The sequence below is a fragment of the Zingiber officinale genome, chromosome 7A, assembly GCF_018446385.1.
Source record: "Zingiber officinale cultivar Zhangliang chromosome 7A, Zo_v1.1, whole genome shotgun sequence".
In the NCBI taxonomy this organism is placed as follows: domain Eukaryota; kingdom Viridiplantae; phylum Streptophyta; class Magnoliopsida; order Zingiberales; family Zingiberaceae; genus Zingiber; species Zingiber officinale.
In genome coordinates this window covers 59441068-59585246 of record NC_055998.1, presented here as the reverse complement: position 1 = coordinate 59585246, position 144179 = coordinate 59441068, and the positions used below count along the sequence as shown (strand labels likewise).

Below are 144179 nucleotides of genomic sequence, written 5' to 3'. Positions count from 1 at the left end.
TTATGCTTTGTATGATACCATGCCATGCCATGCTTGCATATTCAGTATGTTTCAAACAGCATGATTTAAAAACATAATCGCATCGTTGCATGTTTTAGTGAGGTAGATGGTTTCTTACTAAGCTTTAAGCTTACAGATACTATTCTCCTTATACTGCAGATACAGGAAAATGGACTAGCAGTGGAGGCTGGAGGTCAATGCAGATGAGGATGTGTGTGTGGAACTGGAATGAAAGATCTCAGGGATCTAACAAGCTTTATTTATGCATTAGAACTCGTTAGCATTTACGTTCAGCACTTTCAGCTTATTAGTTTTGATATTTTCATTTTCATGCAATTTAGATTTGGAACGCATTGAACTATGAAAGAATGTTTTAAAATGTCAGTAACCATGTTGGAATGTTAACTGCAAGTGGTTAGAATTTTTATTAGGCATTAGATAGTTTATATGTGGAGTTGGCATGACCCAGTTTCTGAATTCAGAATGTCAGGTTCGAAATCAGAAACCCTGATCGGTCAGCCGACCGATCAGAAATGGGTTGGTGCCACTGGATCGGTCAGCCGACCGACCCAGGCACGAACAGAGAGTTGACAAGGGTTAGGGATCGGTCAGCCGACCGATCCAGATGCGAACAGAAACATAGGAAGTGCACTGATCGGTCTACCGACCGATCAGTGTACTCCTGAATCGGTCAGGAGACCGATCCAGCTACGTCCAGCGGCGTACAGAATTGCTGGGTCGCGAAAGATGGCCACCGATCGGTCTCCTTGACCGATCAGGGACCATCTGGATCGGTCGGTAGACCGATCCAGTTGCGTACAGAACACAGCAGAAACACGGAGGCTCACTGATCGGTCTTCCGACCGATCCAGAGGGTGCCTCCGTGCCAGTATCAGCTGGAACGATCTGTGAATCATTCCGATGGCTCAATCGACTCACGGATCGGTTGAAATGTCTGATTACAGCTAGCAGGACATCCAAGAGGCATAGATTGTCTCTCCTAGCATGTGTACAACACTTAGGTACTCTTAGAACGTCAAGTTAAGACTTCACAGTAATTAGTTTAGCAAATTTTAAATTAGCTCAGTTTTCCACACAGTCAGTACAGCAGTATTGTAGCGATTCGCCTTACAGCCTAGTCAGTAGAAGGCGGGTCGTTACATTGATGAACTTGAGTTGGGTGTTCGGGTCGAACACAGGAAGCTCAAGCTCATCAGGAGGCCAAAACCAATTCCTCCTCTAGGTCCCTGTTGTAGCCTCTATGTATAAAGCATCGCATCCACCCAAGTCATCCTTATGGCCGGCCACATCCTTGCTTGGTGCCCAAGCAAGGGGTCGGCCAAGATGGGTTTAAAAGTGGGGTTTTAATTTTTTAAATCTTTCTTTTTGTAGCCATCTACAATGGTTTAAAAGAGAGGTTTTAAATTTTTAAAAACTTTCCTTTTTTGAAGCCATCCACATGGTTTTAAAAGAAAGTTTTAAATTTAAAGTTTTTTTTCTTTTGTAGTCATCCACAATGGTTTAAAAGAGAGATTTTATTTTTATTAAAACTTTCCTTTTTTGTTACCATGTTTTAAAAGAGAGGTTTAATTTTAAAAATTTTTCCTTTTTGTAGTCATCCACAATGTTTAAAAGTGGGATTTTTAATTTTAAAACTTTCCTTTTGTAGCCATCCACAATAGGAAATTTAAAAGAGAGATTTTAATTGTTGTTAAAATATTTCCTTTTTAGCCATTATCAAGGATTATAAAAGAGGATAGATGGTGTCTTAGAGGAAATAATCATCTACACAATTTCTATTCCTCTTCTATTCTCCTAGTGGTCGGCCCCCTTATATTCTTATTCTCCCCTTGCTTTCTCACCTAAGGCTGGCGGCATCAAGAGGTTTCAACCATCTTGTGGCTGGCGGGTTGCAAGGAAGAATGAAGAACAAGAGGTGGTGTTCCTAGCTTTGATCCCTTGGTGGTCGAAAGTCTTGGAAGAAAGAAGGACTTGGGTGGTTTTTGCGTCTTGGTAGATCGTCGCTCACACGACGTCCAAGAGGAGAAGAGAAATACAGTGGAAGATCAAGAGGTCTTTAAGCTATAAAGAAAGGTATAACTAGTTAATTGTTTCCGCTGTATACTAGTTTATTTTTCCTTTGTATGGATCCTGAAGTACCAACACAAGAGGCTAGCGATCTTATGCTTTGATTGAGGTCTCTGTAGTTTAATCTAGGGCTTACTGTAAGGAGTTTAAATATTCAATTTCTTTGAAAGGCTTTGACTAGGAAGTGGTGGATGATCCCATACCCAAGAAGGCCGAGTGCCTCGCCAACAACCTTGAAGCCAATCCGTGAAATATATATTTAATCAACTTCTGTAATATGGTTTAACTTCTGATGAACTTAGATTAATAATGTTAAGTTTTTTTTACAATCCAAGTTTAACTTCTGAAAAGCACATGGGTTGGTAGGAAAAGTTCTGTGCTTGTACAAATTTTTATACAGGGAAAACAGAATGAAATTCCAAGTAGCGCCAACATTTGGTATCAGAGCTAGTTTTCTGCCTCTATGTGTTTGGTTTTCAGTTAAATTATACACTTTTATATATAAATTTAGGCAGGATAAATAGTAGGATGTGCAAATAAACTAACTCTGTGGTTGCAAGCATCCTAGTTCAACTACTATGACCCTATTGTGTTTGTGTGTGATTTGGACCCTCGGGCATGTCGAGGGCATTTTATGTGTGTGCATGATTGTAATTATTAAATACAGCAGGAGCTATATTAGCTTTAGGATTTTACATTCTGTTCGATCTGGATTACATGTACACTCCCTTATGGAATATAGGATCGATAAATATAAAATTTTATTTTTGTCGTGGATCGTATCCTTGTGAGGCGTGGTGCTATTTGAGGACCAGAGGCGCAGAGGAAAAGGAAGCAAGATAGACGCGACGACATGACCCGTTGGCGGTGGCTAGGGTTGGTGGCACACGGAGGACAGCTATGGATGAGGCCATAATAGTTGAAAAATTATTTTTCATATTTATTACCTTTTATGCTATTTATATATGCTGTGTGTGTGTGTGTGTGTGCATGTTAAAATTCCTCATTTTAAATGACTAAGCGGGAGAGGAATTATTTAAATTCCACGGTCTCGATTACTGATATGTAAGTTATGCATTCAAACTTACGCGTTGGCTTTGAGTGCCTTCCTCCACATCGGATGAGTTTGTTTGCGGATCACTATATCAAACTCCCTTTATGGATGATTATAGGAAATTATTTAGGTTTGTGTGATCTTCTCCATCTGAAGGGGCACAATCCTATTTAATGGACTAAGTATCAAGTAATGGTATACACTTAGGTGCATTTAATAGTATCCTCCCCATCGGAGTCACTGCTATTATTTATGTGACCGAAGAAAAATCAACTATTAATTTTATTTATCATAAAGTTAGGTTGACAAGATAATAAAATTAATGGGTAATACCCCCCTCTTACAAATGTTTGAATTTGTATACATCCACACTATCGTGGCATAAAAAATTCACAATGTTTTGAGGAGTTGGTGAATTTAAATGATATTGTTTGAGGAATCAATATTATTTTAAATTCTAAAGTTTTGACCAAATATTTTGTGATTCTTAGGATTTTAAATGGCTTTCAATCCTCTTGCTGTTATATTGAAAGAAAACAAACTTACTGGTCCCAATTACATTGATTGGAAACGAAACTTAGACATTGTCTTAACTGTTGAAGGTTACAAGTTCGTACTTTTTGAGATCTATCCAAGCCTTCCTAATAGTAATTCTAGTGAAGAGGAGATTGAGTATCATAAGAAATGGGTCAGGGCAGATGAGATGGTGTGGTGTTACATTTTGGCTTCTATGTCAAATATGCTGCAACATCAACATCACGCCATGCCTACCACTTATGACATGATGCGCAATCTCAAGGAACTCTTTGGACACCGAATCGGGCTACTAGGCAGGAGCCTATGAGAAACTTAATGACGACCACCATGACTGAGGGGACACCCGTAAGGGGATCATATCCTCAAAATGATGGCTCGTTTGAATGAGATGGAAGTCCTTGGAGCAGAAATCGATGGGGAAACCCTGGTTGATATCATTCTCCAAACACTGCCTAAAAGTGTAAAATACCGAAAATAGGCAGATAATAATAAGGGAATTTTTCGAAATTTTTGAAAATTTTTCGGGAATTTTTCGGAGATCGTATGGACGAGTTCACGGGGACAAGAACGGGGCCCGGAAAAGCATGTTTAGGCTACCCTAATTAAAGAGAGGAAATGTTTATATTTCCTTTTCTTTCTATTTTATTTCTTTTCCTTTAATAGTGTCGCCGTTCACTCCTTTTTCCCCTACACCCGACGAGCCTTCTCCTTTGCCCTAACCGCCGAGCACCTCTACTTCTTCCCCGAGCCCTAGGTGCCGACGACGCCGACGCCCTCTGCGATCTTCCTCCTCACCAAGCGACGGCGTCGATTGCCACCTTAGCCGACGACCCCAATCGCTGGTGCCCTAGCCTCTGCCCCGACGCCAGCGACGCCGGCCTTCTCCACCCGACGCCTCCGCCAACCACCGAGAGTCCTCCGACCGCCGCCGACTCTTGACTCGAGCACCACGGCAGGCTTTGTCTTCTTTTCTCGGAGTTGTCCTCTGCACGAAAGAGGCAAACCCTAGTTGATCCTTTGCCGATCTCCTCTGTGCCGGCCTCCTCCACTGTGCCGTGCCCTAGATCGCTGGAATCCAGAGGTTTGAGTAGGTTTTCAGTTGGGAGCAGCAACCCTAGCCTTGGTGTGTTCGTCCGTGCCCTAATTCCACTGTTGTGTCTTCCTTCAGCCACCTCCTACAGTGAATTCTCGGCAGAGGAAGCAACAGGCAGTCACTTTCTAGTGGCGGACAGCCCAATTCGGCCACAAGTCTTGGTCCAGCAACAACGATCTTTGCTATTGAGCCACAGTGGCTGTGATGAAGGTGAGGTGCACAGATTGATCTAGAATTATGTTATCAGAATTTGTTTCTGGCATGTGTATCCAAATTATCTGATACTTAGGTTTTTAATGTCATGCCTGGATTGTGTATTTCTATTGGTATTATCATATATGATTCGTGTACCTAGACCTTGTGGCTTTGAACTGTGCATATTGTTCGTACATATGCTATGGAAGGGGGATATGTTTAGGATCTAGGTTGTTATATCATAGAGGACCTGTATACCCTAGATCTATGGATTTGACCTACTGATACTGTGGTACCCATGTTATGTATATATGGATTTTTCTATGCTGATCAGGATATTCCATACTTATTATATTCAGAACATAGGTTTTTGATATTCTATCTGACCTGTGTACTCTAGATTTTGATATGTGACCATTGATTTTACAGTACTCATTTTGTATATATGGATATGGTTATGTTGATCAGTTTTGCTATGCTTAGTGTCATGCATCATGATTGCATGCTGTGCGATTGTCGGCTCCACTATGGTTGAGCACATCGCCAGTTACATGTACTGCACACACCACCACTCATGGGTTAGTGGTATATCAGACAGGTGTGTGGCGGTTCTGCTGTTTGGCTCCGTTGGTCTGAGGACTCAACGTGGTAGCCGGCAGACGGTTCCGCTCTATTTGGCTCCGCTGGCATTTAGTGTAGCAGCGTGGTAGTCGGCAGATGGTGGACTCTGTTTGGCTCCGTTGGTCAGGTGACTCAACGTGGTAGCCGGCAGAGAGTCCTCCCCATCATCGTGTACCGGGAGATGAGAGCATTGCGCTCCCCCATTTATGATTTGGGGTCAGAGGACAGGAGTACTCCGACAACATCCTGTCCACTCGGTCACTCATCAGGAGCAGTGACGACAGAGTGCACGGTTGTCACAGCCCTACCCACTCGGTCTCGCCATTTGTGTGTGAGAGGACTAACTGGCGTCAGGGGTGACCAGGACGCATCATTAGCATCATATGCATTGATGTATTTATATTCTTGTGATTGTGTTTGCTGCATTTGGTTGTTGCATTTTGGTTGGATGCATACCTTTGACCTGCATACAGGATTATTGACACTTTCGGTTTGACGACCCTTTTGTCTGGATAGGAGTTCCTGGTGAGTACAGCTTCCTCAGTTACCTTTCAGTTTTGCATATTCCCTATATATGATTAGGAAGCTGTATTCCATGTTTGTTGCTGTTAGATATATCTTATTACTCATGTCCATTGGTATTCGCTGAGTTGTTGAACTCACCCCCGTTGACACTATTTTTTTCAGGTACCAGGTTATTTATGGTGTCGCTTGGAGCATCCTGTCTGCTGGTCCCCATGTCACATCAGAAGACATATCTCCGCCTTTTTGTTATTTATCTTGGTATATGAGATGTGTGTATTTGGCTTTGTATGTTCCGGTTTTGTGTTCGGAGTGTTGTTTTGGTTGTCTAGTGTAAGCCTAGCCAGCTAGCAGTGTTTTATTTGGTTTTGTATGGGCTTGTATTCTATGTTTTTCCGCTGTATTGGTTTTGATTTCAGACGAGTGGGCTGTTTAAAATATATATAACTGCGTGGTTGTTGTTATACTTGTCCAGCCGTGTAGGCTGAGATTATTAACTGCGTGGTTGTGTGTATATTCCAGCCACCTGTGGCTGATGTATATTATGCCTGTAGAAATGCTTCAGATTGTCACCCGTACAGGGGAGGTGCTGCCGAAATTTCTTCGGACAGGGACTCCTCTGGGGCGTGACAAAAAGTTTTGAGCAGTTCCGCCTGAACTACAACATGAACAAAAGGGTTTATTCGTTGGCAAAACTTCTGACATAACTTCAAGCAACAGAAGGGCTATTTCGTCAAAGTTCTCAAATTCACATTGCTGAAAATGTTTCTGCTTCTAAGCCGAAAGGCAGAAAGAAGAAAAAGAAACAAGTTGGTTCAACAAAGAAAGTGAATCGATCTCTAGGGACTGGGCCGCATGCAGGTGTGAAGAAGTCGAAGGGCAAGTGCTTCACATGCAAGCAGTTTGGACATCAGAAAGTGGATTGTCCTCGCAGAAAGGAGAACAATAAAGGTATATCTTATTCTCTAGTGGTTGAAATATGTTTAGTGGTGTTATCTATCGGTACCTGGTGTGTAGATACAAGAGCCACTGATCATGTCTACAATTCATTGCAGGGGTTCCAGGAAACTCTACGACTACACGAAGGGGAGATTACCGTCTACATGCGCAATGCTACAAAAGTGACGGTTGTTGCAGTGGGAGATGTTTTTTTATCTTTTGATAGAAATAAAATATTGATTTTGAGAAATTGTCTTTACGTACCATGTTTTTGAAAGAACTTGATTTCAGTTTCTAAACTATTTATGGATGGATATTCTGTTTCTTTTGATGACAAAGTAGTTGTCAAGAAAAATAAGGTAGTTATCTGTTCTGGTACGTTGGTTGGCAATTTGTATACTCTAAATCCAATAACTCCCACGATACAACAAATGAAAATTAATAACACATCTTCTAATATTAATAAGAGAAAGCAACCTTCAAAAATAAATCAAACATATCTTTGGCATCTAAGGCTTGGTCATATTAACTTGAGTAGGATTCAAAGGCTAATAGCCGATGGACCTTTGGGTTCATTAGTGGTGGAAAATTTTCCAACTTATGAATCTTTCTTCGAAGGGAAAATGACCAAGAGACTATTTAAGACCAAGGGGTATAGAGCCAAAGATGTGTTGGAATTGGTTCATTCTGATTTGTGTGGACCTATGACTATCCAGGCAAGATGTGGTTTCGAATATTTTGTCTTTTCTATAGATGACTATTCGAGATACGGGTACATTTACTTGATGCGTCGTAAGTCTGAGTGCTTTGATAAGTTCAAAGAATACAAAGCTGATGTAGAGAAACGTCATGGTAAAGGTATTAAGACACTATGGTCTGATCATGGTGGCGAGTACCTCTTAGGAAAGTTTAGGAGTTACTTATCAGTGGCCAGGATTCAATCTCAACTATCTGCACCTGGTACACCCCAACAGAATGGTGTGGCAGAATGAAGGAATAGGACTCTTATGGAAATGGTTAGATCAATGATGAGTTATTTATAATTACCAAATTCGTTTTGGGGATATGCTCTTGAAATTGCAGTGTACATTCTGAACTTGGTACCTTCTAAGTCAGTAACCTCTACTCCCACAGAATTGTGAAATGCACGTAAGCCTAGTCTGAAACATATTTGGATTTGGACTAGTCCAGCACATGTGTTGAAGAGAGACGCTGATAAGTTGGAATCATATACAGAATTTCACTTGTTTGTGGGTTATCTTAAAGGAACGAAAGTGGTTTATTTTTATAGTCCTAAAGATCAGAAGGTCATTGTTAGCATCAATTCCTGATTTTTAGAAGAGGACTATGTAATGAACCACAAGCCCATGAGTAAAATTATTCTTGAGGAAATAAGAGAAGACACATTTACTTTAGTATCAATAGTACAAGATGAGATACCACAAGAAACTGTAACACGTGTCACAAATGATGCACAATTACAAGTAGTGCCTCGTCGTAGTGGGAGGGTTGTTAGACAACCTGATAGATTCATATTTTTGGAAGAATCTTCGAACTTGATCCCTGGTGAACATAAACCTAATCCATGGGCATATGATGAAGCACTCCAAGATAAAGATGCAGCATCTTGGCAAAGTGCAATGAACTCTGAAATAGAATCTATGTACTCTAATCAGGTCTAGGAGCTTGTAGAACCACCAAATGGTGTAAAAGTCATTGGATGTAAATGGGTCTACAAAAGAAAAAGAGAGACAGACGGAAAGGTGAAAACTTTCAAAGCAAGGCTTGTTACAAAAGGGTATACTCAGAAAGAGAGAATCGATTATAAGGAAACTTTTTCACCGGTAGCCATGCTTAAGTCTATCTATTGCTGCTCATATGGATTATGAGATTTCACAAATGGATGTCAAGACAGCTTTCCTTAATGGAAGTCTTAAAGAAAGTATCCATATAAAACAACCAGAGAGATTCATTGCGAAGGACAAAGAACATCTTGTATGTAAGCTCAATCAGTCCATTTATGGACTGAAGCAAGCTTCGAGATCTTAGAACATCTGGTTTGATGAAGTGATCTAGTCTTATGGATTCTTTCAATGTTCGGATAAGTCTTGTGTATACAAGAAAAGTGACGAAAATGTGGTGGTATTTTTTGTACTATATGTAGATGACATTTTGCTCATTGGCAACAATGTCAAAGTGTTATTAGACGTAAGGGTATGGTTGTCCAAGTAATTTGATATTAAGGATTTGGGATAATGTGGGCATATTCTTGGGATCAAAGTAATAAGGAATCGCAAGAAAAGAATGTTATGCTTATCCCAAGCTTCATACATCGATACTATTCTAGCTCGTTTTAGAATGCAAAACTCCAAGAAAGGTTTTCTACCTTTTCGGCATGGAGTACCTTTATATAAAGAGATATCTCTTAAAACATCAAAGGAAATAAAGGACATGAAGGTAGTTCCTTATGCTTCAGTTGTAGGAAGCCTAATGTATGCGATACTATGTACGAGACTGGATATCTATTTTGTCGTGGGCATGGTTAGCAAATATCAAAGTAACCCAGAACAAGGAAATTGGACTGCTGTAAATCATATATTGAAATACCTGAAAAGGACTAGAAATTATATGCTAGTTTACCAGGTAGATGATTTGCTCCCTGTGGGTTATACGGATTCGGACTTCCAATCAGATAGGGACAATAGTAAGTTGACCTCAGGGTATGTGTTTACTTTGGGAGATGGAGCCATAGCATGGAGGAATGTTAAGAAGAAATACGTTTCAAACTCCACCATGGAAGATGAGTATGTGGTAGCCTCTGAGGCTGCCAAAGAAGCTGTATAGCTCAGAAACTTCTTGATGGACTTAGATGTGATTCCTGGTTTACCCAAAATTATCACAATTTATTGTAATAATAGTGGTGCGGTAGCAAACTCAAAGGAACCACGAGCCCATAAGGCAAGTAAACACATTGAGCACAAGTACCACTTGATACGAGACATCGTAAAGCGAGAAGAAGTTGTTGTCGCCAAGATTGCATCAGAAGATAACCTGGCAGATCCTTTCACTAAGGTCCTTCCAGCGAGAGCTTTTGATGGGCATGTTGAGGGGATGTGGATCAGATGTATGGGTAGCATATATGGTAGCATAGTCTTTTAGTATTAAGTGGAAAATTGTTAGAATGTATACTAAAAGCCTAGCTTTTGTATAAATATTTATTTTGAAATGAGAATCACATTGGTCAAATGTCTACATTTAGTAAAATGCAGTTGTCCATTTAATTTATATTGTAGATAACATGGTATGTGGTGTCACACAGAAGATCATGTTATCAGTTCCTTATAAATTATAAATAATATCTCACAACCAAGATTGATAGGGACAAACCATTGGAACGGTTGTAGTTTAATTTGGTATTAGTTTGTCTTGACTATAAAATTACACTAGTATACTATGCGTGTATTGAGCAAGACCGTTTGAGGTTGTTCGATTTGTACTGACTACATAAAAGAGCAGAACCTTTGTTATTATGGATATGCGTCCTCTTAATCCATATATAATAACAAGCACATATACTTAATATTTATTTCTTTAACTTATCAATGGGTGAGATTTATTCGTTAAATCAATAGGCCCGATGAGTTGGGAAATAGTACTATTTATATAGTGTGTTATTGATTATAGAAAGAATCTGTGTCCTAATTATTTAGGTTGATGATGTCCCCTTCAGGAGCTCATAAGGATTATCATGTAAACTCTGCAGGTGGACTTAATCCGGTATGATAATAAAGTTGAGTGGTACTACTCTTGGAATCAGATGTTAATAAATTGGGTTGTCAATAACTCAATTAATTAACAGACATACGATATCTTAAACACAACGAGATTAACGCACTCATGATAAGAAGGAGCTCATATTGTAATATGAAATTGGTGTAGTAGTTCAATAATAATCCTTTAGTGGTATGGGTTATTATTTGTAACACCCATAGGATCCCTAGAAATTTTACATGAATTTATGCATGATTAAATAGGTTTCATGTGGATTCTTCTTTAAAAATATATATATAATAAAAAGAACCAAAAAGAGGCATGACCAAGGATTGAACCTTGGACCTCTTAGTAAGTGGTTCCATGTTATAACCAGTAGCCCCAGCAGGGGTGTGCTGATATGAAAAGAGGAAAATTATGGTTAAAGGTAAGGAAAGTGAAGGTTCTCTTCACTAAAGAGGAAGTCCAAGTTTCCTTCCTCTTCTTACAATGAAAGGAGAGTTTTACTTCCTCCCTTCATTTAGGATGAGTAAAAGAAAAGGGAAGGAAAAGTTCATTTTTCCTTCTTCCTTTCATTTGGAATAAAAGGAGAAAAGGAAAGAGAAAATTTTATTTTCTTCTCTTCCTCCTCCCTCCTCCTCTCCACCGAAACCAAACAAACCTCTTCTTCCTCACCATTGCCGAACTAAGCAAAGGAGTTTCTCTCTAGGAAAAGCTTCACAACCAAGGTTACTTCTCTTAGAGAATTAAGCGAGAGAAGTAAGTATCCCCTCACCTGCAGTACAATAGTTTTCATACGCTTTATGTTTAAAGGTTGTTGAAAAAAAAACTTAGGGAGTTCCTTGCAAGTTTCGGCCAAGATAAGGAGTTGGGGTCACTTATGGTTGTCAAGTTTACAATTTATGCTTCATGATTGTAACAAAAAGTCTAGAACCTCACTCTTGAGTTTTCGGCCAAAATGGAACATAAGGTTTAGATCAAAGTGTTGAAACCTAAACATGCTTGTTTATGCTCCTTCATGATACATGATCTATTACATGTTGTTAGTTAAGTTTTCATGCTACATGTTGTATAAACAAAACCTAGAAACTTACCTTAGGTTTCGGCCAAGATGGAACATAAGGTTTAGAGCAAAGTATTGAAACCTAAACATGCTTGTTTATGCTCCTTCATGATACATGATTTATTACATGTTGTTAGTTAAGTTTTCCTGCTACATGTTGTATAAACAAAACCTAGAACCTTACCTTAGGTTTTGGCCAAAATGGAACATAAGGTTTAGATCAAAGTGTTGAAACCTAAACATGCTTGTTTATGCTCCTTCATGATACATGATTTATTACATGATGTTAGTTAAGTTTTCATGCTACATGTTGTATAAACAAAACCTAGAACCTTACCTTAGGTTTCGGCCAAGATGGAACATAAGGTTTAGATCAAAGTGTTGAAACCTAAACATGCTTGTTTATGCTCCTTCATGATACATGATTTATTACATGTTGTTAGTTAAGTTTTCATGCTACATGTTGTATAAACAAAACCTAGAACCTTACCTTAGGTTTCGGCCAAGATGGAACATAAGGTTTAGAGCAAAGTATTAAAACCTAAACATGCTTGTTTATGCTCCTTCATGATACATGATCTATTACATGTTGTTAGTTAAATTTTCATGCTACATGTTGTATAAACAAAGCCTACCTTACCTTAGGTTTCGGCCAAGATGGAACATAAGGTTTAGAGCAAAGTATTGAAACCTAAACATGCTTGTTTATGCTCCTTCATGATACATGATCTATTACATGTTGTTAGTTAAAGTTTTCATGCTACATGATGTATAAACAAAACCTAGTGTCTTACCTTAGGTTTCGGCCAAGGATGAACACAAGGTCTAGGGCAAGGTTTTGAAATCTAACCATGCTTGTTTTATGCTTCCTCATGATGTATGATTTCCTATGCAATGTTAGGTTAAATTTTCATGGCTTATGTTGCATGAAAAACCTAGAAACACCACCTTGAGGTTTCGGCCAAGGTTGAATATTAGAGTTAGAACCTCACTTATGGTTACCAAAGGACTCACTTGCTATGCTATGTAGGTTGCAAAGGTTTCATGCTTTAAATTGATTAAAGGAAAATTTAAAACATGCCTTCATGTTTCGGCCAAGATAAGAAGAATGAGGTTAAGAAGCTACCTAGGGTTCCTATGGTCTTACATGCTATGATTAATGATTATGAAGACTTAGGTAGTTGATTTCATGTACCCATGTTGTTTGAAAATCTATGATGTATGTTTATATGTTTCGGCCAAGCATGATTTAGGGCTTGTAAGAAGTTTCAAAAACCTTAATCATGTATGATGTTGACTCTTATGATATGATATGAATTTTTTTTTGTCACCATGTTAATTGATATGTGCACTTCATGTTATCATGTTATGTTTTTATGAGATGTTATATAATGTGCACTTCATGTTATCATGTTATGTTTTTATGATATACTATACGTTATGTGCACTTGGTGCCATCATGCTATGTTTATGCAAGGCTTATGTAAGATGAAAAAGCCTAAGAGATGCTTCCCTTAAGTTGGGATCAAAAGCACTCTTCATGATATGACAAGAACATGAAATGCTATGATATGACAAGAACATGATATGTTATGATATGACATGATATGACATGCTATTTTACTTTGTATGGCTTGTACCAAGGGTGGGCTCCACAAGCGCCCCTAGGTCGATGGTCTATGAAACGGGCCTAGTAAAAGGGATGCACTCCTAAGTTGCCCCTAGGTCGATGGTCTATGAAACGGGCCTAGTTCCTAGTAGGTTCAAGATTAGCTACCTTGGATCTATTTAGGATGCGCGCATTTATGTATGTATGTGGTACAAGCCGGGCCCTTATGTTGAGATTATGTTTAAGTATGTATATGATATATGTTTTCAAAAGGACATCTTGCATATACTCATTTCATGATACATGTTTTCAAAAGAACATCTTGCATCTACAAGTTCATGTTATATGTTTTTCTTTATGCTTCTTAAAGATGCTCTTGAAATATGTCTATGATGTTTATATGATCATGTTACTACTTTATGTTTATGCTCTCACATGATATGATATGACTTTATGTTTATGCTCTCACATGATATGATATGACTTTACGTTTATGCTCTCATATGATATGATATGACTTTATGTTATGCTCTCACATGTTATGTTATGATTTACCAAATGAACATGTTATCACTTTATGTTCATGCATGAATCATGGTTTTTGTGAGTAGGAAAGGGACTTACTAAGCCTATGGGCTTATAGTTTTTATGTTTCCTTGTACTGCAGAAAAAGGAAAGAAATGGATAAACTAAGAGGAGCAGCAGGAAGGGCAAGAGTGTGTGTGGCAGTGGCACGGTGGAAGAAAACTGCTATATGTTTTTAAGTTCTAAGTTTGCATATGAACCATGTGTTATCTTTATGCTTTGATAGTACTTTAACTAGTATGGATAGTTATGCACTTATGTTTTTCATGTTCATGCTAGTATGCTTATGATATCATGAATTATGTTTCAAGTAGTTGGTATTAATTAAGTTGTATGCATGAATACTAGTAAGTCTACATGTTCAGTATGATAAGCATGATGATTAGTGTAGAAAAAAAAATAACTGTTTCCGCTGCCATGATTTTATATGTATGCACGTATGTAAGTAAGTAACCCCGTCCCTCCTTAAGCAGTGGGAGGGCGGGCGTTATAGTTTGGTATCAGGGCAGGTCTACCTTTCCACTACACACACATCAAACCTACACCCTACCACTCCAAGTAAGAATGTCTGTGCCTACTCTATTTTTTTTATGTATGATAAGGAATGCTTTAATTTAAGTATGCATGTCTACTCCATATTTTTTTATTATTATGATAAGTTACAGTTTAGTTTAAGTATGCATGATGGTAGATTAGGAATAATAATAACTTATGCTAGCCTTGTGTCATTCATGAAGATAAGCATGGCTAGAAGACGCAATACTAGAGCCGATGAGACAGTACCTCCACCTGATCTGATGCATGTAGTCACTGAACTTCAGCATCAGGTCACAGAACAGCAGCAAATAATAAATACTCTAATGAATCAGCAAGGGAACCCTGCTACCCCACCAAGGAATCAAAATACGAGCCAGTCATATCTGCGGTTGCACTAGTGCTACCGGCACCTGTACCACCAGTAGGCCCAACTCCAGTGGTTCGTCAGGAGGCGTATCTGATTCAGTGGCAAAGACTGAAGCCAGAAGCTTTCTCCGGTAACTGTGAGCCATGGGACGCCCAAGTCTGGTTCAAGACTGTGGAGAGCATAGTGGAGCTATTGGACTGGCCTGAACACGAGAAAGTCAAATGTGTATCGTTCTACCTTACGGGTGATGCCAGAATGTGGTGGAACCGAGTTAAAGCAAAGAGACAAGTAAATCAAATGAGATGGATGAACTTCGAGATTGAATTCTTCGAGGAATTCTTTCACATGCGTGTGACGAACAAGCACTACGACGAGTTCACCGAGTCCCGACAAGGTGACCTCTCAGTTAATGAAGTTGTGAAGAGATTCAACCGTCTAGCGCGCCTATGCCCAGAGTTGGTCAACACAGAAAGAGAAAGGGTCAGACTTATGCTGAAGATGTTCAGACCCGAGATAGCTCTGAATGTGGTTGGCGGAGTTAATAGACCGCAGACTGCCGAAGAGTTAATCTACAGTGCCCTGATCACCAAACACTACTTGAAGGAGCTGAACGAGGGCAAAAGTCAAGCCCAGCCGAGAGGACAGAAATCTCAAAACACCAAAGCCAACTGGAAAGGAAACCACAGTGGCAAGAGAAAGCATTGGAACGACTCTAAGGGTGGTCCAGCAAGCAAGCGACCTACGTTCCCTCAGTGTACCACATGTGGGAAGAAGCATCCGGGAAAATGTCATATGGGCACGAATAAGTGCTATAACTATGGATTGGAAGGACATATGGTCAGAAACTGTCCTACCCAGAGTCAGACACCTCCTCAGTAGTATGTCCAGAACAGAGGTGCTCCCCCATAGCTACACCTGATGCAGGCTGCGATAGAAGGTCCTCAGATAAGTCAAGGGCGATTGGAGGCCTCGCCAGTTACGACGAATGCCAGAATTTTCTCCCTCACCAAGGAAGATGTGCCGAATGCTTCTACCATTGTCACAGGTCAGATATTTATTTTCAGTCAGCATGCTACTGTATTATTTGATATTGGGGCAACGCACTCGTTCGTCTCTACCCTGTTCACAAGAAAGATAGACATGCCACCCCAAGCCTTAGATTGCAAATTCTTAACGACCCTGCCTTCGGGAGAAGTAATGCCATCTACTCATATGTTGCGAGCCGCGCCCATCAGAATTGCAGACAGAGAACTCTATTGTGATCTGATAGTGCTTGACATGCAGGATTATGATATTATATTGGGCATGGATTTTCTGAGTAAGTACGGTGCTTCGATAGAGTGTCGTGAGAGAAAAGTGGTCTTCCGGCCTGAAGAAGAACCGACGTTCGAATTTATTGGAGAGACAAGGAAAGAAATTAAGAAATTCTTATCAGCCTTAAAGGCACGGAAGATGTTGGACAATGGATGCATTGGGTTTCTAGCACATGTGGTTGATACAAGTCAAGCAGAGGAACTGAAGTTGGAGAATGTCAGAGTTGTATGCAATTACCCAGAGGTATTTCCCGACGAACTACCAGGGTTAGCCCCAGATAGAGAGATCGAATTTGAGATCAAATTGATTCCGGGTACTAAACCGATCTCTAAAGCACCTTACCGTATGGCGCAGGCGGAATTGAAGGAACTGTACAACTAGTTCAAGAGGTCTTTAGCTACAAAGGAAATGTACAACTAGTTCTTTAATTATGTTGCGTAATTAGTCGAGTTTTCTTTGTATCGATTTTGAATACCAATACAAGAGGCCAGCGATCTTGTACTTTGATCAAGGTATGCTTTGATCATTCAAGAACTTGCTTAATTGATCAAACACATGTTTGATCAAACATGTGGGTTGCTAGGAAAAGTTCTGTTCTTGTACAATTTTTTTGTACAGGGACATTGAAACAGAACGGAATTCCAGCGCCTTCAAGTGGTATCAGAGCAAGTTTTCTAGTTTTGTGTGATAGTTTTTTGGTTAAATTATGCACTTCTCATACATAAGTTTAGGTCGGATAATAGTAGGATGTGCAAGAAAGATTAACTCTGTGGTTGCAGGCGTCCTATGTCCAACTATTATGGCTTTGTGTGTTTGTGTGTGATTTGAACCCTCGGGCATGTCGAGGTTGTTGTGTGTGCATGATTGTAATAATTAAATATGACCGGTTGTCATATTATTATTATTTTTTACATTCTGTTCTATTTAGATTACATGTAAATTCCTTTGTGGAATATAGGATCGATAAATGTAAATTTTATTTCTTTTTGTTACAGCTTGTATCCTTGCTATGTGTGGTGCTATTTTGAGGACTGGAGGTGTGGGGGAGAAGGAAGCAAGATAGACACAACAGCTTGATCCATTGGCGGCATATTGGAGAACAGCGTTGGATGAGGCCATAATAGTTGGAAAATTTATTTTCATATTTATAGCCTTTATATGCTATTTTATGTGTTGTGATGTGTGATGTGATGTGTGTTGTGATGTTAAAATTTCTCAATTTAAATAACTAAGTAGGAGAGAGATCATTTAAATAAATCTCATGGTCTCCATTACTGGTTTGTAAGTGATGCATTCAAAATTGCACGTTGGCTTTAAGTGCCTTCCTCCATATCGGATGAGTTTGTTTGCGGATCACTAGATCAAACTTCCTCTATGGATGATTATAGAAAATTATTTAGGTATGTGTAATCTTCTCCATCTGAAGGGACACAATCCTAATTAATGGACTAAGTATCAAGTAATAGTATATACTTAGGCGCATTTAATAATATCCTCCCCATTAGAGTCACTGCTATTATTTGTGTAACCGAAGATGAACCAACTATTAATTTTATTTGTCATAAAGTTAGGTTGACAAGATAATAAAATTAATGGGTAAAACCTCTTCTTACAAATGTTTGAATTAGTATACGTCCACACTATCGTCGCATACGAAATTTACGATGTTTTAAGGTGTTGGTGAATTTAAATTATATTATTTGAGGAATCAATATTATTTTAAATTCTAAAGTTTTGACCAAATATTTTATTTTATGATTCTTAGGATTTCAAAATGATTTTCAATCCTCTTGTTGTTATTTTAAAAGAAAACAAACTTACTGGTCAAAATTATATTGATTGGAAACGAAACTTAGGCATTGTCTTAACTGCTGAAGAATACAAGTTTGTACTTCTTGAGGTCTATCCTAGCGTGCCTGATAAGTATTCTAGTGAAGAGGAGATAGAGAGACATAGGAAATGGGTCACGGCAGATGAGATGGCATGGTGTTATATTTTGGCTTCTATGTCAAATGTGCTGCAACATCAGCATCAGGCCCTACTATCCATGACATGATGCTCAATCTCAAGAAACTCTTCGGACACCAAAATCGAGCTGCCAAGAAAGAGGCCATGAAAAACTTAATGACGACCACCATGACTAAGGGGACAGCCGTAAGGGATCATATCCTCAAGATGATGGCTCATTTGAATGAGATAGAAGTCCTTGGAGCTGAAATCGATGTGGAAACCTAGGTCGATATCATTCTCTAAATGTTGCCCAAAAGTTTTGAACAATTTCGCCTGAATTACAACATGAACAAAAAGGGTTTATTCGTTGGCGGAACTTCTGAAAAAACTCCAAGCGGTAGAAGGGCTATTTCGTCAAAGTTCTCAAGTTCACATTGTTGAAAATGTTTCTGCCTCTAAGCCGAAAGGTGGAAAGAAGAAGAAGAAACAAGTTGGTTTGGCAAAGAAAGTGATTCGGCCTTAAGGGACTGGGCCGTAGGCAAGTGTGAAGAAGCCGAAAGGCAAGTACTTCACATGCAAGCAGTCTGGACATTGGAAGGTGAATTGTCCTCGCAGAAAGGAGAATAATAAAGGTATATCTTATTCATTAGTTGTTAAAACATGTTTAGCGGTGTTATCTACCGGTACCTGGTGTGTAGATACAGGAGCCACTGATCATGTATGCAATTCATTGCAAGGGTTCCAGAAAACCCAATGACTACATGAAGGGGAGATCATTGTCTACATGGGCAATGCTACAGGAGTGGCGGTTGTTGCAGTGGGAGATGTTTATCTATCTTTTGATAGGAATAAAATTTTGATTTTGAAAAATTATATTTACGTACCATGATTTAGAAAGAACTTGATTTCAGTTTATAAATTATTTATGGATGGATATTTTGTTTCTTTTGATGACAAAGTGGTTATCAAGAAAAATAGGGTGGTTATCTGTTCTGGTGCGTTAGTTGGTAATTTGTATACTCTTAATCCAATAACTCTCACGATGCAATAAATGGAAATTAATAACACATCTTCTAATTCTAATAAGAGAAAGCAACCTTCGGAAATGAACCAAATATATCTTTGGCATCTAAGGTTGATCATATTAACTTGAGTAGGATTCAAAGGTTAATAGCTGACGGACCTTTGGGTTCATTAGTAGTGGAAAACTTTCCAACCTACGAGTCTTGCTTGGAAGAAAAAATAACCAAGAGGCCTTTTAAGGCAAAGGAGTATAGAGCCAAAGAAGTGTTGGAATTGGTTCATTCTAATTTGTGTGGACCTATGACTATCCTGTTGGATCGAGACGCGCTAGAGGGGGGTGAATAGCGCTCGCGGCTATTTCGTTTTTCGAATCGCAAAACTATCGGAGTAATTAAAACGCAGCGAAATAAAATAAAGAAACACAAACAGAAGGACACAAAGAATTTTACTTCGTTCGGAGCCTTGATCGACTCCTACTCGAAGGCCCGCGATCCTTGATCGCTTTGCGTGGGCAACAACTATAAGCTCGATAAAAGGATTACAAGATGAAGTACAAGTAAATGCAAAAACTAATTATACGCACGACAAGAATAGAATCTCGGAGTGTAACGCCCGAAAATTCTCAAAAACTATTTTAGAAATATTCTATGATTTTTCTGGAATTTTAGGATATTTTTATGGAATTTTTAGAATAACAGAAGTAGCAAAATAAATAGAAAATGAAAATGGCCTAGGCGGGAATTGAACCCGAGACCTATTGGATCCTATGCCTTATGGTGAACCATGGTAACCAAGTGAACCCAGCAGGGCCGTGCTGAAAGGAAAGGGAAACAATTTTATTTAAGTTGGAGTTGGGTCGGAATTATCACTTAATATAAATAGGGAATTAATAAGCGAAGAGTTATTTTCCCTAAACGTGATTTTTCCTCACCCTCACCCTAGCCACGCCGACTCCCTCTCCTCCTCCTCCTTCTCTCGGCGCCAACCACAAGAGGGCTTAGGGTTCCTCTCCTAGGACTCCAAGGGCACTTTCCGACGACGACTTCGACACGAGGACGCTCCCCTCCGCGAGAGGAACGCTTAGACACGAGAAGATCGTCGAAAGGATCGTCTCCTCCGGAAATCTAGCGATTAGAATCATAAGAAAATCCAAACAGGAGGTAAGAAACCCCTCACCTACAGTATATGTAGCTTCCGTGTGAATTCCATGTATTAGTTTAGTAATATGTAGATTATCGACACAAAGAATGCGATTTAGCGCATACTAAGTGTTCGATTAAATGATTTAGCACAGAAGAATGCAACTTAGGCATTTTAGCAGCTTAGATAAATGCAATAGAAGCATTTTATAGTTTATGTAGTCTTGCTTTAGCTTTTACAGGACTAGATGTCCAATGGGTGGGCTCCCACAATCGCCTCTAGGTTTAGATAACCTAGTTCTAGGTTCAGATAACCTAGTAAAAGCAAGATAAATTAGTTAGCTATGATTCAGTATTTTATTTTCAGTAGGGGCACTGTACAGGATTAGATATCCATTGGGCTGGGCTCCCATAGTCGGTCCCTAGGTTTAGATAACCTAGTAAACCTTACTAAATTCGGGATTTGCAACCCCGGGTCTAGTTAAGGATGCGCGCACAGCATGTACAGTTGTCGGGCCCATTAGTAGTATGATTATGTATTTTGATCTATTATATTATAGCTTTTCAAAACTCACAAGGATTGGTTATGATAGTTGAGTTTGAATTCAGTTCCAGCTTAGCCCAGTTCATGTTCAGTGCAGTTTTCTTTATTGATACCCATGATAGTTTATGATTTGCTTGTATGCCATGCTTTAGTGTTCATATTCAATGATTTCAGTATGCCATGCTTTAACAAGTTCATCATATGTTTGATAGCATGTTTTTAAAAGCATAAATGCATCGTATGCATGTTTTAGTGAGGTAGATGGTTTCTTACTAAGCGAAAGCTTATAGATACTTCCTTTTCCTTATACTGCAGATAAAGGTAAAGGGAAGATGGACTAGCGGAGGCTGGAGGACAATGCTGCAAAGATGTGTGTGGGCAGGAACTTGGAAAGAAGATCTTAGGGAACTTTAGCAAGCTTTGTTTAAACATTACTTTTCAGTATTTTATCAGTTGCACTTTAGTATATTCATTGCTACGAATTAGTTAACCATGCACTTTATTATGCTTAGAACACTAGTTTTATGATGTTAGAGTGTTTATTAATCATTTTAGAACTTGTATTGTGATTGAGGCACGAAACAGTGCTGAAATCAGAGTTTAGCTGCAAAATCAGAAACTTCAATCGATCGGTGGATCGATTGGGGGTTTCCAATCGATCAGCTGGTCGATTGGGCAATCTGTTCCGCGAACAGTAGGCTTCTGGATCGATCAGCCGATCGATCCAGCCAATTCCGTCGTGAACAGAGAGCTCTGGGATCGATCAATGGATCGATTGACCAACCTGGATCGATCAGCTGATCGATCCAAATTATCGTCCCGGGCACAGTAGCGTGCTGGATCGATCACTGGATCGATCCAACCTATGACCCGGATACAGTAGCCGGTTGAATCGATCACTGGATCGATCCGACTATTCCAATCGATCTGTGGATCGATTGGGAGGCCTGATATTAGCTAGAAACCCTTAGTTAAGTTCCTTGACCATTGGGGGATGTAATATATGTCATGAACAGCTTAGATTACACCCTTAGCACATGTAGAATAAAGAAATGACAATAGCTTAGCAAAAGTTTGATTAGTACCGCTTCCGCATCTAGATGTAATGATGGTCATGGATTAGTTAGCACAGATTAATGTGACGATCAGCCTTACAGCCTAGTTAGTAGAAGGCGGGTCGTTACAGAGTGGTATCAGAGCCAAGTTTCCATACTTCCTACACACACATCAGCATTGGACCTGCAGCTTCCAAGTAAGAACATCTCTCACTTTCTTTATGTTTTCGTTTCATGTTTAGATATAATTAAAGCATGCTTGTTTATAATATTAGTTAACATGATAACAATAGTTATTTCCTTATGATTGTGTTAGTCATGTATGTCCTCCATGTCTCTAGAGATGGCACGAGGACGCCCAGCTAGAAGGGCACCAGCTACTGAGCCCCAGCATGAGGCAGGCAGTTCAGTGCCTCCCCCAGACCTTACAGCATTAGTGGCTCAGTTACAGCAGCAGGAGATAGCCACCTTGAAGGCTAACCAGCAGAACACTCCCACGGTCACTCCAGAGCCTAACTTAGCAACACCAGTAGTCCTAGAGGTTCCACCAGTCCAGCCTACAGCACCAGTAGCCCCAGCAGCAGTAGAGGCAAAGAGAGAAGCCTATCTGATCCAGTGGCAGAGAGTCAAGCCCGAGAACTTCTCAGGTACCAGTGAACCATGGGATGCACAAGCCTGGTTCAAAACACTGGAGAGTACGATGGAGCTTCTGGACTGGCCAGAACATGCGAAGGTGAAGTGCGCCTCCTTCTGTCTGACAGGAGATGCACACATGTGGTGGGACAGAATCAGAGCGAAGCGCCCAGTGAACCAGATGACATGGGCTGACTTCAAGAAGGAATTCTTTGAGGAGTTCTTTCACATGCGGGTCACCAACCGCCACTACGACGAGTTCACTGAGTTTCGTCAGGGCAACCTATCAGTTGAGGAAGCCGTGAAGAAATTCAACAGATTGGCCCGTCTATGTCCTGAATTAGTCAGCACAGAAAGAAAACGAGTCCGGTTGATGCTCAAGATGCTGAGGCCGGAAATAGCGATGAACGTGGTTGGTGGTGTTCATAGGCCACAAACCACCGAAGAGCTAGTGAGCAGTGCTCTAACTGAGCATTACCAGAATAGCATCAAGCAGCAGAAGCAAGTCCTCTCAGAAGCTAAAGGTCAAGGAGGCTCAGTCACTCAGAAACTCCCATGGCTCTAATCGAAAGGGAACTCCAGCAACAAGCGCAAACCGGAGTTACCCAAAAGGAGGACGCGACCCAGTTTTCCAAAGTGGGCTACTTGTGGGAAATTCCATCCTGGAGTTTGTCGTAAGGGCACACGAGGATGCTTTGAATGCGGACAGGAAGGGCATATGGCCAAGCAGTGTCCCAACAAGATCAGTCTTCCTCAGCCACAGCCGATTCAGTATGGAGGCCAGCCAGCTCAGTTACATCAGATGCAGGCCGCTTTAGATGGTCCACATATCAGCCAGGGCAGATTAGAAGCCCCTCCAGCTACGACCAATGCGAGGATCTACTCACTCACCAGAGAGGACGCAGCAAATGCCTCGACAATTGTTACAGGTCAGATTAGTATTTTACAGCAAAGTACAACTGTCTTATTCGATACTGGGGCAACTCATTCATATATATCCAGAGCATTTGCCGAGAAGTTAGCAAGACCTCCAGAGGTACTCAGTAGTCAGTTTCTGACGACCTTACCTTCGGGAGAAATTATGGCATCCACGCACTGGCTCAGAGCAGTGTCAGTCATTATAGCAGACAGAGAACTCTTTTGCGATCTGATAGTGATTAATATGACCGACTACGACGTTATCTTCGGGATGGACTTCTTGATCAAATACGGTGCCTCCATCGAGTGCTGTAAACAGAAAGTCATATTCCAACCTGAAGCGGAAGCACAGTTCGAATTCGTCGGAGAACCCAGGAGAAAGGCCAAGAAGTTTCTCTCAGCTATGAAGGCACAGAGGTTGATGGATTCAGGATGTACGGGGTTCTTAGCACACGTAGTCAGTACTAGTCAGGACAAGGACCAACAGCTAGCAGAGGTCCGAGTCGTATGTGACTACCCAGCAGTCTTCCCTGAAGAGTTACCAGGCTTAGCACCAGACAGGGAGATCGAATTTGAGATAGAGCTCATCCCCGGTACAAATCCTATCTCCAAAGCACCTTACTGCATGGCTCCAGCAGAACTAAAAGAACTTCATGAGCAGCTACAGGAGCTGCTTGACAAAGGCTTCATACGCCCTAGTCACTCACCATGGGGAGCACCTGTATTGTTCGTGAAGAAGAAAGACGGGAGCATGCGCCTGTGTATAGACTACCGGGCACTGAACCAAGTCACCATCAAGAACAGGTATCCTCTTCCCAGAATTGATGACCTGTTCGATCAGCTAAAGGGAGCAGCAGTGTTCTCTAAGATAGACCTCCGATTAGGTTATCATCAGGTGAAGGTTAAAGAAGGGGATATGCCCAAAACAGCATTCAGGACCAGATACGGACATTATGAGTTCGTAGTCATGCCCTTTGGCGTGACAAATGCTCCAGCTACTTTCATGGACCTCATGAACAGGGTATTCAGAGAATATTTAGATAAGTTCGTTATCGTGTTCATCGATGACATTCTTATCTATTCAGGAACTCAGGAAGAACACGCAGACCCTTCAGCAGAATCAGCTGTACGCCAAGTTCACAAAATGTGAATTTTGGCTAGATCAGGTGTCCTTCCTGGGTCACATCATCTCAAAGGATGGTATCATGGTAGACCCCAGTAAGATAGAAGCTGTGAGCAACTGGAAAAGACCCAAGAACGCCAGTGAGATCAGAAGCTTTTTGGGACTAGCAGGTTATTACAGGAAGTTTGTAGAGGACTTCTCCAGGATAGCCTCCCCACTGACAGCTCTCACCAGAAAGAACAGAAAGTTTCAGTAGACCGAGGACTGTGAGAACAGTTTCAGCGAGCTGAAAAAGAGATTGACCAGTGCACCTATTCTAGCTCTACCAGAGAACACAGACAGCTTCGACATTTATAGTGATGCCTCTAAGTTGGGACTAGGAGCAGTGCTGATGCAAAACGGCAAGGTGATCGCCTACGCCTCCAGACAACTCAAGGATTATGAGAGGAACTACCCCACTCATGACCTTGAGCTTGCAGCAGTGGTGTTTGCTCTCAAGATTTGGAGACATTACTTGTATGGAGCTCAGTGCAGAGTGTATACAGATCATCAGATTCTGAAGTACTTCTTCACTCAGAAGGATCTGAATATGCGACAGCGCAGATGGTTAGAACTGGTCAAAGACTACGATATAGACATCCTCTACCACCCAGGAAAAGCAAATAGGGTAGCAGACGCCCTCAGCAGAAAGTCCAGCGCTGCCCTATTATCTTTAGCAGCCATGTCACCGCCCCTACAGAAGGAGATTACAGATTTCGGCCTCGAACTCATAGTCGGACAGCTCTCTGCCATGACATTAGAGTCTACCTTGCTTGGTGACATCCAGACAGCTCAGGAGCAGGATCTTGAAATTCAGAGAATCAAGCAAGGTTTAGCAGAATCAGAAAGTGGAGAGTTCAGAATATCAGATAGCGAGGTGTTGTATTTTGGTGATAGGCTATGTGTTCCAGATCAGGAGGAACTCAAAAAGAAGGTTTTAGATGAGGCTCACCAGACTCCCTATGCGATGCATCCTGGCTCCACCAAAATGTACCAGGACTTGAAGAAACATTTTTGGTGGCCTGGGATGAAGAGAGACATCACTCGATATGTCAGCACCTGCCTAATCTGTCAGAGGGTTAAGGCAGAACATCAGAGACCAGGAGGAGTTTTGCAGCCCATTCAAATAACCGAATGGAAGTGGAAAGACATATGGATTTCATCGTGGGATTACCCAGAACCCCGAATGGTTTTGATACCATCTGGGTAATAGTCGACAGATTGACTAAATCAGCCCACTTATTAGCCATCAGGATATCCTACTCCGTGGAACAGCTAGCTCAGTTGTATCTCAAGGAGATCGTTAGACTACATTGAGTCCCACGAACCATTATTTCAGACAGAGACAGCAGATTCACATCACACTTCTGGGAGTGTGTACAGTCAGCATTGGGCACGAAGTTAAAGTTCAGCACGGCTTTCCATCCTCAGACAGATGGACAGACAGAGCGAGTAAATCAGGTACTCGAAGATATGCTCCGAGCATGTGCCCTAGATTTCAAAGGAAGTTGGTGCAAATATCTGAGTCTAGCAGAATTTGCATACAACAACAGCTATCAGGCCACTATCGGTATGGCACCTTATGAGGCTCTCTATGGGCGGAGGTGTAGATCTTCAATCTACTGGTATGAGAGTGGTGAACAGAAAGAGCTAGAACTTCAGACAGATCTAGTGGCAGATACCACAGCAGCTATACAGCAGATCCGCCAGAGGATAGAGATAGCTCAGAGCAGCCAGAAAAGCTATGCTGATATACGGCGCAGACCTTTAGAATTTTCAGTTGGGGATTCAGTGTTCCTCAGAGTAGCTCCCATGAAGGGAGTAATGCGTTTTGGGAAGAAGGGCAAACTAAGTCCCCGATATGTGGGACCATACCTTATCAGCAGAAAAGTGGGCAAAGTAGCATATGAGCTAGAGCTACCCCAGGAAATGTCAGCTGCCCACAACGTATTTCATGTCTCTATGCTGAAGAAGCAAACCTCAGATGCCACCCAGGTGATTGAGCCCCAGTCGGTACAGATCCGCGAAGACCTCAGCTATGACAGTCGGCCTATTCAGATAATAGACCGAGCAGTTAAGAAATTGCAGAACAAGGAAGTACCATTAGTCAAGGTTATTTTGTTAGTTAGAGCCCTAGAGCCAATCATTTGATGATTGTATGGACTCAGTGTATCATATTCTTGTATATTAATAAAGGCATTTATTTGGTTATTATACTTATTTGTATTAGTGCCAAATAGACTAAGTATACTAGCGTCCTTGAGTAGAAGGTTCATACCTATATCAATCGATTAGTTGAATCGATAGTGAGATGATATAGGGAACACTACACTAAATCATTCCTAGTCGAGTATTAACATTCAGGGACAATGTTAATACAATAAGACTAGCATGTAGGTCAGCTCGATGACTTGATCTCACAAGTCATGGATATAGAGATATCAAGCTGACACATGGGTATACATTGGAGAATGTATATTGAATGACCCGCCATGAGAAAGTATCATGGATCGTTATATGAGTGTCATATACTTTCTCATGTGGTGATTAGTATGACTATTAGTCCTTAGACCTGAAGTCACCATGGATCCCTACATAAGGAGTTATGTACTTTGGTTTCGTCAAACGTCACCCGTAACTGGGTGGACTATAAAGGCGATTACTGGGTATATAACGAATTATGTAGAGGGATGTGAGTGATGTAGATGGGATCTATCCCTCTCATATGACGGGAGCGACATCGGTATTCTTGATAGAGTGAGACCACTAAGTGCATGGCCATGCCCAAATGAGTCAACATTAGATGTTGAGCTCATTTGATCGAGTGAGTCTACTTTGAGTTCAAGATTTAGATTGATTAGAGGATGACACGGTCTATGCCTCATATTGATCAATCTAGATGTCTAGGATAGAAGGACAATGTCACATATTGTGAGGAGTCACAATTAGTAGTCACAAGGTGATGTCGGATCTCGATATTCTTGTAACTTGGGTAGTAATGATGTGTTGCTAGATACCGCTCATTACTTATGCTCCTAAATGGGTTTAGGGCATTGTCAACGTTACAAGAACCTATAGGGTCACACACTTAGGACAATTAGATGGAGATTAGGTTCATATGATGAACCAAGAGGATTAGATTCATTTGATGAATCAAATTGGATTAAGAGTAATCCTAATTGGGCTAACTTGAGTTCGACTCAAGTTGATTCATGTGTTCAATGAGTCTAATTTAGATTTTGACTCATTGAATCAATTTAATTTAATGAATTAGATTCATTATATTAAGTTGGCTCGAATCAAATGGTTAGATTAGATCAACCATGGTAGAGATTGGGTCAATTTTGACTTGACTTGAGAAGGAAGACCAAAGGTCAATTTTGACTTGACCTTTTTGCCACCTCATTGGTGAGTTGGCATTAGGTGAACCAATAATGATGTTCCACATCATCATGGGTGCCACCTCATGGAAGTTACAAAGCCATTTTCATAATAGCTTCACATTAATTGCATTTAATGGGGAGTTACACAATGAAGAGTGGCCGGCCACTTTGGTTTGAATTTGGAATTCATTTTTCCATTCAAGTGGTGTAACTCCTTCTTCCTTGTGTTCTCTCCTTGCTCTCCCTCCTCTTCCTTGTCGTGACCTATCAAGGTGCTAGCACACCTTTGTTTAGGTTTTCTCCATCAAGAATTGTTCGTGTGGATACTTCTAGAGGACCGACGCTTGACGGTCTAGAGATCCGGCAACTCCTTGGACGAGCGGGAACGCGAAAGGGCACGCTTCAAGGTATATTCTTAACACATAGATCTAGGAGTAGATCTAAAAGGTTTTTCAAACTCGTACTCGTAATTATTTTTGGTTTTCCTTGCACGGATCCGTTGGCCTTGGGTGATTCGGGGTTTCCGCGACGCGAAAAGTGGTTTTCGCGGCTCGAATAACCCAACAGTGGTATCAGAGCCACGTGCAAGGCTTGTACGAGTTTAATTTTTGGTTTTATGAAAACTAAAGTTTCTGTAAAATTATGATTTTTATAGTTTTTATGGGTAATTTTTCCTTAGAAGCGAAGCACAAGTGTCTCGGCACTTGTAGGCTTCGGCTACCAGAAAGATTTTTCCAAAACGGCTTCGTTTTGCTCCAAATCCGTTTGGGACAGGGGGCTTGGGTGCCATTAGATCGCAAAGGAGCAACTTACGATGGTTAGATCGTGGGTAGGGGTACTGCCCCTAACCCCGCAAGGGGATTTGCTCCGCGATTGCACCCGAAATCGTTAAAAACGAACCTGCCGGGAAGATTTTTCCGAAACGGCAATGTCTCGACCCAAATCGTTTTGGGACAGCGAGTTTGGGCGCTGTTGGATCGCAAAGGAACCCTCGCGATGGTTAGATCACGGGTAGGGGCGCTGCCCCTGGCCCCGCAAGGGGATCCGTTCCGCGATTGCGCCCGAAACCGCTAAACGGGACCGCCGGGAAATTTTACTCGTAAAAATTGTAAAAAAAAATTATTTTTAAAATTATAGAAAATTATGAAAATATATAATTTTAAATTATATATTAATTTTGTGATAGTCATGGCCCAAAAACCCAATATGATTGGATTGTGTTGTAATTCATAATACGGCCTGCGGGCCGTTATGTTTTTATTTTCCGCGACCTGCGCGTCGTGCCTTTCTCTTATATTCTTGTTGTAAATTAGATTTAGACTCGAATGTAACTCGAGTTTCAAATTGTAATGTACAAATTGGAGCGATGGAGGGTCCACACGAGACGGAGTTCCGAGGCAGGCACGAGCAACACAAGGTGGTCAAAGGGAGGAGCTTGGAGAAGCTGTTGACCCTAGGTTGACCATTCGATCTTCTCATTGGCTTGAGAAGATCGTAGTAGGGCCATGACTAAATCACAAATAGATTAATTAGTTATTTGCTTATGTATATGATGCATGTTTAATAAGTAATTAATTAATTAGTGCCTTACGATTAGATTAGATCTAGGTCGTGCACATGATGCACCCTTGCGATTAGATTAGATCTAAGTCGTGCACAAGATGCATCCTTTTTCGATTAGATTAGATCTCGATCGAACCAACTCTAAATGCCTAACCATGTCGTGATACCTATCACTACCTCGATCACATGTATTGTTGAATCTGCTAAAGCAGAGCAATACATATTATCTTGGTAGGGTGCGGAGGGACAATCTTGGTCCTGCCTATCAACGCATGGGTGAATACAAACTCAATTAGATTGAGTATTCTTAGTTGCTCGGTTAGATCGAGTCAACTATAGGCATTCTTCTAACGGTTGGAAAGATAGGTCAAAATCACATCTATATTAACTCTCGGGCGTATTAGCTAAAGCTAACTCGAGTTTTAATATAAATGCGGATATTGATTTTATAAACAAGAGTTGCATAGAGATGTAATTGGTAATCGTTACCTACCGATCATACTAAGCCTTGGGCGTATTAGCCAAAGCTAACTCAAGGGTTAGTATGACGTGGATCTTGTCCCATAAGAATTATAGAATTCAGTGGGAGCATCATTTAATTAAAGGCCTAATTAAATGATTTTAAAAGAATATGATATTTATTTCTACAAATTTTCTGTTGTAGATAACCATGACGTCGAATACGAACTCTTTCTCCCTGCGTTCTGTCCTTAAGAAGGACAAGCTCAACGGAGCAAATTTCCTGGACTGGTACAGGAACCTGAGAATTGTTCTCACTCAGGAACGTAAACTGTACGTTCTGGAGCAGCCCATTCCGGAGGCTCCTCCTGCCACTGCCACGCGAGCAGACCGAGATGCTTACAAGAAGCATCAAGATGACGCATTAGATGTGTCCTGTCTTATGCTCGCAACCATGAACTCTGAGCTTCAGAAGCAACATGAGTTGATGAGTGCTTACGATATGGTTGAACATCTTTGTCACCTATATCAAGGACAAGCAAGGCACTGGAAGAGGAACTCCAAAGAATACCTGGAAGATCTTACGAAGAAGAGAAATAAGATTTCTACTTCAGGTATACATGTTATAGAAGTCAACCTCTCTATTTCTTCATCATGGGTATTAGATACCAGATGTGCTTCGCACATTTGTACTAATGTACAAGCGCTGAGAAATAGCAGGGCATTGACGAAGGGTGAGATAGACCTACAAGTAGGCAATGGAGCACGAGTTGCTGCTATTGCTGTAGGAACTTATCATCTATCCCTTCCCTCTGGGGTTGTACTAGAATTAGATGATTGTTGTTATGTGTCTGCCTTGACTAAGAACATTATATCAGTTTCTTGTTTGGACAAGAAAGGATTTTCGTTTATAATAAAGAACAAATGTTGTTCTGTCTATTTAAACGATATGATCTATTGTAGTGCACCTCTGATGAACGGACTCTATATTCTAGACCTTGAGAGCCCTATCTATAACGTTAGTACCAAGAGGTTCAAATCAAACGATATGAACCACACCTATCTCTGGCACTGTCGCTTAGGTCATATAAATGACAAGCGCTTATCCCAGCTCCATAAGGATGGTTTGCTGGACTCATTTGATTTTGAATCATATGAGATATGCAAGTCATGCCTACGAGGCAAGATGACCAAGACTCCCTTTAGTGGACACAGCGAAAGAGCGACTGATTTGTTAGGACTCATACATAGTGATGTATATGGCCCTTTCAATGTCGCTGCTAGAGGCGGTTATAAGTACTTCATCACATTTACTGATGACTTCAGTAGATATGGTTATGTGTATTTGATGACACATAAATCTGAATCCTTTGAAAAGTTCAAAGAATTCAAGAATGAAGTACAGAACCAGCTTGGCAAGAGTATTAAGATACTTCGATCAGATCGAGGTGGTGAATACTTAAGCCATGAGTTTCGTGACTACTTAGCTGAGTGTGAGATTTTATCTCAACTCACTCCTCCTGGAACACCACAGTGGAATGGTGTATCCGAAAGGAGGAATCGTACCTTATTAGATATGGTACGATCTATGATGAGTCACATAGATCTTCCGACATATCTATGGGGATATGCTCTAGACACGGCAGCTTTCATTCTCAACCGAGTTCCATCCAAGGCCGTGATAAAGACACCATATAAGATATGGACTGGGAGAGATGCCCAGGTGTCTTTCATGAGGATTTGGGGCTGTGAGGCTTACGTACGACGTCAAGTCTCAGACAAATTAGGACCCAAATCCGACAAGTGCTATTTCATTGGATATCCCAAGGAAACTAAGGGATATTACTTCTACATTCTCAGTCAGCACAAGGTAGTTGTGGCAAAGATTGGGGTCTTTCTAGAAAGGGACTTTGTTTCTAGAAAGACTAGTGGGAGCACGTTCGAGCTTGAAGAAGTTCAAGATGCGAACAATAGCACTGATGCCTCGATGGAAATTGAACTGGAACCACAAAGTGTTGTGGATGATGTTGTTCCACAAGGAGTTGAGGAACAACAACCAGTTCATGTAGACATACCTCTTCGCAGGTCTGATAGGGTACGTCGTCAGCCTGAGAGATACTCATTTCTCTTGTCTAACCATGATGACATTGTGCTCATAGAGGATGAGCCTACCACCTATCAAGAAGCTGTGATAAGACCAGATTCCGAGAAATGGCTAGAAGCCATGAGATCCGAGATGGAATCCATGTACACCAACCAAGTATGGACTTTGGTTGATCCACCTGAAGGGGTAAAACCCATAGGGTGCAAGTGGGTCTTTAAGAGAAAGACTGACATGGATGGACTTATCTATAAGGGTCGCTTGGTAGCTAAAGGTTTCAAGCAGATTCATGGTGTTGATTATGATGAAACCTTTTCTCCAGTAGCGATGTTTAAGTCCATTCGGATCATGCTTGCTATTGCAGCCTACCATAACTATGAGATATGGCAGATGGATGTCAAAACTGCGTTTCTGAATGGAAACATACTCGAGGATGTGTACATGACACAACCTGAGGGTTTTGTAGATCCACAGCATACTAGCAGAGTATGCAAGCTGCATAGGTCTATTTATGGACTAAAGCAAGCTTCTCGGAGCTGGAATCTTCGATTCGATGATGCAATCAAACAGTTTGGTTTCATCAAGAACGAAGATGAACCTTGTGTCTACAAGAAGGTTGTAGGAGACATAGTTGTCTTCCTTATATTGTATGTGGATGACATACTACTCATTGGGAAGGACATCCCTATGCTTCAGTCTGTCAAGACTTGGCTAGGGAGTCGCTTCTCAATGAAGGACTTAGGTGAGGCATCCCGCATTCTAGGGATACAGATCTATAGAGATAGATCTAAGAGATTGCTTGGCCTAAGTCAGAGTACATACATTGACAAGGTACTTCTTCGGTTTGCCATGCAGAATTCCAAGAAGGGATTTCTGTCGATGTCACATGGCGTGAGTCTTTCGAAGACTCAAGGTCCCTCTTCTAGAGAGGAGAGAGACTGCATGGATCAGATCCCTTATGCCTCAGCCATAGGATCGATCATGTACGCTATGCTATGTACTCGACCTGATGTCTTGTATGCTTTGAGCATGACGAGTAGATACCAGTCAGATCCAGGTGAAAGTCACTGGATAGCGGTCAAGAATATTCTTAAGTACTTAAGAAGGACTAAAGAATATTTCTTGATATATGGAGGCAATAATGAGCTAGCTGTAAAGGGTTACAGTGATGCTAGCTTCCAGACCGACCAGGATGACTATAGATCGCAGTCAGGGTTCGTATTTTGCATTAATGGTGGTACTGTCAGCTGGAAGAGTTCGAAGCAGGATATAGTAGCTGATTCTACAAGAGTACATTCGCGAGGCAGCAAAGGAGGCAGTTTGGATCCGCAAGTTCATCACCGAACTTGGGGTGGTTCCTAGAATTGATGACCCATTGAGCTCTATTGTGACAACAATGGAGCTATAGCACAAGGGACGCTCACACCAGCGGACCAAGCACATACTACGGCGCTTCCATCTCATTCGAGAGATTATCGATAGAGGAGATGTGAAGATTTGCAGAGTACCTACAGAGGCTAACATCACAGATCCCTTGACCAAGGCTTCGGCACAGAGAAAGCATGATGGTCACACTAGGTCATTAGGCCTTAGAGCCTATACTGATTGGCACTAGTGCTAGTGGGAGATTGTTAGTTAGAGCCCTAGAGCCAATCATTTGATGATTCTATGGACTCAGTGTATCATATTCTTGTATATTAATAAAGGCATTTGTTGGGTTATTATACTTATTTGTATTAGTGTCAAATAGACTAAGTATAATAGCGTCCTTGAGTAGAAGGTTCATACCTATATCAATCGATTAGTTGAATCGATAGTGAGATGATATAGGGAACACTACACTAAATCATTCCTAGTCGAGTATTAACATTCAGGGACAATGTTAATGCAATAAGACTAGCATGTAGGTCAGCTCGATGACTTGATCTCACAAGTCATGGATATAAAGATATCAAGCTGACACATGGGTATACATTGGAGAATGTATACTGAATGACCCGCCATGAGAAAGTATCATGGATCGTTATATGAGTGTCATATACTTTCTCATGTGGCGATTAGTATGACTATTAGTCCTTAGACCTGAAGTCACCATGGATCCCTACATAAGGAGTTATGTACTTTGGTTTCGTCAAACGTCACCCGTAACTGGGTGGACTATAAAGGTGATTACTGGGTATATAACGAATTATGTAGAGGGATGTGAGTGATGTAGATGGGATCTATCCCTCCCATATGACGGGAGCGACATCGGTATTCTTGATAGAGTGAGACCACTAAGTGCATGGCCATGTCCAAATGAGTCAACATTAGATGTTGAGCTCATTTGATCGAGTGAGTCTACTTGGAGTTCAAGATTTAGATTAATTAGATGATGACACGGTCTATGCCTCATATTGATCAATCTAGATGTCTAGGATAGAAGGACAATGTCACATATTGTGAGGAGTCACAATTAGTAGTCACAAGGTGATGTCGGATCTCGACATTCTTGTAACTTGGGTAGTAATGATGTGTTGCTAGATACCGCTCATTACTTATGCTCCTAAATGGGTTTAAGGCATTGCCAACGTTACAAGAACCTATAGGGTCACACACTTAGGACAATTAGATGGAGATTAGGTTCATATGATGAACCAAGAGGATTAGATTCATTTGATGAATCAAATTGGATTAAGAGTAATCCTAATTGGGCTAACTTGAGTTCGACTCAAGTTGATTCATGTGTTCAATGAGTCTAATTTAGATTTTGACTCATTGAATCAATTTAATTTAATGAATTAGATTCATTATATTAAGTTGGCTCGAATCAAATGGTTAGATTAGATCAACCATGGTAGAGATTAGGTCAATTTTGACTTGACTTGAGAAGGAAGACCAAAGGTCAATTTTGACTTGACCTTTTTGCCACCTCATTGGTGAGTTGGCATTAGGTGGACCAATAATGATGTTCCACATCATCATGGGTGCCACCTCATGGAAGTTACAAAGCCATTTTCATAATAGCTTCACATTAATTGCTTTTAATGGGGAGTTACACAATGAAGAGTGGCCGGCCACTTTGGTTTGAATTTGGAATTCATTTTTCCATTCAAGTGGTGTAACTCCTTCTTCTTCCTTGTGTTCTCTCCTTGCTCTCCCTCCTCTTCCTTGTCGTGACCTATCAAGGTGCTAGCACACCTTTGTTTAGGTTTTCTCCATCAAGAATTGTTCGTGTGGATACTTCTAGAGGACCGACGCTTGACGGTCTAGAGTTCCGGCAACTCCTTGGACGAGCGGGAACGCGAAAGGGCACGCTTCAAGGTATATTCTTAACACATAGATCTAGGAGTAGATCTAAAAGGTTTTTCAAACTCGTACTCGTATTTATTTTTGGTTTTCCTTGCACAGATCCGTTGGCCTTGGGTGATTCGGGGTTTCCGCGACGCGAAAAGCGGTTTTCGCGGCTCAAAGAACCCAACATATTTGGCACAGTCACACAACAGAAGAGGAAACTTGGGAGACAGAAGCCAGCATGAGACAGAAGTACCCAGAATTATTCTAAGTTCGAGGACGAACTTTTTATAAGGTATGGAGAATTGTAACGCCCGAAAATTCTCAAAAACGATTTTAGAAATATTCTATGATTTTTCTGGAATTTTAGGATATTTTTATGGAATTTTTAGAATAACGGAAGTAGCAAAAATAAATAGAAAATGAAAATGGCCTAGGCGGGAATTGAACCCGAGACCTATTAGATCCTATGTCTTATGGTGAACCATGGTAACCAAGTGAACCCAGCAGGGCCGTGCTGAAAGGAAAGGGAAACAATTTTATTTAAGTTGGAGTTGGGCCGGAATTATCACTTAATATAAATAGGGAATTAATAAGCGAAGAGTTATTTTCCCTTAACGTGATTTTTCCTCACCCTCACCCTAGCCACGCCGACTCCCTCTCCTCCTCCTCCTTCTCTCGGCGCCAACCACAAGAGGGCTTAGGGTTCCTCTCCTAGGACTCCAAGGGCACTTTCCGACGATGACTTCGACACGAGGACGCTCCCCTCCGCGAGAGGAACGCTTAGACACGAGAAGATCGTCGAAAGGATTGTCTCCTCCGGAAATCTAGCGATTAGAATCGTAAGAAAATCCGAATAGGAGGTAAGAAACCCCTCACCTGCAGTATAAGTAGCTTCCGTGTGAATTCCATGTATTAGTTTAGTAATATGTAGATTATCGACACAAAGAATGTGATTTAGCGCATACTAAGTGTTCGATTAAATGATTTAGCACAGAAGAATGCAACTTAGGCATTTTAGCAGCTTAGATAAATGCAATAGAAGCATTTTATAGTTTATGTAGTCTTGCTTTAGCTTTTACAGGACTAGATGTCCAATGGGTGGGCTCCCACAGTCGCCTCTAGGTTTAGATAACCTAGTTCTAGGTTCAGATAACCTAGTAAAAGCAAGATAAATTAGTTAGCTATGATTCAGTATTTTATTTTCAGTAGGGGCACTGTACAGGATTAGATATCCATTGGGCTGGGCTCCCATAGTCGGTCCCTAGGTTTAGATAACCTAGTAAACCTTACTAAATTCGGGATTTGCAACCCCGGGTCTAGTTAAGGATGCGCGCACAGCATGTACAGTTGCCGGGCCCATTAGTAGTATGATTATGTATTTTGATCTATTATATTATAGCTTTTCAAAACTCACAAGGATTGGTTATGATAGTTGAGTTTGAATTCAGTTCCAGCTTAGCCCAGTTCATGTTCAGTGCAGTTTTCTTTATTGATACCCATGATAGTTTATGATTTGCTTGTATGCCATGCTTTAGTGTTCATATTCAATGATTTCAGTATGTCATGCTTTGACAAGTTCATCATATGTTTGATAGCATGTTTTTAAAAGCATAAATGCATCGTATGCATGTTTTAGTGAGGTAGATGGTTTCTTACTAAGCGAAAGCTTATAGATACTTCCTTTTCCTTATACTGCAGATAAAGGTAAAGGGAAGATGGACTAGCGGAGGCTGGAGGACAATGCTGCAAAGATGTGTGTGGGCAGGAACTTGGAAAGAAGATCTTAGGGAACTTTAGCAAGCTTTGTTTAAACATTAGAACTTTTCAGTATTTTATCAGTTGCACTTTAGTATATTCATTGCTACGAATTAGTTAACCATGCACTTTATTATGCTTAGAACACTAGTTTTATGATGTTAGAGTGTTTATTAATCATTTTAGAACTTGTATTGTGATTGAGGCACGAAACAGTGCTGAAATCAGAGTTTAGCTGCAAAATCAGAAACTTCAATCGATCGGTGGATCGATTGGGGGTTTCCAATCGATCAGCTGATCGATTGGGCAATCTATTCCGCGAACAGTAGGCTTCTGGATCGATCAGCCGATCTATCCAGCCAATTCCGTCACGAACAGAGAGCTCTGGGATCGATCAATGGATCGATTGACCAGCCTGGATCGATCAGCCAATCGATCCAAATTATCGTCCCGGGCACAATAGCGTGCTGGATCGATCACTGGATCGATCCAACCTATGACCCACATACAGTAGCCGATTGAATAGATCACTGGATCGATCCGACTATTCCAATCGATCTGTGGATCGATTGGGAGGCCTGATATTAGCTAGAAACCCTTAGTTAAGTTCCTTGACCATTGGGGGATGTAATATATGTCATGAACAGCTTAGATTACACCCTTAGCACATGTAGAATAAAGAAATGACAATAGCTTAGCAAAAGTTTGATTAGTACCGCTTCCGCATCTAGATGTAATGATGGTCATGTATTAGTTAGCACAGATTAATGTGACGATCAGCCTTACAGCCTAGTTAGTAGAAGGCGGGTCGTTACACGGAGCTTCGGGTCGTCGTAAACTTGTGGCAGCACTTCTGGGCGTCTTTTAGGGTAGCACGTTGGAGACAGAAGACTTGGAAATCATTGATTTGAGCTGCTGGTCGAGATCCCTTATAAAGGGTGTTCAAGGCGCCTTCTACTATTCACCAAGGCGCCTTGAATGAGCCAAGTCAGTCGTGGAGATAAGTGCTGAACTGGTAGAACCTTATCAGGTTCAAGGCGCCTCCAACCTCTCCAAGGCGCCTTCATCAAGCTGTCCAAGGCGCCTTGGATTCCTTCAAGGCGCCTCCAAGCTTGCTTCGCAGCCAGCTCAGGTTTTGCACCCGAGGCGCCTCCAAGCTCCATGGAGGCGCCTCGGACACTGTTCATCCAAGGTTAATCTTTGCACTTTGGTCCCTGCAAGATACATTAGTCCCAAATATACCCTGCAGCACAAAGTTAGCACATAAAACATAATAGATGTGATAATGACAGTCTTCAGACTGTCCGAGTCTGACTTCGGATTTCCGACCGGAAACCCTAGGTCGACCCGATGCCTACTGTTCCCTCTACGGGGAACGCGTCCTCACCTACTCCACTCAGGAGATTTACCTGTTACCAGAGCGATCCTCCAGATCGACTGAACTTTTGCTCAGCACTCGACTCTTCCGGACTTTCTACTGGACATCTGCTTCCCAGCTAGTCTAGTCTTTCACCTGGTTCGCGACACCAGGACTTTCCACCTAGGGTTACCAACCCCTAGGACTTTTGCTTGAAGCCATCGACCTGCCAAGACTTTCCGTATAGGGTACCTCCCCCTATGACCTAGGGTTACCACCCCCTAGGGTTTTTCCCTTTGCCTAACCGTAGCTAGGACTTTCCTGAAATACTCAAGCAGACTTGTTAGATCACAAGATACCTTAACTTTGAATCCTTTGCCATTATCAAAACACGAGTTCGATCGTCGGATGCTTCCCGCATCAACAATCTCTCCCTTTTTGATTATGACAACTCGAATTCAAAGTTAAGTAAACAGATATCAAACAACGAATATTTAAAGCAAGCTTAGGAAATTATTTTGCTAAGGTAAACTTTATGAATTTAAAGTATAGGCTCCCCCTTAACTGTTGCTCCTCCTTTAATATTCATTTTAAGTTTGAAGTATTTGAATTTACTACTTAATATTTGAATTTGCTTGCTACTCTCCCCCTTTGCCATATATCAAAAATAAGCAAAAGTAGTCATTTGATTTAACAAGATTTTAAAAAACATTTAATAGTTTAGCTAAGTGAGAAAATGATGTTAAAATTAAAAAGCTACTAGAAAGTGGATCTTTTTGATAGTTTAAAAAGCTAGTAACACTATAATTTTTATTTAGAAAGAAAATACTTTTGAAGTAGCTTTTTAATTTTTGAAATCTGTGCTTTACTTAAGAAAACAAGAATTTATAAAGTTAGATTTCAAAGTGAGCTAAGTTTTAAAGTTTTGAAAATAAAGCTAAGCTCTTTGCAAGTATTGGATTTTGAAAGCTATAGCTTAGAGAAAAAAAAAACTTAGCTTAATTTTAAACAATACTTATTAAATTTTAGGGCTAGGAGGGAGCAGAGTAGCTAAAAATTTGGTTTAGGAAGTCAGTTGGTCCTTAAGTCCAAGCATGAGTCAAGTTTAATAGATTGACTTTTAAGAGGTATCAGAGTCGTAAAGATCAAAACATGCTTAACCAGAAAATTGAGTGTCCTTTACCAACTGTCTAACCTTTAGCTACTTGTTGATTGCCTACAGGGCAACAGCTTTCACATGGTTAGTCAAGTTAAGTCAATTTGGTCCAGTTAGATTTGACTAGAGCTGGAAGACTTGGCATGATTGATGTGTATTGCGTGTTTAACGTCCAGACTCATATTGATGCACAGATATAAGCATTCTTGAGTCCAGGTTGTACCCTATGCATCTCACACCGTTCTAAGTCTTTCAAACACAATCAAGGTATACCTAGGTGTTTGTGAGATGCTCTGGCTTAATTCTAGGGGAACAAGATTTCTAGGGGAAAGCTTAGGCTAAGTCCAACTTTTGAAAAATCTAATAAATTGGGATTTTGAAAACTATTTTTCCTAGATTTTGAAAAAAAAAACAAGATAACAAAATGAGACGCCTACTTTACCCAACACATTCCTATTTGCCTTTTAAGTGCACTGAACTCAAGTTCAGGTAAGGGTTTTGTAAAGATGTCAGCTAGGTTTGATTTGGACTCAACATGGTTGAGTGCAATTTCACCTTTAGCTACATGATCCCTTACAAAATGATGTTTTACTTCTATGTGTTTAGTCCTAGAATGGTGAATAGGATTTTTGGTCAGATTAATTGAGCTGATATTATCAATAAAGATTTTTGTATTTTTATATTCTAGTTGATAGTCTTTTAATGTATGCGTCATCCATAACAATTGAGATGCACATTCTCCTAGAGCTATGTATTCAGCTTCTGTAGTGGATAGAGCAACACAATGTTGCTTTCTATTTGACCAACTTACTAGGCACTGACCTAGAATCTGGCAACTACCACTTGTACTTTTTCTATCTAATTTACACCCGGCATAATCTGAATCAGAATAGCCATAAAGGTCAAAGGTGCAAGTTCTTGGGTACCAAAGTCCTACATTTAGAGTTCCTTTAAGATACCTAAGTATTCTTTTAACATATGTTAGGTGTGACTCTTTTGCACAGGATTGGTATCTTGCGCACATACCTACTGCAAACAATATATCGAGTCGGCTTGCAGTTAGGTAAAGTAAGCTACCTATGGCACTCCTATAGTACTTTGGATCTACTGGTTTTCCTTCAAGGTCAGAGTCAATGTTAATGTTGGTTGCCATTGGAGTATTTATAATTTTTGAATTTTCCATGCAGAATTTTTTAATTAACTGCTTAGCATATTTAGTTTGATAAATGTAGATTCCATCTTTGGTTTGTTTTATTTGTAAGCCTAGGAAAAAGTTGAGTTCCCCAACCATACTCATTTCAAATTCACTTTCCATTAATTTAACAAATTCTTTTAAAAATTTTGAGTTAGTTGAGCCAAAAATTATGTCGTCAACATAGATTTGGGCTATAAAGATGTCTTTTTCTATAGTTTTTACGAATAAGGTCAGATCTATTTATCCTTGGTTAAAGTCTTTGGATATTAAGTAACTAGATAATCTTTCATACCATGCCCTAGGGGCTTGTTTTAGTCCATATAACTCCTTTTTTAGTTTAAATACATGGTTTGGGTAGTCTAAGTCTTCAAATCCTGGAGGTTGGCTTACGTAGACCTCTTCCTTGATAAACTCATTTAAAAAGGTTGACTTAACGTCCATTTGGTATTACTTAAACCCTTTATTTGCTGCATAGGCTAATAACATCCTAGTGGACTCGAGTCTAGCTACCGGAGCATAGGTTTCATCATAGTCTAAGCCTTCGACTTGACTAAACCCTTTAGCTACTAGCCTAGCTTTGTTTCTTATTATATCACCGTGATCATCCAACTTGTTCCTAAAAATCCATTTGGTGTCTATTATTGATTTATCTATGGGTTTAGGTACAAGGTCCCAGACTTGGTTTCTCTCAAATTGTGCTAATTCTTCTTGCATTGCAATGATCCAGTCTGGGTCAGGTAAGGCTTCTTCTATAGTCTTAGGTTCAATTTTAGAAATAAGGGCAATTTGACTAAGGTTTCTATAGGAGGATCTAGTTCTGACTCTAAGGTTTGCGTCACCCAAAATTTGGTCAGGTGGGTGAGAGGTGCTTACTCTAGTTGGTCTTATCTATGGGTCAGGAACTGGTTCTTCCGGTTTATTAAGGTTAGGTTGGATTTCATCATCTTCTATAGTTCTTGGATTGATGTCAATATCTTCATTTATATTATGTGGGTTGTTTTCTTCATCAAAAATTACATTAGTTGTTTCTTCAACTTTCAAGGTATTTTGATTATATACTCTAAAGGCCCTACTGGTTGAGGACTATCCTAAAAATATTCCTTGGTTAGATTTGGGTGTGAATTTTCCTAAGTAATCTTTAGTATTTAAAATGTGAACTTTACAACCAAATACTTTTAAATAGTTTAGGTTGGGAGTTTTATGGTAGTAAAGTTCATAAGGTGTTTTATTGTGAGTTTTGTTAATTAAAATTCTGTTTTGAATATAATTTGCAGTGTTTATTGCTTCAGCCCAAAATTGATGATTTAAATTATATTCGTTTAACATAGTCCTAGCAGCTTCTTGTAGTGTTCTATTTTTACGTTCTACTAGACCATTTTGTTGGGGGGTTCTAGGACATGAGAATTCATGTTGATATCCATTCATTTTACAAAATTGGGTGAACCTATGATTTTCAAATTCCCGTGATCACTTCTTATTCTCTTAATTTTAGTATCTTTTTCATTTTCCGTTATTTTGCAAAAATTACTAAATGTTTCATAGGTTTCATCTTTTATTTTTAGGAATTTTACCCATGAGTACCTAGAGTAGTCATCAATTATCACTAAGCAATATTGGTTCTTATTTAGTGATTTGGCCCCATGTGAATCAAATAGGTCAAGGTGAAGGAGCTCAAGTAAGGTGTTAGTTCTTTCTAGGTTGGTTGACTTGTGGGTTGACTTGGTTTGTTTTCCTTTTTGACACGCATCACAGATTGAGTTTTCAATAAATTTTAATTTGGGCAAACCTCTAACTAGACCATTTTGACTCATTTTTGAAATGAGTCTAGTGTGAGTGTGACCCAGTCTTCTATGCCACAGTTGGGTTTCCTCTTGTTGTGTCAAGAGACACTTTATTGAGGATATTGATAGGTCAATTGTGTAGATGTTGTTCTTCCTTAGCCCCTTAAGTCTAATCTCAGGGTTTTCAATGTTTTTAACTAGACACTCAGATTTATCAAAATTGACTAGATATCCACTGTCACACAATTGACTTATACTTAGTAAATTAAAGTTAAATTTTTCAACCAATAAAACATTTCGAATAATGAAATCGGAACTAAGTTCAATATTACCTTTTCCGATTACTTTAAGTTTACCGTCGTTGCCGAATGCAACCGATCCTAAATTCTTGTACTTGAGTTTAGTAAACTTCAATTTATCTCCAGTCATGTGTCTGGAGCAGCCACTATCCAACATTCATTGATCCAATTCCTACACATGAGGTAGTTGAATTGGTTTCTTTTTAGTGGATTTAAAGATAGCTAAATTGAAGTAGACTCCTTAGATTTTCTATCTTACTTAATCTAAGTTAGCAAGCACTTAACTCTATGGTTGTTTCTTAATTAAATTAACGTTTTGAGAAGTGTTTGGAATTAAGTTTTTAAAAGGATTGAGTTAAAGATTTTGAAATTAAGTTTTTAAAATAATTTTGAAATTTAGTTTTAAAATAATTTTGAAATTTAGTTTTTTAAAATAATTTTGATATTTAGTTTTAAAATAATTTTGAAATTTAGTTTTTAAATAATTTTGAAATTTAGTTTTAAAATAATTTTGAAATTTAGTTTTTGAAATTTAGTTTTAAAATAATTTTTAAATTTAGTTTTTTAAATAATTTTGAAATTTAGTTTTTTAAAATAATTTTGAAATTTAGTTTTAAAATAATTTTTAAAATAATTTTGAAATTTAGTTTTAAAATAATTTTTAAAATGATTTAGAAATTGAGTTTTTTTTTTTTAATAATTTTGAAATTAAGTTTTTAAAATAATTTTGAAATTAAGTTTTAAAATAATTTTGAAATTAAGTTTTTAAAATAATTTTGAAATTAAGTTTTTGAAATAATTTTGAAATTTAGTTTTAAGATAATTTTGAATATTAAGGTTTTAAAATAATTTTGAAATTTAGTTTTTGAAATTTAGTTTTAAAATAATTTTGAAATTTAGTTTTTAAATAATTTTGAAATTTAGTTTTTAAATAATTTTGAAATTTAGTTTTAAAATAATTTTGAAATTTAGTTTTTAAAATAAGATTGAAATTTAGTTTTTAAAATAATTTTGAAATTTAGTTTTAAAATAATTTTGAAATTTAGTTTTTAAAATAATTTTGAAATTTAGTTTTAAAATAATTTTGAAATTTAGTTTTTAAAATAATTTTGAAACTTAGTTTTTAAAATAAGATTAGATTTGAAAATAATTCAAGTTAAAATAATTTAATTGTTAATTAACTTGATTTAAGTTAAGTCAATTTTAATTTCCTAGTCATCTCACCCGATTTAAAATTGTCAATCAGGGAACCCTATAATTGTTGTAAGATGAATTATGGTTGAATTTAAGGGTCTGGTTTAACTTTGTGTTAGATTCAGATTTAGCATTGGGTTCAACAAGTAAGCATTCTTTGGATAAACTTCTGGGCTATGGTGAGTCACAAGGAACTCATTAAAGTAACCATGCCTTCGAGGTTTTCCAAATAGTCCTACCCATTTAACTTAATACTAAACCTTGGTTTAACTAGTTAGGATCCATTTAAGGGTAGCTTCGGTCAGTTCCACTTGGCCAAATGCACCAGGTCGAAGCCATATCTTCCTAGACATGCGATGCCCAAGCTTCCCTAACGTACTATCATCCAAAAACTTCACCAGTACCGTGGGTCAAGTTAAACCTAGTCTGTTTTAATCTAACCTTAATTACCCTGCCGGGTAGTCTACTCTTGTTTTACCCATTTCGGGTAGATTAAGTTCAGTTACCCTGTCGGGTAGTTCAGTTGGGGGTGCCAGCTATTCTGGATCCTCCATCTATCTTTTAATTTCAAATTTTTTATTTTGTTTTTGATTTTTAAATTTTTAATATGAATTTTAATTAAATTTTTTAATTTAAAATTTGAATTTCAAATTTTTTAATTTTGATTTTGAATTATGAATTTTGAATTAATATTTTAATTTCGAATTTTTAGTTTGATTTTGAATTTTGAATTAATATTTTAATTTCAAATTTTTAATTTGATTTTGAATTTTGAATTTTAATTTTATTTTGAATTTTGAATTAATATTTAATTTTTAATTTTTAATTTTTAATTTTTAATTAGATTTTGAATTTTGAATTAAAATTTTAATTTCTAATTTCTAATTTGATTTTAAGTTTTGATTTATTAAGATCGTTTTTCTTTTAACTCCCCCTAGATCATAGCCTCGATATGGCCTATCAAGGTAGTGTATTTGATCCTTCGGGACCCAGTATTGACCAAGTCCAATTTGATTGACCAATTTGGACTTGGGAACCCATGCTTGGACTGATGTACTCTTTTGTTTGTTTATTAAGGATAAATAAGATTTATATTTCTTTTTACTTTTATATCCTAATCCAGTTCTATTGTAAACGGCTCTTTGTATCCCAAGAATTAGGTCAAGATTCTTGGAGCCTAAAGAAAACCGTTCTAAGATATTTTTTAAATCCTTGATCTGATTTTTCAAACTTGAATTTTCTTCCTCAAGTTTTTGAACATGAGTAGAATTTTCAGTCTGAACTTGATCAGGTATGGATTTAATTTTAGTCACTTCTTTAAGGACAGCTACTTCCTTTAGAAGTGATTTAATCCTAAGGTTTGACTTAGCTAACTTGCGTAATAAATAATTGACTAAGTTATTAAGTCTCAGAATACTTACAGTGGAGTCTGGCCCTTCGGAAACGGATGCAGATCTGTGGCTTCGCTCGGACTCGGCCTCCGACTCGTCCTCGCTCTCGGATTCGACGATCTGGTCGCGGGCCATCAATGCGAGTAAACTCGTCTGATCGAGTTCGTTGTCGTCGTCCTTCGAAGAAGATTCGTCCCACGTTGCCTTCAGGGTCTTCTTTCTTCTTTGCTTTTTGGCTTCCTTTTGATTGGGGCAGTTGGCTTTGATATGTCCTTTCTGGTTGCACCCGTAGCAGGTAACTTCAAACTTTAATTTCGGACTTGGTTGGGTCTCCTTGGATTGAACTGCCTTCTTCAGGTCTTTCTTGTTGAAGCCCTTCTTCTTGTAGAGCTTCTTCACGAGGTTCACGAGTTCGCTGGTCAGTTCATCTTCTTCATCTTCTGAGTTGGGTTCGTCTTCTGATTCTGGTTCAATTTTTCGCCGGGATCTCAATTCGTGCGTTCTATTGGTACTTGCAAGCAAAGCTACACCTCTCTCGGATGGCTGTGCATTAGTTTGTTCATGAAGTTCAAATTCATTAAATAATTCATCTAACTTTAAAGAAGACAAATCCTTGGAGACTTTGTAGGCATCTACCATTAATGCCCACAATGTACTCCTTGGAAACGAATTAAGAGCATACCTTATTATATCCCTATTTTCTACCTTCTGCCCGATTCCGTGAAGGGAGTTCAGAATATCTTGAATTCGAGCGTGTAACTGGCTCGCCGTCTCATTTTCCTGCATTTTTAAGTTATACAATTTATTAAGTAAAAGATCCCTTTTACTTACCTTAGTGTCGGAAGTGCCCTCGTGGAGTTCGATCAGTTTCTCCCACAGCTCCTTTGCGGAAGAGAACGGACCGACTCTGTTGAGCTCCTCCTTGGTTAGACCGCACTGGAGGGTGCAGGTGGCTTTAGCGTCGGCTTCCACCTTTTTGATAAGGTCTGGCTCCCAATTCTCGCAGGATGTAGGCTTGCAGTCTGTATCAGTTGGTAGTCGTAGTCCCGTCTTGACTATCATCCAGGTGTCGAACTGGATCTTCAGATATATCTCCATTCGCCCCTTCCAATATCCGAAGTCTTCTCCGGAAAATAGTGGGGGACGAACAGTGCTATATCCTTCTTGTTGGGCCATATAATTCTAGCAATAAAACAAAAACAAGAAGATATGTTCCAAGACTAAGTCTTGGATTAGTAATGCGGGAAGAATAGAAAAAAAAATGAGCTCAAGTGGTTTTGACCAACTTTGAGCAACACTGATTTTGAAAAGAATTAGAATTTTAGCTACTTAGCTAATTTCTAATTGACTCCGAAAGAAAAATAAAAAATACCACGAAAAAAATATTTTAAATGGTGGTTGCACCAATTCAAAACAACCCCGCTCTGATACCAATTGTTGGATCGAGACGCGCTAGAGGGGGAGTGAATAGTGCTCGCGGCTATTTCATTTTTCGAATCGCAAAACTATCGGAGTAATTAAAATGCAGCGGAATAAAATAAAGAAACACAAACAGAAGGACACAGAGAATTTTACTTCGTTTGGAGCCTTGATCGACTCCTACTCGAAGACCCGCGATCCTTGATCGCTTTGCGTGGACAACAACTATAAGCTCGATAAAAGGATTACAAGATGAAGTACAAGTAAATGCAAAAACTAATTATACCGACGACAAGAATAGAATCTTGGAGCTTCAAGTCGTCGTAAACTTGTAGCAGCACTTCTGGGCGTCTTTCAGGGTAGCACGTTGGAGACAGAAGACTTGGAAATCATTGATTTGAGCTGCTGGTCGAGATCCCTTATAAAGGGTGTTCAAGGCGCCTTCTACTGTTCACCAAGGCGCCTTGAATGAGCCAAGTCAGTCGTGGAAATAAGTGCTGAACTGGTAGAACCTTATCAGGTTCAAGGCGCCTCCAACCTCTCCAAGGCGCCTTCATCAAGCTGTCCAAGGCGCCTTGGATTCCTTCAAGGCGCCTCCAAGCTTGCTTCGCAGCCAACTCAGGTTTTGCACCCGAGGCGCCTCCAAGCTCCATGGAGGCGCCTCGGACACTGTTCATCCAAGGTTAATCTTTGCACTTTGGTCCCTGCAAGATACATTAGTCCCAAATATACCCTGCAGCACAAAGTTAGCACATAAAATATAATAGATGTGATAATGACAGTCTTCGGACTGTCTGAGTCTGACTTCAGATTTTCGAACGAAAACCCTAAGTTGACTCGACGCCTACTATTCCCTCTACGGGGAACGCGTCCTCATCTACTCCACTCAGGAGATTTACCTGTTGCTAGTGCGATCCTCCAGATCAACTGGACTTTTGCTCAGCACTCGACTCTTCCAGACTTTCTGCTGGACATCCGCTTCCCGGCTAGTCCAGTCTTTCACCTGGTTCGCGACACCAGGATTTCCACGTAGGGTTACCACCCCCTAGGACTTTTGCCTGAAGCCATCGACCTGCCAAGACTTTCCGCATAGGGTTACCTCCCCCTATGACCTAAGGTTACCACCCCCTAGGGTTTTTCCCTTTGCCTAACCATAGCTAGGACTTTCCTGAAATACTCAAGCAGACTTGTTAGATCACAAGGTACCTTAACTTTGAATCCTTTGCCATTATCAAAACACGAGTTCGATCGTCGGATGCTTCCCGCATCAACATATCCAGGCAAGAGGTGGTTTTGAATATTTTATCTCTTTTCTAGATGACTATTCGAGATATGGGTACATTTACTTGATGTGCCACAAGTTTGAGTGCTTTGATAAATTCAAAGAGAACAAGGCTAATATGGAGAAACATCATGGTAAAAGTATCAAGACACTATGGTCTGATCGTGGTGGAGAGTACCTCTTAGGAGAGTATAGGAGTTACTTATCAGAGGTCGGGATTCAATCCCAATTGTCTGCATCTGGTGCACCCTACAGAATAGTGTGGCGGAACGAAGGAATAGGACTCTTATGGAAATGGTTAGATCAATGATGAGTTATTCAGAATTACCAAATTTATTTTGAGAATATGCTCTGGAAACGGTGGTGTACATTCTAAACTTGGTACCTTCTAAGTCAGCACCCTCTACTCCTACAGAATTATGGAATGGGTGTAAGCCTAGTTTGAAACACATTCGGATTTGGGGTAGTCTAGCACATGTGCTGAAGGGAGACGCTGATAAGTTGGAATCATGTACAGAAGTTCGCTGGTTCATGGGATATCCTAGAGGAACGAAAGGTGGTTTATTTTATAGTCCTAAAGATCAGAAGATCATTGTTAGTACCAATGCCCGATTTTTAGAAGAGGATTATGTAATAAACCATAAGCCCATGAGTAAAATTGTTCTTGAGGAAATAAGAGAGGACACTTCTACTTTAGTATCAATGGTACAAGATTAGATACCACAAGTAACTGCAACACGTGTCATAAATGATGCACAATTTGTTAGTTAGAGCCCTAGAGCCAATCATTTGATGATTGTATGGACTCATGTATATCATATTCTTGTATATTAATAAAGGCATTTGTTTGGTTATTATACTTATTTGTATTAGTGCCAAATAGACTTAGTATAATAGCGTCCTTGAGTAGAAGGTTCATACCTATATCAATCGATTAGTTGAATCGATAGTGAGATGATATAGGGAACACTACTCTAAATCATTCCTAGTCGAGTATTAACATTCAGGGACAATGTTAATGCAATAAGACTAGCATGTAGGTCAGTTCGATGACTTGATCTCACAAGTCATGGATATAGAGATATCAAGCTGACACATGGGTATACATTGGAGAATGTATACTGAATGACCCGCCATGAAAAAGTATCATGGATCGTTATATGAGTGTCATATACTTTCTCATGTGGCTATTAGTATGACTATTAGTCCTTAGACCTGAAGTCACCATGGATCCCTACATAAGGAGTTATGTACTTTGGTTTCGTCAAACGTCACCCGTAACTGGGTGGACTATAAAGGCGATTACTGGGTATATAACGAATTATGCAGAGGGATGTGAGTGATGTAGATGGGATCTATCCCTCCCATATGACGGGAGCGACATCGCTATTCTTGATAGAGTGAGACCACTAAGTGCATGGCCATGCCCAAATGAGTCAACATTAGATGTTGAGCTCATTTGATTGAGTGAGTCTACTTGGAGTTCAAGATTTAGATTGATCAGAGGATGATACGGTCTATGCCTCATATTGATCAATCTAGATGTCTAGAATAGAAGGACACTTATCATATATTGTGAGGAGTCACAATTGGTAGTCACAAGGTGATGTTGGATCTCGACATTTCTTGTAACTTGGGTAGCAATTATGTATTGCTAGATGCCGCTCATTGCTTATGTTTCTAAAGGAGTTTAAAAACATTGCCAACGTTACAAGAACCTATTGGGTCACACACAAAGAATAAGTGGATGGAGATTAGGTTCATATGATGAACCAATTGGATTAGGTTCATATGATGCACCAAAGATTGGATTCGAATTAGACTTATTGAGTTAGACTCAATTAGATTCAATTGTTGAATGAGTCTAATTTAAATTTGATTCATTGAGTCAATTTATATTAATGAATTGAGATTCATTAAATTGAAATTGACTTGAATCAAAAGTTGGATTTAACTCAACAAGGAAGACAATTGGTCAAGTTTGACTTGACCAAGTAGAAGTTGAAACATCAAGTTTGACTTGATGTATTGCCACATCATAAGGATGACTCATCCTTGCCACATCACCTCCACCTCATGAGGTATGCCACCTCATGGGGGTTACACTCTCCCCTTTGGTTTTAATGTGGCCGGCCACATTAATGAGGGGGTTACATTGTGTGTGGCCGGCCACACTAAAGGTGGAATTGGTTTCATTTAGTGTGAATGAATGAGTGGTGTAATTGTTTCTTCTTCCTCCTAGCTCTCTTCCTCTTTTCTCTTGCTAGTGCCGTGTACTTCCATGGATGAGAAGGTGGTTGAGTGAATCCAAGAGCAAAGGAAAGGTGAAGGTCACAAAGGAAGGAAACTACTAGTGAGTGTATAAGATTTCTTTTGTACCTTCTTCTTTTCTTCCTTTCCATTTCCCATCCGAGAGCCCTAGAGAAAGTGCTAGCACACTTGGGGCTCTCTTCTCCATCCTTTGAGTGTGGGAGACACTCCTTGTTCGTGTGGATATCATTAGAGGAGTGTCTACGTTGACACTCTCGAGATCCGGCAACTCCTTGGACGAGCGGGAACGCAAAAGGGCTCGCATCAAAGGTATAAAGTATTTTCCTTTGTAGATCTACTGTAGATCATTGTTTATAACTCGTACTTGTGTTTTCGAAATTTTTCTTTGCACGGATCCTACTGCTTTGGGTGATTCGGGGTTTCCGCGACGCGAAAAGCGGTTTTCGCGACCCGAAAAACCCAACACAATTATAGGTAGTGTCTCGTCGTAGTGAGAGGGTTATTAGACAACTTGATAGATTCATGTTTTTGGGAGAGTCTTCGGACTTGATCCCTAGTGAACATGAAGCTGATCCCTGGACATATGATGAAGCACTCCAAGATAAAGATGTAGCATCTTGGCACAGTGCAATGAACTCTGAAATAGAATCTATGCATTCTAATCAGGTATGGGAGCCTGTAGAACTACCAAATGATGTAAAAGCCATTGGATGTAAATGGGTCTATAAAATGAAAAGAGAAATAGATGGAAAGGTGGAAACCTTTAAAGCGAGGCTTGTTGCGAAGGGGTATACTCAGAAAGAGAAAATCGATTATAAGGAAATTTTTTCGCCAGTAGCCATGCTTAAGTCATCTGGATTCTTTTAACTATTACTGCTCATATGGATTATGAGGTTTGGCAAATAGATGTCAAGACAGCTTTCCTTAATGGAAGTCTTGAAGAAAACATCTATATGAAGCCACCAGAGGGATTCATTGCGAAGGGTAAAGAGGATCTTGTATGTAAGCTCAATCGGTCCATTTATGGGTTGAAGCAAGCTTCGAGATCTTGGAACATCCAGTTTGATGAAGTGATCCAGTCTTATGGATTCATTCAGTGTCCGGATGAGTCTTGTGTATACAAGAAAAGTGACGGAAACGTGGTGGTATTTCTTGTACTATATGTAAATGACATTTTGCTCATTGGCAACAATGTCAAAGTGTTGTCAGACATAAGGGTATGATTGTCCAAGAAGTTTGATATGAAGGATTTGGGATAATGTGGGCATATTATTGGGATCAAAGTAATAAGGGATCGTAAGAAAAGAATGTTATACTTATCCCAAGCTTCATACATCGATATTATTCTAGCTCGTTTTAGAATGCAAAACTCCAAGAAAGGTTTTCTACCTTTTCGGCATGGAGTACCTTTATCTAAATAGATGTCTCTTAAAACATCAAAGGAAATAGAGGACATGAAGGCAGTTCCTTATGCTTCGGTTGTAGGAAGCCTAATGTATGAGACCGGATATCTGTTTTACCGTGGGCATGGTTTGCAGATATCAAAGTAACCCAGGATCGGGGCATTGGACTGTTGTAAAGCATATATTAAAGTACCTGAAAAGGACTAGAGATTATATGTTGGTTTACCAGGCAGATGTTTTGCTCCCTGTAGATTACACGGATTCGAACTTCCAATCAGATAGGGACAGTAGTAAATCAATCTCGGGGTATGTGTTTACTTTGGAAGGTGGAGCCATAGCATGGAGGAGTATTAAGCATAAATGCATTTCAGACTCCACCATGGAAGGTGAGTATGTAGCAGCCTTTGAGGCAGCCAAAGAAGCTGTAGCAGCCTCAAAAACTTCTTGATGGACTTAGATGTGATTCCTGGTTTGCCCAAAGTTGTCACAATTTATTGTGATAACAGTAGTCCAGTAGCAAACTTGAAGGAACCATGAGCCCATAAGGCAAGTAAACACATTGAGCGCAAGTAGCACCTGATACTAGACATCGTAAAACGAGAAGAGGTTGTTGTCACCAAGATTACATCATGAGCAGATAACCTGGCAGATCCTTTCACTAAGGCCCTTCCGGCGAGAGCTTTTGATAGGCATGTTGAGAGGATGCGAATCAGATGTATGGCAGCATTTATGGCAGCATAGTCTTTTAGTATAAGTGGGAGATTGTTGGGATGTATACTATAAGCCTAGCTTTTGTATGAACATCTGTTTTGAAATAGTTTGAAATGAGAATCACTTTGGTTAAATGTTTGCATTTTATATTTATATATATGTTGATGTAGTTTTCCATTTAATTTATATTGTAGATAATATGGTGTGTAGTGCCACACAGAAGATCATGTTATCGGTTTCTTATAAATTATAAATAATATCTCACAACCAAGATGGATAGGGACAAACCATTGGAACGGTTATAGTGTAATTTGGTATTAGTTTGTCTTGACTATAAAATTATACTAGTACACTATGTGTGTATTGAGCAAGACCGTTTGAGGTTGTTCGATTTGTACTGACTACATAAAAGAACAGAACCTCTGTTATTATGGATGTGCGTCCTCTTAATCCATATATAATAACAAGCACATATACTTAATATTTATTTCTTTAACTTATCAGTGGGTGAGATTTATTCGTTAAATCAATAGGCCCGATGAGTTGGGAAATAGTACTATTTATATAGTATGTTATTGATTATAGAAGGAATCTGTGTCCTAATTATTTAGGTTGATGATGTCCCCTTCAGGAGCTCATAAGGATTATCATGTAAACTCTGCAGGTGGACTCCGGTATGATAATAAAGTTGAGTGGTACTACTCTTGGAATCAAATGTTAATTAATTGGGTTGTCAGTAACTCAATTAATTAATGGACATACGATATCTTAAACACAGGAGATTAATGCACTCATGATAAGAAGTATCTCATATTGTAATATAGAATTGGTGTAGTAGTTCAATAATGATCCTTTAGTGGTATGGGTTATTATTGATGGACCTTGGTTGGGTGTTCGGGCCGAACACAAGTAGCCCAAGCCCATCAGGAGGCCTAAACTAATTCCTCCTCTAGATTCCTGTTGTAGCCTCTATATAAAGCGTCGTATCCACCCATCCATAACTTGGTTTGGTTAAACTTGGTTTGGTTTAACTTGGTTATAGAAAGAGCGATTTTTTATAAACGGAATTATGTTATTTTTCTTTCTTTATAACCGACGGCAAGCCTATAAAAAGGAGCAGGTGGTGGCTCCTAAAACCTAGTTTTCTCTATTCTCCTCCTTGTGGCTGGCACCCCTCCCTTTCCTCCTCACCTAGGGTCGGCGCCCCTCCCCTCCTCTTTACTTAGGGTCTACGCCCCTTCCCTTCTCCCTTGCTAAGAGCCAGCGGCCCCTCTCCTTGCTAGGGCCGGCGGCCCCCTCCTTGCTAAGGCCGGCGTCCCCCTCTTCTACTCCTTGGTGGGCGGCGGCTTGGAGAAGAGGAAGAAGTTGAAGAAGAGGAAGAAGAAAAGAAGGTGCCCCATCCTAAGAGCTCCTTTTGTAGCCGACGGTTTGGAAACCGAGAAGAGAAGGAGGGTGGTGTTGTCTTGGTAGATCGTCGCTCTCACGACGTCCAAGAAAAGGAGAGGAATACAGCAGAAGATCAAGAGGTTTTTAGCTACAAAGGAAAGGTACAACTAGTTCTTTAATTCCGCTGCGTAATTAGTTGAGTTTTCTTTGAATCGATTTTGAATACCAACATAAGAGGCCAGCGATCTTGTACTTCGATCAAGGTATGCTTTGATCATTCAAGAACTTGCTTGATTGATCAAACACATGTTTGATCGAACATGCAAGTTGCTAGGAAAAGTTTTGTTCTTGTATAATTTTTTTTTTACGGGGAAATTGAAACAGAATGGAATTCCAACGCCTTCAACTTTGTCCTTCATCCATATGCAAAGCGTAATAGGTTAGCCTCTCGGTCTACTCTTTGTGTCTTTCTGGGTTATGGTATTGCTTTGATCCCATTAGTCAAAAATTATATGTATCTCATCATGTTGTGTTTCTTGAGCATATTTCATTCTTTTCTATTCCATCTAATTCACATAATATGACTGTAACACCCATAGGATCCCTAGAAATTTTACATAAATTATGCATGATTAAATGGGTTTCATGTGGATCCTTCTTTAAAAATATATATATAATAAAAAGAACCAAAAAGAGGCATGACAAGGATTGAACCTTAGACCTCTTAATAAGTGGTTCCATGTTATAACCAGTAGCCCCAGTAGGGGTGTGCTGTTAGAAAGAGGAGGGAAATGATAGTTAAAGGTAGGAAAGGTGAAGGTCCCCTTCACTTAAGAAGAAAAGTTTGAGTTTTCTTCTTCTTCCTCCAATGAAAATTTCATTTGTCTTCTTCTTTTCATGAATGAGAGTAAGAGAGCTAATGGAAGAAAAGACCATTTTTCCTTCTTCTTCTCATTATGAATAGATAAGAAAAATGAGTAGGAAAACTTCATTTGTTCTCTCTTCCTCCTCCTCCTTCTCTCCACCAAAAACCAACCTCTTCTTCCTCACCATTGCCGAACCAAGCAAAGGAGCTTCTCTCTAGGAAAAAAAAGTTTCACCAAGCAAGGTTACTTTCCTTAGTAAATCAAGCGAGAGGAAGTAAGTATCCCCCTCACCTGCAGTACAAGTAGCCTCCTACAATTTCTATGTTTGAAAATGTTTTGAAAAAAAATTAGGATGTTATCTTGTAGGGTTCGGCCATGATAAGAAAGATGGAAACATGCTATCTATTAGTTTTTGGTTATCTATGGTTGTTAAATAGTTTTATGGACTCATGTTGTCACACTCTTGAAGTTTCAGCCATGAAAAGATAAAGTAGTTATTAGAAAGTTTAAGATATAAACTATGCTTGTTCATGATTTCTTATGGTTTGTACCTCACTACATGATGTTAGGTTAAGGTTTTTCATGTTGATATTGCTTAGATTTTTGAAACCTTGCTCTTTAGGGTTCGGCCATGTATAGATAAAGAGGTTTAGGGAAAGTTTAAGATATAAACTATGCTTGTTTATGACCCCTTATGGTTTATAACTCACTACATGATGTTAGCCTAAAGTTTCTCATGTTTAGGTTGCATAAAAGGGTAGATCCATAATTTAGGGTTTCGGCCAAGCAAGAAACAAAGGCATAGGAGGAAGTTTAAAATTTAACTAAGCTTGTTATGATTCCTCATGATAAATAACTCATTGTATGATATTTGCTTAAAAGGTTTTATGCTTCAAGTTGTTAAAAACCTAGATGTATGTTCCTAGGGTTTCGGCCAAGAAGGAATAAGGAGACTAGAGGAAGTTTAGAAACTTAGCTATGTTACTAATGATTTCCTCATGATGTGTACCCACTATATGATGATTGGTTTAAAAGTTTCTAGTTTCATATTGTTTAAAAAAAAGAGAGAGAAAAGAGAATCCAAAACCAAGACATGTATGTTTCGACCAAGTAAGAAAATTAGGGTTAAGAAACTTTCCATGATATCTAAAGGCCTCACATGTATACTATGTATCATGAGATATTAGTTTAAAGATCCATGCTTAAAATGTTGCTTGAAAAACCTAAGAATCATGTCTACAAGTTTCGGCCAAGGTTGAACACTAGGGTTAGAAACCTAATTATGCTTATTAAGAACCTCACTTGCTATGCTATGGTGGTTAAAAGTTTCATGCTACATGTTGATTTAAAAGTTAGAAACCATCTCCTTAGGTTTCGGCCAAGAGGAAAGAAAAAGGGTTTAGAGTAAACTTTTGATACTAACTATGTTTGTTCGTGATTCCTTATGATGAAGGGTTCTCCTATATGATGTTAGTTTAAATCTTTCATGCTATGTTGCAAAAAAAAATAACCTAGAACCATGACATGTAGGTTTCGGCCAAACCAAGAAAACTAGGGTTTATATTTGCTAAAGGTCCTCTATGATAAGTACCATGTGATATTAATATGATGCTTTCCTTATTTAAAGTTGCTTAAGATCCAAGACCAAAACCCTTGCAAGTTTCGGCCAAGTATGATTAGGGTTTGTAGAAGGCTCAAAACCCCTAACTATGCATGAAAATGATATGTTTATATGACAAGAACATGCTATGCTTCCTTATATGACAAGAACATGCCATGCTTCATGATATGGTAAAAATATGCCATGCTTCATAATATGATAGGAATATGTTATGCTTCATGATATGATGAGAATAAATCATGTTTCATGATATGATAAGAACATGTTATGCTTCATGATAAGACAAGAACATGCTATACTTCATAATATGTTTATGAAAGGCTTATGTAAGATGAAAAGCCTAAGAGATGCTTCCCTTAAGTTGGGATCAAGAGCACTCTTCATGATATGACAAAGAGATGCTTCCCTTAAGTTGGGATTAAGAGCACTCTTCATGATATGACAAGAAACATGATATGCTATTTTACTTTTGTATGGCTTGTACCAAGGGTGGGCTCCATAAGCGCCCCTAGGTCGATGGTCCATGAAACGGGCCCAGTAAAAAGGGATGGGCTCCTAAGTTGCCCCTAGGTCGATGGTCTATGAAACGGACCTAGTTCCTAGTAGGTTCAAGATTTGCTATCTTGGATCTACTTAGGATGCGCGCATTCATGTATGTATGTGGTACAAGCCGGACCCTCATGATGAGATTATGTTTAAGTATGTATATGATATATGTTTTCAAAAAGGACATTTTGCATATGTATTCATCTCATGACACATGTTTTCAAAAGAACATCTTGCATCTACAAGTTCATGTTATGTGTTTTCCTTTATGCTTATGTAGGATACTTTTGAAATTATGTCTATGATGCTTATATGATCATGTTGTTATTTTATGTTTATGCTCTCACATGATATGATATGATGTTATGTTATGCTCTCACATAACACGATGCTTATGTATGATTTGTGGTTTTAGTGAGTAGGAAAGAGACTTACTAAGCCTATGGGCTTATAGTTTTTATGTTTCCTTATACTGCAGAAAAAGGAAAGGAATGGCTAAACTAAGAGGAGCAGCAGGAAGGGTCAGAGTGTGTGTGGCAGTGGCATGGTAGAAGAAAACTGCCTTGTGCTTATATGTTATAAGTTTTGCATATGAACCATGTGTTGTCTTTATGCTTGATAGTACTTGAACTAGTATAGATAGTTATGCACTTATGTTCTCCTGGTTTCATGTTAGTATGCTTATGATATCATGAACCATGTTTCAAGTAGTTGATATTAATCAAGTTTTATGCATTAATATTTGCATGTCTACAAGTTCAGTTGATAAGCATGATGATTAGTTTAGTTACAAATAAATAATTGTTTCCGCTGCCATGATTTTATATGTATGCATGCACGTATGATGTAAGTAACCCCGTCCCTTCCTAGGCAGTGGGAGGGCGAGCGTTACAATGACAAAGTCAGATCTGCTTTGCATTGATCCTTTCAATACCGATACTAAGGAAGATTCACCCACAAATCCTATTGGTAGTTCAACTAAATCTAGTACTTTGGTTCTCGAGATATTCGCTCCACATGTTCCTCCTTCTGCCACTACCTAATTAACTCCTGAGGTTGTGGATGATCCTTCTCTCCATCGTCGTCAATCCACTCGTGCTCGTAAGTCTACTAAACTATCATATTTTGCTTACTCTTGTTATTCTCGTTCTTTTGCTTCATTTATTGCATCTATTCATTATCTTTCGGAGCCTAAATTCTATACAGAAGTTGTTTGTAACCCACTTTGGAAGAGAGCTATGGCTGAGGAACTAACTACTTTACATCAGAGTCATACATGAGATTTGGTTCCATTGCCACCAGGAAAAAATACTATTGGTTCTCGTTGGGTATATAAGATCAAAACTTAATCTGATGGATCTATAGAATGTACAAAGCTCGTCTTGTTTCTAAAGGTTATTCTCAAGAGTATGACATGGATTATGAAGAAACATTTGCTCTTGTTGCAAAAATGACAACTATTCATACTCTGATTCATGTTGCTTCTATTTGTCGATGGAGAATATCTCAGATGGATGTCAAAAATGCATTTCTAAATGGTGATCTTCATGAAGAAGTTTATATGACACCTCTTCCTGGTATTTCACATAAACCTGGTGAAGTTTGCAGGTTTCATAAAGCGCTTTATGGTCTCAAACAAGCACCTCGTGCTTGGTTTGAGAAGTTCTCTATAGTGATTACTTCATTTGATTTTCATCCTAGTAATCATGATTCAGCATTGTTTGTCAGATGTACGAGTGCAGGTCATATTCTTTTATCATTATATGTTGATGACATGATTATTACTAGTGATGATTCTAATGGAATTGCTTCCTTGAAGTCTAAATTGACTCATTGTTTTGCTATGAAAGATTTGAGTATACTACGCTATTTTCTAGGCATTGAGGTTGCTTATTCCCTGAAAGGTTATCTTTTATCTTAGTCAAAGTATATATCTAATCTGTTTGAGCATGCTCGTCTTACTGATAATAGAGTTGTTGATACTCCTATTGAGACTAATGCTCGATATTCTCCATCTGATGGCTCACATTTGCCGGATCCTAGTTTATACAGAACTATTGTTGGAAGCTTGTTGGATCCTAGTCTCACCGTGACTCATCCAGATATTGCGTATGTTGTTCATGTGATTAGTCAATTTGTCACTGCACCAACTACAGTTCATTAGGCTGCTATTCTTCGTATTCTCAAGTATCTTCAAGGCACTCAATTTCAAAGTCTTTTATTTCCTTATACTTCATCTCTTGAGTTGCGTGCATACTCTGATGCGGATTGGGCTGGTGATCCTACGGATCACAAATCTACCACTGGCTTCTGTATTTTTCTTGATGATTCCCTCATTTCTTGGAAGAGTAAAAAGCAAGATATTATTTCTAGATCTTTCACAGCAACTGAGTATCGTGTCATGACTTCAACTACTTGTGAGATTGTTTGGTTGCGTTGATTGCTTGTGGATATGGGTGTCTCTCTTCATCAACCTACTCCGTTATATTGTGATAATTAGAGTGCTATTCAAATTACATGCAATTCAGTTTTCATGAACGGATGAAACATATTGAAATTGATTGTTACATTACTCGTCACCATCTTTAGTTGGCACCATCACATTACCTTTTGTTTCTTCAAAGCTACAGATTACTAATATATTTACCAAGGCACATTCCGCTTCACGTTTCCATTTTTTACCTGACGAACTCTCAATGCTTCTAGCTGTAGCATCGTGAGTTTGAGGGGAAATGTTAGATTATATATTTATTTGTTTATAGCTTTTAGGATAATTTGGACTTTTTTTCTTTTTTTATAGAGTTTAGGGTTTCTTAACTTAACTATATAAGACCTTATACTCTGTATCAATTTTAAGATCTAATAATATGGTTAGTTTTTTCTTTCTCTTAATTTCTACAGTGGGAATATTTCCAGGAGCTAGCATCAAGAGCAATAATGCGGGAAAAGGAGGATACAAAACGTAAGGAAAACTTACGAGTGAAGAAGTCGAAAAACTAGAGCACGACGGTAGGCGATGAGCTCTGGAAGAGTGTAGTGAGAGCAGGCGGGAACCCTAGGCCAACGAAGCTTATAAACTCTAAGGGTTTAAGGTGTAGTCATCCAATCTCTAGGGTAAAAAAGCGGACTAATTACCACGATTGTTAGATCGAAGGGCTAAAACTATCAATAGTCTAATCGATGAATGTCTCATGTATTAAAAAAGCTAACATGGTCAAGACACGTAGAAACAGTATAGGAAAGAACATTTAAGATGGAGTAGAAACAGTATAGGAAAGAACATTTAAGATGGAGGCGACTGGTGAATCATTACCTTGATACACCATGATATATCGCTTCACATTACTGTACATTTATGATGTTTTACATTCCCCTTTCCGAATTGGATAAGTTCCAATGGAAAATATGGTAGAATGATGCCAGCAAAACTTGAGGGTCCAAATGAAAAAATTAAAGGAAGGAAAGGCCTAGTCAGTCAGAATTGGACCTCCTTCGACTAGATTTGAAAAAGAGACTTGTAATACGATGAATAAATAAAAACCCTTCAATGGAACTCAGGGGTCAACAGATCAGTACAAGTATCGATCAAAGTCTAAGATAGATCAAAAGGTCAAGTAGCTAGCCTTGTAAAGCCTCCTCCCGATTAATTCCACCGATCGGATAGATTTTCTGAGCGTCTCACTCTGGCTCGGCCGATCTATGCTAGCATTTTTCGTGTCAAAAGCATATGTCAACTATAAATATTGTCTCATCTTATATATATTTTTTATAACATGCAGGTTTTATTGGAGTCAAAAGTATCTTATGCAATTTTATTAACTTTTTTTTATATATGTCTTTGACACTTTTGGGAGAAATTTTATAAGCTTTTTTTTACCACAATCTTTTCTCCTTTTTAAGTAAAATATAAAAGCAAATAAATAAATAAAAATAACAAAGACAAATGATAAGCGACCTTGAAGTGTAATAACATTTTCCTGGGAACCAATATGAACATTTTCTTTAATGAGGAAATGAGAACTTAATTGTTTGTTGGATTATTTTTATTTATTATCTAATGTCTTTTTCGAAGCCATTTATATAGCTATTTTTGGGATATTTCAGTCGCCTAGATGAACTCTTATCCAAGTGCTTGTTTTTTCTGTTATCTACTCTTATTATACTCTATATCATTCTTATAGTCAATTAGAATTATTTTAATTGTCTGTAACTTCTTACGGTGTAGCGGAATGGTATCAAGTGGTATCCACGGAATACTGGATTTCTACATAACTTAGACTAAGTATGTGAGTTATGCAAAATAGATAAGTGATCCTCCTTCAAATCTTTGCGCAATTTTTAGAAAGTGTACTATGGGTCATCTAGTTGATTGGATCAACATTTTGTTTAGGCCAAGTTGTCATTTTTGCTTTTTGATGGAGATTGTGTGTATTTGTTTTACTTTGTTAAGTATTGACTTTTACAAATTAAAAAAAAAAATTTTAAGAATTTTGAATCGATAAAATAAATATATCAAATCATTAAAAATGAAATTTGAGTGTGGAGTTGAAGTTGGATTGGATTCAGATTAAATCCATCAGTGTGCGGGGAGATTAGTGTTACATGAGTTCAAAATGTCTGAATCAAATTTTAAATGGGTTAAACCGATCCAATCAATTTAAAATGCATTAGATTTAAAAAAAAAAAAAAAAAACACTACTTTCTACTTTTTTCCCTTTTTCCCTCGTGTTATTCTTGTTCATTTTCTCCAACACCCAACGATAATAGCAACCCTTCCCCCTCTATCAGTCGTTGCTACCATCATCTTGAGAGAGGGCAGCGATGTTGCTGCTAGTTGCCAGAACAAAGAGGAAAAGACAGCCATCTCCTCTTTTCCGAAATAAGGCTGTTGCTTGCACGATGATCAATTGGTAAGGATTGGTAAATAAATATTGATATCGAGAAATAATGAATTGATTTGGACTAATTTTGATTGGCTTGAACATCTCATATCAATGAAACAATTCCGTTTCGTACAAAAAAAAAAGTTGCAAGGTATATTATTTTGTTAGATTCCTATTTAGGTTGGTTAAATAAATTCGTTATTTGATATTAATAGAGGTCTCATCTAGGAATTGGAAATATATTGAGGTAATAACATTAAAATTTGATCCATCGACTTGGAACTTCAGTCAAATTTTTATGTTTTTATTTTATTATTATTATTATTGGTTTTTATTTCAAGTCTTCAAAATTATTTTCATAATTTTACTTGTAAATATGAGTTTGAGTGGAGCACATTGACTGGGTGACACTTGAAACTTTTTAATATATATATATATACCTGAATACAAAATTCAAAATCTTAATCCTCATTGAAGTTTTGATCATTAACTAGAATGATATTATTTCAGTGTCGTGTTGACATTTTAATATTTAGTGTTACTGATGAATTGGAAGTTGAAAAAGAAAAAAGATGAAATATAAAAAAAATACATTGTTTGTGCTAAGTAGTATCATGTTTTGATAATTTATTATAATGATACATTTCGATTATTTCACTCAGAATAATATGAGATTTGAAACCATATATGAATAAATAGATAGAATGAATTATATAGGTTTATAATTATTTTTCAAAAGGGGATTAATTAATATTTAAACTAGTGAAATTGGTTTAAAATAATTAAATATTGGAGGGATAAATAATTGATGTTTTTCATATTCACATATTTGGTTCATATAGGAATGATTGTTTTAAAAATTAAAATTGATATTTAGCTTGACTTTATATACTACGTGTGGGGCCATTGGATGATTAATTCTACCTTTTGCTATTAATTTTATATTGTATAACTTTTATATGCAAACCCAATGTTAATAATTAAATTAATATGTTTTATGTTAAAAGTTGATTTAGTTTAATCGTTCTAATCAATAATATGTGAACTCAAAATAAAATAATTATGATAAAAAATTAAGTAAACTAAAAAAGATATTAAATGGAGAAAATAAAATATTAAAGGGTGAAACCTGAGCTTTTAGGTCATATATTTGATGAAATTAGACATTGACTTTAGTGATTCACTTCTTAATTAATTTACTAGACTTATATTATTAGTGATATTTATACCTGACATTTATATCATTAGTGGCATTTATACATATTAATATTTATATCATTGATGTTAATTATACTGATTAAATAATAATAATTAAAAATTATCTTAATTTATAATAAGAGTTGATGATAATTTAAGGTGATAGTAGTAACTTTAAATATAATTGATAGACAATCAAAATAAAAATAGTAAATGATCATAAATATATTTACATATTCATAAATGTATAAGATAAAGAATTTAAAGCAGTAATTAAAGTAGTAATATGATCTATTTTTGTTCCTTGGCCTCCTAAGAAAGACTAAATGCATGTATATCTATCGTTGTATTCGAAGAAATCAATATATAAATAAATAAAATTTATTGAATCTCTTGGTTATCCTATTTATGGATCTTAATTATTTTTCTAAGAGAAGAATAAGAAACGCAAACGTAAACTGGAAATAGCAATCAGGAAGACTTATTACCTTAATACATAATACTTGACATTTTTGAATTATGATGCTATTTGTGAAGAATTTATATGCAATTTTTAAAGAGTAATAAGAAGCAAATCTATTAACTAATCCATGATAAGAAAGAGTGATTGTTTCGCAGATAACCTCTTCAATCTAGTGTGTCATTGAGAAATGAATTTCCGAAGAGATGTGAAGGAAAATTAAGGTAATATTAAAAGAAAAATATAGAAATTTACAACTATCTAGGTTTGGCTATTTAAAAAGAAAAATACATAATTCATCATCATTATTATAGTTGTTATTCTCTCTGTCTAGATAAATTTGATCCCGTCTGACACTTATGGAAAGTGGACCACCAGTGATGTGTGCGTGAAAATTGACCTAGTTAAAGAACTTCAAGAATCATTTGGCTGAGGAATTCCGGAGATTTTCTGTGGACAACTACAAAGAGGAGGGAAATCATTGTAGGGACCTCGAGCTAGTTTTGATGTGGTCAGCCAAGTTAAGTTAGGTACTGTGTATATTTGATGCTTTATGTCTAAGCGTATAAAAACTCAGGAGCATAAGAAGTCGAGCAAAAGAAGTAGCTAGCGAAAAAGACGACACGGGATAGAGTCGACGAGCTCAGTACGTCCGAGAGACAAAGTGCTGTAGAAGAGTACGCTGACGGACGAAAAGGAGGTGTGTGTCATTTTTGAGGGACGAGAAGCTTATTCGAGGAGAAGGTCGAAAAATGGATTTAGGTGAGCCTTATTCCGAATGGTCAAAATCAACCAAGCGAATGTAGGAGAACCGGACAGTCAACTTTTTATTGACTATTCGTGCGCCAGATCAAGTCTAGGTGCCCAAACTGCCTTGGGCAGCCCAAGTCTCAATGCACCCTTATCGAAGGCAGTCCGGGCACCCGAAGTTGTTCCAGGAGCCCGAACCAGATAAGTTTTATCAACGCCAGTCGTTGCAAGCCGTTGTGACGTGGATAAAGTTTTACCCGCATTTAGGCGCCCAGAGTCCTTTCAGGTGCCCCGAGCTGCCATGTCAACAAACAGTCAGATTTGACCAACAGGTTATAAATAGAGCTCTAGTCTTAGTAGTTCAACACAATACTTTATGTACTTCAAACTACATCTCTATTTTCAAGTTCTGTTCTTCAAATACTTGTAAGAGGCTTCTCCACCTATGACAACAAGAGAATTTGATTAGTGCTTTCAACATCATGGATTAACAACTTTCTTAGTGTAACCAAGTAAAAATCGGTAGCATCTTTTAATTTATGTATTTTAGTTTATTCTAATAAAGTGGTTTTCTTAATCAAGCTGTAAGTTTTGAGAAAGGTCTCTTTGCTTTTTCAAGATAATTTATACCCTCTTGCCAGCCGACCGAGGATCAACAAGTGGTATCAGAGTTAAGTTCGCTTCAGAAGGACTAACTGCTATGTGAAGCAAAAAAAATGGCTGGATCCAGCATCTACCCGCCAAAATTTGAAAGAGACTTCACATGGAACAAGCACATGAAGATATTTTTCAAGATTGATTTTGAAATATTATTAATTATAAAACATGATTTTGTAGCACCTACAGATCAGCACAAAGACGAGAAAGAAGAGTACACGTGGACGAAGAAGGAACAAGCTGACTTCGTGGCGAATGGAAAAGAAAAGTTCCATCTGCTTAGTGTTCTTCCGGCCCAGAAGGTCAGCCAGATCAGAAGCTATGACTCCGCCAAAGATCTCTAGAAAAAATTCCTGGAGCTTCACGAATGTACTTTAGAAGTCAAACTCGTAAAGCGGGACATCCTCCGAAGCCAATTGACAAACCTCCAAATGAACAAGGGAGAAAAGGCAACTCCATGCAAGGATCAAAGATTTGATCACCCAGCTCAACAACCTTAGAGAAAAGGTAATAAATTGTGACTCTTTAAGGTATGCACTTAACTCCTTTCTGAGAACTCAAGAATGGTCAGCTTTAGTATATGCTTATTATATCTCTAAGGACTTCGAGGCAAATACTCTTGAAAATTTATTTTAAAATTTTTTAAATTCACGAGTCTCATTGTGTAGATAATCAAGAAATAGAAAATTTTAATAGCATTGCCTAAAAGCCAAGAAAGACGAATCAGACATCGACACTTCCCTCAATAATGACGAATCAGCATATATGGTAAGGAAATTTAAGAAATTCTTTAGATCTAATAAATTTAATCTAGTGAAGACAAAGAAAAGAAGAGCAAGGAAGATAAGATGTCATAACTGCAATGAAGAGGGGCATATCAAAGAGGACTGCTCAAAGTAGAAGAAGAAGGACAACAAGAAAGGTCCAAGTACAACAAAGTATAAAACCCTGAAGGTGACTTGGGATGAGTCGTCATCAGAATCAGATCTGGAGGAGTTCGGCTTGCACTGATGGCAAGTCACTAGGAGGAGAGCATAGATGAAGGGGGAGATTCCTCAAAAGAAAGTTGTAGCGAGGAGGAACAAACAAACTTTAGAATAGATCCGGTAAGTAAGGTATCTTTACTACCCCTGACCAATTATATACAAGTATTAAATCTATGACTAGATCATTATATAAACTTAAATCTAAAAATAATCATTTGAAAAAGAAAATTTTAGAATTGAAAATAATTTTAGCAAATACATGTCCTTTAGAAATGTATGATAAATTAAAAGATAAAAATAAAAAAATTAAATGACCAAATTGAAAAATCTAGAAATTTGTGTTAAACAAAATACCTAGAGAAATTATAGAATCTTAAATTGGTATCTTAAATATCATAAGGGATAAATTATAAATATATTATAAAAATATGTACCAGAAAAATTTCTTATCAATTATATAGATAAAAATTTATTTTAAGTTCCAAAATCTTACATAGTATAAATAAATATTTTTTGTTTATGAATATTAATTTTAATTGTAAAATTAAGTTCATATACCTACTATTAACATTTATTGCTAAATTTTTTTTCCTCTATTGCTTGAATAAAAAATCTATCAGAATTAAACTTTTAGAATTTTCTTTAATTAATTTTTTTAATGAATTTATGATTAAAAAATCATAATTTAAATTTAAAATTCTGCAGATATATATTTTTAAAAAAAACTTGATTTTTAGAGAATTATCGTTATATTTTGAATAAAGAACAAATTAACCTAACTTTTTGATTAATAAAACTATTTTTAAAATATTTTTTTGAAAAGAATTATGTGTGTTTAAAGTATTTTTCACAAAATCTTTCTACTTAAAATTTTTTTCCAATTTTTTTATAGTGATAGAATCATTGAATTTCTATTTGAAAATATTTTTTTTTGATAAATAATAAATTTTCTATGAATTTATTTACCAAAAACCTTATTTTTTTAAAAAAAGTTTGGAAAACTTATTTTTAAAAAATTTAATTTTTTTTGTTAGCTGTAGATTCTTTTCACAATACTTAAAAAAATTTGGGAGATTTGTTTGAATAAAAATAAATTTTAAAATTTAACTTGTAAAAAGTATGTTTCTATACAAAATAATTTATTGGTGCTAAAATATTTTTAAATTTTACAAAAAAATTTCTACGTATTCATATATTTCTATTTGAACTTTAAGAAAAACTTTTAATTTTTTTTTAAATGTTAAACTTATTTTAAAATTAAATTTACAAATATGATTATTAAATCATGGACATTCAGATTTTTAAGAAAAATATTTTGTAAAAAAAAATTACTTTGAATTCTGTTGCCTTAACCCATAGAAAAAGTTTCAAATTTTTTAATTTTATTTTTTCTTGACTTTATTTTTGCTGTGATCAAAAGGGGAGAATGAGAGATGAAAGCTTAAGTCTAAGGGAGGTTATGTTTGTAATTTTATAGTTTGCAAAATTCTAGTTTTGATTGTCATTTTATTAAAACTATGTTTTTATCCTAACTCTAACTCAGGTTGATCCACATCAAAAGGGGGGGATTGTAGGGACCTCGAGATACTTTTGATATGGTCAATCGAGTTAAGTTAGATTTTGTTTGTGTTTGATGCTTTGTGTTTAAGTGTGCAAGAACTTAGGAGTACAGGAAGTCAAGCGAAAGACACAGCTAGCGAGATGAACGACACGGGAGAGAGTTGACGGGCTTGGTGCATCCGAAGGGCGAGGTGCTGTGGAAGAGTATGTTGATGGACGAGAAGGAGGCACGCAGTATTTTCAAGGGACTAGAAGTCGAAGTGGAAGCTTGCTCAAAGAGAAGGTCGAAAAATAGGTTCGAGTGAGCCCTACTCTAGATGGTTGAAATCACCCAAGCGAATGGAAGAGAAAATGGACAGTCAATAAGAAGTTGACTGTCCGAGCGCCTGGACTAAGTCCAGGTGCCCGGACTGCCCTAGGTAGCCTAGGATGCCTCCTTGACGTGCCCTTGTTGAAGGCAGTTCGGGTGCCCAGAGTTGTTTCAAGCACTCAGACCAAATAAGTTTTATGAATACCAGCTATTGTGAGTCATTGTGACGTGGATAAAGTTTTATCCACACCTTGACGTCCGTAGCCCTTTTAGGTGCCCGACGCTGTCACATCAACAAATGGTCAGATTCGACCAGCAGACTATAAATTGAGTTCTGGACTCAGTAGTTCAGCACAACACTTTCTGTACTTCGTATTATATCTTTAATTTGTTTTCAAGTTCTGTGCTTCCAACACTTGTAAGAGGCTTCTCCGCCTACGATAAAAGGAGAATTTGATTAGTGCTTTCAATGTTTTGGATTAACAACCTCTCCGGTTGTAATCAAGTAAAAATTGGTAGCCTCTTTTAATTTATGTATTTTAGTTTATTCTAATAAAAAGGTTGTCTTTTAATCAAGCTGTAAGTTTCGAGAAAGGTCTCTTTGCTTTTTAAGACAATTTACCCTCTCTTGTCGGTCGACCAAGGACTAACAATCATCAGTAAGTAAGTCGGGGGATTCCTGGCACAACTACTCCAACGATCATGTCAGAAAATAATGGTGGCATAAAAATCGAAGAAAGTAGAAGCAAGTGTGTGGATGCGCCACATACCTCGACCTGCGAAGAAGGACCCCTTTTATAATGCCCCTCACAATCCTTACATTTAATAAGACATTATCCTGTTGCCAGATAACTTGTCACATCACCATGCTTACAACGTATCTAGTAGTCACATCTCAGGTATGGGAAGGGTTGTTGCATATCTGTACACAGATATGATCCTCTGCCTTTCTGACAAGCCCACATGTTGTATTAATGACGACATGAGTGTTAGTTAGAGCCCTAGAGCCAATCATATGAGAATTGTTGTATGGACTCATTGTATAATATTCCTATGTATATAAAGGTATTTGTTTTGGTTATTATACTTACTTGTATTAGTGCCAAATAACTAAGTATAATAGTATCATTGAGTAGAAAGTTCTTATCTATATCAATCGATTGGTTGAATCAATAGTGAGATGATATAGAGAACACTACTCTTAATCATTGCTAGTCAAGTATTAACATTCAGGGACAATGTTAATGCGACGAGACTAGCATGTAGGTCAACTCGATGACTTGATCTCACAAGTCATGGATATAGAGATATCAAGTTGACACATGGGCATGCATTATGACCCGCCATGAGAAAGTATCATGGATCGTTATATGAGTGTCATGTACTTTCTCATGTGACTATTAGTATGACTATCAGTCCTTGGACCTGAAGTCACCATGGTTCCCTACATAAGGAGTTACATACTTTGGCTTCGTCAAACGTCACCCGTAACTGGGTGGACTATAAAGGCGATTACTGGGTATGTAACAAATTATGCGGAGGGATGTAAGTGATGTAGATGGGATCTATCCCTCCTATATGACGGGAGTGACATTATTATTCTTGATAGAGTGAGACCACTAAGTGCATGGTCATGCCCAAATGAGCCAATATGAGACATTGAGCTCATTTGATTAGATTGAGTCTACTTGGAGTTCAAGATATAGATTGATTAGAGGATGACACAGTCTATGCCTCAATTTAATCAATCTAGATGTTAAGGATAGAAGGACATTATCATATATTGTGAAGGGTCACAATTAGTAGTCACAAGGTGATGTTGGATCTCAACATTCTTGTAACTTAGGTAGTAATGATGTGTTGCTAGATACCGCTCATTACTTATGCTTCTAAATGGGTTTAGGAGCATTGCCAACGTTACAAGAACCTATAGGGTCACACACAAAGGACAATTAGATGGAGAATGAGTTCATATGATGAACCAAATTGGATTAAGAGTAATCCAAATTAGACAAATTAAGTTGGACTCAATTTGATTCATGTATTGAATGAGTCTAATTTAGATTATGACTCATTGAATCAATTTAATTTAATGGATAGAGATTCACTAAATTAAATTGACTTGAATCAAAGGTTGGATTTGATCAACCATGGGAGAATTTAAGTCAAGTTTGACTTGACTTGAGAGGGAAGATGAAGAGTCAAGTTTGACTTGACCTTGACTTGACCAAATGTCATGTCATTGTGACTTGGAATAGGGCCGGCCAATGATGATGTGCCACATCATCAAGGTTAGCTTATGTGTATGCCACCTCATGAGGGAGACCAAGAGTCATGACTCTTGGTATCCCATGAAGGTTTATAACCTCTCCATGAAATGGTCGGCCACTTGATTGCAAGTGAATGCAATTGTGTGCTCATTCACTCTTTCTTCTTCCTCATCTCTTCCTCTTTACTCTCCCTCTTCCTCCATTGCCGTGAGACACAAAGAGTGCTAGCACACTCTAGTGTCTTTTCTCCATCTCGTTGTTCGTGTGGATACATATAGAGGAGTGTTCACTTGACACTCTCGAGATCCGGCAACCTTGGACAAGCGAGATAAGCGAAGGGCTTCACATCAAAGGTATAAAATATCTACCATGTAGATCCAGATTAGATCTAGGATAGAAACAAGTACATGAATTTATTTTAGTCTTCGCACGGATCCGGTGGCAAGACTTCAGGGTTTCCGCAACGTAAAAAGTGGTTTTTGCGGCCCGAAAGTCCCAACAGTGGTATCAGAGTCACATGCGAAGCGTGTACTTGTTTTATTTTAATTTTTATGAAAAATTACATATCTATAAGTTTCTGTAAGTTTATGATTTTTATGGTTTTTATGAATATTTTTCTCGTAGAGGCGAAGCAACGAGTGCTAGGACACTTGTAGGCTTCAACTACCGAGAAATATTTTCCGAAGCGGCAAGGTCTCATCCAAAATATTTTGGGACAGCGGCTTAAGGTACTATTAGATCATCGTGGGACACTCGTGAGACTCATTTCACGAGAAGGGGTGCTACCCCTAACCCCGCAAGGGGCATTGTCCCACGATCGCGTCCGAAAATCGCTAAACGGGACCGCCGGGAAGTTGTAACTCATAAAATTGTAAAGATAGTAATAAAATTATAGAAATTTATGGAAATTACATAATTTAGAATAATGTATAATTTTGTGATGGTCATGGCCCAAAGAACCCTATTTGATTAGAAATATGTGTTGTAATTCATAATATGGTCTACGTGCCATTTTTGCGTGATTGTGCGTGTTGTATTTGATATGCGACCTGCACGTCGTGCCTTTCTAATTTAATTCTTGTTGTAAATAGATTTTAGACTCGAATGTAACTCGAGTTTCAAATTTGTAATGTACAAAATGAAGCGGTGGAAGGTCCACTCGAGATGGAGTTACAAGGAGGGTGCGAGCAACACATGGCGGTCAAAGGGAGGAGCTTAAAGAAGCTGTTGACCCTAGGTTGACCGTCCGATCTTCTCATTGGCTTGAGAAGATCGTAGTAGGACCATGACCTAATCAAAATTTAATTAATTGCTTGTGTGTATGTGATGCATGCTAGAGTAAAGTAATTAATTAGTGCCTTAACGATTAAATTAGATCTGAATCGCGTATATGATACATCTTAACGATTAGATTATATCTTAATCGCGTATATGATACACATTAACGATTAGATTAGATCTTAATCGCGTCAACTCGAAATGCCTACCACGTTTTGATACCCATCACTACCTCGATCACATGTTGTTGTTGAATCTGCCAAAGCAGAGCAACGCATATTATCTTGGTAGGGTGCGGAGGGACAATCTTGGTCCCGCCTATCAAATCTTGGATGAGTACAAACTCAATTAGATTGAGTAAAACTAGTTAACTCAATTGGATCGGGTTTAACTATAGGCATTTTTCAATGGTTGGAAGATAAGTCAAAATCACATTTATATTAACTCTTGGGCGATTTAGCTAAAGCTAACTCAAGTTTTAATATACATGCGGATCTTGATCCTATAAACAAGAGTTGCATAGAGTTGTAATTGGTAATTAGTTACCTATCGATCATACTAATGTTGGGTTTTTCGGGCCGCGAAAATCGCTTTTTCGCGTCGCGGAAACCCCGAAACCCCCTAGCCATTAGATCTCGTGCAAAGAAAACTTTCGAAAATACGAGTACGAGTTTAAAGCTTCAATCTACAGTAGATCTACGAAGGAAGAAAACATTTTTATACCTTTGAAGCGTGCCTTTCGCGTATCCTGCTTGTCCAAAATGCCGGATCTCTAGACCGTCAAGCGTACGGTCCTCTAGAAGTATCCACACGGACAACTTAGGTGGAGAAGACCTAAACAAAGGTGTGCTAGCACCTTGATAGGTCACGACAAGAAGAGGAGAGTGAGAGAGCAAGAAGAACTCAAGGAAGAAGAAGGAATCAATATCCACTTGAATGAAAAATGAATTCCATTCAAAACCATAAGTGGCCAGCCACCTCTCCAAGGTGTAACTCCCATTCTCATTAAATGTAGCCATTAAAGAGAATGGAGTTGTAACTCCCATGAGGTGGCACACTTTGATGATGTGGCACATCATCATTGGTCCACATCTTGCCATCTCACTAATGATGTGGCGATTAGTCAAGTCAAACTTGACTCTTCCTCTTCCTCTCAAGTCAAGTCAAACTTGACCAAATCTCTTCCATGGTTGATCGAATCCAACCATTTGATTCAAGCCAACTTAATATAATGAATCTAATTCATTTAACTAAATTGATTCAATGAGTCATAATCTAAATTAGACTCATTGAACACATGAATCAACTTGAGTCCAACTCAAGTTAGCCCAATTAGGATTACTCTTAATCCAATTTGATTCATCAAATGAATCTAATCCTCTTGGTTCATCATATGAACCTAATCTCCATCTAATTGTCCTTAGTGTGTGACCCTATAGGTTCTTGTAACGTTGGCAATGCCCTAAACTCATTTAGGAGCATAAGTAATGAGCGGTATCTAGCAACACATCATTACTACCCAAGTTACAAGAATGTTGAGATCCAACATCACCTTGTGACTACTAATTGTGACTCCTCACAATATATGACAAGTGTCCTTCTATCCTAGACATCTAGATTGGTCAATGTGAGGCATAGACCGTGTCATCCTCTGACCAATCTAAATCTTGAACTCTAAGTAGACTCACTAAATCAAATGAGCTCAATATCCTATATTGACTCATTTGGGCATGGCCATGCACTTCGTGGTCTCACTCTATCAAGAATACCGATGTCTCTCTCGTCATATAGGAGGGATAGAGCCCATCTACATCACTCACATCCCTCTGCATAATTTGTTATATACCCAGTAATCGCCTTTATAGTCCACCCAGTTACGGGTGACGTTTGACGAAACCAAAGTACATAACTCCTTATGTAGGGAACCATGGTGACTTCAGGTCTAAGGATCAATAGTCATACTAACAGTCACATGAGAAAGTATATGATACTCATATAACGATCCATGATACTTTCTCATGGCGGGTCATTCAGTATACATTCTCCAATGCATACCCATGTGTCAACTTGATATCTCCATATCCATGACTTGTGAGATCAAGTCATCGAGTTGACCTACATGCTAGTCTTATTGCATTAACATTGTCCCTGAATGTTAATACTCAACTAGGAATGATTAAGAGTAGTGTTCCCTATATCATCTCACTATCGGTTCAACTAACCGATTGATATAGGTAAGAACCGTCTACTCAAGGACGTTATTATACTTAGTTTATTTGGCACCAGTACAAGTAAGTATAATAACCAAAAACCAAATACCTTTATTTATATAGAATATGATACAACAAGTCCAAAATACAATCATCAAATGATTGGCTCTAGGGCTCTAGCTAACAATAGAATCTAGTGTGTGGTTTGACCACATCCATGACTCGATTCTACAAAAGTTCTATAATTCAGTGGGAGCATCGTTTAATTAAAGGCCTAATTAAATGATTAGTGGAATATGATATTTATTTTCTACATTTTTCTGTTGTAGATTGTCATGTCGACAAACACGAACACCTTCTCTCTACGTTCTGTCCTTGATAAGGACAAGCTCAATGGAGCTAATTTCCTGGACTGGTACAAGAATCTGAGAATAGTTCTCACTCAAGAAAGAAAACTGTACATCCATGACGCATTATAAGATGGAGCAGCCTATTCCTGAGGCACCTCCTGCCACTGCCACGCGAGCTGACAGAGATGCTTATAAGAAGCATCAAGATGACGCATTAGATGTGTCATGTCTCATGCTCGCAACCATAAACTCTGAGCTTCAGAAGCAACACGAGTTGATGGGTGCTTATGATATGGTTGAACATCTTTGTCAACTATATCAAGGACAAGCAAGGCATGAGAGATTCGAGATCTCTAAGGCACTATTTCAGTGCAAGATGTAAGACGGAACTCCCGTAGGCCCATATGTATTCAACATGATTGGGTACATAGAGAACCTACAAAGGTTGGGATTCCCACTTGGCCAAGAACTGACCATTGACTTGATCTTGCAATCCTTGCCAGAAAGCTACAGTCAATTTGTCATGAATTACAACATGAACGAAATTGACAAGCCACTGCCTGAGCTTCTGAGTATGTTGAGAACTGCTGAGCTTAACCTTAAGAAGGTTAAGCCCAACTCCATTTTGATGGTGCAAAGACATAAAGGCAAGGGCAAGCCTAAAGGTAAGGGAAAGTCCCAAGCCAAGGGCAAAGGCAAGGCACTGAAACCTAAAGGAGGGGTTGCCAAGGATGCTGTTTGCTTCCACTGTAGTCAGATCGGGCACTGGAAGAGGAACTACAAAGTTTACCTGGAAGATCTTAAGAAGAAGAGAAGTGAGACTTCTACTTCAGGTATATATGTTATCGAAGTCAATCTATCTATTTCTTTATCATGGGTATTAGATACCGGATGTGTTTCTCACATTTGTACTAATGTGCAGGCATTGAGAAATAGTTAGGCATTGACGAAGGGCTTGGTGGACCTACGAATAGGCAATGGAGCACGAGTTGCTGTTGTTGCTGTAGGGACTTACTATCTATCTCTGCCCTCTGGGCTTATACTAGAATTAGATGAATGTTGTTATGTGTCTGCTCTTACTAAGAACATAATTTCAGTTTCTTGTTTGGACAAGAAAGGTTTTTCGTTTATTATAAAGAACAAATGTTGTTCCGTTTATTTAAACGATATGTTCTATTGTAGTGCACCTCTGATGAACGGACTCAATATTCTAGACTTAGAGAACCTCATCTATAACATAAGTACCAAAAGGTTCAAATCAAATGAAATGAACCAAACCTATCTCTGGCATTGTCGCTTAGGTCATATAAATGAGAAACGTTTATCCCAACTCCATAAAGATGGTTTGCTGGACTCATTTGATTTTGAATCATATGAGACATGCAAGTCATGCCTACTAGGCAAGATGACCAAGACTCCCTTTAGTGGACACAGCGAGAGAGCGACTGACTTGTTAGAACTTATACATAGTGATGTATGTGGCCCTTTCAATGTCACTGCCAGAGGTGGTTATAGGTACTTCATTACATTTACTGATGACTTCAGTAGATATAGTTATGTGTATTTGATGAGACATAAGTCAGAATCCTTTGAAAAGTTCAAAGCATTCAAGAATGAAGTACAAAATCAGCTTGGCAAGAGTATTAAGATACTTCGATCAGATCGAGATGGTGAATACCTTAGCCATGAGTTTCATGACTATCTAGCTGAGTGTGGGATTCTATCTTAACTCATTTCTCCTGGAACACCACAGTGAAATGGTGTATCCGAAAGGAGGAATCGTACCGTATTAGATATGGTACGGTCTATGATGAATCACACAGATCTTCTTATATCTCTTTGGGGTTATGCTCTAGACACAGCAGCCTTCATACTTAACCGTATTCCATCCAAGACTGTGATAAAGACACCATATAGGATATGGACTAGGAGAGATGCTCAGGTGTCTTTTATGAGGATTTGGGGTTGTGAGGCATATGTTCGACGTCAAGTCTCGGACAAACTGGGACCCAAATCCAATAAGTGTTATTTTATTGGATATCCCAAGGAAACGAAGGGATATTACTTCTACATTCCTAGTCAACACAAAGTAGTTGTGGCTAAGACTGGGGTTTTTCTAGAAAGAGACTTTATTTCTAGAAAAACTAGTGGGAGTACGTTCAATCTTGAAGAAGTTCAGGATATGGACCATAGCACTGAAGCCTTGATGGAAGTTGAACTAGAACCACAAAAGTGTTGTGGATGATAAGATTATTCCACAAGGAGTTGAGGAACAACAACCAGTTAAAGTAGACATACCTCTTCACAGGTCTGATAGGGTACGTCGTCAGCCTGAGAGATACTCATTTCTCTTGTCTGACCATGATGATGTTATGCTCATTGAGAATGAGCCTACCTCCTATCAGGAAGCTGTGATGAAACCAGATTCTGAGAAATGGCTAGAGGTCATGAGATCCGAGATGGATTTCATGTACACCAACCAAATATGGACTTTGGTTGATCCACCTGAAGGCGTCAAACCCATTGGGTGTAAGTGGGTCTTTAAGAAAAAGACTGACATGGATGGACTTAATTCTAAAGGTCGTTTGGTAGCTAAAGGTTTCAAGCAAATTCATGGTATTGACTATGATGAAACCTTTTCTCCAGTAGCAATGTTTAAGTCCATTCGGATCATGCTTACTATTGCAGCATACCACGATTATGAGATCTGGCAGATGGATGTCAAAACCGCGTTTCTGAATGGAAACTTGCTCGAGGATGTGTACATGACACAACCTGAGGATTTTGTAGATCCACAACATACTGACAAAGTATGCAAGCTGCATAAGTCCATTTATGGACTAAAGCAAGCTTCTCGGAGCTGGAATCTTCGATTCGATGATGCAATCAAACAGTTTGGTTTCATCAAGAATGAAGATGAACCCTGTGTCTACAAGAAGGTTGTAGGGAACACAGTTGTCTTCCTTGTATTGTATGTGGATGACATACTACTCATTGGGAATGACATCCCTTTACTGCAGTCTGTCAAGACTTGGCTGGAGAATTATTTCTCAATGAAGGACTTAGGTGAAGCAGCCTGCATTCTAGGCATAAAGATCTATAGAGATAGATCTAAGAGATTGCTTGGCCTAAGTCAGAGTATATACATTGACAAGGTATTACTACGGTTTGCCATACAGAATTCCAAGAAAGGATTTCTGCCGATGTCACATGGTGTGAGTCTTTCGAAGACTCAAAGTCCCTCTTCTAGAGAGGAGAGAGACCACATGGATATGATCTCTTATGCCTCCGCCATAGGATCTATCATGTACGTCATGCTATGTACTCGTCCTAATATCTTGTATGCTTTGAGCATGTCGAACAGATACCAGTCAGATCCAGGTGAAAGTCACTAGATAGCGATCAAGAATATTCTTAAGTACTTAAGAAGGACTAAAGAATATTTCTTGATATATGGAGGCGATGACGAGCTAGCTGTAAAGGGTTATAGTGATGCCAACTTCCAAACTGACCAGGATGATTCTAGATCGCAGTCTGGGTTCGTGTTTTGCTTGAATGGTAGTGCTGTGAGCTGGAAGAGTTCGAAGCAGGACACAGTTGTTTATTCTACAACAGAGGTCGAGTATATTGCTGTATCCAAAGCAGCAAAGGAGGCAATTTGGATCCGCAAGTTCATTACTGAGCTTGGGGTGGTTCCTATCATAGCTGATCCTATAGAGCTCTATTGTGACAACAATGGAGCAATTACGCAGGCTAAGGAACCTCGCTCACACCAGCGGACCAAACACATACTACTGCACTTCCATCTCATTCGAGAGATCATCGATAGAGGAGATGTGAAGATTTGCAGAGTACCCACAGAGGCTAACATCGTTGATCCCTTGACCAAGGCTTTAGCACAGAGAAAGCATGATGGTCACACTAAGTCATTGGGCCTTAGAGCCTATACTGATTGGCACTAGTGCTAGTGTGAGATTATTAGTTAGAGCCCTAGAGCCAATCATGTGATGATTGTTGTATGGACTTGTTGTATCATATTCCTATATATTAATAAAGGCATTTCTTTATGGTTATTATACTTACTTGTATTGGTGCCAAATAACTAAGTATAATAGCGTCATTGAGTAGAAGATTCTTATCTATATCAATCGATTGGTTGAATCGATAGTGAGATGATATAGAGAACACTACTGTTAATCATTCCTAGTCAAATATTAACATTCAGGGACAATGTTAATGCGACGAGACTAGCATGTAGGTCAACTCGATAACTTGATCTCACAAGTCATAGATATAGAGATATCAAGTTGGCACATGGGTATGCATTGGAGAATGTATACTGAATGACCCGCTATGAGAAAGTATCATGGATCGTTATATGAGTGTCACATACTTTCTCATGTGACTATTAGTATGACTATCAGTCCTTGGACCTGAAGTCACCATGGTTCCCTACATAAGGAGTTACATACTTTGGCTTCGTCAAACGTCACCCGTAACTGGGTGGACTATAAAGGCGATTACTGGGTATGTAACAAATTATGCGGAGGGATGTGAGTGATGTAGATGGGATCTATCCCTCCTATATGACGAGAGTGACATCATTATTCTTGATAGAGTGAGACCACTAAGTGCATGGTCATGCCCAAATGAGTCAATATGAGACATTGAGCTCATTTGATTAGAGTGAGTCTACTTGGAGTTCAAGATATAGATTGATTAGAGGATGACACGGTCTATGCCTCAATTTAATCAATCTAGATGTCAAGAATACAAGGACATTATCATATATTGTGAATGGTCACAATTAATAGTTACAAGGTGATGTTGGATCTCAACATTCTTGTAACTTGGGTAGTAATGATGTGTTGCTAGATACCGCTCATTACTTATGCTTGTAAATGGGTTTATGAGCATTGTCAACGTTACAAGAACCTATAGGGTCACACACAAAGGGCAATTAGATGGAGAATGGGTTCATATGATGAACCAAGAGGATTAGGTTCATATGATGAACCAAATTGGATTAAGAGTAATCTAAATTAGACTAATTGAGTTAGACTCAATTTGATTCATGTATTGAATGAGTCTAATTTAGATTATGACTTATTGAATCAATTTAATTTAACGAATAGAAATTCACTAAATTAAATTGACTTGAATCAAAGGTTGGATTTGATCAATCATGAGAGAATTTAAGTCAAGTTTGACTTGACTTGAGAGGGAAGATTAAGAGTCAAGTTTGACTTGACCTTGACTTGACCAAATGTCATGTCATTGTGACTTGGCATAGGGCCGGCCAATGATGATGTGCCACATCATCAAGGTTAGCTTATGTGTGTGTCACCTCATGAGGGAGACCAAGAGCCATGACTCTTGGTATCCCATGGAGGTTTATAATATGAAGTGACCGGCCACTTGATTGCAAGTGAATGCAATTGTGTGCTCATTCACTCCTTCTTCTTCCTCATCTCTTCCTCTCTACTCTCCCTCTTCCTCCATTGTCGTGAGCCACAAAGAGTGCTAGCACACTCTAGTGTCTTTTCTCCATCTCGTTGTTCGTGTAGATACATATAGAGGAGTGTTCACTTGACACTCTCGAGATCCGACAACTTTGGACGAGCGGGATAAGCGAAGGGCTTCGCATCAAAGATATAAAATCTCTACCATGTAGATCTAGAGTAGATCTAAGATAGAAATAAGTACATGAATTTATTTTAATCTTCGCACAGATCCGGTGACAAAATTTCGAGATTTTCGCAATGTAAAAAGTAGTTTTTGCGGCCCGAAAGTCTCAACAATGAGCTCAAGGACCAAGAGGCCTATTGAGTTGTTTTACCAAAAGATGAAACCTCTACAGAGAGCCCATACTTTTATGAGGCTTAAATGAGCTATAATAATATTCCCCGAGGAGGGCGTAAAGTCCAAAGGGTGACCTAGCAAGCTAGTGTGGGATTTTTTACCCTAGTTCAATGAGCAGAGAGTTGATCGGGAGAGAACAGGGAGTAAAGTCCCGTAAACTTTAGGCAAAACTGAGAGGAGGGCCCTTAGAGGATCTCTTATCAACTTTTGCTAATCTGGAGATGATTGGGAGTGGGCCATTTAAGTCCAATCGTCCTTGACCAATTGGGAGCTACGGGAGAGTAGAACCCTCTAAACGTCTGACAGAACTAAGAGTAGAATTAGCAAAATTGATCGACAGAAGACGGATTATTTGTAATTGATATATGCTTTTATTTTTGTAAAAGAATATTAATAACTATTTTTTGTTAAGAAGTTAAAGATTTAGATATAGATAATACTAATAAATATTTCAATCTATTGTAAAGATAAATATAGGATGTTTTGTCATTAGTAAAACCTTAAATTATTATTATTATTTTTTAATTCTCAAACACTAGAGAAAGTTTTTAAATCACTTTTAACATTTTAGCCAAAATGGGTGGTTTAAGATTGAAAAATAATGAATATTTTTATTTTTTTTCTAATTTAAAATCTAAATATTCTTTTTAACACTGGAAAAATTCAAAGTATACTACACCCTTAATGCATGTTTTTAATTCAAATTTTTAACTCAAAATCAAAACACCTTAATCATCCAATTGTGTATAATTCAATGGGTTACCAGTTAGTTAATCATTTTTTTTTTTACCAATTTACACTAACTAATTGCAAAAACATAACATGGGATGAACATTGCAAAAACATCCAATTAAATTTACTGAGAAAATAAAGGACAAAGTGTGAATTAACCTTTTTGACTCTATTATCAGTATGATCCCTGAATTTTGACAATCTGAATCTGAATCTGAATTTTGACAATCTAAAAATCTTAGCTCTGATTACAAATCAATACCAATCAAAGTATACACGTTGCCGCTCAAGCTCTTCAAATCCATTAGTGTGATAAATGTCACGTTGTTAAAGCACACCTTCAAAATGGGAATGCCACATTATTCCTCGAAATTACACAGATGACTGATCCAGATTTGCAATAATAGTTGTTCCATTTTAATTAAGAGCCTCGGCTGAGAAAGAGAGGATGTTATGAGAATCACAAGGATAGTTAAATGGATCGCAAAAATGCTGTGAGAAATAACAAAAACAGATTTTCACCATATTTGGACTGTGATAGCATTACTGAAACTTATAATGCTGACCATGGTTGACCTGTAAAGAAGAAACCTTCATCAAAAATAATTCAGCAAAGAAGAGATTGGGCAGTCATATACATGTATGATTCGCCGGTTGCAAAGATAATGATGCTCTCATTAAGAGCAGGGAAAAACATGCATCAATATTTTGGTGAATGAGGTTTAAATTTCATTCTTTGTCAACCTCCAACCGGATGGAGGGTAAATATATTTATTGGGATGGCATTTATACCGTCATTTATGTATGAACATCTTGTGCTTAAGCTAATGTCTATTTTTATAAAAAGGCTTATGCAATCACTTGCATTGATGACAATATTAGTACAAAGTACATAAAATGTTTCAGGAATAAAGAAGAGATTATATTATGATTGTGAATAGTGAAAATAGGAACTCACCATTTTTGAGACTTCTTCTAAGATCAGCAAGAGCAACAGCAATTCTTGCACCTATCAATGCATTATTCTTTACAAGTGCAATATCTGAAATTTTGTTAAGGAAAAACACCAGGAGAGGATAACTAAAATATTTATTTTCCTTTTACAAGTGCAGCAAGGGGAAAAGAAAGGAACACGTTTCATCCACCTAAAGTAAACAAGCCATTAGCCACAGAATTACTGTACTGATGGATGAAGTTGTATTCATTTTCGTGGTTTAAAGTGTCATAAAAGAAGGGAAGATGACAATGATTAAATTAAGACAAGAAAAAAATAATTTATAGAAGGATGCTAGCAAGTAGTGATGCACCCCCAGTTAACTCATTGACTCTAGAAAGCAGAAAAGGTGTGGCGGCATTTCCTGCCACATTCTTTACCCTGCAGTAGCAAAAGTAGAAAATATATTACAAAATCTAACATGACAATGTATATTTCAGTTAATGAATACCAGCTCCAAAGATAGATCTAGTAAAACCATGCAGTAGATTACCAAGAGCTTGATTGATAATTCACAAAGGAAAATTAGCATAGTATACAATGGTTAGAAAGCAAGTAAAAATGAAAAAGTGGCAACTAAATGGGCAAGTATGTATGATGTAATATAGACGTATGTCAGTTTCAATCCTGGTTACTTCATCTTCCACATATATGCTTTTAATGACACACTAAAAACATATGATAAAACATTGGAAAAGAATCGAGAAGCAAGATTAGGAGTAGCTTATGCACATTGGATGAAACCAATAAACGTGTCGGCCTCATGTTCTTTTTCACATTAATCCCACAATGAAATCATCCTCTGGATTTCCTTTTTTTTAAAAAAAAAATCATTGGAGTATATAATTGTTATATTCTCAACCAAAAATAATGATTTGTTTGGAAAAATTCATCTTGAATGGATATAAAAATGACTTCAATGTCCAGAAATTTTTTATAGGGGAATGGAGCACCAGAGCAATGGCACAACCATATTTAGAGGGAAACAGTTCCCAGCCAAACACATCCAATTTGCAAACAACACAAGTATGAGCAGAAGAAAATGATCTGAAAATAATTTTAAAACTTTGGGGAATTAACTGTTCATTAGAGATAGCAACCTTACTTTGCTTCTTCTAATGCTTTTTTAATTGCAGATTCGATGGCATTTCCTGCAGCAACATGTTCTTCTGGGGCAGGGACAGCAATTAGCATTCCACTTCCAAGTCCTAATTTCATGTTTGCATCTGAGTGCCTCAAAAGAAGAAGAATGAGAACTACACTACAAATTAAAGTCCAAAAAAAAAAAAAAAACCTAATTTGACTTACATATGAGCCTAGCACACTGTTCTGGAGTATCAAGACGGCAAGGTACCTGTATTAAGCAAATAAATATTAAAGTTGCAAGAAAATGGAGCATCTGTAATTTGCTTATTTGCAGCTAAAATTTTGGAATGTTAAAAATTCTTAACAATGATAGTGAACATGAAATGACTTCAAATGCACAGCTATAATTCTGACAATCCGTGTGTTAGTAAGGTGGAGATATTTCCCATATAATGTCCTGACAAACGACAATACCAGATGACAAGCATGACCGGTATGTACCAAGAGTGTATAAAACAAGATGTTGAAACTGGTGTAACTTGCTGAAGCTGTATTGAAAGACCTTTGCTTTCATCTAGTTTCCTGGTTGCTTTAACTTTGACAAGAATAAATCAAAGCTCTAGAACAAATTTATGCATAATGTTTAAGCTATTTAGGTTATCTTCCATGCCGGGGGTAGAGCTAAGATATTGGTTCAGTATAGGCAAATCACGGCTACTGCCAACGGGCACGTTGTGGAGGGCGCCTCCCTCGGTCCAGTTCCAATGACAGGCCCGGCAGTAGTGCTGCAGCTGAAGCTGTCCACTTCACAAGCCACGACATCGTTGCCTAGCAGGGCAGCGGTTGATCCAGTTCACAAATCACAATGAGACCACAAATCAAACATCTACAATCGAGATTTAGCAATTAAGTCCAACTGGAAAGCAAATTTCAAAAGAATAAAAAGGCCAGCATCGCCATTTTTTTTTTTCGCAGAACAAGGAATTTTTTTTTAGGGAATTAGCCTTTGTTTGAGCTTCCTTGCTTGTTGCAAAGGGCAGAGGAAGTAGGCGCGTAGCTTGTTGCAGAGTACAGACTGTTGAGGCTTTAATTAGGGCGGGGTAATAATTTTAATTTTTTTTGTTTGGGCTGTGTAATAATATTTTTTTTTGTCCAGCCCTCTGGGCCCACACTGGACCCGTGATGGCTCTTCCCCCATTCCATGCCACCTATTACTAGTTCAACTAAAATTGAAAAATAGCAAAAGCTTATTGGCAAGCCCCCGCTTATAGAAAATCAAAACACATGTAGCCTTGAACGCAAATGTAAACCTTTAGACAAGTTCTACTCAGAATTAATTACCAGATTATGCAAATGCTCTGTTGCTTGGATGGTTAGAGCATCCAGGATTGGCCTGGCCTATAAGTCAAGGGTATGATCTTTATTTTTTTTATAATGTATGTATATGAATATGATAATCTAATCTTTAGTATCAAGTAAATTGAACCAGAAAGTATTATCTAGTTAGATAGTTTCTTTTATACATTGTCTGAAATAGTTAGAATAACTTAGAATGCAAAAGCTATATTTTTTTGAGGATATAAGTATTGTTGTTCAGCAAACCCCATCTAGTGAGATAAGGTTCGGTTGTTGTTGTAGTATAAGTATTGTGGTTAGTTTTTTTTTAATTACATAATGCAATATCTATCCACTAAAAATCTAAATCTGTCAACTGCCATTATGAAGTATTGACTGCTACATGAAAGGATCGTTTACCATTTGGTAAAGATGACAAAAATTTATGGACGTTAACAAATAAATTTTGAAGAGAAACTAAGTGATACCTTACATCCACTACTTCCACTAAAAAATGCAGGAAAGTCATTAGACTGGTAGACAGCAACTGTCACTCCTTGAGTTTCCTGCATAAAAAATATTTTTATGGTCAAGAAAACATCATACTATACAGCCAGGCTTACCTAATGGTGGTGATGTTTTTTTTTTTTTGATAATCCATGTGGGCTTCATCCGACTAATCCTAGAAGTAGATAACTTTCCCTTTTTGTTCGTTTACCGAGTAAATCTAGAGCACAACTTATGCACACTCAGAGGTAGACATCCAAAATATTCATCCATAATGGGATTCGAACTCTAGACCTCTTATTTGCTCTGAGTACACACCCGTGGGCACATTTTTTTTCTTTTGATAATCTAGGTGTTCGGGCAATGTTGATTATTCTAAGGGTGTGTTTAAATTTCAGAAAGAGCTCAAGTTACAATTATTGCTTACTTATAGTTTGAAGTGTAGAAATAAAATAAGAACTGTGTACGGTGGGCAACTTGAAGTCAAATTACTGCAGAAAACATGATTGATTCTTATATTCTCATATGCCTCAGCCAACAGTAGATAGAATATAAGTAATTTTTTACATAGCAAAGCAGTAATGTATCAGGTTTGCATGTGTTGTATTGAAATTTTAAACATATCACATGTAGTGTTTCCCTTATAATGGACAAGGCTGCCATACCAGATATTCAAGGGTTCTGGGAATATCTAATATGGACTTTACTCCAGCTGAAATGACTGCCATCGGAGTTTTGCCAAGTTCAGTTAGATCAGATGATATATCCATTGCTGCATATCCAAAGATCAAATAAATCAGATAATATGGACTGCAACATATCAAAAGATCACAGAGAAACAAAAATTGTAATTAATTTTCAGAATTAATTGCTACTAATAAAGTATGGTTATACAACAAACAGCAAGAACATGAGTCTGTTCTACAATATCAGAACTGCACAAAGAAAAAAGTTCCAATACATGTTAGGGAAGTCTTACTTGTTTCCGCGTGTCTATGTACTCCTCCAACCCCCCCAGTAACAAAAACTGGTATGCCAACCTGGACATGTTGCATCAATTATGCTAATTACACAATTCTATGGTAGTTAAATATTACGAATGTGCAGTAACATATTACCTAGTTTGATGGGAGAACTCATGCATTAACTTCATATGCCTATAAGGCTAAAATACTAAAAACACAAGCTTGCATTAGTTCACCCATCAAAATTCTTCAGCACGACGAGTGCAACATTGTAAACTAAATTAAGATGTCATAATTCTCCATTAAGGTCTCACATCCATATTAATACACGACGAGCGCACAGCCCCGAACTCGCAACCCGATAACGTCGCCTCTCCTTCCAGCCGGCTTCGCACTCGTGTGTTCTCAGCTGTAAGTTCGTCACACCGCCGTCTTCCAGTAGCACACGCGTGGCATCGTGCATCTTCACGGTTCCTTGCCGACGCACACGGGGGATGTGTTCCTCTCCGACACCCGTCGGCATGGCTCCGAAGTCACCTTTCGAAGCGCAGAGTAGTGCGACACGTCTTCCACCCTTACGATCTAACAAGTTAGCCTCTTCATCCTTCTCTCAGATTGCGATCTGCACACAGATCGAACGGTCAACACCATGGATTAGGGTTCGTGAACAGAGCGAGCATAACATCCTTATGCTTCTCAAGCCCTAGTTTTGGTCAGCAGCAACATTAGGAGTTGTTTGTTGCATCAAACAACAACCAATCAACAACTTGGAGCAAAACTTTAGCTTCAGTTCATCTTCATTGCTTCGTGCCTGTTTGCTATGCCAACTAGTACCACACCTCTGAGCAGGCAGCGTCTGGTATAGCTCCATCCTTCGATATTTCTGTGTTCTCTCTGTTTGCTTTGCTTTACCAGCAATAGCTGCATCTTGGTCTTCTTTTTATCCAAAACAGAGAAGTTGGTCTTCCTTCAGCCTTAGCTCCTTCCTTTGGCTTTTATTTCACAAACTTGGGGATAAAATCTTATGGCCGAGAATAAACCCTATCTTATGACAGATGTAGTACCCGTGATGTCTAAAATCACAAACCATAAGCTAAATGGTTTGAACTATTTGGATTGGAGTAAGACTCTTCATCTTTATCTATGAAGTATTGATAAAGATGGTGATTTGACTAATGACCCTCCTAAAGATGATTTAAAATAAACATGGCTAAGAGAGGATGCTCGCTTGTTTCTTCAGATTCGAAATTGTATTGATAGTGAGGTAATTAGTTTGATCAATCACTGCGAATTTGTTAAAGAACTAATGGATTATCTGGAATTTTTGTACTCTGGAAAAGGAAATCTCTCCTGCATGTATGAGGTTTGCAAAGCCTTTTACCATGCAAAAAAACAAGATCAACCTTTGATCAATTATTTTATGACGTTCAAAAAGACATGAAGAGCTTAATATGCTATTGCCCTTTACCCCTGATGTGAAGGTTCAACAAATCTAACGAGAGACAATTATGAGCTTCCTTGCTAGTCTACCTCCAGACTTTGAGTCTGCTAAGTCACAAGTTATCTCTGGTTCTGAGATATCTTCTATCCAAGATGCATTTAGTCGCATTTTGCATACAAAAAGTACTACACCCACTTTGCTTAATGGTGCTCTAGTAAGTCACAATACTAATTATATGTCCGAAAGATCAACTAGTCACAATGGAAATAAAGGGGGAAGTTCCCAGGACTTTCAAACTCGAACGCTTAATTTTGGTGGTATTGTGTGTAATTACTGTCGTAAGCCAAGGCAAACAAAATTTGAATGTAGAAAGCTTCAATACAAAAATCAGCAAAAACACTTGGCCCATATTGCATCCATTAATGATGCCTCTGATAAATTGGTCCTTATATCTGTAGATGAATTTGTCAAATTCTCAAAATATCAAGAGTCATCCAAGTCATCATCTTCCTCGGTCACTACTATTGACGATTCAGGTAAACAAACCACGTCTTCTTTCTTCATCCTTCAAATGGGTCATTGATTCTGGTGCCACGGATTAGGGGTGTCAAAAATGAACCCGACCCAACGACCCAACCCGAGTCGACCCGAAAAAAATCAGGTTCGGGTTGAGCATTTTTGGGTTCAGGTCGGGTTCGGGTTGGAGGGTTGGAGAGTAAAAAATTTTCGGGTTGGGTCGGGTCGGGTTCGGGTTGACCCGGGTTGACTTAAATATAGGGTTTTGTGGATTTTTTTGAGGTTAAATCAAATTTTATTTTAAAAATTTAGATGTTTTTATGTATATTTGTATGATAATGATGGAGTATTGAGATAAAAGTGAAGAATTATAGGGAAAATAGCCCAAAAAAATCATTTTGAATCGGATTTTCGGGTTATATGGGTCGGGTTCGGGTTGATCGGGTTGGTCGGGTTCGGGTTCGGGTTTAGGTGTTTTGGGTTGAACTTGGGTTCGGGTCGGGTTCGGGTTGGGTTAAAAAAAAAAAAAAAAAAACTCAACCCGACCCAACCCGACCCGACCCACCCGAATTGACACCCCTACCACGGATCATATGACAGGTAATGCTAATCTCTTTTCTATTTTTCAGTTCAAAGCTAGCACTCATACTATTACTTTAGTTGATGAATCTCCATCTTGCATTCTTGAGTCTAGCAATATTAATCCTACTCCTTACTTCCTCTGTCTTCTGTCTTACATTTACCTAATTTATCATTTAATTTGCTCTCTGTCAGTCAACTAACTCGTAATCTTAACTGTTGCTATTTCAAGATCTTTTGACGAAGAAGATTATTGGTAAATGACATGAGTCTGGAGGCCTTTACATTCTTGACACACCACTCCCAAATTCTTTTGTTTGCTCAAGTGTCACTTCCCCGTTCAAGGATCATTGTAGGTTGGGATATCCATCTTTATCTTTGCTCAAAAAGCTTTGTCCACAATATAGCAAGGTGTCTTTATTAGATTATGAGTTGTGTCAGTTTGCAAAACATTACCGTCTTAGTTCAAGTCCTAGAGTAAATAAACATGCTACTGTTCCTTTTGAATTAGTTCATTCCGATATTTGGGATTCTTGTCCTATTTTATCTAATCCTGATTTTAGGTATTTTGTTACTTTTGTTGATGATTACTCCCGTGTGACCTGATTATATTTAATGAAAAATCATCCTGCGTTATTTTCTCTGTTTTGTGTCTTTTGTGCCGAAATTAAAATTTAGTTTTAATACATCCATCCGTACTTTACGAAGTGATAATGCTAAAGAATATATGTTTGGTTTATTCCAGTCGTATATGGGTCAGAATGACATGCTTCATGAAAAATCTTGTGTTGACACCCCATCCTAAAATGGTGTAGCTAAATGAAAAAATAGACATCTTAAAACTGCACGAGCCCTTCTATTTCAAATGAATGTTCCCAAATCTTTTTGGGTTGATACAGTTTCTACAACATGTTTTCTCATTAACCGCATGCCATCCACTGTCCTTCATGGTGAAATCCCGTACAAAATCCTTTTTCCCAATAAGTCATTATTTTCTATTAACCCCAGGATATTTGGTAGCACTTGTTTTGTTTGGGATGTTCGTCCACATGTCACTAAATTAGATCACAAGTATTTGAAATGTATTTTCCTTGGTTAATCTCGTCTTCAGAAAGGTTACAGGTGTCCCAGTATTAACAAATATTTTACCTCAATTGATGTTACCTTCATGGAAGACAAACCCAATTTCCCATCCTCACCTATCCCAACTCATCAAAAGGAGGATGATGATTTGTTGATGTATTCTATCACACCCTTCACACTTGTTTCAGAACCAGCTCCTATCAAACCTCCTATTATTCAAATCTACTCTAAGCGTCACTATTTAGATTCATATCCTACACCTACTACTTCGTCATCAAATCCAGCCCCGAACGATGATCTTCCTATTGCGCAAAGGTAAACAACAATGTACTTATCCTACTTCTTTTGTATCTTATAATGGCTTGTCGTCTTCCTCTTGTTCTTTTATTGCTTCACTTGATTCTATCTCTATTCCTAAGACTGTGCGTGAGGCTACATCTCATCCTGATTGGAAAGATACAATGATAGATGAGATGAATGCTTTAGATGACAATGACATTTGGGACTTAGTCGATTTACCTTCAGGGAAACAGATTATTGGATGCAAATGGGTATTTGTAGTTAAAGTCAATCCGGATGGGTCGATTGCCAAATAAAAAGCTCATCTTGTTACTAAAGGCTATGCTCAGACCTATGGGCTGGATTGTTCTGACATTGTTGCAAAGTTGACAGCTATTCGATTATTTATTTCAATGGCCACCACTCATCATTGGCCTTTACATCAACTTGATATCAAGAATGTTTTTCTTCATGAGGTGTATATGGAGCAAGCTCCTGGTTTTGTTGCTCAAGGGGAGTCAGGCAAGTTTGTCGTCTTCAAAAAAAACTTTGTATGGGTTAAAACAGAGCCCTCGTGCTTAGTTTGGAAAGTTTAGTTAGATTATTGAAAAATTTAGTATGACAAAAAGCAAATCAGATCATTCTGTGTTCTATAAGCAGTCAGGAGCTAGTATCATTCTATTAGTTGTATATGTAGATGATTTGTTATCACCGGAAATGATACTACAAGGATCTCATCTCTTAAATCTTTCATTCATACTTAGTTCCATACGAAAGATCTAGGACTGCTTAAGTATTTCTTGGGTGTTGAAGTTATGAGGAGTAAAAAAGATATATTTCTATCTCAAAGAAAATATATCTTTGACTTATTAACTGAGACAGGAAAATTGGGGGCAAAGCATTGTAGTGCTCCAATGACGCAGAACATGTATCTAGGGGTGTAAACTAATCAAATCGAGCCGAATATGCAGAAAAATTTAAGGTTCGAATTCGGCTCGAAATAGGTATATTCGAGTTTAAGCTCGATTTGAAACTCGAAAAATTCAAAATTTTTTGTTCGAGTTCGGTTCGAATTAAGGCTCGAGTTCGAGTTCAACTCGAAAGATTCGAACATGTTTGCGAACTATATGAATTATTACTCAAAAATAGGTACTCAAAAGGCTCAAAATTTATTTTTTTAATATATATTTAACTTATATTGATAAAATATTAAGACACGCAAGCGGCTCACGAACTATCGAATAATATAATTTTGACTCGAGTTCGGCTCGAAAAAAAAATTCGAACATGTTCAAGTTAAGCTCGAATTCGATAAATTCAAATACAAATCAAATAGTTTTCGAGCCAGCTCGAAAAGCTCGCGAGCTAGCTCAATTCATTTACACCCCTACATGTATCTCACAAAAGATAGGGAACTATTTAAATATCCTGAGAGATATCGAAGGTTAGTTGGAAAGTTAAATTACCTTACTGTAACTCGTCTAGATATTTCATATTCAGTCAGCATTGACTTATGTCATCTCCAACCGTTCATCATTGGGCAACATTAGAACAAATTTTGTGTTACTTGAAAGGAACACCCGAAAAGGGTATCGTATATAAAAATCATGGGCACACATATTAAATGTTTTTCAGATGCAAATTGGGCAGGTTCTAAAATGGATAGAAGATTTACTTCAGGTTATTGTATCTTTGTGGGAGGAAATTTAGTGTCATGGAAGAATAAATGTTGTGTCACGATCTAGTGCAGAGTCAAAATATAAGGCTATGACACAGTCTGTGCGAAATAATATGTATATATCAACTCTTGACTGAAGTAGAACTTAAAATTTCAGTACCAGTTAAACTGCGGCATAATAATCAAACTGCTCTTCATATTGCATCGAATCCTATGTTTTATGAAAGAATTAAGCACATTGAAATTGATTGTCATTTTATTCGTGAGAAAATTCAACAAAACATAATTTTTACCGGATATGTGAAAACTAGAGAACAACTCAGAGACATCTTCACAAAAGCTTTAAATGGGGTTCGGGTTATCTTTGTAACAAGTTGGGTATGATTAATATCTATGCTCCAACTTGAGGGGAGTATAATCTATATATATTAGTTACCATATTTGTATATATTAGTTTATATATATATATATATTCATTAGGCTAATTTGTAAATTAGCCTAATTATAGTTTCCTAATATGGTTCCTAGTTTGTATATAAATATGTCTTACTCTTTAATAAGAAATATAATTCTTTTATCTCTAATTAAAATACCAAAGTGTTAATATGCAGCCAAAAAAAAAAAAAAAAAAAAAAACTAGTTGGATGACATTTGAGGCCAAATGACGACACCATGGTCCTAGGCAAAACCTCTTCTTGTTGAATTTACTCACTAAACCCAAAACTAGATTTGTTCTAGTTAAAAAAATATTACCAAAATGATGAACTAAACCAACAACTTGTATTTGTACCCCATTTAATCCCATCTTATATGTTGTGTGACCTTCTCTGATCATGGGTTCGAGTTGCAAAAAGAACCTCTTGCAATATAACATAAGGTTGTGTACAACAAGCCCAATGTGGTTTGACTCTTCCCTAGAATCACGTATTAGCAGGAACATCATGCACTGGTCTACCCTTTTTTTAATCCCATATTATATCAGCTCATTACTACCATTAAGGTTTAGGCACTTTATCCATGTGGCTTAGGTATATTATCCCATCAAGTCTAAAACAATAACTTGTCCCAATTTATATTGGCTCAAAAGGTCTAAGTGAATTTACTAGCCAAAGGATTAGGCACTTTGGTCATATGACCTAGATATATCAAGTTGCTCAATTCCATCGCATATAGTTTTTGTAAGTTTGGAAGATATTTGTAAGTTTGGAAGATACGGAGTACTTTGTGGGATCATGTGTGGCTACAGGTAGAGGTGAATAGATTCTTGTACAAACCATGCTTGTGTCTACAAAGGACTAGTACACAGCGAATAAACACAAAAGACATCAAAAACACAAGCACATAATACAAACAAACTGATTTTACATGGTTATCTCGGCTCCTAATCCACAGTATATGATTAGTCTGTGGATCACTTCCAAAATCCCTCTATTTTCACTTCACAAATCCCTTTCGCAAGTGGAGAAACCTCTTACAATTATCTGCTCTTACAACAATACAACAAGAGGATACAAAATAAGAGAAAACAAATAAAAGATTACAACAATGACACTTTCTCTTTGATTTGCTTTCTTTCTCTTTATAATTGCTCTAGGATGGCTAAAAATGCAACCACACTCTCGCATGAATTAGTGCCAAAAAACCTCCCTCTTAAAGCCCCTTTTATAGAGCCTATGTTGGTTCTGGAATCCGCAGATCAGTCAACTAATCCATTGTAGCATCTAAAGATTGACCGTTGTGTGCAATCTTACCCAATCAATGGTTCCTTCCTAGTTATCATCTGTTGCAGTAGTTAACTAATCTCCTATATCTGTTGACTTGTCATGCATTGACCAAGTCCCAAACAAAAATATTTTGTTCATTGGCACATTAGCTTGAGTTGACTGCCTAGCCAACCATTAGTCAACTAAATTCCTATACTATCATCTAATGATGAATCATCATGCTGCCAAGAAACCATATCTTCAGAACTTCTTTGTCTACCTAATACAAATCAACCTCGACTTACCAAGACTATCAATAATTATAGAGCATTTATCTGGGATGTCATCCATAACATAATCCGATATACCTCAACCTACTAAGACTTTCGCTTGCCTAAACTAAGGTCAACCTTGACTCGCCAAGACTTCCCTCAATTGCTGAGAAACCACTCCTCTAGGACTTCATCCTTGTCAAGCATCCAATCGGACCTCGAGCTACCTGGACTCTCGTCACTACCAAACATTCAATCAATAGGGTTCTCTACAATTGGCTGATGCATGGTATAAATATGCTGCTAGACCTCAACCATCCAACCGGCAAGAAAGAATTACTAACTTAGCGCTTGCGCTTGCATGCAAATGAGGTTGCAAGAAAGGTTTTGCATGTGTGAACCTATGAGAGATTGGAAAACTATCCAACAATTAGCCAAATAATAAAAAAGGTTGCATATGGAGGATCTCAAGAGGGACAAGGAGATTCATAACTGATAACCAACTTAAAACCTTGACTCATTGAGTAGGATTTAAACCTAAAATTCTCAAAAGAAACCCAATAATTATGAGGGTGGGACATATTTAAAAGTTGAAATATTTCGAAACATGAGAACGCTTAGAAATGTCAAAGTCAAACTCATTTTATCTTGAGGAATCATAATTACATTCCTTTCTCTTCCACTCCCAACAAGAGTATGTGAGGAAGCAGTTGATAGAGGAATAAAGCCATCACTACAAAATACCTTTGAAGCAAAAAACATTGTTGCAGACACTGTTGTCGCGCCATTACCACCAGATGCAACCTGTTAAGTTATGCGTTAGAACACTAAAGAAAAAGTACAATATTCAACATGAAATGATTGTAAACTGAAAACCTAAGTATAAATTGATTAACCCTAGTGTCGCATGTTAGAGCATATAAGAACTAATGTCCCAAGAAATTTTTCATAATAAAAATCTACAATATTATAAAGGTATTGCCAATAGACAAGTTTGCTCAAAAATTTTAAATCATTGGTAAGTTAGTAATATTTAGTATAGATAATAGTGGCAAAATGGTTGGGCACCGACGGCGACAAAACAGATATCACAATCCCCGGGATAATGAATAATTGTAGACAAGCTTGCCCACCGATTTTGAAGTCGTGTATAAGCTAGTAATGGTGGCAAAATGGTTGGACACCAACAAAGCAGATATCACAATCCCTTGGGAAAGTGAAAGGAAAAAAAAAGCATACATCAAGAAAGCCAACATCTTTCATGGCAGACAAATGTAGGAACATAAACAGTGTGATTAAGAATAAACCACCCCGGCTCATGGCAACAAGCCAAAATCGCCATGGAACCTACAACACCAACATCCTCACGATAGAAAATCTAGTCAAGCAACACAAATCTACCTTTCAACATATAACTTGACCTTGATAATCAGATAATAAGTGTCAAGTATCATGAGAAATATTCATCTCGCCAAATTGCTTACTTTCCCAAGAGTAGTTTATGTTACACTTGTATTGAGAACAAGAGCACTCACAACGTGAGAGATATCTCTGCGAGCTGTTTTCTGAGCTTTGCTTCCAAGCTTTGCCAGCCTTTCTAGTTGTTCATTATTCAGACCTAAAAATTAGCAATAAAGTTGTGTTTTTTATGATAGAATCAGGTCAAATGGACACAAATAAAAGGGAAAGAACAGATGAGGTACTTCATCTCAGTCAACCAAAACAATAAATAATCAGGTAAGGTAGCAAACATGAACAAGTTATATATTTTTTCAACAATAAGCTGCAACTGTTTAACAATACCAAGATCAAATCAATCTATAGATGCTCTTAGGTTTGTGCCGCAGGATCCTGTAAATACAAATCAAATTTCACAAGTTGGATTGATGAAAGAATTTATGCAGCTGAGAGTTTAGGTTGGCCCTAATAAATTGAACCAAAGTGGTGACAGTTTGTTTAAATTCGAGTACAACAAACTGAAGATGCTTTAGAATAGCAAAAATAGCAAGTTGTGTTGTGAATCCTGATTCAAACACAACTTATAAGGTAAAAATGTGCATCTAATTGAATCATTTACATATTTGCAAGTTTTATATTTAAATCCAATGTACATATCAAACTACCACATTTTTAGACAATGGAGACCTTCATGTTGTAGACGGAACATGGCTAAACATTTGGCTATTGGGTCTTTTACATATTTGCAAGTTTTAAATTTCAATCCATTGTACCAATGAACTACAATTTCTGGAAAAATGGACAAATCTGCTTACCACAAGTTAGAGCAGACAATAGCACACAGCTAAAGTTAGGTAGGATCAGAAGCACCTAAAGAGCTTCGCATAGCTTTCAGATTACAGTTGTGTCCATTATCCAATGCCTTACTTACCAGTACTCTCAATATTATGTTTCTCCAACAATACCACAGCATATGGTCAAATTGGGACTATCAATAAAGCACAACCTGGAATTTAGTTGGCTAACTGATGTGGCATGAGCAAAATCCATGTGCCTTAGTGGGCCATCTCAAGGATTTGTGTGCTTCAATTGGCAATCTTAGGAGGAAATAAGAAAATCTCCAAATACAAAATTCTATTATTTCTTACTTGATAAGAACAATGAGATGGAACCTTTATAAGCCTTACAAATAACCTGATCTCATAAGGACAAAATAGACTATGTTTGCTTAAAAAGTAAAAGTAGAAATAATAAAATTATTCTCAAGTATAAACCATAGTTATCAAAAGCGAGCGCTTGCTCGCTTAAGCACAAAGTGATGCGAGACGCAATCCCTGCGCTTCAGAGACCTCAGAAGTACATGAGGTCTCTGAAGCGAGCGCTTCATTGCGCTTCGCTTTAAAGTGAGTACACTTCAGAGAAGTCAACTTTCTCTTCTTTTTTTTTTAGTTTGGCAAAGTGAAAGTCACACTTTTAAAGTGTGATTTTCACTCTGCCCCTATTTTAAATTTAAAAAAAAAGTTGAAAAGCTTAAAGTCCTAAACCCTCACTAAATCAATCGATCTTCTCTCGCCTCTGGCCCTCTACCTCTCGTCCGCCTCTGGGCGCCTCCCGTCTACCTTATCGTCACCGCCCATTAGCCTGAGAGTTGTATCTTCCATCGTTTTTCACTCCTATTTGCTTCCATAATATTGGTAAAAAAATTATTTTCTATTAATTTTTTTTACTGTTTTGTATTTTTATTTATTAGTTGATTATTATTGATTTCAATTGCGATTATTATTGATTTAAGATGTCTTAATCCATGTTAATTTATTTTCTGTTAATTTGTTTTACTGTTTTGTATTTTTATTTATTAATTGATTATTATTGATTTCAATGGTGATTATTATTGATTTAAGGTGTCTTAATCCATGTTAATTTATTTTCTATTAATTTTTTTACTGTTTTATATTTTTTATTTATTGATTGATTATTATTGATTTTAATTGAGATTATTATTGATTTAAGGTGTCTTAATCCATGTTAATTTATTTTCTGTTAATTTTTTTTATTGTTTTATATTTTTTATTTATTGATTGATTATTATTGATTTTAATTGTCTTAATCATGTTAAATATAACAATTCTATTAACTCGGAAAAATATTGCTGGAAATTATGCAACATGTTCAAATTCTAAAAATCTAAATATTGTCAATTGTATTTTTTTAGGGGTACAATAACAAATGGCGGAATTTATCGATACAAGCTGCATTTAGTAGGGACAATAGAAATGTGAAAGCTTGTCTGTCCCGAGCATGTTGTTCATGCAAAAAAAGAGTAATTTGAAGAATATTCCTCGTTCTGATAATATTGTTGATTTGGAAGATTTAGAAGAATATGAAGATGATCTTCAAACAAAAGTAAAAGGGAAATGACTAATATCCGGTCCAAGAATCCATCATACGGTCCAAGATAAAAAATGTAAATAAACTAGACCTATTAATCTTTATTTTATGAAAGATATAGATAAAATTGTCAAATAAAGACATGCAAAAAATAAAGGACAATTTGATGAAAATAAAAAAAGTTAAGAGATATTACGGTTGAGAAATTTGCTATATGAATGTATGATGTCAGAATTCCTTTCAATGTTGTTAAATATGATTCTTTTGAACCTTATATTGAAGCTATTGGGCAATTGGATCGGAGATGAAACCTCGAAGTGAGGATTAAGTACTGGAATGAGTTGGCAAATATAAACTCGTTTTTCAAATCCCACGAAGAAGATCATGCTAAGTTTGGGTGCACAATCATGGCAGGTGGACAAATAAAAATGATAGGACTCTTATAATTTTTTTGGTAAATGGTCCTAAACGAAACGTATTTGTTGAATCCGTTGATATTTCATGTTATTCTCACACAGGTGACAAGATATTTAAGTTACTTTCTAAATTTGTATATCGCATTGGAGAAAAGAATGTCGTTTAGGATGTAACAGATAATCCAAGCTGCAATGTTAGTCCATGTAATATTTTAAATTTATGTTACTTTCAAATAAGAATTGGATCATATTTCTAATTTTTTAACTAAATTTACTATGTTTTTTCAGGTTGTATTTTGGAAAACTGATTTCTATACTTGTATTAGACTCCCTGTGTAGCTCATTGTTTAGATTTGTTGCTCAAGGATATATTCAAAACTCATCTCAAAAATTTGCATGAATGGGCATTGATGGTGAATGATTATATGTACAACAGACTACAAGTATTGAACGTGATGCATTTCACAACCACTTTTTTTTACATTAAAATGGTTTCATATACAAGCAAATCTGGGAAAGATATTTACATTTGAAAAGTGGGCAAAATAGTCGATTTTCTAAAGAGACGGGCTAGAAAGCATTTAGCAGAAGTGATATTGATGCCTTCTTTTTGGAAAAATATGATTTTTGCATTAAAAGTTGACAGCCCAAAATACTACGGCTAGTAGACGGTGAAAAAAAAGTCTCCTATAGGTTATATTTATAAATCAATGGACAAAGCCAAATAAGCTATCGTTGTGTCATTTAACACTAATGAAAAGAAATATCGTAACATTTTTGAATTCATCGACAAAAGATGGAACGTTTAACTCTATCAACCTTTGCACACAACCAGATATTTCTTGATTCTAGAGTTTTTTTACTAAAACACTAACATAGAAAATGATGCAGAAGTGATGAAGGGTTTAAGTGCATATCTAGATTGGTTTAAGATGAGGATTTACAAGATAAGATAACAAATCAATTGGAAAAATATAAGAAAGCAAGACTTTTTAGTTTTTCAATGGCTATCAGACAAAGAACTTCAAAATCACCAAGTAAATCCGTAAATAATATATTGTGCAATATCAATATTGGATGGTAATAAAGTTAATCTTATATGTTTCTGTGTTTCAAGCTGATTGGTGGTCTTATGGTGCATCAACACCTAAATTAAAAAAAAAAAAAATTGCAATGAAGATTTTGAACCTCACATGCTCTTCTTAAAGCTGTGAACATAATTAGAGTGTTTTTGAACGTGTAAGTTGGAGTTTTTTATAACAACCAAGCCTTATCCCAGTAGGTGAGGTCGGCTATATAGATCCTTTTACGTCATTGAGCTCTACTTTCTACTATATTATCGTCTATACTTAAATAAATTTTATCTTATTTTATTGTTGCAAATTAAATCTTTTTTGGTCTTCCTCTCCCCCGTTTGATATAAACGTGTATCTCAGAGTTTTCCCTCAATAAATGCAATTTCGACTTTCTCTCTAATGTTCTCATTTCTTATTCTGTCCATCCTCGCATGTCCACACATCCACCTTAACATCCTCATCTCTGCAATTCTCATCTTCTGCTTATGTGATCAAGTCATAGCCCAACATTTAGCTTCATATAACATACCAAGTCTAGCTGAGATTTTGTAGAACTTTCCTTTAAGTTTTAGAGATACTTACGGTCACATAAAACATTAGACGCTCTCCTCCAATTCAACCATTATGCTTGTATTCTATGTAAGACATCTCTCTCAATCCCTCCATCATTTTGCAAAAATAATCCTAAATATTTAAATCTCGGTTCCGAGCAACTTGTCATTTTCTATTTTAACAATTGTCTTATTACGTCTAATATTGCTAAACTTAAATTCCATATATTCTGTCTTTATTCTACTAAGCCTAAAACTTTTTCTTTCTAGTGTTTTTCGCCCAGATTTTAGTTTAGCATTTACTTCTTTACGTGTTTCATCTACCAAAACAAAATCATTTGCAAACAACATGCACCATGGTACTGTGTCTTATAATGTGTGCAATGAGTTCGTCCATAATTAGTGTAAAAAGATAGGATCACAAGCTGATCATTGATATAACCCTATCTTTATTAGAATGATTCAGTTACTCTTCTTGAAGTCTTTACTCTGTACGTTACATCTTCGTATATATCCTTAATTAGTTCAATATATATTACGCTAACACCTCTCTTTTCTAGAATTTTACATATAATTTCTTTTGAAACTCTATCATAAGATTTTTCTAAATCAATAAATATCATGTGTAGATCTTATTTTTGCTCCCGATATTTTTAAATTATTTGTGTAAGAAGATGTATACTATTTTCGACCTTCTCGGCATAAATCCAAATTAATTTTTTATCACCGTGGTCTCTTTTCTTAATTTTTTTCTATTACTTTTTCCCAAAGTTTCATGATATGACTCATTAATTTAATACTCGTATAATTTACACAATTTTATACGTCTCCCTTGTTCTTATATAAGGGAACTAGAGTACTTACCCTCCATTAATTTGACATTTTTCCTTTTTCAATATCATGTTAAATAATTTTATAAGTCATTTAATACTTGTTTCCCTAGACACTTTCATACCTCTATCAGAATATCACATGGTCCAACGGCTTTTCCATTATGTATCCCATTTAAAACTTATTCTACTTCTGAAGTTTAAATTCTACGATAAAAATTTAAATTTCTATACTCATTTGTCCTACTTAAATTATCTAAGTTAAGTTGGTCACCTAAACCTTCATTAAAAAATTGATGAAAATATCTCTTCCACCGCTCTTTATTTCTCCATCGTTACCCTATTACATTCATCTTTAATACATTTTATTTGGATAAAATATCTTGTCTTCCTTTCTCTCACTTTAGCTATTCTATAAATATCTCTTTCCCCTTCTTTTTGTATCTAATTTTTGATATAATCATTTAAAAGTTTCATTCTTTGTTTCATTCAATACTTTCTTAGCCTATTTCTTGGCTATTGTATATTTTTTTTTAAGTTTTCCTCATTTTTATAAATATATATTTCATTATAAATTGTTCGTTTTTTCTTCACTTTCTCTTGTACTTTTTCATTCCAACACCAAGATTCCTTAGTGTTGCATGTCCCTTTGACTTACCGAGTGTATTCTTAGCTATTATTTTCAACTTTGATACTATCTTATCCCATGTCGTATTAGAGTTACTGTATATTTCACCTAATGTTTTTACTTCTACCTTCTCCTTAAATATATTTTGTTTTACATCCTTTAACTTCCATCACTTAATTTTAGGAGTCGTATATATTTTCTTTCTATTGATAATATGTTTGAGGCGTATATCTAGTACTACTAACCTATGCTGACTTTGTAATTTTTACACATCTTTCTATCCTTCTTCATTACCATAAGAAAATCAATTTATGATTTATTATTCTCACTTTTGAATGTGACTAAATGTTCTTATCTTTTTTTAAAAAACGTATTAACTAATATAAGATCATATGTTATCGCAAAATCTAATATAGTTTTCCCTTCATTTCTTATTCCAAACTTATAAGCCCATGTACTCTCTTATATTCCTCATTTTTCACACAGTCATTTAAATCACCTCCTATTAAAATCATTTCATTTAGCAGAATGTTTTGTAATGCTTCATCTAAATCGTCCCAAAACCTTAATTTGGTAGCTTAATCTAATCCTACGTATATTATATACGCTACTTATGCTTATAGTTTCTTTTGCCACTATTATTTTAAGGATTATAATTCTATCCCCTTTTCTAACTACTCCTACAACTTCATCCTTTAACGAACTATCTACAACAATACCCACTCTATTTCTTGCTTTACTCTTTCCTGTGTATCATAACTTAAAACCCGTGTTTTCTATCATCTTTGTCTTCTCGCCTACTTATTGTCTCTTGTACACACAAAATACTAATTTTTTTCCTAATCATTGTATATACTATCTCCATTGATTTACCAGTGACGATTCCTATGTTCAAATCTTAGACCATTAGTTTTCCTATCATATTTATTCTTATCCAACCTATGGTGTGAGAACTCTTGCCTATTTAACACTACAGCTAAGTTCTCATGGAGATATAATAATCCTTACCGATATATTACAGTCGAACCCTGTAACACGAACTCTTGCATATTTAGTACTACACCCGAGTTCTAGAAATATAGCGGTCCTTGCCAAAACATTACACTCGGACCCTGCAACGCGTTCCTTCCGAAGAACAACCTACCATTAGCACAATAGTTTAATGAATCTATTTATTGAACATTTGTCATTGTTTTATTACATGTTAACATTTATATTATAGACTTAATTTCTTACTTTATAATTTTTTGGCAGATTCATTCTAAGAAAAGAAATAAGTTGTCTCAACAATGATTGAATAATTTTGTATATATCAAGTACAACAGAGATTTGAGATGAAGATATGATATGCGAGCTAAGATTAATCCTATTGCTTTGTCAGAGATAGATGGTAGTAATGAATGGTTATTGGGCAATGATAAAAATGATGATAATGATTTTGTTTATGAAGGTGAAGATTTGCGTTGGAGTGATGTCGCACAAGCGTATAGGGTTGGTGAAATTGTATATGACTTTCGATCTCGAAATGCGTCTACTTCAAAGGAGATCATCATCTGTTTCAACAAAAAGAAAGTAATCTTCAGCTCGAACTAGTCTTGTAGATAAAGAAGAGACCAACCTTGATGATGAAACTAAAGAAAAAGATATTGATAGATACATATAAAGCAATGGAGCTGATAACGTAGATTTGGACAATAAAGATGATGATATTTCATCTATCACATTTTCAAAAACTTTTGATTTATTTTTAGATTTTTGAAAATATTTGTTTATTGCATTTTTTTTCTGTAAAACGTGTGCTTCGCGCTTTAAGCCCGATGCTTTTGGCAACTATGGTATAAACAAAATTGAATTGAAAAGAACAAATTAAGTTCCAATTTATTTTATTGGATTGGTTTATTCTAGGAATTTTTATTTTATTGCATCATTCTCCTCCACTAAAAATGACATCTCCATATGAGTTAAAAGTGAATTAGCCTTTGGGGAATCAATCATTTGCTTCATTGTAATCTTCTTCTTTGATCACCCTTACCAATAAATAAGAAAATATTGTAGCTTACCACAATATAGAAACATTAAATTGATGTTAACTAGCCTTTGATGTTTGGAAATTGTTAGGAGTATTGGATTAACAAGATTATTGGTATAGTTGGCTTAGTCCCACATTAATAGGTCTAGGTGCTTGTCAAATCCATATTATTATTTTTGAGAAATTTAGAAAGTGGGAAATTTTATAAAATAAACTATATTTGAGATTCAATAGAGATGGTGAGTGATTTTTTTTTTTTTTGCAACAGTTAATTACTTTAGAGTGATTTTCTAAGATTATAGTTAAATACAAGTGCATTCATCTTGATTCTTGAGTTGTGTTTGAGCTTGGATGAGTTGGAGCTAAGTTGATCATGCTAGATCTAAACACAAACAATATTTTAGGCTGAATGGAATCTTCAATTGGATTAGTTTGGGAGTTTGAGTAAGATTTAATGTTAGTCTCAATTAGGCTCAAATTGGGTTCTTTATTGTGATGAATTTTGGTTCAACAATTAGGTTAGGTATTTATTCCCTATTTAAAACCCACTATTCCTTCTCTTTTAACCCTATGCATTGACTCCTCTCCCTACACATGATTTGGAAACTGATATGAGCTTTCCTCTTACCCCTTGTGGGTCCACTCTCCTTATCATCAATTACAACTGCAACACCCTCCCTCCCCTCTATGCCCTCATGAGCTCTCCCTCTAGTGCTTACACCTCCTTGGCCTTCAAGGCCGACACTAATGCCAAGCAACTCCACCGTGGCAAATCCGTCCACTATTGCACCATTTATCTCTACCCTATGTTGGAATGTAAACAAAAAGCCTAATTTTTTATATAAACATTTATTTAGAAATAAGAATCACATTGGTCAAATATCTACATTTATATGTTAAGTGTAGTTGTTCAATTAATTTATATTGTAGATAACATGGTGTGTGGTGTCACACACAGAAGATCATGTTATCAGTTCCTTATAAATTATAAACAGTAGCTCACGACTAAAATGGATAGGAACAAACCATTGGAATAGTCGTAATGTAATTTGGTATTAGTTTATCTTGACTATAAAATTACACTAGTACACTCTAAGTGTATTGAGCAGGACCATTTAAGGTAGTTTCTTTTTATACTCACTGCATAAAAGAACAAGACCTTTGTTATTATGGAAGTGTGTGCTCTTAATCCTGATATAATAACAAGCGCATATATTTAGTATTTATTTCTTTAATTTATCAGTGGGTGAGATTTAGTTCGATAAATCAAGAGACCCGATAAGTTAGAAAATAATATTATTTATGGTGTGTGTTGTTGATTATAAAAGAAAACTATATCCTAGCAAACTAGGTTGATGATGTCCCTAAGAGTAGCTCATAAGGATTGTCATGTAAACCCTGCATGTGGACTTAGTCCGACATGACAATAAGATTAAGTGGTACTACTCTTGAAGTTAGATATTAATTAAGTAAGTTGTCAGTAACTCATTTAATTAGTGAGCATTCGATATCTTAAACACAGGGAGATTAATATACTTATGATAAGAAGGAGCTCATATAGTAATATGGGATTGGTGTGGTAGTTCAATATTATTGATGAACTCGAGTTGGGTATTCGGTAGGGGTGGCAATTCGGTTCGGGTTCGGGTTGACAGGTTCGGGTTGGCAGGTTGGCGGGTTGGCAAATGACAACCTGAACCCGACCTGATTATTATTTTGGGTCAAAATATTCAACCTGAACCTGATCTGTTTATTTACACTTGACCCGAACCCGACCCGAACCCGACCCGTTTAACCCGTTTGACCCGTTTAACCCGTTTAACCCGTTCGACCCGTTTGACCCGTTTAACCTGTTTGACCCGTTTGACCCGTTTGACCCGAATATGACCTGAATTCATTAAATAAAATTTGTATATTTAATTAAAAATTAAAAATAACATTTATCTACACAAATTGAAAATTCATATCATAAATGATAAGCCATAGCAACATTGCAATCAATAGCATAACATATCTCTATGTTTAGGGTTTTTAACTTTTTTAAATTTGTAATTTTAGTTTAAATTTATAATTATTTATAAACGGGTTCGCGGGTTGTAATCGGGTCATTTCAGGTTGACCCGAACCCGACCTGTTTATTAATTGGGTCAAATGGGTCGACCCGATTTCGACCCGAACCCGAAACTACCCAACCCTAACCTGATTTTTTCGTGTTCGGTTCGGGTCGTGTTTTCGTGTCGGGTCAAAAATTGCCACCCCTAGTATTCGGGGCAAACACGGGAAGCTCAAGTTCATCGGGAGACCAAAACCAATTCCTCCTCTCGGTCCCTATTGTAGCCTCTTATTTATAAAGTCTTATACCCACCTAAACCCAACTTCTTACCCACCTTAAGGTGGTCGGCCAAGCCTAGCTTAGAGCCCAAGCTAGGGTCGGCCAAACCAAGGCTAGATGGGTTCAAGTGGTGGCCGGCCCTAGCTTGGAGCCCAAGTAGGGTGGCCAGCCATATTAGATTAAAAGAAGTTTTATTTTTTAAAATCTTTTCTTATGTGGAAGCTATGGTTTTAAAAGAAAGTTTAAAATTTAAGTCTTTCCTTTTATAACTTTCTACAAAAGATTAAGAGAAAGATTTGATATCTTTCCTTATTTGTAGTTAAGGAATATTTTAATTTTTAATAAAACTTTCCTTTTTGTAACCATCCTCATGGTTTTAAAAGAGAGTTTTAAAAATTATAAATCTTTCCTTTTATAGCTTTCTACAAAAGATTAAAAAAAAGATTTGATATCTTTCCTTATTTGTAGTTGAAGAGGAAGATTTTAATTTTGGAGAAAACTTTCCTTGTAACCATTCACATGTTTTAAAAGAGAGATTTTAATTTATAAAAGTTTCCTTTTATAACCAACCATGAAGGGAATTTAAAAGAGAAATTTTTATTTTAAAAATTTCCGAAAATAAATTAGGAGTTTTAATTTTGTATTTAAAACTTTCCTTGTTTTAAGCTCAATGAGGTGGTCGGCCATAGCAAGACTAAAAGGAAATTTTAATTAAATTTTCTTTTATTGGCAAGGAAAATAAGGAAGTTTTAATTAAAATTTTCCTTAATTGTCAAAACCAAGGAATATAAAAGAGAGGGTAGAGGTGTCTCACCTTACAACAACATATCTATTATTCCTCTCTTCTCTTTTCCTTGGTGGTTGTCGGCCCACTTCTCTTGCTCATCCTCTTCTTTTCTTCCTTGGAGGTCGACGGCATCACATCTCTTGGAGCTTTTGATGGCCGGATCTTGTTAGAGGAAGAAGGATAGAAGAAGGAGATATTGTTTCTTAGCATCCCTTGGAGCTTGGTTGGTGCCCGAAGTTCTTCATCTCTAGGAGATTGTTGGTGGCCGAAACTTGGACAGAAAAAAAAGGCTTGGGTGGATTCTCGTCTTGGCAGATCGTCGCCCACAGACGTCCAAGATAAGAAGAGGAATACAATAGAAGATTGTGAGGTCTATAAGCTACAAAGAAAGATATAACTAGTTGTCTTATTCCGTATCATATTAGTTTTCTTTGTATGGATTTTGAAATACCAAACACAAGAGGCTAACGATTCTAGGTTTCGAATTTATGATTTAATTTTGTATTTCTTTTGTTTTTTCGATCTTATGATTCGATTGTTCTTAATGGTTAAACCTAGGATTACTATAAGGAGATTAAATATTGAATTTCGTTGAAAGACTTTGTCTAGAAAGTGGTGGATGCTCCCATAACCAAGAAGGCCTAGTGTCTCGCCATGTTTAACCTGGAAGTCGATCTCTGAAATAAATATTTAATCAACTTTGTAACATGGGTGGATTTGGATTAATAATGTTAAGCATCGTTTGCGATCCAAGTCTAAACCTCTAAGAACAGATAAGTTGAATTAAGAATCAATAATGTTAAGTTCTGTTTGCGATTCCAAATTTAATTTCTAAAGAACACAATAGGTTATTAAGAAAAGTTAGGGACTTGTACAAAATTTTTGTACAGTAGAACCAGTACGACATTCCGAGTAGCAACCAACACCCTATCCCACCATTGAGCATTGGGTTCTCAACAACTCCCTCCTTGACATGTACATCTACGCCATAGACTCTAAAACATCGCATGTTGACATTGCTCACCTTGTGTTCGATAGAATGCTGAGTTGATAGATTGTCATTTCACTAATTGCATGATACATCCATCACTGGTGTTCTAATGAGGCATTAGACTCCTGAGGTTGATTGTTAATTCCAAAATGTAGTCAACTCCTATCAAGCCTCCAAGTTGTCTTCAAACATCCTTCACTTTTCTATGATGCATCAAGCCAATCGATTCAACCATTTCTGTTAAGTTGCTTCAGCCTTTTGTCTAACAGTGGTTCTTTCAATTGGCTCATCTTGACGTCAATCATTCTAATTCTAACTTCCGTAGACTGAACCGTCTTATCATGTAAGCAATTTGATGGTTACAACTTTTCTCTACCCAACCAATGGTCTTGTTTCTGATTCCTTTAGGGATTCAGTTAATTGCTCATTCCACTCAACTTGATAAATCGACTCAACTTGAAATAAAAATATTATGTTCGCGAGCCCACCAGCCTAAATCGACTCCCTAGTCAACTCAGCATGCCAATAGAATGGGATCACTCTTTGGTTGATTAGATCATCAAATAGTCATCGCTTAAATCAACTCTATCTAAAATCCAAAATATATATATATATATATATATCACTCGACTTTGCCTTTACAACTTTACTTCACGTCATCTCCCATCGAGTCATCAATCCCTTGGATACATCAACCCATGTAGTTTGGCTTCTTCCTGCTACCTCAATCGCTACAGCTTTATTTTATCGGTCATCTGTTGGTGCAGCGGGACCGGCAAGAGAGGGGTGAATTGCCTGCAAAAAAAAATATACCTTCCTCAAGAACTTTCAACTCAAATATAAGTAATAATTAAGAAATTGAACAGAACTAAAATGGAACAGAAAAAGCAGACTCAGCGATTGATTTGGTTACAACCGAGACGGTTGTTAATCCAAGACGGTTGGTAAGCGCACTAACAAAGTCTCCTTCTCTGAAGGCGGAGAAGCCTTTTACACTTGGAGAGCACAGAACTATTGTTTGGAAAATGAGAGTACAAGAGTTGATCAGAATGAAGGTACAGAAGTTCATCCTGAATAGTTGTTCGAGACCCCCTTTATATAGGGGTTCCAAGACTCATCCAGAGCCCCTGATCTTCGGGATCAGGGTTTGACTCGAGAGGAGGATCGGTCGACCGATCCCCAGGTTCGGTCGACCGAACCTGATGAACTCTCCCAGCTTTCCGTCTGGATGCAGGCTCTGTGGATCAAGCTTAGGTTCGGTCAACCGATCCTTGTGTTCGGTCGACCGATCAGCTAACGGTCTCTCTGAACTGGCCTGATCAGCACACTCGACTAGGTCTTCTGGTTTATCTCCGGTTCGGTCGACCGATCAGCCAACGGCTGGTTGCTGACGTGGCTGCAACGGCTAGCTTCTGAAGATAGGGGTTCAGTCGACCATGGCGTTCGATCGACCGAACACTTGTCAAGTCAACTCCCGATTGACTTGCTCTAGTTCGGTTTGCTTGGGTGATTTCAGCCAACCGGAATAGAGCTCACCGGAACCCAATTCCCGGCCTTCTCCTCGAGCAGTCTTCCGTCCCGGCTTTACGTCTCTCGAACGCCGCACACATTCTTCACGTCCACCGGTGTACTCTTCCCCAGCTGTCTCGTCCTTCGGACGCACCGAGCCCGTCGGCTCCCTTCCTGTGCCGTCCTTCTCCCTAGCTGCGTCTTCCGCTCGACTTCCTACGCTCCTAAGCTCCTATACACTTAGACACAGGGATCAGACAAACAGGACCTAACCTAAACTTGGTTGATCACATCAAAACAACCATGGAGTCCAACAATCTTCCCCTTTTTGATGTGCATCAACCCAAGTTTAAATTAGGGTAAAACAAACAAATAGTACTAATATTTTAAGCACAAAAAATAAAGTTTGCACCATAAGTTAGAAAAAATATTAAACATTTTAATTTTCCTAACTCCCCCTAAACTTGTTACTTAATTCTTCCCTTTGATCACAGTAAAAACGGGGTAAAAATAATTTTCTAAGTCATTTGAAAAATTTGCAAAGTAAAAATTTAATATTATTTTCAGAAAAACTTAGCTTAGATAATTAAAAAAAATCTAATTTCAGAAAAAATTTTAAGTAAAAAAATGAAAATTTTTCTAAGTAAAAATTTCATGAAACAGAAATATTTTTGAAGAATTTCTAAGGGAATGTTTAAAAACTTTTCAAAGCATTATTTAATTCTAATTTTAATGTTTTTATTAGAAAGTTAATTAAACATTTTATTTCGATATTTCGGCTTCCAGGTCGTGGCGAGGCACTAGGCCTTTTGGTTATTGGAGCAATAACCACTTCCTTAGACAAAGCTTCATAAAGAAATTCATTGTTTAATTTACTCGCTGTAAGCTTTAACTTAAAAAGTTTTAATCTAGTAAAGATTTTGGAATCCAGTATAGATTCCTTCCTACTGGGTTATTTAAAAATTTAGAGGGTACATAATTTCTGAGAACTTTTCTAAGTTGTCCTTAATGTTTTCTAATATACCAATTTAATTTTCCATAAATTTTAAGTTTTGACTTTTGAAAACCATTTGTTTTTGAACATGCAGCAGTTTTCAAATTTTCAATTTGTAATTTCAAACTGTCATTTTCTGTTTTTAGTTTTTCAATTTCTAAATTTAATTTCCCATGTTCTAAGTTCAAATTCTCTAATAGTGTTTTTAAGTTGGCAATTGTTTTTTCTGATTTGACTAAGTCTTTAGTAAGCACTTTGATAAATTTAAAGGACTGACTAGGAGTGAGATCACGTACCTTACTTACCTCACTTGGTGATGCCCCCCCTTCATCATAGTTTTCCTCTTCTGATTCTCCCCCTTGATCTATGCTCATCTCTGAGTCCGAGTCGTCTTCAAAGAGATGGTTGGCCACCAGTGCTAGTCCCGAGAATGCTTCGGTTTCTGACTCGGAGGATGAAGAATCATCCCATGTAGCCTTCAGGCTCTTGCGTGTAGTGGACGTCGGTTTTTAAAGCTTCTCTTTGTTTTTCTTCTTCAATTTGGAGCAGTTATCCTTGATGTGCCCTTCCTCGTTGTAGTTGTAGTATCGGACCATCCTTTTGTTGCGTTGATGCTTCCTCGACTGCGATTTAAATTTATTAGTTTTAACAATTTATTTAGCTTTCTTACCAATAACCCTGCTTCGTTTCGTCGATCGATGCTTCGGAGTCGAGATCGTCCTTTTCGGCTTGTAGGGCAATGTTGAGGTTCGACTTCTCTACTGGTTTCTCTACAAGTTGAGACTCGTGAAGTTAGAAGGTAGAAAATAAGTTTTCTAAACTACTTACCTCAAAGTCCTTAGAGATGTAGTATGCATCTACTAAGGACGCCCAATTTGGAGTTCTGGGGAAGGCGTTGAGCGCGTATCGGATGGAACCCCGGTCCGTTACTTCTTCTCCAAGGTTGCTTAGTTGAGTTATTAGTTCCTTAATCCTTGCTTGGAGTTGCGCTACCTTCTTGCCATTGTTCATTCGGAGGTTTGTTAGTTGTGTCCGAATGATGTCGCGCCTCGCTAGCTTTGCTTCAGAGGTACCTTCGTGGAGCTCTAGGAATTTCTCCCAGAGGCCTTTTGCGGAGTCGTAGCTTCCGATCCGACTTACCTCCTGGGCAGAAGAACGCTGAGTAAGTGGAACTCAACTTTTCCGTTAGCCACGAAATCAGCCTACTCCTTCTTTGTCTATTGGAATTCTTCTTTGTCTTTTGGAGCTACAAAATCATATTTCATTGTAATAAGAATGTCAAAATCCGTTTTAAAGAATACCTCCATTTTTCGCTTCCATGTAGCAAAATCTCCGTCGAACTTTGGGGGATGAATGTTCGCGCCGGCCATTGTCCTGATCTTTGTGCTTCAGACGGCGGTTAATCCTTCTAAAGCTGTTGGGCTCTGATATCACTTGTTGGTGCAGCGGAGACCGACAAGAGGGGGGTGAATTACCTGCAAAAAAAAATATACCCTCCTCAAGAACTTTCAACTCAAATATAAGCAATAATTAAGAAATTGAACAGAACTAAAATGGAACAGAAAAAACAAACTCAGTGATTGACTTGGTTACAACCGAGACAGTTGTTAATCCAAGACGGTTGGTAAGCGCACTAACAAAGTCTCCTTCTCTGAAGGCGGAGAAGCCTTTTACACTTGGAGATCAGAATGAAGGTACAGAAGTTCATCCTGAATAGCTGTTCAAGACCCCCTTTATATAGAGGTTCCAAGACTCATCCAGAGCCCCTGATCTTCGGGATCAGGGTTTGACTCGAGAGGGGGATCGGTCGACCAGGTTCGGTCGACCAAACCTGATGAACTCTCCAAGCTTTCCGTCTGGATGCAGGCTCTGTGGATCGAGCTTAGGTTCGATCGACCGATCCTTGTGTTCGGTCGACCGATCAGCCAACGGTCTCTCTGAGCTGGCCCGATCAGCACACTCGACTAGGTCTTCTGGTTTATCTCAGGTTTGGTCGACCGATCAGCCAACGGCTGGTTGCTGACGTGGCTACAACGGCTGGCTTCTGAAGATAAGGGTTCGATCGATCGATCATGGCGTTCGGTCGACCGAACACTTGTCAAGTCAGACTTGCTCTGGTTCGGTTTGCTTGGGTGATTTCGACCAACCGGAATAGAGCTCACCCGAACATAATTCCCGGCCTTCTCCTCGAGCAGTGTTCCGTCCCAACTTTACGTCCCTCGAACGCCGCGCACGTTCTTCACGTCCACCGGTGTACTCTTCCGCAGCTGTCTCGTCCTTCAGACGCACCGACGCTCGACTTCCTGCGCTCCTAAGCTCCTGTACACTTAGACACAGGGATCAGACAAACATGACCTAACCTAAACTTGGTTGATCACATCAAAACAACCACGGGGTCCAACATCATCTCCCATTAGGTCCTAGGTCCCTCGGATGCACCAAACCCTCGATTCAATTCTAGTGTCACCCTTAACTCATTCACCTTTGTAGCTCCTCCAACAACCCCTTGGATGTCACATACCATCTTTCTCCGATTGCTAGCGAACCATGAACCATAAAGTCATATCACTTTGGATAAACCACAACTCTACCTCATTGAGTTATAAGCACTACAAGTTTCATGTGGGTGCATACATCAATAATATAGGCTAAAAAAGGATAGTCCGGTGCACAAAGCTATCGTCAGTACGGGTCTCGAGGAAAGGTCTATATTATTATCAATAATATAGCCTAATCTAACTTAAATGCTTTTAGAAACACATCAAAATGCCATGGTTATGACCACCTAGGGTATGTTGCAATAGATTTTTGATCAAGCTAAGGGCAAAACCATGCAAGTTTAAAACACCATGATTAGTGATTACATTTTCAAGATTGATTCAGCAAAAACCTTGCACTCTTGATCAAGATTTAGAATCAGATGTTGTCGATCCATTAGATTAGAGGGTGATCCCAAAAATCTCAAATCAAATATTGGCAATCCATTACAACAAAAACCTCTCCTGATCAAGATTCTAGAATAAATTCTCACCATAGAATAGCCTAGATCATCAACTATAACCAAGCTAATTTATTCTATTGTGAGCCTCACATATTTTAGGTCTAATTTAATTTTAGAGGTTGATGCTATATGACACACCTAATAGATATAATACTTTCTATAAGAGTCTTGATCCATTAATGTTTATGAGTTCAGTTGTATTTTAGTATGATTTAACAATTATGTTATGTTAATTTAGGATTCACTCAGTATCACGGATCCCTCTGGTAGGATATTATGATCCTCAAGATATGGAATTTAATTTGCCCATTCCCTTCTTTAAGTTAATCAAGAGCACGATGATCTCCTTTCTTGTGATTTCTATTTCACTAGTGTTGAGTTAGAGTCAATGTTTCTAGTAAATTATGGATAAACATCAAAGTGTATCAAGTGGTCGATCAAGTATCAAAATAGATTTCTTCATTAGAAATGGATGTTTCCTACTTGTTTCTTTCAAATTTATTGTGTAGATGATTAATTATATACAATTAAATGATATGAGATCAACTATGAAGATGTTTTGAAAAGTAAATTGTTTTTATAATTGGCTTTATTCTTGTTGCTTAATAGGTATTTTTATATTGCTTTCCCCTTTTGATACTTTATTTGTATATCTATTTCAGTTTGTTACTTTGTCACTTGTTGATGCTAAAATAATAAATAAGACAAACTATTCTACGTACGGTAGTTAAATTACCTTGAGAATTATAATGGACTAAAATGTGTAAGTAGTTATCACTTATTATAGAGCTTTGGTTTCGTGCTCGAAAAAGGCCTTAGGCCCTATCACACATTATGTAGGTTTTATATGCAATGCATTCTTTATGTGAGGTGCATGTAATCTGTTGGAGAATTGTGTGTTCCCCTCTATATATTTATATGATACATTTTGTGTAAGTACACCATAGTAGTTTTGATGTGGTCAACCGAGTTAAGTTAGGTCATCTTTGTGCTTGATCCTTGTGTCTAAGTATGCAGGAGCTTAAGAACACAAGAAGTCGAGCGGAAGACGCAGCTAGCGAGAATGATAGCACGGGAAGGGAGTTGATGGGCTCGGTGCATCTGAGGGACGAGGTGCTGCGGAAAAGTACGTGCGCTACATTCGAGGGATGAGAAGCCGAGGTGCTTAAGGAGAAGGTCAAAGTTGGGTTTGAGCTCAACTCCGGTTAACCAGAGCATCACTATGCAAACAAGATCAGCTTAGAGGCCAATATACTTCACGGAAGGCGCCTCCAATCGCTTGGAAAGCGCCTCGCATAAACAATGAGAAGGCACTTTCAAGTCTGTTGAAGACGCCTTCAATATCCGTTAGCCGAAGATAAAGTTTTATCTTCGGCAAATAAAACTTAATCTATTGAAAGCACCTCGAGCCACAGATAGGTTTTTCCAGGAGCTATAAAAAGACTCCTGGAATTAGGAAAACAACAACTCCTATATTAACTTTCCTAGTAATTTCTGAGCTGTCAACGTGTGTGGAAGGAATTCTTTAGTGAGCTTTTCAACGCCTTAGATTAACAACTACCTACATTATTATCAAATAAAACTCCGACCTTTTACCTATTCTTTTAAGTTGTTTTCATTAATGTTAATTGTCTATATTTGCTTAATCTAATTGTGCACCCTTGCTAAGCAAAAGCAAGAAATTTTTTTATTCTAACTCCGATCGCAAGCTATTCACCCCCCTCTAGCCGGTTGTACCAGGACCAACATTCTATACTATATATAATATATTATGTACTAAATGATTGAGTTGTTCACCACTTATATACAATACATTTTTTACTAAGTGGATTATGGGTATTCGAACTCTATAATATTTTTACTGACATTCTAGAAGAGATTCTAACCTCCAAATTACCTTAGATCATATATTAGAATTTTGCATGGTATTTGTAGTGTATGCATTTTAGTTTAGTTAACTTGTATATTTTGTATGTTGTATTTTGCTTTGCTATTATTTTAGTTCACACACAACGAGCGAAGCTTACCTCTAGGCAGGCTCAACTCTTTGTGGAAGTAACAACATGGTATCAAAACTTAAGATTTAGGATGTATTAAAGCATTAAAAGTTAGAGTCATTCTAGGCATATGTATATTTAATCAAATTCTTGACTTAACCTTGTTTAGCTCTTAGTAGGCGTCTTGAGTAGATTAACGGATTGAGGTTCTCATGATGGCTAGAAAAGAAAGTTAATCCATCATATTCTTATGAGTGGGATTAAGAGGATTTGGTTTCATTTTATTGAGAGGTGTAAGATCACACTTCGTAGAGCATCATGTGACTGGTTTTAAGGTTGTGTTGTGAGTTGGTATTGAAATTAGTCAATTTGATTTCAAGAATATTGATCGAGTTGGGGGTTAATGGTGCAACCAAATTTGGATCAAGACAAATTGCTATTGTGGAATGATCATCTAATTAGGGTGTCGTATATTTATTTATTGGTACTGTTTGGTGTATGCCTTTAGCGATCATGACATTTTACATTCGTGGTTTGCCAATTTTGAGTTATGATTTATATGTTTTATGTTTGCTAGTTTAGTGGTTGAGTTATGGGGCAAATTGTTGATTTTAGTTAGAATATCCATGCCATTTTTTTCTTGCTAAATTTGGCTAAATCATATGAGTGATTGCTTTTGTAGCAAGTGCGTGATCATATTAGCACTAATGTATTGGGTCCCATCAGAACTCCAAAGTGTGCTTGGGCAAGAGAGCACTACTGTGTCAGTTGCTCATGTCATCTTTTGATCTTTCTATAGGCACGATTGATTAAAGTGTCCATCTACAACAACAACCAAGCATTTTTCTACTAGGTGGGGTCGGCTGTATGAATCATTTTACGCCATTGAGCTTTATCTCCTACTATATCATCATCTATATTTAAATAAATTTTATCTTGTTTTATTGTTACTAATCAAGTCTTTTTTAATCTTCCTCTTCTTCGTTTGATATGCATGTTTATCATAGTTTCACATCGCATAACTAGAGCATTTATTGGTCGTCTAAGTACATGTCCGTATCATCTTAAACGTGTCTCTCGGAGTTTTTCCTCAATAGATGCAACTCCGACTCTCTCTAATGTTCTCATTTCTTATTTTGTCCATCCTCGTATATCCACACATCCACCTTAACATCCTCATCTCTGCAACTCTCATCTTCTGCTCATGTGCTCGAGTCATAGCCCAACATTCAGCTCCATATAACATAGCAAGTCTAACTGCAGTTTTATAGAACTTACCTTTAAGTTAAGAGGTACTTTACGGTCACATAAAACACTCGACGCTCCCCTCCATTTCACTCACCCTGCTTGTATTCTATGTAAGACATCTCTCTCAATCCCTCCATCGTTTGCAAAAACAATCCTAAATATTTAAATCTCTCAGTTCCGGGCAACTCGTCCTCTCCTATCTTAACAATTGTCTCATTACTTCTAATATTGCTAAACTTAAATTCCATATATTCTATCTTTAATTTACTAAGCTTAAAGCATTTCCTTTCTAGTGTTTCCCGCTAAGATTCTAGTTTAGCATTTATTCCTTCACATGTTTCATCTACCAAAATAATATCATCTGCAAACAACATGCATCACGGTACTGTGTCTTGAATGTGCGCAGTGAGTGCATCCATAATTAGTGTAAAAAGATAGGAGCTTAGAGCTGATCCTTGATGTAACCCTATCTTTATTGAAAATGCTTCAGTTACTCCGCCTGAAGTCTTTACTCTAGTCATTACATCCTCGTACATATCCTTAATTAGTTTAATATATATTACGCTAACACCTCTCTTTTTTAGAATTCTCCATATAATTTCTCTTGGGACTCTATCAAAGCTTTTTCTAAGTCAATGAATACCATGTGTAGATCTTGTTTTTGCTCCCGATATTTTTCAATTAATTGTCTAAGAAGATATATAGATTCTATTGTCGACCTTCCAAGCATGAACTCAAATTGATTTTCAGTCACTGTGGTCTCCTTCCTTAATCTTTTTTCTATTACTTTTTCTCAAAGTTTCATAGTATGACTCATTAGTTTAATACCCCTATAGTTTGCACAATTTTGTACGTCTCCCTTGTTCTTATATAAGGGAACTAGAATACTTATCCTCCATTGATTAGGCATTTTTTCCGTTTTCAATATCATGTTAAATAATTTTGTAAACCATTCAATACCTTGTTTCCCTAGGCACTTCCATACCTCTATCGGAATATCATCTGGTCCAACGACTTTTCCATTATGCATCTCGTTTAAAGTTTGTTTTACTTCTAAAGAAAAAAATGAAATTGACTGTAATTGACCAGGTCCTCATTCATTGTTTGATTCTAATTGATGCTGGCGGTTTTTAGTTAGGTGTTGTGTTTGTGATTAGGGATAGCAATATACGGAAGTTCTGCAAGGGAAGGATTAAATAATGACATTGTTAACTGGATCTAAACAAATATGTAATTTTATGTTGCAATCAACTAGAATGTTAGTACTCTGCCACCTCTTCATGGAGTTGTACTGTTGTTATCATCAGATATATTACTGTGAATTTTAGTTGAAACACAGTAAATATTTGAATCCTAGATTGTTGATTATCAGAAATTATAAAGGGAATGAGAAGTCACATGGATTTAGCACAGGTATGGTACCATAATATGTGTATGGATTAACTTCTGCAGTTGGCTGATCTTGAAAGTTTCAATGGATTAGTAAGTCATGTGCTGCGGTTGGCTGATCTTGAAAGTTTCAATGGATTATTAGTCATGAGCTATGATTTGATGAGTTTAAGGAAGCATTGCTTTCGTGTTTTGAAATAATAATCCTCATGAAATTTGTATTGGCCGAATTCAAGATAAGATGTGGATTAGTAGTGTATTTTGGAAGAGAACGAGGATATTGAGATAGCCATGTCTTGTTTCCTTCGATACCATCCTGTCTTGAACCATTCTTTAGAGTATTGGTTTGAAACCAAGTGAAAACTGATTATTTCTTCATACAGACTTGATATTCCTCTTTGATGATGAAAATTTGTTGCAAAGTAACATGTTCTCTGCAATTATGGCATTGCGTGCTAGAAAATTGTTAGCATCTACAAGGAAGCTACTGGAGTCTTTAGTTATGAGGATGGGGTTTTGGCCTCAAAGATTCAGGCTTATGAAGCATTGCATCTCAATAAAACCACCATTATTAAATTTGTTGGCTCAAGCCCATTTCTTTTGGTTGGTGCTGTTGACTATAATAGATAAGTTGGTGAATCTGGGTTACTCAGTTGGGAAAGCAAAAGCAGTAAGGATGGTGGAATCAGCTACCCAAGGGAGTCATTGGCTGTTGATGATCACACATAAGAGAGGACAACAATCCACACTACAGATCATGACAAGGCAATGATGCAGGTTAACCCTTGGTAGATGCAGCGAAGGCACAAGGGAGTGATGCAGACAGTAGACAGCTGACCATGACAAGGAACAGACACAACGAGGATTCGATGAACACTTAGCTCTCTGCAATGAAAATGAAGGGGAGTTAGGATCAAAGCAGAAATCATAGCCCCTTGTCAGAACTTGCCAGTGATCACAGAGGCTATAAATGCATCGCTAAGGTGGCTCTCGTCGGTGTCCACCTAAAGCTCATCGTGTCCAAGGACACAAGGACTATAGCCCTTACAAGTGCACATGAGAGAGAAGCCAAAAAGGGATGGCGGCTTGATGCTCATAGGCGGTTGCAAGAGTTAGCAAAAAACAACTAAGACGGAGAAGGAGATGGATGTAGCGGTAAGACCCTGCAACGTATTCCTTACGGAGAACCACCTAACATTATCATAATAGTTTGACGAATTCATACATAATACTTGTATGTCTTTGACACTAGTTAGCAACCTAATGCAAACCTCCTTTATCCAAGCATGGGACTAGCCTATGACGGAGTTTCTTTGCTATGGACGGAGTTGGATTAATACCCTAACTAACAATGAACCAAATTCTACATTAAACTGTCAATTCATTAATGGTTCAATCATTAAGCAACCAAATTAACTCCAATTTGATTCCAACTCAAACCAAACTCAATCTTGACTCAGTTCCTTCATGATCTCAATATGAAAGAATCAATCAAAGCTTACATCCAACTTCCTGTAGCATCAAGATCAACCTTTACATAACAACTTAATTTTTTATATAAAAGAAGACAGTCTGATGCACGAAGCTCCCGCCATGCGGGGTCCCGGGGAAGGATCCATTGTACGCAGTCTTACCTTACTTTTTGCAAGAGGTTGTTTCCAGGATTCGAACCCGTGACCTGGTCACAAAGCAACAACTTTACCGTTGCGCTAAGGCTCCCCTTCTAATTTTTTATATAACAATTGCAAAATATTATCTTCAACAGTTTCTAACTTTTGCTCACAACAAGTTTTCTCATCGATTAAACACAAATTCGGAAATGCTATGTATAGATAATTTGTTGCAACATTCTCCATTTCACTGAAGCTATCAATCATCGACAAAGCATTTGAATTCTTTGTTAAAAAAAAAAGGTTAAACAATCCAAGAAGTAGACAAAGCAGACATACCTATGCATGGAACTCCATCTAAAATGGCAATAGTCGCAGGAACTGCACCATTTGCCTTCAGGATAGCTTGGACCTCTTTAGCAGTCTGAAGATTCTGCGGATAGGGCATACCTGAAAATCATCAAATTAATTGTGTAACCTAACCACCATGTTTAATATGAAAAATAGGGCATCACGATAATTAAGCAGAGAAAAGCAATATAAGAAAGCCAAGAATGAGTTAAAGTGGAACTGAATCCGTGGTCATTGAAGTTTAGCAATAAGACAACTGTAAAAAAGCTAGCTAAAAAGTTACAATTTGAGTTTTAGAAAAAAAAATGTGAGTACTTTTTTAAAAAAGAATAAAACACCAGGAAATAATTTCCAAATTCCAAACCTGATAAGAAACTATCCAAAATTGAACTGGAACCCATTCTACACTAACAGTATTCTACCATGGGTTCATATTCTGATATCATCGTATAGTTTTTCTTTTTTACACCTAATTTAGTCCCTCACTTTACCCTTTTTGGCTTTTATATGCAAAAGGCAAAGCTAAAAAATTGTTTCACCACTTATTTTTGTTGTTTAATTAGAAAGTCATACTCTTCTCTTTTTATCATGTGATGTTCTGCATAATCGACCACTCTTCTGGAATCATTCTCCTCGTAAGATGTCTGAGAGTTATATAATCTTCCTCTAGAACAAGCATGTGACATTAATAACCTTGACCTTCTACTTCACAATAAAAATTTGCATGCAGAGGCTACATATGCAAACAGAAATGTCAAGAAAGTACTCCACTGGTTTTACCAATTTGTAAATCAGCACTCTTTACTTCAATGCTAGTACCATGAATTACTCCTTCAATACAACTTGGCTTTTGTAGGATACAATTCTTTAGTTGCAATTAAAGAACTGGAAAATCAATTGGGATTTTATGTAAGTCATGGAATGGCACATCATATTTGAAACAAGCACAGAAGCTTGTTTGTCGTTATATCTGATCCATTAACCAGATCCACAAACAAGAAAAAAAAATAACCGTTCAAGGAGTGTTATCAGCTGGCAACTTAATCATGCAGTTCTTTTTTAGGTTAGTATGTTTTTCTATTTTAAAATGAAGAGTAGCCCGTCAGAGTCTACTAGATCGCTATTTTTATATGAGGATAAATTAATGGCTAAGTATTATATTCTTTACCTATAGTTGGACACATAATTACTTATTAGAGCATCTTAAAGCTTGCAAAATCAAATCTTAAGAATCACGTGTTAGGCTTATTAATGTGTGTGAATCATGCATATATTTTCAGTCTTATTTAGCATGCATTTACTGCATTACATGAGCATTATTTAGGTTAAGTTCTAGCTTTAGCATTGATTTTTATCTTTTTAGTTTGAATGACTGCTCTTTGTTATTTATGATTATAGGATGTGAAGATCTTGACATTGAAGCACATTTAAAGACAAAAAGCCAAAGAAGCGTGCATTGCAACATGATACACGGCCTACACATGGCACCTGCCATGACCGTGGATCATCCATGGAGGCAGAATTGACATTAGAGCATCAACTAGAACTTCTAGCAAGGAACACGGCCAAACTGTGGCACTTTCTTCAGTCACGTTCCATTTGGATTTTTGAAGTGGAACCTTCCAGCACGATCCACGGTCAGCCCATGGTGTTTGCCACGGTCGTGAATCGTTAGGTTTTGATGGTGGCGCCCCTTTGAATTTTAGGAAAGTTTGTTATATTTTGAAAATTTTTTAGGGTAAAAAGGCAACCGGGGGAGGGGGGCCAATTTGAGGCATCGAGGGGTTCTCGTGACAGAAGACCCTAGGAGAAAGTCATCTTCCAAGAGATCCAAGGAGCTTAGAGATTCTGGCCACCAAAGGAGCACGTGGAAATCTTCCAGAGACGTCATCAACATCTACAACTAAGTTCCCTTTGCACTTCTCTCTTTAATTTTCATTGTAGAGTGTTCCTTTTGATGTCTATGTCTTGTATCTCCATAGTGACGGAGTAGTCTCCTTAATTCTAGGATTATGGAGTAACCCGATGTTGAGTTGACAATTACTAGTTTGTGATTATTCTCTTTTATTGCATGATATGTTTAATTCTTGATTCAGTTTTAGCATGCTTAACATGTTGATGTATTAGCGTACGACCTGTGTGTTAGCATAGATATTAGAGAAAACGGAAGGACCAAGAGGAACTCTAATCTCAGACCTATAGAACTCGATTTAGGGTTTGTTCATGAAAGTAGTCCAAACTTTCTTGAGGATACATTAGCTATCACAGAATATAAAGGGTCTACCGCTATATGGTTATGTTAAGAGAAAATCATGTATTAGACACCACGGAGTTATTGACTTATATAGAGAAGGATATACAACATAATTACAATAATACCCCTAGTTATTATGTTTACAATATTCTAACACTCCCCCTCAAACTGGAGAATATAGATTATATGTACCCAGCTTGTTACATATGTAGTCAATTCGGGAACCTCACGGTGATTTAGTGAATATATCTGCTAATTGATCATGTGAGTTGACAAAACTAGTAGATATTTCTCCTGATATGACTTTCTCTCTAACAAAGTGGCAATCAACTTCAATATGTTTTGTCCTCTCTTGAAAAACTGGGTTCGAGGCAATATGCATGGCAGTCTGGTTATCACATATAAGTGACATTTGTGTAACCTCCCCAAACCTGAGTTCCTGAAGCAACCGTTTTAGCCATATAAGCTCTTAACCAGTAATGGTCATAGCCCGATACTCTGCCTCTACACTGGATCTTGCCACAACATTCAACTTTTTGCTTTTCCAAGAAACAAGGTTACCTCCGACAAATATACAAAACCCAGAAGTGGATCTTCTATCAGTGGGAGATTCTGCCCAATCTGCATCAGACTCGAGTATGTCCTTTGTCTGGATACAAAAGACCCTTTCCTGGTAAAAAAAAAAAGAAAATGACAGCCCGGTGCACGAAGCTCCCGTCATGCGTCCCGAGGAAGGATCCATTGTACGCAACCTTACCCTGCTTTTTGCAAGAGACTGTTTTCAAGATTTGAACTCATGACCTTTTGGTCACATGACAACAACTTTACCGTTGCGCCAAGGCTCCCCTTCAGTGCGCCTCTGATATATAGAATAATGCGAGTCACAACATCCCAATGTTCTTGCATGGAGAGTTGAGAAACTGACTTACTACACTTGCCACAAATGAGATATCCGGACGAATAACAGTAAGGTAACTTAGTTTTCCTACAAATCGCCTGTACCGTTCAGGATCTGGAAGAGGCTCCCCTGATTTAGCAGGAGCTTGACATTGAGATCCATAGGGTTGTCGACTGTCTTTGAGTTTAACATTCTTATTTCTTCCCAAATATCTATTGCATGCTTCCTTTGAGATATAACGATCCCCTGTTTAGACTGTGCTACTTCTACCCCCAAGAAATATTTGAGTTTGTCGAGGTCCTTTGTCTGAAAATATTTAAAAAGATATTGTTTCACCTATGAAATCCCAAGATGATCACTACCTGTGATGACAATATCATCAACATAAACCACTACGTAGATGCAACCAGTAGATGAGTGGCGATAAAAGACAGAATGGTCAGCCTCACTCCGAGTCATGCTAAATTGTTGAATTACAGTACTAAATCTACTGAACCATGTTATGGGTGATTGCTTGAGGCCATATAAAGATTTCCACAGACGACATACAAGACCAGAAGACTCCCCCTGAGCAACAAAACATGGAGGTTGCTCTATGTAGACTTTCTCGAGCATATCACCATGTAAAATGTATTTTTGATGACTAACTGATAAAGAAGCCAATGGCGAATCGCTGCAATTGACAGGAATAGGCGTACAAAAGACATCTTGGCAACAGGAGAAAAATTATCCCCACAATCCAATCTCAAGATCTAAGTATAGCTTTTAGCAACGAGACGCGCTTTAAGTCTGTCAACCATACCGTCTAGACCTTCATTGTATACACCTATCGACAACCAACAACTGACTTCCTAGGTGGTAGAGGAACGAGGTCCCAAGTCCTACTACTCTGTAAAGCACAAATTTCATCGAGCATAGCCTGTTTCCATTTTGGATGGGCAAAGGCATCACCTGCAATCTTAGGAAGAGAAACAGACAACAAGGAAGAAAGACAAGAATATTAAGAAGGAGAAAGACGATGATTACTCAAAGAAATATAGTGAGGAGAAGGATTACGAGTGGAACACATATCCTTTCGAAGTGCAATAGGAATATCAGAGTTAGGATATGGGACCAGAGGAAATAGCGAAGGGCTTGGCTCCAAAGATGTGTCCACGGCAGCGTCAGAGTCTGTCAGTGGCAAAGCAAGACGAGGACGACGCTGATAAACCTGCAAAGGAGGAGACGAGGCTGGGGATGATAGAGGTGCCTCCGGAGGACAAAAGATAGTCACTGGTGTAGGTGGAAAGGGAGAAACCTCGGACTGGGAAGCGGGAGGTCAAAAAAATGAAACCGAATCAAAGAATGTGACATCAGCAGAGATGAAATACCGACGAAGAGTAGGGGAATAACACTTGTACCCTTTCTGAGACCGTGGGTACCCAAGGAAAACGCATTTATGAGACCGAGGAGAAAGTTTATCAATGCTAGGATCAAGATCATGAGCAAAACATATAGAACCAAAGACCTGAGGTGGTAAAGGATGAAGAGGATGATAAGAGTAGAGGATATGATGAGGTATTTTATCCTGTAGAGTGGAGGAAGGCATACGATTGATGAGATAACAAGCAGTAAGTACGGCATCACCCCAAAACTGATAAGGAACATAAGAATGGAGAAGAAGAGTCCGAGTGGTCTCAAGGAGATGAAGATTATTGCGTTTTGCAATCCTATTCTGTTGAAGGGTATGAGGGCAAGACATGCGATGCAGTACACCAAGAGATGCCAAGAAGGAACGAAACTGAGTAGAAAGATACTCGCATGCATTATCACTTTGCAAAGTTCGAAGAGAAATACCAAACTGAGTTTTGATTTCATGAAAAAAAGATTGAAAAATAGAAAATAATTCTGAACATTCCTTCATCAGATACAACCATGTACAACGGGAAAAATCATCTATAAAAGTAATAAAATATCATGATCCCAATATAAAAGAAACACGACTCGTATCCCAAACATCAGAATGAACCAAAGCAAAGGGGGACGTAGCCCGACTCACAGTGCGAGGAGAAAAAGAACTACGAACATACTTACCTAACTAACACGACTCACAAAACAAAGACTCTAAGTGAGAAAGACTAGGATGTAATTGTTTCAACTTATCAAAACCTATATGTCCCAACTAAGCATGAATAAGAAATGGAGATGTCGCCGCCGAACCAACAAGAGAGGGTTGTTGAAGCCGATAAAGTCCATGAGACTCACATCCGAAGCCAATCATCCTCCTCGTACTCTGATCCTGTAAGGGAACAGACGTTTTAGTAAAAGAAATAACACAATCAAGAGACCGAGTAACTTGACTTATTGACAATAGATTAAAGGGAGCTCCGAGAACATAAAGAATATTATGAATAGAAAGAGATGGAGAAGGATGAACAATACCAATACTCTTGAACTCAGTTTGGGAACTATTGACCATGGTGACAATTGGTAAATAATCAAAAGTAGTGAGAGAAGAAAATAGAGATTTATTACCAGTGATATGATCAGTGGCCCCAGAATCAAGAGCCCAAAGACCTGAAGAGCGAGATATGCCAGCAAAGGAATTACCAGCGTGTGCAATAGCAACAGTGGAATCAGAAGCCTGACGATCCTCAAACCATTTTAGAAAGTCATTATAGGAAGGTTGTGGGGTCAAATCCGATGGCGGTTATGCAGCGGAAGCCAAAGAAGCAACAGAACTTTGAACGACCTGAGCAGCACGTGGAGGTCGACCATGTTGACTCCAACACTTATCAATCGTGTGTACTGGTCGGTGGCAGTGATCACACCAAGGGCGTCCTTTGCCACCCTTACGAGGTGGAGGTCTGTTGTTGTTTCGAGAGACCAAAGCTGACGAGTCACTAGGAATGGAAGGAGGCAACGACAAGACTTTGGCAGGGACACGAAGGAGAGTCGCCCAGGTACTGTCTATAGTAGCTTCTGTGAGGCTGTCCAGAATCTGATCACGAGCATGAGAATAATCTGAGGGCAAACCATATGAAGCCAAAGACATAAAAAACTTCTTCAGATTTTCAAGCTCTGCAACACGAGTGACCGCAGGTGGAAGTGGTTCATTGAAGTCACAAAGAAGGCTAGAGACCGAGCTCAAATTAGTTGACATTGAATCCTTAATTTGATGGGCACTGAGGATGGTGATAAGATCTTCACAAACTTGATAGAGTCGCTGAGGGTTGTTTGTAAAGAGTTATTGAGCCTATATCCAAACATCTTTACAGGTTTTGTGAGTGCGAAAGACATCCCTAAGAGATGGATGGATGGTGGCTCGGATAATGCAACACAACTGGACGTCAACCTTTCTCCACAGAGGGCGATCGGCGACTTGGACATCCTTTTCGATTTGAGAGAGATGTGTCTCATAACTCTGTCCAACAAGCCAAAGCTCAATGGGAGAGGACCAAGAGGAGTAGTTCTTACCATCCAACTGCTTGGAGGAGAGTGGTGCAGTGATGTGGTTGGTAAAGATCGAAATATCCCGCTTTGGAGTGCTGGAGGTAGCCATTGATCAACTCGGTGAGAGAGGGCAGTAGCCCGACTCTTCGGCGAAGTCGCAGCACCTCGGAGATAGGCACGGAGTTTCTGTCGTCAAACTGCAGGAGAATTAAGGGTTTGCTGCAGCGCTAGAAAATTTAAGGTTTGTTGCAGCGCAAGGATGCTGCGACGCAAGGATATTCCACGCAGAAGGAAGAGCAGCGGCGGCTTGTGCTCACGATCGGGAAAGAGATGCCTCTGCTGGCGTGCAAGGAACGGAGGTGGCGGCTTGTGCTCGCGGGCAACGCGAGAGGGAGAAGTAGGCGACGCGCAAGGGAGAAGCAGCGGCTTGTGCTCGCGGGTGACGCGAGAGGGAGCGACTTTCTCGAGGCTGAGGAGCAAATCCTAGTTGCGGAGGCCGGCGTCGGCGTCAACGATGATCACAGAGAAACCGAAGCGGGCGACACGAGAGGGAGAAGAGGGATTGGGAGAAATTTTCTCCCGCCTAGGTGTGACTAATGGTGGCAGGAATTGGTGGCGGCGGTAGAAAAATTAGGGTTTGGCTCTGATACCATGTTAAGAGAAAATCGTGTATTAGACACCACGAAGTTATTGACTTATATAGAGAAGGATATATAGCATAATTACAATGACACCCCTAGTTCTTATGTTTACAATATTCTAACAGGTTACAATGAGAATAGGAGTCGCGTTAGGATGGATCGAAAGAAAACTTCGATTACCTTATAGGATAGATCACCTTCAAGCATGATCTAAGATTGAAGAGAGAGAGTCACATCTAAATTGTCAATGATCATCGTGATAAAACCGAAAAGATTGTCTTTAAAATTAGATTTCTCACTATTTTTAATTTCGTTTTCTTAGTTTACTTTTCTTATAGAACAATTTCCTCATTTTGATTCATCTAGATAGTATGTTTTGCACGTAAACTAGTCAATAGCACAATCCCAGAGGCGGACAACCATGCACTTATAGTTAGCACACATCACTTTCTCACTAGATGATTACAACCAAGTGATGCAACAATTTGTTTTTCTTAGACCCTTGTATTTTAGTTGCATACAATATTGTGTTATACGCCTTGGTTAACACTAATAAAACAAGATAGAATTTATTTAAATATAAATGATGATATAGAAGGGGATAAAGTCAAATGGCATAAAAGGATCCATATAATCGACCCCACCTAGTAGGATAAAACTTGGTTATTGTTGTTGCAATATTGTGTTATAGGCCTTCTCATCAATATAATTGGTGATTACAACCAAGTGGGCCAACAATTGGTGTTCTTAGAATCCCTATACATTGTTTGCACACAATAGTGTTAGTTTACGATAGAGTAATTAGATTAAATGTAAAACTTGAATTATAGAGAAACACGTTAGAAACTAAAGGTTTGAAAAATATGAAGAACAACTTTTGAAGATATGTAGTTTCAATAATAAGAAAAACTTACAAATTGGTTAAAATAGACGTTCCTTTAGGCCTTTTAGATATTCTAAATACATTACTCAATAAGAAGAGGTCATTGATGAACATATCACTTACAAGACGAAGAATAAGATGAAGAACGGATAGCCAAATGCAGAGTTTTTGAACGCTTGGGTAATTGTCATATGCCCCTTAGCCAAAAGAAAGAAAAAATTTATATCATGCGGTACAACCCTTGCTATATTTTATGTATCTAAGTGTTGAATGTTAAAAACAAATGTAATGGATATAAGAAAGCTAAGATAGCTAAGATAGATGTATGGAGTTACTAGAAATTAATAAAATTAAAAATGCTAATATCCAAGCAATTAGGTGTTGCTCCAATAGATTATAAAAAAATAATAGGTTGAGATAGGATGAAATCAAAGGTGGGAAGATGTAATGCATAGAGGAAGATTAAAGAAAATATGAGTTAGTGTAATTTTAAAAAGATTTAGCTGATTTGAATATTAATAGTGATTTACTAGAGTTCAATGGAGGTGTAAGATTCACCATGTCAACATCAACTAGTTGGAAAAAAAAAACAGATGATGATTCTAGTCTACTAAAAAGCAACCTTACTGAACAAGCAGAAACCTTGAAGTCCATTTTTTCACGAACTTTCATAACAAGCTACTAAGCCTTAGGGTGTTCTTTATAATCAGCTTGGAAAGGACAAGAAAAAAAATGATAATTTACATGGAAACTTCCCCAAGCTAAGCCATGAGCATTATTGTTCCTGCAATCTTAATCCATGATTATTTGCAAAATGTTTCACTTGTTAATTCAAGAAAACAATTATTGACTCAGAAAAAGTTGTAGAGTAATACTTGTATTGTAGAGTGTCAAACATGCTTAAAAACATGGCATCAACATGGCATGTTTACCGTGAGAAATAATTGTTGATTCTAGTGCCACAACTGGATTTCCACATAGAAGAGCATCATTAACATCTGGAGCAATTTTGAGACTTCCCAAGATTGAGTCATTTTGCTCCTGGAAAAGATATGCAAAATAACTCAATCAACAATGTAATTGTAAGTTTTTAAGTGCTCAAAATAGTTAATATAAACATCTTTCCTGCTGATGAGATTTTACTTAGCATGATCGGAATCAACTTGTAGAGAATCTATGATGACTTGTATCAATCTTGCATCTATCTTTTCTTGTCAGAAAACCCATAGACCACTTCTATGTATTTAAATCACTACTTTGTCTAAGTAACTGCCATGGAGTTGGATTTCCAGGTATGGATTGATGAAAGATATGTGATCAACACCTCCAAACCTAAAATGGATCATGGAGGTAATGAATATATGCTAGCATATATATATATAGGCAACAGTTTGTCCTTAAGCTGCTGCACTCTAACTAGGTAGAGCAGTCTATTCCTAAATTTGTTATGCAGATCATGATATTGTCTATTGTTGTATTATTACATTCCAAACTCTTCCAGGCGTCATAGAGAAGACAATCCAATGCATCATTAAGGAAGTTTTTCCGCTGAAGGATATGTGCTAACAACAATCAAACTATAAAATTGTTTTTGAAATTAGAAGTTCTTCCAATCAAGGACAAGGGCAGTAACAATAGAAAAGGATAGGACAGAAGTATGCTAATGGAAATGTTAGCTTATATATTAATCAAGGTCCAGAAAAGTCAGTTAATACTAATAAAACCCAAGGGTAAACCCATCCAACCCAATATATGACATTTAGATTGGGAACCTTTGCTGCTAAGCATACCCAAGAATTCCTTCAAACTGAAAAATTCCCAAAAAGATTGTACATAAATATGGGACTACGAATGAGAACAGACAATATGCTCCATGAGGGTGAAAGAAGATGCCGAAACTCGCACTCAGTAAGTATGTCACAGTTGTTTGTTACCAACATACCATCCTGGACCACACAGCATGTAGTTCCCAGTGTTCGGCCAGACTTGCAGAGGTGAGAGCACCACAGGGCCGACGCTCTCTCGCAGAATCAAAGCGGCGAGAGAAAGAAAGGAAGTGAGACTCCCGCGGCACAGGACATCGCGGCAGAGGAGGGCGTCGCAGAGGAGGAAGCTCCGGCATAAACTCGCCTGGCGGCGTCCGGACGGGGATTTGAAATTGCGAAGAGAAGGTAAAAAAAAAAAGGCACTACACAGCAAAGAAGGGCATCGCTGGGGGCTCGCCAAGGATGACCGACGCTTGGCCTAGGCTCCAAGTGGCGTACTCACGAGGAAGGAGAAAGGTCCGGCGGTGCTAGTGGAATCGAGGGAGAAGGAAAGGGGTAAGGGTTAGGGAGCGGCGTAAAAAAGAGGAAGGACGAAGGAGAAGGATCGGGACTTAAAAAATTAACTGCAACGGATTAAGGATGATGATGATGAACGGAAAAAGTTGTCGGGGAAGGTCGAATGAGACGGATTAAGGCAGAGAAGAGAAGGTTTACCTTTACCTCTGTTCTGCGATCCATTCTCCTTCCGGTTGGGTAGATTGGCAGAGAAGAGAGAGCTATGACTTCTTCGACTTAACTCTTCGGTACTCTTTCTACCAGTATTTTAGCAGAGAACGAGGGTCGCCATGTGAGAAATCCAGTAAATGATAATTGTGCCATGTTTTTTTTTATTATTTTTCAAAAATAACCAAAAAAAAAAAGCAAAAATATATTTCTTACCAAATTTATATATCCACCTGTATACAATTAAAAAATAATAATTTAAAAAAAAACCAATTAAAATTTATTTCACCATCCTTATCAAACAAAAATAAGTCATAATTCTAAATTAAAAAATAAATCAACTCAAGATAAAATAAAATTCATAATTAAAAATCTATTTCCCATTCTCTAATGTGACATTTAATGAATAAAAGATAATTATTCTTTTTTATTTTTTATAATTTTTCGATAATAATCTTAAAAGAGAAAAAATACATTAAATTAGTTATTATATCATTTGATAAAAATTTTCACAAAAATCATACATACATCTACCTAAATAATATAAAAATATCAACTCCAAAAGAAATAACCCACCAAAAACTCATTCTACCACTCTCACTAAATAAAAAAAAAAAACTAGAATTCTAAATTGATGAACTAAAATCACTTATACTTCATTGTATGCCACATTTGATAATGACGAGGAGATTTTTAATGATTAACTTTATTCCATCTTCATTTGATTTTGATTTATCAATTTATAATTTTGACATTTTTTTTAGTTTGGTGATGATGGTTGAATGAATTTTGGACTGATTATCCCTTTTAAAGTTATTGTTGTTTATTATTTATACTAATGTATGTATGAATTTTATGAGAATTTTTACTAAGAATATAATAGTCAATTCAGTATTTTTTTCCTTTTATTATTACTAAAAAAAAATAATGATTTCTCATATATGATTTTTTTTAAAAGGGGTTAAATATTATTTTTTAAATAAAGGGTGTAAAATATTATTGCATAGAAAACACACGGTGTTAAAAATATTTTACCAAAAAAAAGCACTATAGTCCTAAATTTTTGGACCAAAATATCCTTTATACAACTTGTTTTCTTTAAAGCAATGTATTTTTTTATTATGGCCTTCCATCTGTAGGAATGTTTTAAAAATATATTTGACTTTTTATTAATGATGAAATATTCTAAATATTTTTATTTTATTATCTAATTGTCTCACTTCACTAATGAATAATTTGGATGATAATTTAGTATTGTAAAATAATTATGAGTTTTACTAAACAGAATTTTAATAATTAAATAAAGGTGTTAAGGTATTTTTACAATAATACAATTTCTAAAATATACTTTATTTTAATTTAAAATTAAATAACTATTTACTTTTTGAAAATTTCCAGCAACTAAAATTACTGTAAACAAAAATAGGTTGGATTTAATTAAGTTGATTAATATAGTTGAAAAAAAAGTAAGTTAGATTTTATTTTTGTTTTTTAATATGTACATCTAGTGTGCAAAGTCTTAGTGTAGTACACATGTAGAGCTCAAGTAATCAATTAACTCGATTTGTGATTAATGGTTTAGAAGTTTTGAAATGAATTTTGGAACTTTAAATAACTTAGACGGTTTAGAATGAAGTGCATTAGTAATTATTGTCATTGTAGTCATGGAGATCATTTTACTAATAGCTTGAAACATGGGGATGAGAGGTGTGATCCCTCCTCCCTTATTTTAAAAAATTAATATAAAACTCTCACTATTATTTTGACCTATCAATTCATTATCTCGTTGTCAAAAAAAAAATTGATCACATATTTAAAAAACTTTCAATATAAGTTATTCATTGGTATTACTTTAACGAGGAAATATCGTGATTTGAAATGTTAAGGAATGTTAAGTATTGAATTTTAAAAATAAAATATATAACAATAAATGAATAAATTAAATCGTAAAACATTAAGTAGGGTATTAAATTAAAATCGGATCAGATTCAAACTAAATTTAATGGATAGACGTGAATATAAAAATTATGTTAGCTCAAATCAAGATTATTTGGAGTTGATTTGGTCAAATTATAATCAAACTAAGTTTAAGATTTAAACGAGTTTGATCGATTTATAACTAACTTGGGTATATAGTAGTCCCCACCATGTCATACGCCTCTGTTATACCTTCACTTATTCCTCTCTTTTAGTTTTCACTTCCTCTTCTTCTTCATTTCCTTCTTCTCATTCTCTTTTCCAATTACCATAAATCTGTAATTTTTTTTCTCACCTCTTCTTAAATACAAGAGCTCTTTTTTTTTCTCCTTTCTATTCTCCAGTAAACAAAAAACACAACATCAAGCCGCTGTCCTCTTCCAACAACAAGAGCATCCCTCCCATCTTCTTCCTCTTTTTGTGTTTTATAGGGTTTTGTTAGTACCGTAAGAATGACTCTATTTTGTCTTGTTTTGTTCTCTTTATGTTATTGTTGAGCTCACCGAAACTAGTCAAGATTGTTAACGAAGAAGATAAAGCTCTTTTCTTTTGCTTCTTCCTTTCTATCTTCTCTTCTCTATTTTTCTCAAAAGCAACGATCTTCCTTTTATTTTTTCCAATGAGCAATCTTTTACAAGTAGCTCTTTGTCCAACCACAATAACAAAAGGGGTGAGTTATTCATTTATTCTTTCATATCATTAATTAAATAATTAAAGAAAAGTTGTAAATATAAACTTTATTTTATTAGGTTACTAGTTAGGATGATTATTTAGATCTCGTATATAGAAATGTTAATATTATGAGGAAGTGAAATCACAAATGTCTCTTCTATTTTGAGTCATAGATAACTATAAGACTTGACGAATTGTTATTTCAGCTAGAACCAAGGGTTAAAGTCAAAATTTTTAAATTAAATTCATTTTCAACCATTTAAATTCAAAAATTAGGTTTTTGTGCTTTACAGCTTCTTTTTTTTTCTTTTGTGCCAACTAAAAAAATGTCACAGTCAGTGAGTCTCATGAGATAGATATTTGCAAGATCTTCAAATGTTCAAGGACAGTGGATCTTCAGTAATAGCAAGTCATCAAAACATGTTAAAAAAACAGCCTTTTGAAGAGACAAGAAGCATCTCTAGCACTGATTGCGCCTCATCACTAAATGCTTGCAAAAACTCAAACGCCATGCGTCCTCTATTGTTCATGATGCAAAGAATATTTAGGGACACATCTATTTGTGTTATTCATCCTTTGTATGCTTGTGGCTGATTCAACCAGAAGACAACTAATTGAGCAGAACTCTCCATATGTTGCTCATCTAGATAATTAACCACCATACAGCAAGACCAGCTGAAATGTAAAGCAAAGCTACACCAAAGGCAATTAAAACACTTTGCTGTTTGAGTCTGCAAAAGGTAGGATAAGTTCAGTCATGTTAGATGTGTGAATATTGCACCGAAAGCAAGGGATTCAAAAATCTGAATGTAACCTGGGATCTCTACATGCAAGAAGAACAGTTTATGAAGTCAATTGAGTTGCTATTTTCCATTTTCCCAAATTATCTACTGCTACAGCCTACGATTAAGATTCATTCGACTAAAATTATAGATTTTTGGAACATTTATGTAAAGCATGTTGTATGGCGTATAAGTAAGGGTTCTGCATAGGCATGGAATTTAAAAGTTAAGAGGACGTGGTAGTCAGAAATTAAGAAAAAAAAGTGATTAGACCGCCCCACCTCACCTACTGCATAACTCCCAGTCGGTCAATGGCAGGTCAGGTATTTAGAGCTGAGATACAAGACCGAATAACTCTTGGCTTGTCACCGACCGATCAGTTCTTACCCGCTCGGACTTTACATGTTTCAATTCACATGATTCAGTTCATCTTCCTTACTTAATGCACGAGCACGGTAACTTAGCCGAATAGTCTCCCGGGCGGGCCGCAACTGAACCTGAGTAGAAACAGACAGTGCTAAAGGACAAAAATATCAGAGAATCATAACCATTTGTAAGAGAATAATTGTCATCAGCCAGAGAATATTCTAGTGGTTGGTCATTCTCAAGGAATGGAACCTTCTTTCAAGCAATAAGAGGGCACCACGTGCCCTCCATCACCAGACAGACTCTGACACCCGACATTCTTTGACATCAGTCAGACTCCAGAGGTACGCAGTGTCATATAAAAGGGAGGTCTTATCCCTTGAGTAGGTACGCGTGCATTCACACTCGTCTTCTACAATTTTTTTTTCCTTCATACACTGCTCTTCTAGAAAAAAAAGTAACTCGAGCGTCGGAGGGCCTACGCCGGGGACTTTTTCCTTGGTTTCTAGTCTTTAACGTTTCGGGTGCTTATTTGAGTGTGTGCAGAGCCTAAGTACCATCAGTCTCATCACCATTATCCTGGAGCTCCACGTGGGGGTTTGTCTTTCCGGTGCACATACACTGAGTGTATCCAAGTCGCCTATCCGTCAATATCGACGCCATCTCAACCGGCCTTCGTCTGACTCAGATCCGGACAGGATCAATTTGGCACCGTCTATGAGAATCTCCTTTACTTATTCTAGAGTGTGAAGATGGAGGATACCGGAAGGATCAACGTCGCCATGACAGCAGGAGAGTACAAACTGTTCAAAGAGGCCAAGAGACGAGTGGTTTTGGAAAAACACACTACTGCTTCACATCCATACAAGACGTCGGCAGCTCCAAAAGACCATACCCACATTTCTAACAGGGGGTCTAAGAGGAAACAACACAAGGATTTCCGTCAAGCCTTTTATCACGAGCCCTGCCCGAACTATTATAATACAAAAGAGCAACCGCAAGCCTCCACGGCCAAGAGTTCCCCGCCTAGAGATTCAAAGAAGGGGAAAGTCATAGTCCTCCGGGAGGAGCGGATGGAGGTGCCTAACGAGCAAGTGTCCTTATCTTTAAGGGTACTCGAGGAAAATCTACCGAAGGGGTACAAACCCCTAGCTATTGGGAAATATGATGGTAGCAAGGACTCAGAGGATCATCTCCGAAAATTTCAGAACGCTGCGTTGCTGCACCAATACAACGACTCCATCAAGTGCCGAGTGTTCTTAAACACTATCCGGCTCGGCATAAAAATGGTTCGATGGATTACTGAACGAGTCCATCACCTATTTTCAAGACTTCAAGACTATTTTCCTACGTCATTTCGCCAGTAGTAGGAAGTATTAGAAGACAGACTATTGTCTCTTTGCCCTCAAGCAAGGGTCTGTGAAACCCTTGAGAAACTATATCAAACGCTTCAACCAGGTAGCTTAGAACGTCTCGTCCGCTACCTCAGAGATATTGATGAGCGCTTTCTCCCACGGTCTGGTGGAGGGGGAGTTCTTCCGAGCTCTCATCCGGGAGCTAGTAAAGAATTTTGATGAGATGCTGGGGAAGGCAGCCAACTACATTTATATAGAAGAAGCCCAAGCTACTGTTGGTTAGTCCTAGGAAAATCGTACCGGTTCCACTGTAAAAAATTTTTATACAAGTGTCGAACCTTTCCTTAAATAACCTATTGTGTTCTTTAGAAGTTAAATTAGGAATCGCAGATGGAACTTAAAATCATTGATTCCAAATTTAACTTATCTGTTCTTAATGGTTTAGATTTGAATCGCAAGCGAAACTTAACACTATTGATTCAAATCCACCTATGTTATTAATTCCATTAAATATTAATTTCCAAAATTAGCTTCCAGGACTGCATAGCGAGGCACATGGCCTTTTTGGATATAGGAGCAACTACCACCACCTAGACAAAGCCTTTTAAGGAAAGCTAATATTTAATTTCCTTAAATAATTCTAGGTTAACCAAAAAGAACAATCGAATCACAAATTCTAAAACAAAGAAAACACAAATTCGAAACAAATCTGAAAACTCTATAATCATATGCCTCTTGTGTTTGGTATTTTCAAAAATAACTATACAAAGAAAACTAGTATGATGCGGAAAATAATTACTAGTTATACCTTTCTTTGTAAGCAAAAATAACCTCTTGATCTTCTACCGTATTCCTCTTCTAACCTCGAACGTTGTGTGAGCAACGATCTTCCGAGATGAGAACCACCAAGCACCTTCTTCTTCCTTCTAGGTTCCGGCCATCAAAAGCTCCTCCAAAGATGAAGAGGTTCGACCACCACCAAGCTCCAAGGGATGCTAGAAATATCGCCTCCTTTTCTCTCCTTCTTCTCCAAGCAAGATCCGGCCACCACAAGGACTCCAAGGATGAGATGAGGTTCAGCCACAAGATGAAGAAGAGAGAAAGAGGAGGGACCGGCCACACCCAAGGAGAAAAGAGAGGAGAAAAATAATAGAGTCGTTAGCCATGAAGGCACCTCTACCCCCTCTTTTATATTCCTTGGTCTTGGCAAATAAGGAAATTTTAAATAAAAACTTCCTTAATTCTTTTGCCATGAAAAGGAAAATTTATTTAATTAAAAATAATTTTCTCTTCTCAATTTACAATGGTCGTCCACTTTTTAAAACAAAACAAGGAGAGTTTTAATTAATTAAAACTTCCTAATTTGTCTCTGGAAATTTATAAAAAATTTCTCCAATAATTTTTTCCTTCATGGTGGTTTGTAAAAAGGAAATTTTATAAATTAAAATATTTCTTTTAAACATGTGGATAAAAAGAAAGTTATCTCTAAAAATTAAAATCTCTTTTAATTTACAAATAAGGAAAGATATTAAATCTTTTCTTAATCTTTTGTAGAAGAAATATTTAATTTTTAAACTCTTTTTTAAATCATGAACATGATTAAAAGGGAAAGTTTTCTCAAAATTAAAATCTACCTTTCAATCTACAAATAAGGAAAGATTTCAAATCTTTTCTTAATCTTTTGTAGAAAGCTATAAAAGGAAAAATTTAAATTTCAAAGTCTCTTTTAAAACCATGATATCCACATAAGAAATAATTTTAATAAAAATCTCTTTTTAATATGATGTGACCGGCCACCTAAGCTTGGGCTCCAAGCAATTGGCCGGCCACCTTAAGGCTCAACCTTTAGGCTTGGGCGACCCTAAGCTTGAGCTTCAAGCTTGGCTTGGTCGACCCCTATAGGTTGGGTAAGAAGGTGGGTATGTGGTGGGTATAAATTTCTATATACAAGAGGCTACGATAGGGACCGAGAGGAGGAATTGGTTTTGGTCTCCCGATGAAATTAAGCTTTCCGTGTTCGCCCCGAACACACAACTTAGTTCCATCAATAATAATTTATTCCACTAAAGAACTATTATTGAATTACCGCACCAATCCCAAATTACATTTTGGGCTCCTTTTTATTATGAGTGTGTTAGTCTCCCTGTGTTTAAGATGTCGAATGTCCACTAATTAAATGAGTTATTGATAACTCACTTAATTAATATCTTAGTCCCAGAGTAGTACCACTCAACCTTATCGCCATGTCGGACTAAGTCCACCTGCAGGGTTTAACATAACAATCCTTATGAGCTCCTCTTGGGGACATTATCAACCTAAATCACTAGGACACAGTTTCTTTCTATAATCAACAACACACACTATAAGTAATATCATTTCCCAACTTATCAGGCTTATTGATTTATCGAACTAAATCTCACCTATTGATAAATTAAAGAAATAAATATTAAATATATATGCTTGTTATTATATTAAGATTAAGAGCACACACTTCCATAATAACCGAGGTCTTTGTTCCTTTATAAAGTCAGTATAAAAAGAAACGACCTCTAATGGTCATACTCAATACACTTTAAATGTACTAGTGTAATTATATAGTTAAGATAAACTAGTACCTAATTACACTACGACCTTCCTATGGTTTGTTCCTTTCCATCTTGGTCGTGAGCTACTATTTATAATTTATAAGGTGCTGATAATATGATCCTCTGTGTGTGACACCACACACCATGTTATCTACAATATAAATTAATTGAACAACTACATTTATCATAAATGTAGACATTTGACCAATGTGATTCTTATTTCTAGATAAATGTTTATACCAAAAGCTAGGCTTTTAGTATACACTCTAACAGCTACCTGACGGAAAGCAGATAAGGCACCTGCTCCTGCCAACAAATCGGAGAAAAGGTCATCCTAACCTCTAGCTCGACCCTTTCCCCTCTCCAAGGATGCCCAACGAGGATTTATGCCTGGTCAAGACTCTAGGGCAGCACAACAGGTAGAAGTTGTCCAAGCCCCCAGACCCAGTCAGTAGGGGTCTCGTTATTGCACCTACCATAGGTCACACACCGACTCCACGGGAGACTGCGTCCAGTTCGCTCATAACTCTCGGCATGCCGCTAAATTGGGCCTACCTCCGCCTGAGATCGCACCTAAGCTTTAGAGGCTGATAGCCAACCAGCCTACTACAGCAGGGCAATCAAGTAAACCCCTGCTCGAGAGTAGAGGTCAGGGACAAGGAGCAAATGGAATCCCCTGAGGAGGAAAACAGGGGAAATGCTACCATCCGAGAGATCGACATGATCTCCGGAGGGCCTACGGATGGAGACTCCACCTGAGCCAGAAAGTCTCATGAACGTCGCTTGGAGATACATGCAGTAAGATGGAGTTAGGAACAAACTGCAGGGCCCGTAATCAACTTCGGGCCACAAGACTTAGAGGGAGTGGAGCTCCCTCATGATGATGCCCTCATAATCAAAGCTGTCATTGCCAACAACTGCGTGGCTAGGGTTTTTGTTGACACCGAAAGCTCTATCAACGTGTTATTGAAGAATGCCTTCGAAGGCATGCAGATCGATGCCAATGAGTTCCAGCCCGTAGCCACTTCTGTTGGGTTCTTCGGGCCGCGAAAATCGCTTTTTCGCGTCGCGGAAACCCCGAGTAACCCAAAGCCGTAGATCCGTGCAAAGATTCGTAAACAAAAACTTTTTCAAAAAACCTTTTCTTGTACGAGTTTGTAAAACTTTAGATCTACACTAAAGTTAAGATTATACCTTTGATGCGCGCCCCACGCGAGTCCCGCTCGTCCAAATGATGTCGGATCTCAAGACCGTCAAGTGTCGGTCCTCTAGAAGTATCCACACAGACACACTAGATGGAGGTGACCAAAAACCAAGGTGTGCTAGCACCTATGTGGTTCGGCCAAGGGAGGAGGAGAGGGAGAGGGAGAGCTTGAGAGGAAGAACACAAGGAAGAAGAAAGAGTTACACCACTTGAATGGGAAAATGAATTCACCCCCCAAAACAAAGTGGCCGGCCACTTTCAAAAACTCACAAATTAATTGCATTAATTGCAATTAATATGAAACCATTAAGAGAGTGGCTTTGTAACTTCCATGAGGTGACACCCATGATGATGTGGAACATCATTATTGGTCCACCTAATGCCAACTCACCAATGAGATGGCAAAAGGTCAAGTCAAAATTGACCTTTGGTCTTCCTTTTCAAGTCAAGTCAAACTTGACTCAATCTCTACCATGGTTGATCTAATCTAACCATTTGATTCGAGCCAACTTAATATAATGAATCTAATTCATTAAATTAAATTGATTCAATGAGTCAAAATCTAAATTAGACTCATTTAACACATGAATCAACTTGAGTCGAACTCAAGTTAGCCCAATTAGGATTACTCTTAATCCAATTTGATTCATCAAATGAATCTAATCCTCTTGGTTCATCATATGAACCTAATCTCCATCTAATTGTCCTAAGTGTGTGACCCTATAGGTTCTTGTAACGTTGGCAATGCCCTAAACCCATTTAGGAGCATAAGTAATGAGTGGTATCTAGCAACACATCATTACTACCCAAGTTACAAGAATGTCGAGATCCGACATCACCTTGTGACTACCAATTGTGACTACTCACAAAATAATGACAAGTGTCCTTCTATCCTAGACATCTAGATTTATCAATGTGAGACATAGACCGTGTCATCCTCTAATCAATCTAAATCTTGAACTCCAAGTAGACTCACTCGATCAAATGAGCTCAACATCTAATGTTGACTCATTTGGGCATGGCCATGCACTTAGTGGTCTCACTCTATCAAGAATACCGATGTCGCTCCCGTCATATGGGAGGGATAGATCCCATCTACATCACTCACATCCCTCTACATAATTCGTTATATACCCAGTAATCGCCTTTATAGTCCACCCAGTTACGGGTGACGTTTGACGAAACCAAAGTACATAACTCCTTATGTAGGGATCCATGGTGACTTCAGGTCTAAGGACTAATAGTTATACTAATAGCCACATGAGAAAGTATATGACACTCATATAACGATCCATGATACTTTCTCATGGCGGGTCATTCAGTATACATTCTCTAATGCATACCCATGTATCAGCTTGATATCTCTATATCCATGACTTGTGAGATTAAGTCATCGAGCTGACCTACATGCTAGTCTTATTGTATTAACATTGTCTCTGAATGCTAATACTCGACTAGGAATGATTTAGAGTAGTGTTCCCTATATCATCTCACTATCGATTCAACTAATCGATTGATATAGGTATAAACCTTCTACTCAAGGACGTTATTATACTTAGTCTATTTGGCACTAATATAAATAAGTATAATAACCAAACAAATGTCTTTATTAATATACAAGAATATGATATACATGAGTCCATACAATCAACAAATGATTGGCTCTAGGGCTCTAACTAACAATCTCCCACTAGCACTAGTGCCAATCAGTATAGGCTCTAAGGCCTAAAGACCTAGTGTGACCATCATGCTTCCTCTGTGCCAAAGCTTTGGTCAAGAGATCTGCGATGTTAGCCTCTGTAGGTACTCTGTAAATCTTCACATCTCCTCTATCAATAATCTCTCAAATGAGATGGAAGCGCCGTAGTATATGCTTGGTCCGCTGGTGTGAGCGAGGTTCCTTCGCCTGTGCTATAGCTCTATTGTTGTCACAATAGAGCTCAACTGGGTCAGCGATGCTAGGAACCACCCCAAGTTCAGTGATGAACTTGCGGATCCAAACTGCCTCCTTTGCTGCCTCTGATGCAGCAATGTACTCGACCTCTGTCGTAGAATCAGCTACTGTGTCTTGCTTCGAACTCTTCCAACTCACAGCACCATCATTTATGCTAAATATGAACCTTGACTGCGATCGATAATCATCCTGATCGGTCTGGAAGCTGGCATCACTGTAACCCTTTACAGCTAGCTCATCATTGCCTCCATATATCAAGAAATATTCTTTAGTCCTTCTTAAGTACTTAAGAATATTCTTGACCGCTATCCAGTGACTTTCACCTGGATCTGACTGGTATCTGCTCGTCATGCTCAAAGCATACGAGACATCAGGTCGAGTACACAACATGGCGTACATGATCGATCCTATGGCTGAGGCATAAGGGATCTGATCCATGCGGTCTCTCTCCTCTCTAGAAGAGGGACCTTGAGTCTTCGAAAGACTCACGCCATGTGACATCGGCAGAAATCCTTTCTTGGAGTTCTGCATGGCAAACCGAAGGAGTACCTTGTCAATATATGTACTCTGACTTAGGCCAAACAATCTCTTAGATCTATCTCTATAGATCTGTATCCCTAGAATGCGGGATGCCTCACCTAAGTCCTTCATTGAGAAGCAACTCCCTAGCCAGGTCTTGACAGACTGAAGCATAGGGATGTCCTTCCCAATGAGTAGTATGTCATCCACATACAATATGAGGAAGACAACTATGTCCCCTACAACCTTCTTGTAGACACAAGGCTCATCTTCGTTCTTGATGAAACCAAACTGTTTGATTGCATCATCGAATCGAAGATTCCAGCTCCGAGAAGCTTGCTTTAGTCCATAAATGGACCTATGCAGCTTGCATACTCTACTAGTATGCTGTGGATCTACAAAACCCTCAAGTTGTGTCATGTACACATCCTCGAGTAGGTTTCCATTCAGAAACGACATCCATCTGCCATATCTCATAGTCATGGTAGGCTGCAATAGCAAGCATGATCCGAATGGACTTAAACATCGCTACTGGAGAAAAGGTTTCATCATAGTCAATACCATGAATCTGCTTGAAACCTTTAGCTACCAAGCGACCCTTATAGATAGGTCCATCCATGTCAGTCTTTCTCTTAAAGACCCACTTGCACCCAATGGGTTTTACCCCTTCAGGTGGATCAACCAAAGTCCATACTTGGTTGGTGTACATGGATTCCATCTCGGATCTCATGGCTTCTAGCCATTTCTCATCACAGCTTCCTGATAGGTGGTAGGCTCATCCTCTATAAGCACAATGTCATCATGGTCAAACAAGAGAAATGAGTATCTCTCAGGCTGACGACGTACCCTATCAGACCTACGAAGAGGTATGTCTACTTGAACTGGTTGTTGTTCCTCAACTCCTTGTGGAACAACATCATCCACAAAACTTTGTGGATCCAGTTCAATTTCCATCGAGGCATCAGTGCTATTGTTCGCATCTTGAACTTCTTCAAGATCGAATGTGCTCCCATTAGTCTTTCTAGAAACAAAATCCCTTTCTAGAAAGACCCCAGTCTTTGCCACAACTACCTTGTGCTGACTGGGAATGTAGAAGTAATATCCCTTAGTTTCCTTGGGATATCCAATGAAAAAGCACTTGTTGGATTTGGGTCCTAATTTGTCTGAGACTTGACGTCTAACGTAAGCCTCACAACCTCAAATCCTCATGAAAGACACCTGGGCATCTCTCCCAGTCCATATCCTATATGGTGTCTTTATCACGGCCTTTGACGGAACTCGGTTGAGTATGAAAGCTGCCGTGTCTAGAGCATATCCCCATAGATATGTCGGAAGATCTGTGTGACTCATCATAGATCGTACCATATCTAATAAGGTACGATTTCTCCTTTCGGATACATCATTCCACTGTGGTGTTCCAGGAGGAGTGAGTTGAGATAAAATCCCACACTCAGCTAAGTAGTCACGAAACTCATGGCTTAAGTATTCACCACCTCGATCTGATCAAAGTACCTTAATACTCTTGCCAAGCTGGTTGTTCTTCATTCTTGAATTCTTTGAACTTTCAAAGGATTCGAACTTATGTCATCAAGTACACATAACCGTATCTACTGAAATCATCAGTAAATGTGATGAAGTACCTATAACCGCCTCTAGCAGCAACATTGAAAGGGCCACATACATCACTATGTATGAGTCCTAACAAATCAGTTGTTCTCTCGCTATGCCCACTAAAGGGTGTCTTGGTCATCTTGCCTCGTAGGCATGACTCACATATCTCATATGATTCAAAATCAAATGAGTCCAGCAAACCATCCTTATGGAGCTGGGATAAGCGCTTGTCATTTATATGACCTAAGCGACAGTGTCAGAGGTAGGTTTGGTTCATGTCATTTGACTTGAACCTCTTGGTACTAATGTTATAGATAGGGCTCTCAAGGTCTAGAATATAGAGTTCGTTTATTAGTGGTGCACTACAATAGAACATATCTTTTAAATAAACAGAACAACATTTGTCTTTTATTATAAAAGAGTATCCTTTCTTGTCTAAACAAGAAACTGAATAAGAGCAGGCACATAACAACAATCATCTAAATTTAGTACAAGCCCAGAGGGCAGAGATAGTTGATAAGTTCCTACAGCAACAGCAGCAACCCGTGCTCCATTGCCTACTCTTGTCCATGCCTTGCTATTTCTTAGCGCCTGCACATCAGTACAAATGTGAGAAACACATCCAGTATCTAATACCCATGATGTAGAAATAGATAGATTGACTTCTATAACATATATACCTGAAGTGGAAGTCTCACTTCACTTCTTCTTAAGATCTTCCAAGTATACCTTGCAGTTCCTCTTCCAGTGCCCGGTCTGACCGCAGTGGAAGCAGGTAGCGACCCCTCCTTTAGGCTTCAGTGCCTTGCCTTTGCCCTTGGCTTGGGACTTTCCTTTGCCTTTGGGCTTGCCTTTGCCCTTATGCTTCTGGACCATCAGAATAGGCTTAACCTTCTTAAGGTTAATCTTAGTAGTTCGTAACATACTAAGGAGCTCGAGCAGTGGCTTATCAATCTCGTTCATGTTATAGTTCAGAACGAATTGACTATAGCTATCCGGCAAGGATTGCAAGATTAAGTCAGTGGCCAGCTCTTGGCCAAGTAGGAACCCCAGTCTTTGTAGGTTCTCTATGTACCCAATCATCTTGAGTACATAAGGACCTACAGGAGTCCCGTCTGACATCTTGCACTGAAACAGTGCCTTCGAGATCTCAAATCTCTCATGCCTCGCTTGTCCCTGATATAGTTGGCGAAGATGCTTAACCATATCAAAAGCGCCCATCAACTCATGTTGCTTCTGAAGCTCTGAGTTCATGGTCACGAGAATTAGACAGGACACATCTAATGCATCGTCTTGATGCTTCTTGTAAGCATCTTTGTCGGCTAGCGGGGCATTGGCAGGAGGAGCCTCCGGAATGGGCTGCTCCAGAACGTACAGCTTACGCTCCTGGGTGAGAACTATTCTCAAGTTCCTGTACCAGTCCAGGAAATTCGCTCCGTTGAGCTTGTCCTTCTCAAGGACAGATCGCAGGGAGAAGGAATTCGTGTTTGACGTCATGGTTATCTACAACAGAAAATTTGCAGAAATAAATATCATATTCTTTAAAAATCATTTAATTAGGCCTTTAACTAAATGATGCTCCCACTGAATACTATAATTCTTGTGGGACAAGATCCACATCATACTAACCCTTGAGTTAGCTTTGGCTAATACGCCCAAGGCTTAGTATGATCGGTAGGTAACGATTACCAATTACATCTCTATGCAACTCTTGTTTATAGAATAAAATCCGCATTTATATTAAAACTCGAGTTAGCTTTGGCTAATACGCCCGAGAATTAATATAAACGTGATTTTGTCCTACCTTTCCAACCATTGGAAGAATGCCTATAGTTGACTCGATCCAACCGAGTAACTAGGAATACTCAATCTAATTGAGTTTGTATTCACCCATG

General features: G+C 37.8%; 1 protein-coding gene across 5 annotated transcripts; it reads right to left on the bottom strand.

The window, feature by feature from the left end:
• Positions 1 to 80741: 80741 nt before the first annotated feature.
• On the bottom strand, positions 80742 to 129382 carry LOC122001434 (pseudouridine-5'-phosphate glycosidase-like). 5 transcript variants are annotated; one of them, XM_042556172.1, is made up of 14 exons: positions 129257 to 129382; positions 127703 to 127811; positions 118651 to 118761; positions 94613 to 94695; positions 93822 to 93881; positions 85541 to 85601; positions 85227 to 85333; positions 84543 to 84620; positions 82942 to 82987; positions 82739 to 82859; positions 81929 to 82014; positions 81598 to 81681; positions 81162 to 81215; positions 80742 to 81073 (listed from the first exon to the last, which is right to left on the bottom strand). In XM_042556172.1, the coding sequence occupies exons 1-13, from the start codon at positions 129272 to 129274 to the stop codon at positions 81193 to 81195; spliced, it is 987 nt and encodes a 328-aa protein (XP_042412106.1). In that variant the 5' UTR covers positions 129275 to 129382; the 3' UTR covers positions 80742 to 81073; positions 81162 to 81192. The 5 variants fall into 5 exon arrangements, 4 of the variants coding, with proteins under 4 accessions (XP_042412106.1, XP_042412105.1, XP_042412103.1 ...); XM_042556171.1 differs by having other exon boundaries at positions 129251 to 129380; XM_042556169.1 differs by having other exon boundaries at positions 128713 to 129312.
• Between the last annotated feature and the right edge of the window lie 14797 nt (positions 129383 to 144179).

Coding starts and splice junctions, on each gene's coding strand:
- LOC122001434 (XM_042556169.1), bottom strand. CDS start 128,892: ATGCCGGAGCTTCCTCCTCTGCGACGCCCTCCTCTGCCGCGATGTCCT. Junction 85,334..85,540: donor ACATAGACACGCGGAAACAA/GTAAGACTTCCC, acceptor TTGGATATGCAG/CAATGGATATATCATCTGAT. Junction 82,988..84,542: donor GTGGAAGTAGTGGATGTAAG/GTATCACTTAGT, acceptor TGCTTAATACAG/GTACCTTGCCGTCTTGATAC.